This window comes from Akebia trifoliata, chromosome 6 (genome assembly GCF_017979445.1).
Source record: "Akebia trifoliata isolate Shusen 1 chromosome 6, ASM1797944v1, whole genome shotgun sequence".
NCBI lineage: Eukaryota > Viridiplantae > Streptophyta > Magnoliopsida > Ranunculales > Lardizabalaceae > Akebia > Akebia trifoliata.
This window is the reverse complement of record NC_141380.1, coordinates 28,072,512-28,216,690: the sequence shown is the minus strand read 5'-3', so window position 1 is coordinate 28,216,690 and position 144,179 is coordinate 28,072,512. Positions and strand designations below refer to the sequence as shown.

The 144,179-nt window shown below is 36.7% G+C and overlaps 3 protein-coding genes across 7 annotated transcripts in view; 2 read left to right on the top strand and 1 right to left on the bottom strand.

The window, feature by feature from the left end:
* Positions 1-1,193, top strand: part of LOC147400625 (protein ZINC INDUCED FACILITATOR-LIKE 1-like) — a 20,129-nt gene extending 18,936 nt beyond the window's left edge. For both annotated transcript variants that reach the window (XM_086446389.1, XM_086446388.1), the window contains 3 exons: positions 1-62; positions 195-238; positions 773-1,193. The exon at positions 1-62 is cut by the window's left edge and continues 27 nt beyond it. In XM_086446389.1, coding sequence (XP_086302515.1) covers positions 1-62; positions 195-238; positions 773-864 — 198 coding nt within the window. In that variant the 3' untranslated portion in view covers positions 865-1,193. The remainder of the gene's footprint in view (positions 63-194; positions 239-772) is intronic.
* A 24,871-nt stretch (positions 1,194-26,064) lies between these two features.
* On the top strand, positions 26,065-132,723 carry LOC147400623 (protein ZINC INDUCED FACILITATOR 1-like). 4 transcript variants are annotated; one of them, XM_086446385.1, is made up of 17 exons: positions 26,066-26,331; positions 34,299-34,339; positions 72,704-72,764; positions 72,911-73,013; positions 73,148-73,250; positions 73,372-73,425; positions 73,732-73,794; positions 80,612-80,661; positions 80,769-80,844; positions 93,804-94,019; positions 94,970-95,057; positions 99,869-99,954; positions 100,049-100,156; positions 130,779-130,823; positions 130,927-131,015; positions 131,176-131,219; positions 132,108-132,208. In XM_086446385.1, the coding sequence occupies exons 1-17, from the start codon at positions 26,187-26,189 to the stop codon at positions 132,191-132,193; spliced, it is 1,458 nt and encodes a 485-aa protein (XP_086302511.1). In that variant the 5' UTR covers positions 26,066-26,186; the 3' UTR covers positions 132,194-132,208. The 4 variants fall into 4 exon arrangements, with proteins under 4 accessions (XP_086302512.1, XP_086302511.1, XP_086302510.1 ...); XM_086446384.1 differs by lacking the exon at positions 132,108-132,208 and adding an exon at positions 132,263-132,718 and having other exon boundaries at positions 26,067-26,331; XM_086446387.1 differs by lacking the exons at positions 26,066-26,331; positions 132,108-132,208 and adding exons at positions 33,844-33,947; positions 132,263-132,718.
* On the bottom strand, positions 63,830-68,982 carry LOC147400624 (uncharacterized). The gene is made up of 2 exons (XM_086446382.1): positions 66,438-68,982; positions 63,830-66,401 (listed from the first exon to the last, which is right to left on the bottom strand). The coding sequence occupies exons 1-2, from the start codon at positions 66,778-66,780 to the stop codon at positions 66,175-66,177; spliced, it is 570 nt and encodes a 189-aa protein (XP_086302508.1). The 5' UTR covers positions 66,781-68,982; the 3' UTR covers positions 63,830-66,174.
* Positions 132,724-144,179: the final 11,456 nt, after the last annotated feature.

Sequence of the window (144,179 nt, the reverse complement as noted above, 5' to 3'; positions counted from 1 at the left end):
GGCATTTCTATGACTTTACAGTCTCTTTTTAAAGCATTTGGTCCAGCTGGAGGAGGTGCTATGTAAGTATAATATCTCCTTGCATTGTGTAATTGTTCTTTTGCATTTTCGTTGTGGCGTTTTAGTAATGTAAGTGATGAAATTCACAAATTAAATCTCATTACACTATGTCCAATTTATTTGTTGCTTTTCAGATTTTCTTGGGGACAAAAGCGTCAGAATGCTTCGTTTCTCCCAGGTATAATGCTCTCTACCTGATTTGATCTCCATAGGCAACACCTCAGTTTTTAATAATTTAGTGTATCCCAAATTCCTTGGGGGATTGGACTGTCCAAAGCCAAGTTTTTTGTTTTTGAGAACGAGTTCTTATGTACTATCACTATCTCCATACAAGTTCTTTTGTGAGTCTTCTTCTCACTCGTTTATTTCTACTTTTATCTTTCATAATCTTTCTAGACATCCATCTCAATATCATCATCTCTTCTACACTTAATTTATTAACATAATATTTCTTTATTATCAAACATTTAGTTCCATAAAGCATTTTTGACCTTACTATTGTCTTATAGAATTTGCCATTTAGTTTTGATGGGTATGCGTTTGTCACATAGTACTTCAGAAGGTTACCTCCACTTTAACCTTCCAATTATGATTTTATGGGAAACATTTTTCTCAATCTCTGTATTCTTAATTTGATATTGAATGTGATTAACTTGTCGATATTCTTAATTAGATACTAAACGCATTTTTCTTGTGACGAGTCGTGATGCAGGTAATCAGATGGTTTTCTTTGTACTAAATGTGATTGAGGTGATTGGTTTATTATTGACCTTCAAACCATTTCTCACTCTACCAAGTGAGTAGACTAAGAAGCTAATCTAACCTTGGGTTAAAAAAATTTAACCAGAGATAAGGTAAACCAGGGTTAGATGCTAAGTTGGAGCTTGTATAAGCACAATATCACCTCAAGGTCAGCTGTTGGATTAACCAATAATCGCATCATGTTCCTCATCCAATGGCTGAGACGTAATGTCTTTTCTTTCGCATTGTGATTAGTGTTTGTGAATAAAATGGAGTAATGCCATTCTAATTGTGGTAGTATTTATTTGTATTGTAATTGTTTTAAGGGAAGACCAATGAATGGATGATTAGATTATTTTGATCCCATTTTAGTTCTCAGAAATTTGATTTTTCATGTTCTTGTGTGAGGATTGATAGTCTAGTACAAATGCCATTTTGTTATAATGGTTCTCACATTTCAGGAGATTTGGATGGCTTTGATCTTGGACAGCCTTCCTTACTTTACCATTAGATGTTGTACATCTGTTTTTTATTCAGTTTCTTTGTAGGACTTTTCTAGTGTTCAACAGAGAAGTACTGGTTTCCTAGGATCTGTATTGGTTTCATAAAGATCTATTCCTCTTAGAGAAACCATATCTAAAAAAAATTGTTTTGGTCTCTGAAAAATATGTAGGGATTTTAGAAACACTCCCCTGTAAAATTGGTGATATTAAGTTTACCCTCTTTCAAAATGCAAGATTAGGCTTACCTCCTTGATCGTAAGTTAATGTTGCATTTTCTTGTTGATTTAATGGTGAAATTTTGATTTTTTTTCAAAATACTCTTTAAATATTTAAATTATTAAATAAAAATTTGGAAAAAAAAAAAAATCAAAATTTCACTGTTAAATCATCAAGAAAAAACAACGATAACTAACGGTCTCGGGGGGTAAGCCTAATCTTGTATTTTGCAAGAGAGTACACCTAATATTACCAATTTTACAGGGGGGGGTGTTTCTAATATACCCAAATGTTGGATTAAAACCACACGTGAGAATTCAATCTAAAACAGAACCACACAAGAAAAGAAGACAAGAATAGACAACACTGTAGGGTTTTATGAGGTTCTGATTCAAAACTGGAATCCTACGTCCCTGGGAGGCTTAACACCATCAATCCACTATTTAGAATAAGAACCTTGAAACACACTCAGAAAATTTCACTCCCCGAAACCCTTTTACAACCAAATCTCTCATATGAATTCTCCTTTTACAATGATACATATAAGACCCTTTTATAGATCAAGAGAATGAGAATACAACAGAAGAAAACAGCCTGTCCTTAACTGATCGAGAACAAGAAAAAGAACTTAACTAACTTAACTATCAATTCAGCTACCTCATAAAACTAACTTAACCATTAGTCACACGTGGCAGCTGCTAGTTTGTGAACCACCAAATTAACAATTCTCCACCTTAGTACTCAAATTCTAGTAGACGTTGGTAGTGTTAAGTGTGCTACTTTAATCACTCTCCTCCTTCCATCTGAATCAAGTCCAAGCAGTGATTGAACTTGTTCAGTGGAACGATTTTGGTTGCCATGTCTGCAGGGTTGTTGGTAGTTGAGATCTTCTCCAACCTAACTTGTCCTGAGCTCACCACATCTCTAATAAAATGGAACCTTACATCAACATGTTTTGTTCTTTCATGGAATACTGGGTTCTTACAAAGTTGAATAACACTTTGATTGTCTGAGTACAAAACAGTCTTTGCTTCTATGACTTCCAGTTCCTTTATCAAACCTTGAAGCCACAATCCTTCTTTTATAGCCTCTCTTGTTGCAATGTATTCACCTCAGTGGTTGATAGAGCCATTATAGACTAAAGTTGTGATTTCCAGCTTACTAGACCTCAACCTAAGGTGAAAACATAGCCGGTTGTAGACCTTCTTTTATCTGCATCTCCAACAAAATCAAAATCAACAAAACCAACTACCCCAAACTCCTTTTCATTTCCTCCAAACCTCAATCCTACACTCAATGACCCCTTCAAGTACCTCAATAACCATTTCACTCCTTCCCAATGTTGTCTACCTGGGTTGGACATATACTTGCTCAGATTGCTGATAGCATGAGTAATATTAGGTCTTGAACAGACCATGACATACATGATAGATCCGATGGCATTGGCATAAGGGACATTCTCCATATTCTTCTTCTCTTCACATTGAGCAGAAGAAAACTTGAAGTGTGTAGATAGTGGGATACTAACGGGTTTAGCATCCTGCATCGAGAATTTCTTTAGCACCTTTTCAAGGTAATTCTTTTGTGATAAGAATAACCTTTTTCTTTCTCTGTTCCTGGAAATCTCCATACTAAGGATTTTCTTGGCATACCCCAGATCTTTCATGTCAAATTCTGACTTTAGTAGAGTTTTCAATTTTGAAACTTCTTGTTTATCTCTATAGGCCAATAGCATATCATCTACATAGATGAGCAAGAAATCACATCTCCTGTCTTCAACTTCTTATAGTAAAAGCACCCATCATAGTTTCTCCTCTTGAAACCAATCTTAATAACCAAAGAGTCAAACCTTTTATACCATTGGCGAGGTGATTGTTTCAGACCATATAAAGAGACAAACCAAGTCTTTACCTCCTGGTTCTTCAAACCCCTCAGGTTGGGCCATGTAAATTCTTTCTTCCAAGTCACCATGCAAGAAGGCAGTTTTTACATCTAACTGGTCAAACTCCCAATCAATCTGAGCTACAATTGCCATTAACACCCTAATGGAAGTGTGCTTCACAATTGGAGAGAAGATTTCAGTGTAATCAATCCCCTCTCTTTGTGCAAAGCCTTTGGCTACTAGTCTAGCCTTAAATCTTTTTGGGATCCTTTGGTATCAAACCTTCCTTCCTTTTGAACACCCACTTGTATCCTATAATCTTCTGATTAGGTGGTTTCTTGACCAAGGTCCAGGTATGATTTTTCTGTAATGATTCAAACTATTCACTCATTGTAGTGAGCCAATTACTGGAGTCATTACTGTTTACAACTTCAACATATGAATTTGGTTCAAGTTCTTCATATTCCTCAGCAGTTGCTAAAGCATAAGCAATGAGATCTGCATAGCTAAACCTCACAGGAGGTTTAATGGTTCTTCTCTGTCTATCTCTTGTGAGACTATAATCTGTAATGGTGTCATCCTGTTGCTGCCCCTCAACAACCTGTTGTTTAGTGATCTGGTCTGCACTTTTATCTTCTAATTGTTCAATTTTGGCATCTGGTAGGTCAATTTTAGTTTCTGGTTGAGTTACAGTTTCAGTCAACCCAGGTTGCTCCACCTCAAACTCAAAATAGTCCTTATGATTAGGCAACTTATGTATGGAACCAGTTGGTGCATCTTGTGTTTCTGCAAGGTTAGTTACAATACAAGACATAATATCTTCATTAAAAACTACATCTCTATTGATAATGATTTTAGTTCTAGGTGAATCTTTGACTAATAATCTGTAACTTTTCACAACTTCAGGGTAGCCAAGAAAAACACATTTTATTGACCTCGATTCCAATTTTCCCTCATTTTGATGTGCAAAGGCTTGACAACCAAAAACCTTTAGATTGCTATAATCAGCTGGTTTTCCATTCCAAATTTCTTTTGGTGTCTTAAAATTCAAGACACTCGATGGTGTTTTATTGATCAAATAGCAAGCAATTTTTGCAGTTTCAGCCCAGAAAAACTTTAAAAGACCAGAGCTATATAACATGCATCTCACTCTATCTAAAATGGTCCTATTCATTCTCTCAGCTAGGCCATTTTGTTGAGGGGTACCTCTTACAGGCTTATGCCTCAAAATACTATGTTCATGACAGTAAGAACCAAATTCACCACTACAAAACTCAAGACCATTATTTGTCCTTAGTACTTTCAATTTCTTTTCAGTCCATATTTTAAACTTATCAAATGTTTCATCTTTTGATTTCAGCAAGTATATCCATACTTTTCGAGAAAAATCATCAACAAAAGAAAAAAGTACCTTGAGCCACCAAGAGAGGAAATCTTGGCAGGTCCCCATAGATTTGAATGGACATACTCTATTATCTTTTTCGTGTTGTGAATGGCTGTTTTGAAGGCAAGTCTATGTTGCTTTCCCAAGATGCAGTATTCACAAAACTCCACCTTGCTGATCTGGTTACCACATAACAGTCCCTGCTTGTTAAGCTCGATTAGCCCTTTATCACTCACGTGGCCCATTCTTTTGTGCCAAAGTTGAGTCTTATCTGTACTGGACCTTATTACAACACAGGTAATTTCAATACAAGTTTCTCCATGAAGAATATAAAGGCCATTTGTCCTGTGGCATTTTATGACAATAAGTGAGCCTTTTGAAACAAACAGCTTCCCTTCTCTTCCCTTGAATGTGTATCCATCTCCATTAAGAGTCCCAAGTGATAGTAGGTTTCTCTTGAGATCAGGCACATGTCTTACATCTTTCAAGATCCTGGTCATCCTATCAAACATTTTGATTGCAACAGTCGCAATACCAATCACATTGCAAGCAATGTTAATTCCCATAAGAACTCTACTTCCATCAACAACTTGATACTTTTGAAACCATTCTCTTCTTGGCCACATGTGGTAGCTACACCCTGAATCCAAGACCCACTTTTGAGAAATCTGATTTGATGAAGTAGTCAACACCTCAGCATTGACAAATTCTTCCTTAACAATTGATGCTTCTGCAGGGGGTTTGCTCAGTTCTATTGCCATTGCTTCTTCTTTCTGGACATAGTCTTCTTATGTGGCCCATCTTATTATAGTGATAACACTTTGTCCTTTAGTAGTCCTTCTTGCTAGTCAATTTGGACCTTGTGTTTGATCTTGGTCGACTATTGTTATTATCCCTCTTAGCTAGTTTTCCTCTTGCAGTAAGCCCTTCAGCATTGTTTGTGGGCTTTTCATTGCTTTTCAAATCAAGCAATTTTGAATTCAGAGCATTGAGTATGTTATCAATGGATATTGTCTCTCTTCCATATTTAAGAATTTCTTTGAAATTCTTAAATGTTTTAGGGAGAGAATTCAACAGTATAACTGTTTTGTCTTTGAAAGCGCCCTCGATCCGCGGGGTGCGCGGATCCGCTTTTGACCCTTGAGGTTTGGGAGTCGCCACCTAGTTATTACGGTCTAGGAACCGATCAATGACTCTAAACGGATAAAAACTAATCTAAAACAAAAAAAAACTGAATTCGGGGATCAAGTTACGGGGTTGGAAGGTGTAAGGCACCAACCCCGCCCGGCCACAGCCGGTCTCTACTAAATTCCCAAGTAAATTACATTGCTAAAACCTAGATAAGAAAATAAATAAAAATAAAAGGTTTACCTTTCCGATGGCAAGGACTTGGTTCCCTCAGATCTGACAAAAAGAACTCCTTGTACCGTACTCCCTTGCTTCGTTCTGCTTCCGGATTTGACTTCGGATCTCCGAGACAAGGTATCTCCTTGTTTTTGAATCTGAACTCTTCAAGTTCGTTGCGGATTTGAGGATGTTTTTAGAAGGCTTTTGGGTGTTTTCTAGACTAAAATTGAAGGAGGGATGTTAGCTAAGGAGTTGGGGCTCCAAAACTAGGGTTTATGGGGGGCTAGGGGAGCTTCTAGACCTACTTCTCTTAGGGTTTATAATTTGATACGAAAATAGGGTGTGAGCACCTCTATTTATAGATGTTTTTAGGGGTTGATTTGGATAGAGTTAGTGTTTAATTAGAGATCTTTTAATTAGAGTTGTGTTTTAATTTGACTTGTTTTAGGTAGAATTGTATTTTAATTAGAATTGTTTTAGGTAGAATTGTGTTTTAATTCAAATTGTTTTAGGTAGAATTATTTTTAAGTTAGAACTCTATTAGATAGAGTTATTATTTAATTAGAATTCTATTATGACTTTTGGTCTTATTTGATTGACTTTTAATGTTTTGACTTCAGTCTTAATTGATTGACTTGACTTCAGTCTTGCTTAATTGACTTTAATTTTGACTTCAGTCTCACTTGATTGACTTTAATACCTTGACTTTAGTCTTTCTTGATTTACTTTTAATTTTTGGAGAAGGCCCCTTTCATTATTTCTTTAATTCTTTGGACCCCCAAATTGAGGGGTTCTTAAAGAAATATCTCACGAACCCTCAACAATTTTGCCTGAGAGCCCGATTGATCGATTTTTTAGGTTCAAAATTTTAAATTAATTTCATTAATGTTTCACTTTAATTATTTAACATTTATTTATTAATTTCGAAAATTTTAATTATGAAAATTGTGAAATTACCGTTTTGCCCCCGGAGAGGACTTTTCACGTTTCAAGTCGGTTTTTAATGTTCCAAGATGTTTTAGAATCGATTTTTCGTAAGGAATTCAATGGAAATATTAGTTTTTTTTATTTATGAAGTTTTTTGTGTGAAATGGTTGTGAACTTTACGAGGGGCATTTTCGTAATTTTGTCAAATTCTGTTAAAATTGGTGAAATGATTTATTTGGTTCCGATTTGTTATTTTATGTGTTCGAGAGAGTTTTCCTAAGCGTAACGTAGGCTCTAGGGTTGTTTTGAGGTTAGGGATATTTTGGTAATTTGGTAATTTTTAGTGATTTTTATCGTGAAGTTTCTTTCTGGTCTGCAAGATGATGATTTCTATGTTTCTGGGGTCGTATTTTCCTAGCGTAGCGTAATTTCTAAGGTTTTGTCAGTTCGAGATACCTCATCCGGATTTCTGAAACATATCTGGTAACAAAATAAAGCATTGGAATACACATCCATCATTGGGAATCATTGCAATCGGGTTGACGAGTTGATTAATCAGGCGGATGCAAAAATGGGGTGTCTATAGTCTTCTTCATCGATTTTTATTACAAGATCTTCAAGATCCAGTATCAACTTATTAAACTCATCCAAAGAGTGTTCAACTGACTTGCTTTCATCCATTTTATACCCAAAGAACCTTTCCTTTAGATAAATCCAATTTGGGAGTGCCTTTGTCTTGTATAGTTCTTCTAGTTTCTTCTAAACTGCAGCAACTGTCTTTTCTTTGGAAATTTGACGAAGAACCTGATTAGACAAACACAGGATAATAGAACTATAGGCCTTGTTAGCCATTTCTGCCTTATCTTTAGTTGGCATGTCTTTTGGTAGACTTTCCTCTGGTAGTAAAGCTTTCTCCACGCCATGTTGAGTTAAGATGGCCTTCATCTTCATTTTTCATAATGAGAAATCATTCTTCCCTGTGAATTTCTCAATGTCAAACTTAGTTGTTGACATTTTCTTGATCGAATCCTTGACCAAGCTTTGATACTAGTTTGTTGGATTAAAACCACACGTGTGAATTCAATCTAAAACAGAACCACACAAGAAAAGAAGACAAGAACAGACAACACAACAAGGTTTTACGAGGTTCGGATCCAAACTGGAATCTTAAATTCTTAAGAGGCTTAACACCACCAATCCACTATCAAGAACCAAATAATACACCCTCAAGAAGTACAATTCTTTCCTCTCTTCTCTGTTACAGACTTTCTCAATGGCCAAGATTGGACTCTTAGAACAAGAACCTTGAAACACACTCATAAAATTTCACTCCCTGAAACATTTTTACACACAAATCTCTCATATGAATTCTCCTTTTACAATGATACATATAAGACCCTTTTATAGACCAAGTGAATGAGAATACAACATAAGAAAACAACCTGTCTTTAACTGATCAAGAATAAGAAAAAGAACTTAACTAACTTAACTGTCAATTCAGCTACCTCATAAAACTAACTTTACCATTAGTCACACGTGGTAGGTGCTAGTTTGTGAACCACCAAACTAACACCAAATATGTATTTCTCCTCTTATGATGAAAAAAAAAGGGCAAAGGTCCCCTAAAAGATCATCATCAACTTCGAAGTTCTATATTCGTCTTCCATTCAATTATGTCTAGAGCCATGCCTTATGTTAATGAAAGTGTCTTCATATCTACTTACACTATCTAAATCCACACTTCCTTTGGGTCTTCTTGATGTTCTTTTAGAAATCTTCAATTTCTATAATATTACTAAGCAGGATTTTACTTCTAATTGATCTTTGTTGAATATGCCCACACAATCTCGATTCCTATAGTTTATTTTCTTTTCTTATTTCTACACTCATCTATCTCAACATCCTCACATATGTTATGTTCAATCTATTAACATTCAACTTCTTTATTGTCCAACACCTAGCTTCATAAAGATATTTATTTTTAGGGCATTTTAGAAGCACCTCCCTATAAAATTGGAGATATTATATTTTTTCCCTTGCAAAATGCAAGATTAGGTTTACCCCCCTTGACCATAAGTCAACATTGTTTTTTCTCGATGTTTTAATGGCAGAATTTTGATATTTTCCAAATTTTGATTTGGTAACTTAAATATTTGAAGAGCTTTTTGAAAAAAAATAAAAACTTTACATCATCAAGAAAATGTAACCTTGACTTACGATCAAGGGGGTAGGTCTAATCTTGCATTTTGCAAGGGGGTACACCTAATATCACCAATTTTACAAGGGGATGTTTCTAAAATACCTTTATTTGTATTGCCATTTTATATAATTCTCATTTTAATTTGATTGGTATGCTCGATTCATAACATTCCCGAAGTAGATCTCCTCCACTTTAACCATCTAATGTTGCCCCATCATTTATTTCGTAACCTATGGGGGTCTATGAATGCTTGATATCGTACATTATCATTTAGCCATGCAATTCTTGGAAACAACAGATATTAAGAGAGTCCATGAACAACATCTTCAATCTCTTGATTTTTATGTATAATAGAATAGTCGCTTCAAGGTATTTCTACACCATGAATTTCTACTTTAACAATACTCTTCATGGATTTCAATGCTAAATTTGCATTATTTATATAAGTCTTATCCCCACTCTTCCCCCCCCCCCCCCTACAATTCCCCCCCCCTACAAGACAAAGAAAGTAATTTTAATCTTAAAAAAGTTAGGAAAGTCCATATATCTTAAAGAGTTATGATAATCTGACTCCCCCATGTGACATACCCAAAATACTCTCTTGAAGTGGCATGTGCTAGAATCATAGACTTTATACCTCGGGATACACAATTGAACATTCCCATAAATTTCTGCAATTGTGTATCCCGGTGAAAGAAAATCTATGGTTCCGGCACATGCCACATCAGAAAAGTATTTCTAAATATGCCATGTGGGGGTGTCAATTATCATTATTCTATCTTAAAACAATAGAAAATCGCTTCCAATTCAAGTTCTATTTCACCTTTTAACATAAATATTTAATACATCTTAACGCGTGCCCTTAGGCACATGTTAACAAAGGGTCTGGTTCAAGGGGCATATAAAAAAACAAACATTATGCCAAACATTTTTTAGTACATGAGTTAGAAGTTTTGTAATGGGCTAAGTTTTGTAAGGATGATCTCTATGATGAAGAGACCATCCTCACAAAAAATCAGCCCATTTTAAAATTTATAATCCCAACTTACAAGTTGAAGAATCGTGGACTGACAATTATTTATAAATCACTTTTGATGGGATTAAAAGTTTCAGAATAAGTTGATATTTTGAAGTGATGATCTCTCCACTATAGAGATTATCCTCGCAAATAAAAAAGTCACATTTTTAATCATTTTAAATGTGTTTTTTTTTCTTAAAAAAAAAACACCATTTTTAGTTACTATGGTGCTTTACATGAAAAATGACAATCCAAATCCGTATGAAAAAAATAGGAAATCACCTCCAGTACAAGTTCTATTTCACCATCTCCTGTTCCATATTCTTCGAGTTTTTCCAAGGCAACTAAATTTTGTGCTTACTCACTGGTTTTCATTAAGATTTATTTGTATACTATTTTAGATAAAATGTTTAAATGTTAAATGTGTATCTTTGTTTGGTCCAAATTCATTATTTGAGGAGGGAGAGGTAAAATATTGACTTTACTATTGTTCGGTATAGATTGAATATAAAATAATGAAACAAAAAATAAACCTTGGCCAGAAAGAATTGATCCACAAAGACAACATTGATCTAGCTATTCTTTCAACTCAAAATCGATTGAGATTCGAAAGTAATAAATTAAAACCGTTTTTAAGAAGAAATTTAAACTAAACTAAAAAGGAAAATAAATCTGCAATGTAACTTCTTGGATTAGTCAAATTCATCTGAGCTAATACCTCCCTTAGATTAATTTATCCTTGCTTGTCTCAATCCTCTTGACAAAACTAATGTCGAAGGATCGGATGATGGAGCGGTTAAATTCCAAAATGTAAATTTAAATATGGTGAATAAATTAATAATAAGAAATTAAAATGTTTGAATTTAATATTCTTTGTCAAGCATGGCTTACCTTAAGCTTATCTAAGAATTAGTCATTTAAATTAGGAAATCAAATCTCAACCCAATAATCCCTGCTAAAAACTTCCTACTCTAAACATTAAAGCATACGGTGAAGTGACAAATTAAAACTAAGAGGAAGATGTTGCTCTGGCTTCATCGACCTCTCGAAGGGAGGGTCTAACAGGTGATCATCTCAAGAATCAACAAATTAGGAGAAAATAAAATAAAGAAGAGAGATGAGAAAGATGGAGAAGTGATCTTCTTTTATTGATCTTGATCTGAAATTAACAGTATTTCCTTACAAAACTTGAAACCAAGAAATAAAAGAACAGAAAATATAAAAACTCTTATTCTCTATAACATATATATATATATATATATATTATTTATATAAAAAATTTAATCAAATAAAATAATATATATTATATATTATTTCGAATCGAATATTACCAGATTCAAATTGTTAATATCCAAATCTGTATCCGATAAGGATTCGAATTTATAAAACTATTCGATTTTTTTTACTATCCATTGACAACCCTAGTTGCGACCCTAGAGAAGTCCTACGACTGTTATTGGAGGGACAATTCTAGAGTCCAGCGTTATTGGACTTCCAGTGTCGATGAACGTCAGATTTTCCTAAGGATTTCCATAAAAACTTAACCCTAGAAAATTCTTACTATTGTTCTGAGTCTCCAAGACTTCAACGTCGATTTATGCAGAAAAAGCCTAGAACCTACAAGGCTACAACCATACGATAGGTACAGAGGAAAATTTTGGTGTCTGACGTCGGACATTGATTGTCTAGCGTCAGTTGATCCTAGAAAAGTCTCACTGCAATGTAGTATGCTTTGGCGCACATTTATAGCATGAAGATGGAGTCCGAGCTCCACAGACAGCCGAGTTTTTGTATTTTGTGTGTAAATGATCTGAATGGCGTAAGTAATGACAATGAATTGATGTTTGTCTACTCGATTTGAATTTAATTGACAAGATTTCATATCAAACATAGCTGTTTCGAATTGTTTTTTCATTGTTTCATTCAGAAATATTCGTGGTGGTTGTATTTCTTGTTCTTCTTTCTTCATTATTAGATTGGATCATTGGACTCACGTGGTTGTTATAATCCGAGTGACGTAAGTAATGACGTTTTAATGTTTTTTGATTAGATTTGATTTTAACTAACAAGATTTCGTACAAAACGTCGTTGTTTTGGATTGTTTCGGAGTCGAATTAGTAGTTGTTGTATTGGAAATTAATCTTTTCGTATTTCTTATTTTTCTTTCTTCATTATTAGATTGGATTGTTGGAATCTCGAATGCACATTGATTTTAAGTGTCAATGGAGGAGAATAGAGAAGCATTGTTGATGAAGGTGATTTACTATGAGAATTGTCCAGGTTGTAAAGGTTTATCAACTTAACGAGATGCGGCAAGGGATTCCTTTCAAAGAATTCATTTGTAAGCAATCTTACAACTGAAAATTGTTTATTTTTTTTTATTTCATTTTAAATTGAGAGTGCTTCAAAGTCTTTCATTTTGACGATCTTGGTTTAATTTGGATGGACTGAAGTACTTTTGTTAAAGAATTTAAAATATAGTTTGATTTTCATAAATTACATTATTTCATTTTCATAGACATTTATATTCTTTCAACAAGAATCTTATCTTGAAATTGAAATATTTCAAAATTTCCATTTTGTGGTTCACAAAAATTGGTGGTTCAATTAGTTCGATGGTTGAACTATTTTGAAACTGATGACATGCATCCCTCGATCTTAGTCTTCTAAATAGATTGAAGGGAAAAGACTCAAATGCTCTCATCTTCAACCTTTAGTCAAAATCCAAGATTTTTCTTCTCAAAATTAATCATCTTCAATCTTTTTGGATAAAATTTTTAAAACCCTTATTACCTATCTAAAGATTTTATTTACTTCAACCTTCAAATCTCAAAGCAAGATACAAGTTTTGAAGAAGTATAAACTAATGAAATTTTGGGTCGGACAATTTAGAGTTCTAGAATAGGAGGTAAGGTAGAAAATGATGGGATAAAAATAAGGTTGAATTGATAAAAGTTATCCTACAGGTTGAAGAACTTGAAGATGATTGATTTTTGGAAGAATAAAGAAACAAATATGATTTTTGAAAATATTGAAAATGATGGGATTTCAGATAGAAAAATGTAGGATTTTATGTAAATGATTAGTCATAGGTTGAAAATGATAAATCGAAGATAAAGTTAAATAGATATATCATGGAGGTTGGATAACTTGAAGATGACCGCTTTTTGAAGAAAAATATGGGTTTCTAGCTTGAGGTTGAAGATGAGGGTATTTGAATATTTTCTCTTTAATTTATATTTTAAAAGATCGAGGTCAACTAGTCAAGGGATGCATGTCATTAGTTTCAAAACAAAGGGTGGTATCTCTAATATTCAGCAAAGCATAGGACGCACGTCTAAAACTTAAAAAAGGACATTTAGATATTTTCCAACAAGGAGTGGATCTTCTGTGGTAGCAGTTGTCTGTAGTGACATATGGTTGAGAGAGCACCACATCCCACATGCTAAAAACCCATTCGTATTGTCCAATTGCAAAGCCTTTATCAAACTTAAAAAGTTTTTGTTGTTTTTTTTTTTTTTGAAAAAAGAATCTCATCTATACTCTGATTCTACAAGGCTGAGGCTTAGATTTTCTTTTCAACGCATAATTCTCTATTATTTAAATTAAGCTGATTATTTATTATAGTAATAGAAAATTTTCTAATTTTTATACTTGTCTCAAACCCAATAATAGAACCGGATTTGCTTTCATCAAAGAGTTCCATGTTTATCAAAATTTGGAAAATTAAATATATTTCTAGTATTATTGTGGTTCAAGGTTTAATTACTCGCCTCATGCCTTCCTTCTCCGTACCATAAACAGAAGAAGGCTCTTCTTCTCTTTTGGCTCGCTTGCTTCCTAATAGCTTACATTGATAAACATGAATTATTGTGAAACAAATAGAATGCATTTTAAAAAACTGTAAAAAAAGTGAAAACAGGTAAAAATGCATAAAATGGGAGAAACATAAATAGGACTTTATGATTTTTAGTTTTTAGAAATGAAATATAAAATCTTGTTAGATTTTTTTCTGATTCAAGAGAGGAAGATGATGAGAAATATAAAACTGACACATTACAAATAATACAAGTGATCATTTGTGTTATGTAGATTCGACACTAATAAAAATAAAATATTATTAGACAAAGAAAAGAAATGCCTATAATTTTCTAAATATGGAAAATTTTGCATCAAATCCAGTTTTCAATAGAAAAAACCTAGTCACGCTACCTAGTATGGTGTGACTAGGAGAGTGTTTGTGATTTTTTTTTTACTCCTTGAAAAAATGTTGAGCACTTTGTTGCATTTTGTGTGAATCATTTCTTTAGAGGTGTATGGATTTTAGTGTTTTCTCATCTAGATTCCTTGGCAATGCTTGGTTTGATATTTACTATTTTGAGTATAACCAAGACATCTTTTATTAAGTTGTATGGTGGATTGGATAAATTTTAAGGAAGTTTTTTTTAATCAACCAACTACTCCAAAAGACTAATCTATTAAAGAGGAGGAGAATTATGAATTTAAGGTCATGGGGCTTAATTGGGGTATTACACACTTGAGAGTGGAGGAAAATATATACTCAACACTCCCCCTCACCCATAAGGGTGGAAAGAATCAAACTCGTGACCTATTCGAACCTAGTACTCTGGTACCATGTTAACTATAGATGTAGAGACAAGAAGAAAATAGATTGGGAGAGAAAGAAAGAGTGCGGAGATTGTACAGTTTATGTTCTCCCTTCTTTGCTCCTTTTATAATATATTAACAAAGGTGAAAGGTCAATAATACCGTTATACATCATATAATAAATATATAGACTCTAACACTCCCACTCGAGCTGGAGAATAAATATCACATAATTCCAATTTGGAACAAATAAAATTAATACGAGTATGACTAAGAGCTTTTGTGAACTCGTCTACCAATTGGTCTTTTGACTTCACATATGGAGTTCATATATCACCACTCATAACTTTATCTCTCACAAAACGATAATTTGTTTCTATATGCTTAGTTCTCTCATGAAACACAAGATTAGAAGCAATATGAACTGTAGCCTGATTGTCATTATAGGATTTCATTGGAAGATTCGCATTGAAACCTAACTCACAAAGGAATTACCTCAACCAGACCAATTCACACGTTGTTAGAGGCATTGCTCTATATTAAGCTTCTACACTAGACCTTGCCACTACATTTTATTCTTGCATTTCCAAGAAACAAGATTACTCTCAAGAAACGTATAATAACCAAAAGTTGACCTCCTATTAGATGGTGAGTTTGCCCAATCAGCATCATTATAGCCTTCCAAATTCAAATGACCATTAGACTTGTACAGTAGTCCACGACCTGGGGATCCTTTTAAATACCTTAAAACACAAATGATAACTTCCCAATGTGGAGTACGATGTGCATCCATAAACTAACTAATCACACTAATTGCAAATGATATATCTGGATGAGTAATAGTTAAATAATTCAGTTTCCCAACTACCTCCTATATCTTCCTAGATCATCAAACAATTCTCCTTGGTTTACTAGAAGTTTTGTATTAAGATCCATGGGAGTATCAATTGGTTTTGAACCCAACAGACCAGTCTCATTAAGCAAATCCAGAATATATTTACGCTGAGAAAGGCTAATACTACTATTTGATCTAGCCACTTCAATTCCTAGGAAATATTGAAGTTTTATTAGATCTTTAGCATGAAATTGTTGTTGCAAAAACTTCTTGAGCTCAATAACACTACGAGGATCACTACCTGTTATTACAATACCATCAACATTAACAACTAGAATACTAATTCCTATAGTGAAGGTTTGAACAAAGATTGAATGATTAGAGTGACATTGTTTTGATCCAAATGATTTCACAACATCACTGAACCTCCAAAACCATACCCTAGGAGACTGTTTGAATCTATAAATTGCTTTCTTCAACTTACATACCATACCAGATGACTCCCCTTAAGCAACAAACCTATGTGGCTGCCCCATATAAACTTCTTCTTGTAATGGATCATATAAGAAAACATTTTTCACATCTAACTAAGATAATTGAAAGTGAGTTGTCATAGCAATAATAACACAAATAGATGTAATCTTTGCAATAGGGGTGAAGGTTTTAGAATAATTCAATCCATACATTTGTGCATATCCTTTGGCAGCAAGACGGGCTTTCAATCTTTCAATGGATCTATCCAACAAATACTTTACTAAATACACCTAACAACAACCAACTGCATATTTTCCCTCAAGAAGAGGAACTAATTCCCATGTACCATTAGTATGAAGAGCATCCATTTCTGATAGCATAACTTGTTTCCAACTATAATGAGCAAGAGTCTCCTGAACATTGTTAGGAGTAGACATGGAAGACAAAGACAAAACAAAGATACGAAAAGAAGGCGAAAGACGATGAAGAGATACAATACTAGAAATAGGATGTTGGGTACAAGTTCAGGTACCTTTCCTCTGGGACATAGAAAGATTAAGGGAAGAAACATTTGGATCAAAAGATGGCAAAGATGATGGATGAGGCTCTGTTTTTGGGGTATGGCGAGTGTCTGACGGTGTTGGCATCTTCTGACGAACATATGTTTTGAGCTCTAGCACCGCAGGAACTTGATCAAGACTAATCGAGATTGGAATAATTGAAAAAATATCCTCTTACCTTGCTTCTGAAGAAACATTCTTGAAGTAAGATACTGTTTTAAAAAATGCGACTTTCATACTAACAAAGTTCTTATTAGAAATATGATCATAATACCGATAACCTTTTGGAATGCGAGAGTAGCCCAAAAATATACACTTGATAGCACGTGTTGATCAAAATTAAGTTGCAATCATTGAACACAACACACAAAACCAAAAGTACGTGCGGGCAAGGTAAACAATGAAAAAAAAAAAAAAAAAAAGAATAGAATGAGGAGAACGACCATCAAGAATTGACACAGTTATTCTATTTATAAGATGACAAGTGGTAAGAAGAGTATCACTGCAATATGGTTTAGGAACATTTATCTGAAATAAAATAGATTGAGCAACTTCTAATAAATGACGCTTCTTTCTTTCAGCAACCCCATTCCGTTGAGGGGTATAGGAACAAGATGTCTGATGAATAATCCCTTGAGATGCACAATAAGAGGATAATAACTCTTTATAATATTCTTTAGCATTATCAAAACAAAATATTTTCATAGATACACCAAATTGATTTCTAATCTTAGCATAAAATAAATGAAATATGAAAAATAATTCAGAACGATTCTTCAAGAAATAGAGACATGTCATTCTTGAAAAGTTGTCTACAAAGATAACAAAATAACGAAATCCCACTCTAGATGTAACTCTAATAAGACCTTTGACATTAGAATGTACTAAATTAAAAGGACTAGACACATGAGGAATTATTCTAAATGGATAAGAGACACGGTTATGAGTTGTAGTAGTGGGAATTTCTTCATAAGATGTCTGGTTAGCTCAAGTTGTGGGCTTAACATGTAGATCCCAACAAAAGTTAATTATGAGACCATCCAAGCCGCAATTAGTACATTTACGTGGTCCCCCACGTCCACGTCCAAGACCATGACCTCCCCCTGAATCATGCCCTCTACCATGACCTCCACGTCCACCACCACGTCCTAAACCTCCAACAACTAAAGCTGATCAATCTATGTCCGTAGATAGTCCATTACTAGAATCGCTTGCTACAGCCCTCGATAACCTAGCAAACACTCGACTTCCTAAAATCTGAGATTTCATAGGTTCAAATTTTGTTTAGTCCAGAAAGAAAGCGAATAACATCAAAATCTTCTCTTTGTCTGCGTTGCATATCTAAATCAATAGTAAGAGACTGATAAACATTGAGTTCATTATGAACATTTTGGAGAGTTGAAAAATAATCAGTTAGACTCTTATCACCTTGTTACAAAGTAAAATACTCTTGTGCTAATTGATAAATCCGTGAAATATTATTCTCTCCAAAATACATCTTGGATACTTGAGTCCAAATCTCCTTGGTTGTTTTGAGGAACATGAGATTAACACTTATTTTAGACTCCATACTATTCTATAACCAAATCATAATCTGGGCATTCTCCTAATCCCATTTCGAATACTTAGGAGAATTGGGTTTAGATTGATCATTCTTCAAATACTTCAATTTCCCTTTGGCAATGAGGAAAACCTCAGTTGATTTAGACCAAGGAATATAATTATTAACATTCAACTTGATAGATGTTATCTGAACACTATAACGATGGTTGTTTGTGAGGTTCCTCGTGCGTAACTTTTGACGGGAGTTACACAGAGAGAGAGAGAGATTGATTTGTAGAGAGGGGTTGAAGAAGAGATAAGTGAGAGAGATCGATTGGATTTTTTGTTTGGGTAGGGTGGTCTCTATAATTTTTAAAATATAAAGAGAGCACGTGTTTTGGATTTTGGGATGCTTTGAGCCGTTGGATTGTCCAAGATCGTGTGGCTCTTCTTTGTAGGGTGAAATGTAGGATAAATAAGCTGATGCCGATATATATATATATATATATATATATATATATATATATATATATATATATCGGGGAGGTTCAAAGGACAACAATTGTTGTCACAATGGTGGCAACAGTTTTTTGTAAATCACTTTTAATGGTGTTAGAAATTTCAGTATGAGCTGATTTTGGTGAGGATTATCTCTATGGTGGGGAAACCATCATCACAAAAAATCAACCCATTTCAAAACTCCTAACCCCAGCTTATAAGTTGAAAAATTGTGGACTGTCTTTTTTTTTAAACCATTTTTTATGGGATTAGAAGTTACCATAATGAGCTGACTTTTGGTGATGATAGTATATATGGTGAGAAGATCATCCTCACCAAAAATCAGCACATTCCGAAATTTCTAGCCCATGTAAGACAAAAACCATTGCCACAATTGTTGTCCCTATATATGAGTTAGGTTCGCCAGCCAACGTTAGGGAGCCAACACGGAACCAACGATTTGTCCTATATAGCTTAAAAGTTTTGGATTGAGCTGATTTTTTGTGAGGATAATCTCTATGATGGACATCATCCTGACAAAAAACCAGCGCAATCCGAACTTTCTTACTCCATCAAAAGTGATTAGAATTGTGGGTCATCAATTTTTTCTGATAATTTATAAGCCACTTTTGATGGATTTAGAAGTTTCATATTTGGTTGATTTTTTGTGAGGATAATCTCCTCACTGTGTAGAACATCGTAACAAAAAATCAGCACAATCTGAAACTTTTAAGTCATATAGAACAAAATTGGCTCTCTTATGTTGACTCTTGAACACAACTCTATATATATATAGATTGATAATCGACTATCCTATAGACAATGGACCGGGCCTATATCTGGGCTTTGCCTAGTCCATAAACCATGGTCTTGTCCAAGGACTAGTCCCAGGGCATGTGCAATGGTTGCACATCACACGCACCAAGTAAGTGAGGGTGCACTCTCGCGGTATTGGGTATTGAACTCACAACCTACAGGCATTAATCGCTTATCGATCTGAAATTGCCATTGCGCCAACCCCTTGGGTTAAATGTGTCGATAATTTTATTCGATGTTTCAGCATTATAAGTGTGTTGTAAAACCAAACAATAAATAAAATTGGTGCAACCACCTAAGCCAACTACAAAGGTGTGGCAGTATAATTTCTCAAATATAATTCCTATGCTTAATGTTTGTTAGCAAAATTGATACCTTCGACTATGCATTTTCTTAAGGGGAAATTATCCAATAGATCCGCCGGGGGGGGGGGGGGGGATGGTTGGGTGGTATCGTAAAGTCCATTTAGTACACATTTTTTTTTCTTCTAAATGGTCCTTCAACCCTATCCATGGTTTTGAAACTCATCCGAGATTGAGACGTATTGCCCGAGTTAACTCGGTATCAGAGCTAAACGAGACCAACTCACAGAGTATTTTGAGACGACTGCGTATTGTGAGATAAGCGAGTCATCTGGATGATATTTTCCAATATCTCGGACGATACAAACGAGACATTGTAGAAAATGATTAACTCGCAAGTTAAACGGAATGTATCAGATGAGATTTTCAAAATCTCGTATGAGTTAACTAAGACAAACGAGTTAAAGCCTCAACCCTCTATTCTTTCAAACACCCCCCCCCCCCAAATCAATTTTTGTTTTTTTTAATTTTATAATTTTTTGGCTTCATTTTTAATAGGAATCATTTCTGAATTTTTCAGAATTTTTAAATTGATAAAAACCATTGTCTCAATGTCGGACGAGACAACTCGAATGAGACGAGACGTATCGTCTAAGTCAACATGATATCAGAGCTGAACGAGACAAGACGAGATACTTAGTTTAAAAACCATGACTCCATCACCCTTATAATAATTTTTGGAATACCCAAACTACCCTTTCTCACCTTCTTCCCATAGTTTTTCAAAGAACCGTGATAATTTGCCTTACCCATGTGGCATACTCAATCGACAATGCTGATATGACATGTTAAAAAATAGTAGATTTGCTTTCTCGGGTTACTAAACTACGCTCCCTCATAAAAAGTGTAGTTCCATATCCCGATAGAGCAAATCTGCGATTCCGAACAAGTCACGTCAGGGGTGTCGATTGATTATGCCTCGAGGGTAAATCAGATTAACATGACTCTTTTCCAAATACTATTGCAATCATTTCCGACAAATTTTGATGGTGAATGATGAATGGAGAATGTTAAGCTCCTAATTTTGACAAACAAAATTACGATTCTAAATGTTTTGAAGATTTTGTTGTAATGTTTTATATGAATATCCATTTCGTGACTATAATATATGCATTTTGGGTGTTTCAAGAAGATATATTTAGTGTGGAGGTCGAAAAACAAAACAAAAATCTGAATCACATTTTTATTGTCGAGATCAACAATTTTATTATCGAGTTCAACATTCTTTATTTTTGAGATCAACAAATTTATTGTTGAGATAAATAATTTTAGTGTCAAGTTCAACATTTTTTTTATTATTATTGTGGAGATCACCATTTTTATTGTTGAATTCAATGTTTCTATTTTTAAGATAAACAATTTTTTATCTCTTCAATAAAAATATTGATCACCAAATGGACCCACTCGGTATTTTTGATTTTTTAAGGGGTGCGTTTTTTAAGAGTAAGAGCCAAAGAGTGATAGTTTTTTACCATGGTTTTCAACCTTAAGATTATGTTTTCTTCAAATCTCAGGAACAAGAAGAGACATTAAGGATAGATCAAGACTGATTTTTAGGAAAAATATTGAGTGTTTTTGACAAAAATGTAAAATATAGATTGAGTGGTTTAACTATCCCAAAATTCTGGGACAAAAATCTTTATTTTTTTTATTACAAAATCCCCTTTTATTTTCCCCAAAAACCAGTCTTCTTCAAACTTGGGGCAAAGTATTTTACCCTGCCTTCATGAACCTTCCAACCTCAAGAACAAGATAGGAATTTTGGAGAAATAAAATGTAGTTTTCCAAAACTAGTCATCTTCCAATTCTTTGATAATTTTTTTTTTTAAGTTTTAACCCCATCTTCGGCCTTAAAATTCAATCTTCTTCAGCCTCAAATATGTTGATCTTAAAACTAAAAAATGTTAAATGTTAATTTGGACAATAAAATATGTTGAACTCAATACTAAAATTGCTAATCTCGACAATAAAAGTGTTGAACTCGACAGTAGACTGTATTAAACTTGACACTACAAAAAAAGTGATTCAGATTTTTTTTTTTTTCCTGACATCAATGTTGGATAGATTTTCTTGAAATACCTAAAATACAAATATTATAATTGCAAAACAAACACTCAAAATGTTACAACGAAATCTTCAAAGATATTAGAATTCCACCTTCATTCATCATTTTTTACAAATGATTAAAATAGATTGAAAATATATCAAAATGTTCAAAATTAGAGGTGTATTATTTTTCATTTCACTTATCGTAAAAAATCACTAGAAATGATTGTAATTACTATTGAAAAATCCAATACGTGAAGAAGACAAGAAAATGGTAGTTTTAGTACTCCAAAAAATAATATAAGGGAAAATAGGGCTGAAGGACCATTTAGATATAAAAATTTACTAGATAGACAGTCAAGATATAACCCATAAGTCAAGGACTATTTAGAAAAAAAAAAAAAAAATCTCTTGCAAGGTCTATTAAGTAATTTTTTCTTTTTCTTTTTTCGGTGGTCATGTATATATATTTTTAATTTTAGTTTTTTTTGAAGATTAAAAAGGGGTTAGGCAAACCCCCAACCAAAAAATGAAGGATTACATACGGTCATAGGCATGCCCTTTGGCATCCTTACATACAATGTTTATAAGCTCATTAGGAAGGTCCAGAGGACCCATATCTATTTTACTAAAGGAGGAGAGGTAGGATGCAAAGAAGTCCGCCGCTTGATTGCACTCTCTGTAGCAGAGGTTGAACTTTATCCTGTGGAATTGGTCTGCTCTAGCTTTGATAGTCTTGCCCAGTTTTTCTTCTATCCATGGCGTTTTGCTCTCTCCCTTGATGCAATCAATGGTCAATGTAGAATCAGATCTCACCTTCAACATCTGAATGCTTATCTCCGAAGCTAATATCATCCCTTTCAGTATAGGTCAGCACAAAGTTGCCATTTCTATTCTATCCTTCTTTGGGCACATAAAGTCGCAGTTTGTGGCACATGATTCATTATAATTCTTGATGTAACAGCAAATTATAACATTCGTGGTCGCATCAAATTCATAATTCTTTTTTACACTATATTCAATGCACATCATTTACATTAGGATTTACAATTTTGCTCTAAATAAAATCTCACAAAACTAATGTCTCACTATAAAGATTATGTCATCTGTACATTTTGAAAGAAAAAAAAAATCTAAGATTATGGTAGGTTACCTTACTTTTTATTTATTTATTTATTTTTTATTATTATTATTATTATTATTATTATTATTATTATTATTATTTTGGGGGGGGGGGGTGGGCTTGAAATGAATAATGTTGAAGTGACCTCATATCACACTTTGCTCACTTGGAATTTGTGTAGGAACCATAGATGTTGATTCGAGTGAAAGCAGCTGTGGTTCCTACACATCAGGAAAGTGTGATATCAGGTACAATCTTGACGTCACTCCAGCACTACTCTTTGCACTGAACTCCCAAATTTAAAATTAAAATTTAAGTGTGAAAATTAATATATTTTTTTTTAAATTGTTTTTTGTTTTTTCATTTTTAATTTTTTTGTCTGGGGTAGAGGGAGGGCTTCATCCAAGGTTTTGAAAATGAATAATGTTGAAGTGACCTTAAGATTGTACCTCATATCACACTTTCTTGACATGGAATTTGTGAAGGAACCATAGATGTTGATTCGAGTGAAAGTAGCCGTGGTTCCTACACACTTTCCCGTCAAGAAAGTGTGATATGAAGTACAATCTTGACGTCACTCTAGCACTACTCTATGAAAATGAACTGCTAAAGAACTTGCATTGAACTCCCAAATTTAAAATTAAAATTCAAGTGTGCAAAATAATATTTGTTTTAAAATTATTTTTTGTTTTAAATTATTATTATTATTATTATTTTTTTTTTTTGGTGTCCTTTACAACCTTGTGACATCGAATCATGTTTTTATGCCACAAAGTGAGTTCAGTAAATGTTAAAAATCTTACTAAGTTAGTAACGATTTCACCTTACTAAGAGTCCTTGGGCTCAACTCGTGACTTCCAAAACCATGATCTAATGGTTCAAGTCGTTCTATGAACTTTGTAAAAAAGAAATTTTCCGAAAAGAAGTTAATATTTATAGACGAATTTTAATTTCAAATTTGTGAGTTATGTGACAATTCAGTAGGCGTCCATTTTCATAACCTTGGATCAAGTCTAAAAGAATTTTTATTTTTTGAATTTGAGTTTTTCCATGAAATTTAAAGCACAGTAGTGTCAGATTGCCTATTTGGTAATCCATTTGAGCAAAAGACCCATGGTAACGTTTAAAATCTTATTAAGTTAGTATGGAAAGTGTTAAGTGAAAACAAAGACACTTTCCTTAGAGCAATTCCAACAGTGCACTTTACAATAAAGAGTATTTTTTGTCAAAATCTAACAAACGATTGTTTTAACTAGTCCAAATTTTGTTGGTGCTCCAACAGAATCAACAAATCTCTCATTTATTGAAAATTGACTCAAATCTTAATAAGAGTTGTGACCTCACATTTTGGTATCCAAAACATGATTCGATGCCATAGGCTTTTAGAGAACAAAATTCTAAGAAATTTTAAAAAAAAATTTCACCGTGATTTATAATTTTAAGTTTTGGGAGTTTGGTAGCCGTCCATTAATTTCAACATCTTTGATCAAACTCAAAAAATGATATTTTCTTTTAATATATATTTTTTTTGGTGAATATGAGTTTTTTCATGAAATCTAGAAGGATGTGACTTTATACGAATCTATTTAATTCCTTTGATTTTTGCTCTAGCTGGATGATGAAAAATTATCATGTCCGGTTCTTTTGGGGGATGGATCCATAATAATTCACCCACCCCAATAACAAAGAAATCTGACTTGAATGATCCTATACTAAAAGCCAAATTAGCGAAAGTGATGAGTTGTAATTATTATGGAGAACTAGCATATGATCTTTTATATATTTTTCTAGTAGTAATTCTAAGTTCTATTACATGTAACGTAGGTTTAACGGTTCTAAAACCGTCAATGATTGATGAACTAGCGGAGCCATTTGCAACTCCTTTGGAAGTATTACCTGAATGATACTTTTTTCCCCATATATCAAATACTCCAGACAATACCCAACAAATAATTGGGGGTTCTTTTAATACTTTTAGTGCTAGCACAATTATTAACAATATATGGGCCCAACATCTCTTAGTAAGATTTTAAATCTCACTAAGCTAGTAACGAAAGTATTTTATTATATTTTTAATAATAGCGAACCAAACACTCCCCCTACATATAACAAAACATTGTATTGATTTTGGCTCTTACTAACTTAAGATTAATTTTAGATCTCACCAAGAGTCGTTGCTAGTTGGGCTTCGGCATTCACCACATTGGTAATAGAACAACATTCTAGATTTCATGGAAAAACTCATGTTCAAAAGAAAAAGAAAAAAAAAAATGAGCTTGAAAATTCAACTGTGAAAAGTAATTTTTTTTACAAAATTCTTAGTATTTCGTCCCCTACAAACCTATGGCATCTGATCATGTTTTTGAGATGCTAACATGTGAGCTTAGGATCTGAGTAAGATTTGAAATCTTCCTAAGTTAGTCAGGCTAGACTGACTTTTTGAAACAATGGTGCGACCCTAGGGAAGTCCTACGCTGTTTATTGGAGGGACAATTCTAGCGTCCAACGTAAGTGGACTTCCATTGTCGATGAACACGTCAGATTTTCCTAGGGATTCCCATTAAAACTTAACCCTGGAAAATTCTTACTCTTGTTCGGAGTCTCCAAGACTTCAACGTCAATTTACGTAGAAAAATCCTAGAACCTAGAAAGCTACAACATACGATAGGTACAGAGGAAAATTTTAGCATCCGACGTCGGACATTGACTGTCCAGCGTCAGTTGATCCTAGAAAAGCCTCACTGCAATGCTTTGGGGCACATTAATAGCATGAAGATGGAGTCCGGGCTCCACAGACAGCGGAGTTTTTGTATTTTGTGGATAATTGCAATGTTCTTCCTTTTTCATCCGAGTGACGTAAGTAATGATGTTTTGATGTTTTTTGACTACATTGACAAGATTTCGTACAAAACGTCTTTTATATATATATATATTGTTTCAGAGTCGAATTAGTAGTTGTTGTATTGGAAATTAATCTTCTTGTTCTTTCTTCGTTGTTAGATCGGATTGTTGGAATCTTGAATGCAAATTGATTTTAAGTGTCAATGGAGGAGAATAGAGAAGCATTGTTGAAGAAGGTGATTTACTATGAGAATTGTCCAGGTTGTAAGGTTGATAAACTTAAGGAAACGCGGCAAGGGATTCCTTTCAAAGAATTCTCTCTTATAGCGATTGTGGTACTAGCTACTTGTAAGCAATCTTACAAATGAAAATTGTTTGTTTTATTTTATTTTATTTTAAATTGAGAGTGCTTCAAAGTCTTTTATTTTGAGGATCTTGGTTTAATTTGGATGGACTGACATACTTTTGTTAAAGAATTTAAAATATAGTTTGATTTTTCATAAGTTACATTATTTCATTTTCATAGACATTTATATTCTTTCCCCAAGAATCTTATCTTGAAATTGAAACATTTCAAAATTTCCATTTTGTGGTTCACAAAAATTGGTGGTTCAATTAGTTCGATGGTTGAACTATTAGTCCTATAAAACTGATGATTCTTTCAAAGATTTTGGTTATAGTTGAACTGTGACTTTATTAAAATAATGGATATTAGTAATTGCTCCTAGTAACTTTTTATTAATGTTGAATGTGTTGTCTGGCATTAGAATCGTGCGGGGCGTAAAAGTGAGAATCAAAGAGTTCCATGTTTAATTACTCGCCTTATGCCTTGCTTCTCCTTACCATAAACAGAGGAAGGCTATTCTTCTCTTTTGGCTCACTTGCTTCCAAATAGCTTTCATTGATAAACATGAATTATTGTGAAACAAATAGAATGCATTTTAAAAAAACTATAGAAAAAGTGAAAAAAAAGGAAAAAATGCATAAAATGGGAGAAACATAAATAGGCCTATATGATTTTTAGTTTTTAAAAATGAAATATAAAATCTGGCTAGATTTTTTCCGACTCAAGAGAAGAAGATAATGAGACATATAACATGACACATCACAAATAATACAAGTGATCATTTGTGTTATGTAGATTCGACACTGATAAAAATAAAATATTATTAGACAAAGAAAAGAAATGCCTATAATTTTCTTAATATGGAAAATTTTGCATCAAATCCAGTTTCCAATAAAAAAAACATAGTCAAAGTACCTAGTATGGTGTGGCTAGGAGAGTGTTTGTGATTTTTTTACTTCTTGGAAAAATGTTGAGCAGTTTGTTGCATTTTTGTGAATCATTTCTTTAAAGGTGTATGGATTTTAGTGTTTTCTCATGTAGATTCCTTCGAAATGCTTGGTTCGATAATTACTATTTTGAGTATAACCTAGACATTTTTTTGTTAAGTTATATGGTGTATTGGGCATATTTTGTTAATCAGACAACTACTCCAAAAGATCAAGCTGTTAGAGAGGAGAGGAGAACTATTAATATAAGAGGGTCATGGGACTTTATTGGGGTATGATACACCCAGTAAAGGAAAATATACACTCAACATTCCCCCTCACCCATAAGGGGAGAGAATCAAACCCAAGACCTATTTGAATCTAGTACTTTGGTACCATGCATGTTAACTGTAGATGTAGAGGCAAGAAGAAAATAGATTGGGAGAGAGAGAGAGTGTAGAGATCTTATTATTCATGTTCTCCCTTCTCTTCTCTTTTTATAATATATTAATAAAGGTGAAAGGTCAATAATACCCTTATACATCATATAATAAATATATAGACTATATCAATCCCACTCAAGTTGGAGAATAAACATCAAATAATTTCAGCTTCGAACAAATACAATTAACACGAGTACAACTACGAGCTTTTGTGAACTCGTATGCCAATTGGTCATCTGACTTCACATATGGAGTTGATATATCACCACTCATAATTTTATCTCTCACAAAATGACAATCTGTTTCATATGCTTAGTTCTCTCATGAAACATAGTAGTAGAAGCAATATGAATTGTAGCCTGATTGTTACTATAGGATTTCATTGGAAGATTCACATTGAAACCCAACTCACAAAGGAATTGCCTCAACCTAACCAATTCACACGTTGTTAGAGCCATTGATCTATATTCAACTTCTGCACTAGACCTTGCCACTACATTTTGTTCTTGCTCTTCCAAGAAACAAGATTACTCCTAAGAAATATACAATAACCAGAAGTTGACCTCCCTATTAGATAGTGAGCCTGCTCAATCAACATCAATATAGCCTTCCAAATTCAAATGACCATTAGACTTGTATAGTAGTCCACGATCTGGGGATCCTTTTAAATACCTTAAAACATGAACGTTAACTTCCCAATGTGGAGCACGATGTGCATCCATAAACTAACTAATCACACTAATTGCAAATGATATATCTTGACAACTAATAGTTTATAATTTAGTTTGTCCACCAACCTCCTCTATCTTCCTAGATCATCAAACAATTCTTCTTGGTCTATTAGAAGTGTTTTATTAGGATCCATAGGAGTATCAATTGGTTTTGAACCCAACATACTAGTCTCATTAAGCAAATCCAGAACATATTTACGTTGAGGAAGGCTAATATCACTGCTTGATCTAGCCACTTCAATGCCTAGAAAATATTAAAGTTTTCTAGATCTTTAGTATGAAATTGTTGTTGCAAAAACTTCTTGAGCTCAGCAACACTACAAGGATCACTACTTGTTATTACAATACTATCAACATAAACAACGAGAATAATAATTCCTACAGTGGAGGTTCGAACAAAGACTGAATGATAAGAGTGACATTATTTCAGTCAAAATGAATTTACAACATCGCTGAACCTCCCAAACAATGCCCTAAGAGACTGTTTCAATCTATAAATTGCTTTTCTTCAACTTACATACCATACCAGATGATTCCCCCTAAGCAACAAACCCAGGAGATTTCCCTATATATACTTTTTCTCTTAATGGATCATATAAGAAAACATTTTTCACATCTGACTGAGACAATGAACATTGAAAGTGAGTTCTTATAGCAATAATAATATGAATAGATGTAATCTTTGCAACAAGGGTGAAGGTTTCAAAATAATTCAATCCATACGTTTGTGTATATCTTTTGGCAACAATACAAGCTTTCAATCTTTTGATGGATCCAACTGGCAAATACTTTACTACATACACCCAACAACAACCAACTGCATGTTTTCCCACAGGAAGAGGAACTAATTCCCATATACGATTAGTGTGAAGAGCACTCATTTTTGATAGCATAGCTTGTTTCCAACTATAATGAGCAAGAGCCCCCTGAACATTGTTAGGAGTAGACATAGAAGACAAAGATAAAACAAAAGTACAAAAAGAAGGTGAAAGACGGTGAAGAGATCCAAAACCAGAAATAGGATGTTGGGTGCAAGTTTGAGTACCATTCCTTTGGGCAATAGGAAGATAAAGGGAAGAGGCATTTGGATCAACAATTGGCAAAGACGATGGAGGAGGTTTTGATTTTGGGGTATGGTGAGTGTCTGACGTTGTTGGTATCTTCCAACGAATATATGTTTTGAGCTCTGGCACCGTAGGAACTTGATTAAGACCAACCGGGATTGGAATAATTGAAAGAATATCCTCTAACCTTGCCTCCGAAGAAACACTCTTGAAGTAAGATACTGTTTAAAAAAATGCGACTTTGCACTAACAAAATTCTTATTAGAAATAGGATCATAACACCGATAACCTTTTTGAGTGCAAGAGTAGCTCAAAAAGATACACTTGATAGCACGTGAATCTAGTTTATCAAAATCATGTTGCAATTATTGAGCAAAACACACACAACCAAAAGTACGTGGAGGTAAGGTAAACAATGAAAATTTTGAAAAAACGAATAGAATGAGGAGAACGACCATCTAGAACTAACATAGTTATTATATTAATAAGATGTCAAGCCGTAAGAACAGTATCACTTCAATATGGTGTAGGAACATTTATTTGAAATAAAATAGATCGAGCAACTTCTAATAAATGACGGTTCTTTCTTTCGGCAACCCCATTCTGTTGAGGGGTATAAGAACAAGATGTCTGATGAATAATTCCTTGAGATGCACAGTAAGAGGATAATAACTCTTTATCATATTCTTTAACATTATCAGAACGAAATATTTTCACAAATACACCAAATTGATTTCTAATCTCAACATAAAATAAATGAAATATGGAAAATATTTCAAAACGATTCTTCATTAAATAAAGGCATGTCATTCTTGAAAAGTCGTCTACAAAGATAACAAAATAACAAAAATCCACTCTATATGTAACTCTAATAAGACCTAGACATCATAATGTACAAAATTAAAAGAACAAGACACCTGAGGAATTATTCTAGATGGATAAGAGACACGGTGATGAGTAGTAGTAGTGGGAATTTCTTCATAATATGCCTGGTTAGCCCAAGTTGTGGGCTTAACATGCAGATCCCAACAAAAGTCAACTATGAGACTATCCAAACCGCAATTAGTACACGTACGTGATCCCCCACATCCACATCCACGACCATGACCTCTCCTTGAATTACGCCCACTACCACGGCCTCCATGTCCTGAACCTCTAGCAATAACTAAAGTTGATCGATTAGTGTCCGGAGATAGTCCATTACTAGAATCGCTTACTGCAGCCCTCGGTAACCTAGCGAACACTTCAGTCATGGATGGAAGCTCTTGACTTCCTAAAATCTGAGATTTCACTGGTTCAAATTCTGGTTTAATCTAGAAAGAAAGCGAACAACATCAAATCTTCTTTTTGTCTACATTGTATCTCTAAATCAATTGTGAGAGGTTGATAAACATTGAGTTCATTCCGAACATTTTGGAGAGTTGAAAAATAATCAGTTAGACTCTTATCACCTTGTTGCAAAGTAAAATACTCATGTGCTAAATGATAAATTTGATAAAATATTATTCTCTCCAGAATACATCTCAGATACTTGAGTCCAAATCTCCTTGACCGTGTTAAGGAACATGAAATTAACACTTATTTTAGACTCCATACCATTTTATAACCAAATCATAATTTGGGCATTCTCCTGATCCCATTTTGAATACTTAGGAGAGTTGGGTTTAGGTTGATCACCTTCAAATACTTCAAGTTCCCTTTGGCAATGAGGAAAACCTCAACTGATTTAGACCAAGGAATATAATTATTACCATTCAACTTGATAGATGTCATCTGTACACGAAAGAAATCAGATGGCATCATCACATTAGATTTATTCTCCATGCTTCACCTACACACCAACATATTACCATTCCAGATTTGAGAAAATACAAACTCAAGCACACCTAACGTTCACCAACAAGCACATATGCATCTTATGAATTCACAAACACTCGAAACCATCATTGAAGACCATAGATAACTCCCATGATAACAAAACAACACAAGAGGGTCATTCGATAATAATCAGAGCACAAAAAACCTCTCAATATTTGTTCGAACTACACAAAACAGTACCTACGACCCTCTAAACTTGCTACCATAGCCATCATTCACTCCATATAGGGGCTCCGATACCTTAAATAATGAGCGGCGTCCCTTTGAACGAAACTCTAGGGCTGAAACCCTTATCTAGGGTGTTCGGTCTCTTCTAGGGCACAAAAACAAAAAAAAAAAAAAACAAAAAAAGAATAAAAGGAAGAAGATCTTGGAGAAGTAGAAGAAATTGTAGAAAAATCCAAGATCAATAGTGCTCTGATATCATATAGATGTAGAGAAAAGAAGAAAATAAATAAGGAGAGAAAGAGAGAGTGTAGAGATCATACTATTCATGTTCTCCCTTCTTTACTCCTTTTATAATATATTAATAAAGGTGAAAAGACAACAATGCCCTTATACATCATATAATAAATATATAGACTCTAACATTAACCAACCAACTACTCCAACAAATCGATCAGCTAGACAAGGGGAGAATTATGAATATAAGAAGGTCAGGGGGCTTAACTAGGGTATGACACACCCGAGAGTGGAAGAAAATATACACTCAATACTCACCCTCACCCATAAGGGTGGAAAGAATCTAACCTGTGACCTATTCGAACCTAGCGCTTTGATACCATGTTAACGAACCAACTACTCCAAAAGATCGATCTGTTCGGAGAGGGGGGATAACTATGAGTATAAGTGGGTCACAGGGCTTAACTAGGGTATGACATACTTAAGAATGGAGGAAAATAAACATTCAACACTCTCCCTCGCCCATAAGAGTTGAAAGAATCGAACCTGTGACCTATTTGAACCTAGCGCTCTATACCATTTTAACCAACCAACTACTTCAAAAGACCGGTCTGTTAGAGAGGAGGAGAACTAGGAATATAAGAGGATCATAGGGCTTAACTGGGCTATGACACACCCCAAAAGTGGAGGAAAATATGCACTCAACAATTTTAAGGGTGTCTACTTTGTTTGAAGATCCTTATACAAGTGAGATAGGGTAGTGTTTAAGCCTATTCTCTCTCTTTCTCTCACATATTTTCTCTTCTCTTCTTTTCTTCCAATATTTTCTATCTAGCAAACCATAAAAAAATAACTTGGTATTAGAATGAGAATGAATCCTCAAAAAAAATGATGAATAGTTGCTGATGAAGATTTTCCTAGGTATCTTTGATGGGAAAGTGAAAAAAATCCATATTTCAAAACACTTGATGACCTACTATTTGTTGGGAGTTTTCCAAGGCTAAAATCAATGAGATTTGCACTTTTTTGAATATCCCAAGCTTTTCCAAGTGGTTTCTTGCAATTTCACTTTAATTTGAGAATTTTATGGGGATTTTTTCTCCTCTAAAGCTATCCCCCTTGTCACATTTTATCTCAATTAGATGGTCCATTTGCTTCCACATCTTTACCCATTCAAATATAAATGTATATAGTAATTTAGTCTCCCATTCTTCATTAAGTCCACCCTAGATCATTGATTTATGTGCATTTGATCATATGACTAATTCGCATTCTATCATTTTCCCTTTTATATAGCCCATTGTTCATAAAAAATAAAAGTGAAAATTGTTGATGAATTGCTATCTTCCATATCAAGAAAAGGTGATATCTTTCTCAATCATCACTTATCTCTTTCCTCTGTTCTTAATGTTCCAAAATTCTCTACAAATTTATTATTAGCTAGTAGTCTTACCAAATGGTTAAATTGTTGTGCAATTTTTTTCCCAACTCACTATGTTTTTCAAAACTTGGTGATGAGGAAAATGTTTGGGAGTGGTTGTGAAGTGGATGCTCTCTATCTTCTTGATGTCTAGAGTTCACCTCCTATTGCCTTACAATCAAGTAGTAGTTTTGCTAGGAATAATAATGAGACCTAGGTTAAATTGCTCTATAATCGGTTAGGTTATTTATTATTTTATCCTTTGAAGCTATTATTTCCAGAGCTGTTTAAGTAAATTCCAAGTTCTTTACTCAAGTTTGAGGTCTATGAGTTACTTAAACATTATTGAACAAGCTTTCCTCAAAGTATGAGTAAAATTTCTTTTTTGTTCCATATTGTTCATTCCAAGGACACTTCAGGGAAAAATTAAAATCTATTCTTAGCAAGCTGGGTGCGATAAATATCTTTGTTCAACTTGAGGGGAGTTTGAGTGATTTGAACCCTTTTTTGTTCGGTTATATGGTGACCTATTGTTATTTATTTATTTATTTAAAAAAAATAGTTATAATGGTGTCTCTGTAATTGTTTGAAGTTTATCATATAAGTGAAATACATAAGTTATTTAGACCTAATATCTTTCCCTTATATTTTCGTGTTCTCTTCTCTCCCTCCCTTTCTTCTTCTTTTTTATTCTTCCTAGGGTTTCTATTTAACAAACCCTAATGAATCAACTTTCTTGAATGGATGTCTAAAGGTTTAGGTTAATTTGATATGATGTTCTTTTTTTATAAGTAATTTGATATGATGTTCTTATTGGAAAATTCCTCTTAAAGATTAGAATTGTTTAGTTTATACTAGAATTATACTCTTGCATCATAGATAGGCTGCAAAATAATGAAGCTGTAACACCTTGAGCATAGATTTAATGGATCTCTTAATCATATCTAACTTGGATGATGCCGTGCTTATTAATTGGTTGTCAATATCTCTTTCTTATTTTGTTTGATACGATCCATAAGGGGATTGTAGTATGTTCGCTGACCTCAGTTTTTTTCATCATTTAATTGCACCCTAACAGCCCTCACTATGTGATGTATTGTTTCAGGTTTGCCAATAACATCTCTCTTTCCATTTTTGTACTTCATGGTAAGTATTAAACATTGTAGCTTCATTTTCATTTTCTTCCAAATGTTTTTAATTCTGCACTTTTGTTTCTATTAACATCCCAAACACTCGGCCTTTTCAAATCTAATAATGATGGTGATCCAGTGTCAATTGAGAAAACAATAGACACAATAGGAATTCAGCTAACAACTAATGCATATAGTCTCAAGCTAAAAATGGGAAAGATAGAAGTGTTTTCATTCTTCAAAATTAGAATCATTAAATTTCAAAAATCACTACTTGATCCTAGACAGTCCAAGCTCTTATAAAGAGGCCAGCTACTACTTAGTTCCTAATAGGAAAAACATACACACACACAACCAAAAAAAAGAAAAGAAAAGAAACTCCTAATATTTCCAACTAGGACACCAACTAAAGAAACCTACTAAAATTTGGACTTCACCACGAGCCAACATCCAACTAAGATATTTACTAAAATTTGGACATTGCAAGTAGGCGTTCTAATAAAATAAGAACTTAGCAACTAACAAAATACTTTTGTCCCGAGGTTGAGACTTCTTTATTGTTTCTAAAATTGAAAGTTTCTAAAGACTAAAGTTTATTATAAAAAAAAAAAAAAAAAACTAAGGACTCATATAATACAAAAGCACGTATGGTTTGGTCAGCACTTGGGTCTTTATCTGTTGGCCGCAACAGACCCTGGGATTCATTGTAGGCTCTTAGTGGGCTTCTCCTTGGCCCGATTCAGCCTATCTAAGTATTTAGTTGCAATCTAATCCACATGGTTCTCCCAGGGTTGGAAAGAATTCACTCTTGTCTTCCGAAAAATCATTATGATAAGGAGCAAGATGTTCTACCTTAAGTACTTCATGTGTATGAAGGTGACTTGGGAATCTAAATTTTTATGCACTGTCATTGATCTTCTCATGAAATTCACATTGATCGCTTTTTCTTGGAATAGCTTGCTACACTCCCCTAGTTGGACGCAATCTTTTGTAAAAACAACCCACACAAAATCGCCAATTTCTTTTTTGTGTTTTGCTAAGTAAATGCAGTTTTGTATTAAGAGTGGTTGAGGTGACGAACAAATAGTACAAGAGGAAAGACAAGCAACCAAAACAGCGAAACCAGTCCTTACTATTATCTCCCCATAAAATCATCAAAGAAAACTCCTTTTAACTCCTCAAAGGCTTTACACTGAAAAATAGACACTATGGTGTTAACAAAAGAAGCCAACTTTCCTTCAAAGATTCGTTGATTTCTTTCTTTCCAAAGACCACAATACACGACAAAGGGAAGGAGAGACTATAAAATCCTTTTCACCATCGTGAAGGAAGAACCCAAGCACAACCAATATTCAAAATATTATTTGACCATACTAGGAAAGTGTAGATGCAGATTTTAGCTCTACCTCGAGATCTCCCTTCGAGTCTCTTAGTTTGGTGGGGCCTGCAAAAGAGCTACTCCGACGATCAAGTTAGAATTAGTGCAGAGCTATTAAAGAGTTCTCAGAGAAAATTTTTTCTAACCTTTGACATGGATTGCAACCTAATATTTACAAGAATCCTAATTGATGGATTTTCAAAGATCTCCTCAATTATTCTGCTCAGGAAGTAGTTAACCTACTCTCTGACCTGACAATTGTAGGGGTTGCTTCAACTGCCCTGACAGGTCTGTGGTAATTACAACCGGTCTGTTAGGCCATGAGTTGTCACATCTATCCCATCTGTGACAGTGTTGTCACACCTGCCACATTAGCATAAGCATTCCGTCTTTTTGATTGAGTCGGTAGTTAATTTGTCTTGGGTGCCACATGTCAATGGCTACGAGAATCACAATCCACAATACCCCCTCTTGAGGTCTTGGACATTTATCTGAGACCTTGAGAAACGTAAATATGACATGTGGCAACCTTACATTGGTGTGCCAGTTTGTCCTGGTTCATTACATGTGTTGATTTGAAATGTCCGATCGTTCACTTTTTGAGGTTGGCAGAGGTTATGATTGCCTTCGCGAACTGTGCTCTCAACCATTGATATGAGCTACACATTTATGTGCCGCCTACACGTGACACTTTGCGAATGGTTGATCACGCACAGGAGTTCGAACGGTCTCATCGCCTCTGGTGGCATTAATGCTCTGACGCCCTCATTATTACTTCATTATTCAAGGGAGCCCTGGTCGTTGATTTGGTTTGTATCTCGAGGCATCCCAACCTTATATATACCCCAATCCCTTTCTTTTTCCATTTTTACTTTTCCGTCTTGCTGCCATCTTTCTACCTTTCTATCTCTTCACTTGCACGCTACTAGCTCAGCTCCCGTGAGAAGGATGTGAGTGTTTTACGCTTCTTAGAGCTTCCCAACTAGCTTCCCAAATTCTCATCAAGCTCTCCTAAGCCTCCAAGCTTCTAAGGTGAGAAGTCAAGGTCCCCTCCCCTCTCCTCTAAATCTTCTTATTTTTTCCTTTTTCTCTAGCCTTTTCTATGGCCAGGGGGAAGTCTTATTCCCTCGCTTGCCCTCCGCTGGACACAATTAGGGGTACCTTCAATATCCCTAACGACGTGGGTATGTCTTACGCGGATAAACCCTCAGCGCCCTGAGATTTCCCTTCGGGCATCACAGGGACAATTCAAAATAGGCCTCCGAGTACCTTTAAGTAGGTTGACTCGGGAGGTCCTGAACTTTTATCCGAAGGCTCCCAACCAAATGAGTGGGAACTTGTTTCGCCTCATTTATGCGCTCAAGCAAATGAATGGGCGCTTAGAGGAAGGTCTCTAGTTCGGGCTTCCTAACATCAGGACTCAATTTGCCCTGAAGAAGTGCCCAAATGGGCATGGCTTCTTCTGTCTATCAAAAAGGAGAGGGAAACCGTCCTTGATTGAGATCCCCAACTCGAACAAGAAATGGTTCATGTTCCCAATCCAACTAACTGATCGGTGGGAGAGCGCTCTTGGGGATGAGCTTCCCCCTTGAACTTCCCTTCATTCAATTACCATGGTAGGTTCCACTACTTCTGTTTCTTGACTTTACACACTTGGTTTTTCTATCTTATTTTTTGTAACGATTTTGACTCTTCCATTCTATCTTTGTAGATTTGAGCAATGACAAATACCCAGGCGATTTGATTGTGATCACACACCTTCTATCGAATCCCGAGCCTTACCATCATGTAACTTCATCTTTCTTGCCATCCAACTGACCCTTCCACTCAAGCGCTGACCCCCAACCCTCGGTTCCAGAGGACATGGCGCTTTATTCCAACCGACAAGCCCCTACTTTAGAATCTAATTCTGAAGAGGATGTAATAGAGGTGCCACCTACCCTCCCTAGGGACGAAGAAGAAAAAGAAGACCATGAGCCTCTTCTCAAGAGGCTTCGGAGGGAGTCTGAACCCCCAACCTTTGAGGGTGGCCCTTGTTTCTACCGATTCTCTTCCTGCTCCTGCAGGCTCGAGCCTGCCACTCATCAAGCCCTCTCAGACTTCTTTGATTGGGTTAGAGCTGAGAGAGAACTTCCCCCCCCTTCTACATAGGTGGTGAATCCCAAAGTGGGGGACAGGCTGATCACTGACCGTGATTCTGCACTGGCCAACCATGCGGTGGCACGCACCATGTTTGAATCGTCAGCCATTCCAAGGGACTTGGCGATTACAAATAAGGGTTTTGCCGAGGATTCGGCAAAGTTCTACAACGAAGCATTCTGCGATCTGATTGCTGAAAGTCCTTTTCTTTTCTTCTAACTTTTCAATCAACATATCTATTACTTTCTGAGCTCTAACACATGTTCCTTTCTTCAAGTGCAACATGATGTGGCTAAGCTTGGTCAATCCTTGGATGTGACACTAACCGACCTTCACATTACGGAGGTCGGATAAATAAGCTCTAAAGTGAGAGGGATGTTGCTGCGGTAAATTCCCTAAAGCTACAGACAAGCTTGGATAGCGCACTATTCGAGCTGGAGAAAAATAAAGAACATCTGGCATTGTTGGAGGGGAAAGTGGCTTTGCTCAAAGAACTTCTTGGGACGAAAGAGCTGGAGAAGGAAAAAGCGCTTGAAGAGCAACTTGCTTCCCTCCAGGCCCAATTTGGATGCCTCGAAAATTGCTTGGGAGAAGGCTTACAACAAGTTGAAGGCCAAACTGAAAAAAGTCAAGGTTTCCGAAAAGAATGCTACTGCGACCCCTCGAGCCATCAATCACTCCATCCAAGGATCAGGTCACCGAGGACACTCCCGCTATCGTCGATGCTTAACTTTGTTTTTTTTTTTTCTGAATGTAATCACAGTTATTTCTTTTTTTTTTTGTATGTAGTCAACTTTATGTAATTAGACTTTCTATCAATACAAGTCGTGCTTTTGTTACTTCGCAATTGTTATTTCTAAGGCACATGCCTTGAGAAATTTTCTTCTAACACTTTCTTATAAGGTTCCGACCTTAATACCTTAAAATTTTGGTTGAACTGTCCTAACCGTATCGACGTACTTACTCGTTCGATCGAACTGATTTAATGACTTTAACACCACCCCTCCCCCAACAGTGTTAAATACTCTGACTTAAATACTTTATCTCTTGTAATGATGTTTAAAAACCTCGGCATAGGGCATCCTTGCACTTAGTAAATGGGGCTTTTGTGTTCTCGAGCATGTGACTTAAAAGTTTTTTTTTGTAAGAATTTGTTAATACTGGCTTATAAACCTTTCTTGCCTTTCGTAATAGGGAAACCTGCAAAGGGACCTAGGCTTTTTGCTGAACCAACTCCTTAGTTTGGCTCGGCTTTGGTGAAGGGCCAAGATTTTTTGCTATACCAACCCCTTGGTTGGGCTCAACACCAGTTAAGGACTAAGGCTTTCTACAATACGAGCCCCTTGGTTGGGGTAGGCACCAGTTATAAGCCAAGGTTTTCCACTATACCAACCCTTTGGTTAAGCTCGGTACCAGTTAAGGGCCAAGGTTTTAGGCGAACGCTGAGATGCAATAAGACTAAAAAAAATTGGCATTTTATTGATAATATTTCTTGAGGTTGAAAGCGTTCTATGGTGCTGTGATTACATTTTCCATTTTTATTTTTAAGTAGTACACTCCTGCCTTTCCTACTTTATCGACGAGGTACGGCCCTTCCCAGTTTGCATTGAGCTTTGTATTGTTAACTTCTTTAGTGTTGGGGAACACCTTCCTCAAAACCATGTCCCCAACCTTGAACTCTCTTCTCTGCACCTTTCTGTCATATAATCTATTTAGTTGTTGGTGATACCATGCTAGTCTCTCTAGCACCTAATCGAAGCTTTGTAGGTATAAAAGTGAACAAATATTTAAAATAAACTTGTTGAGTAAGATTCGTTCCACAGGGACAATCGTGATTTAATGTTTCCTTCGATTTAAAATTAAAATAGAATTTAAAAATATATTTGAAAATTTGCAACTAAGTGTAGAATAGAACTGAAATAAAAATCAAAATTAAAGCAATATAAAAGAGTAGAGAGTTCAATTTAACATTCGCAAGCCCACTTGATAGTCTAAACAATCCTAACTCGATCTCAATCCATGCAACAAATCATTGTTCGTGGATCAGAATACAAATCGGTTAATGTTCTTGAAAATAAATCTAATGGTAGAGGTGATTAGTTAGTTAAGATGGTATTCTCAGATTCATATCTCAAGTGTCATTGAGCATGATCAAGCTTGATCTTATCTAAGTATGGATCATCAAAATGAGTACAATTGACATAAATCGGATAATCCAAACTTAATTACTTCTCACAAGCATAATTAAAACAGTTAGAAGGAATTGTTTAAACAAATTAAGATAAACTCACTCCGACATCATCGACTTCTCTATGAAGAGCCTAGCCAATCATCGTGGGAACAAAATTACAACAAAAGTAAAATGTAAAGAATATGATAGAGAAGAGAATGAGATAAGTCTTTGTTACAATTTGATTCCTTTTTGATGATCCTTCAATGGAGTTACAAAGAAATTTAAAGAACAAAGATGAAAGAAAAATACTCTTTAGATCTCACTTCTACAAGAATTATTTCTCTCAAAGGAAAATTAAAAAATTACAAAGAAATTGGAAGAAGAAGATGGAAAAAATAAGAGGGACCCTTTCTTTAGAGATTGAGACTCTATTTACAGAGAAAAAAATGTGTAGAAGAGTCTAAAAGTAGCCTTCATTTTTCTTTGCATAAGATGATAAAAGGGGAGAACATGAATTAAGGATTATGGCATTCCAAATAATTAAGGCATTCCAAAGTGGGCCCAAATGCTTTTACCTTGAGATTTGGGCTCCAAATTGCTAATTGTAGCTCGAATCTTGCGGCATGATTCCTCGAGAAGGCTGAGGCATGGTAGGGTGATGCCGTGGTGCGGTGACGTGGTAGATTTTGCTACTCAGGTTTGGCTGGTTACTCCTTTTTTATTCGCATGTTGTAACAAAAATTATTACATAAATTGTTGGCTTTCAAATATGCTCTTTTTACCTGTAAATAGTAAGAAATCCCTATTAGCTTCATAAATTCGGTAGTTTAATATAATTCACTATTATTTAAAAGGAATTAACACTTAAACATTGATAATCTTTGTAGAATTATGGTCCCAAAATTGGTTTATTGGGACCTTATCATCACTCTTTCCCAAATTTCGTCTAACCAACCAAGGTTCCGTGCTATTATTTCTTCGTTAAGATATGTTTCCGCGACTTGTGACCTCGTGGTGGGAACTTGTACCTCGGTAGGTATGACTGCCTCTGTCCCATAAGCTAATGTAAATGGTGCGAACCCCATTGTCATCTTGGGTGTTGTTCGATATGCACATAGTATGTTGTGCAGTTCTTCTACCCATTTCCCTTTATGCTCGACTAACTTCTTCTTCAGGTTGTTGAGAATAGTTTTGTTGGAGGCTTCTACCTGCCCATTACCCTATGGATACCTCAGAGATGACTAGAGTAACCGGATCTCATACTTTCTGTAGTATGACTGGACTCAGCTTCCTTTGAACTGTGTCCTGTTGTCCGAGATCAGTGCCTAAGGGATTCCGAAGCACGTTATAATATGTTACCAAGTGAACTTAATAACTTTTTCCTCTTCGACCCGAGTGAGGGGAATAGCTTCTACCCACTTGGTGAAATAATCTGTGGCCACTAAGATAAACAGTTTACCCCCTTTCCCCCAAGGCAGGGGTCTGACGATATCCATTCCCCAAATCGAAAAAGGCCAAGGTGCCTTCATCGGGTGTAACAAGTTTGACGGTTGAAGACTTAAGTGTGCAAACTTCTGACATTTATTGCACATTCTGACATGCCTCTTGCAATCTTCCTACATCATCGGCCAAATGTAACCTTGAGTTACCACTTTGTTTGCAAGTGACCGCCCTCTCAAATGATTTTCACAAATTTCCTCATGTATGTCCACCATTATGAGCTCGAATTCCTCTGTGTTCAAGTACTTCAATAGGGGTCCTCCGAACGACATCCTATACAACTCTCCTTCGATGAGTGTATATCTACCGACCTAGTAAAGTAGCTTTCTGACTTCTTTTTTGTCTTGTGGGAGTACTTTAGCTCGGAGGTATTCCACATACTTTTGCATCCACCCCAATGCCCGAGCTATTTGCATGTATTCTTCTTCCTTACAATCAATACACGCTCTCTGCTGGCATTCCACAGGTACAGCTTGACTCTCTGAATTTCCGAGCATGGAAGCAATTAATGCCAATGAGTCCGCAAGCATGTTCTAATTTCTAGGGATTCTACATATTCTTACCTCTGTGAATCCGTCGACCTCCCATTGTACTGTTAATAGATACTTCGCCATTCTTTCATCCTTTGCTTAATACTCTCTATTGCATTGATTTGCTACCAACTGCGAGTCTGTAAATATCGTGAGTCAGTTTCCTTTCAGGTCTCTTGCCATCTTGAGTCCATTGATAACTACTTCATACTCTGCCTCATTATTTGAGGCTCCATATCTGAGCTTTATCACCTTCTCTAGATTGTAATTGCTCAGTGTTACTAATACTATGCCAACATGAAATCAAGTGTAATTTGATGATCTGTCCACAAACATTCTCCATCCTGTTTGTTTGCTTCAGATGTTAACTTCTTCAATCATTTCATCTTCCTCTTCCTCTTCTTCCCAGTCGGCATCCTCGACTGGGAGATTTACCAAAAAATTGGCCAACACCTGGCCCTTCAAAGTTGTTTATGCCTTGAACTAGAGGTTATTCTCCCCGAGGGTTACTGTCCATCTTGCCATCTGCCTAGACTTCTCTGGCTTGTGCATCATGTCTTTTAGTAGGTAATCTATTACTAGCCGGACTCGATGTGATAGAAAATAAAGTCAGAGCTTGTGTGACGAATAAACCAAAGATAAGCCAATTTTTTCTATCTTTGCATATCTAACCTCTGACAGGCCCATCGTCTTGCTAAGATAATAGATGGGATACTCCCGTCCTAGATCCACCTTGAAGAGTACCGAGCTTATGGATGAAGCGGTGGTAGCTAGATAAATTCCTAACTCTTTTCCTTCCTCTGGAGTATTGAGGATAGGTGACTGCCCCAAGTATTTCTTCAAGTCAAGGAAGGTCGCCTCTCACTCCTCATTCCATGCAAACCCCTTTCCCTTCTTTAGCAGGTTGAACAATGGTCGGCACTTGTCTGAGACTCTAAAGATAAATCTGTTCAAAGTCGTAATTCTTCCTGCCAAAGTTTGTACTTGCTTCTAGTCTCTCGGGCTCGGCATATCAATTAAGGCTCGAATTTGGTTGGGGTTGGCATCAATGCCTCTTTTGATAATGATATGACCTAGAAACTTTTTCGAGTACACCCCAAACAAGCATTTCTTCGAACTTAATTTCATTTGAAAGTCCCTTAATCGATCGAACGTCTCCCCTAGGTCCCTTAGGTGATCCTATGCTTTCGTGCTTTTAACCAGCAAGTCGTCGATGTATACCTCAACTATCCTCCCGATCAAATCTTTGAAAATTTTAGTCACAAGCCTCTAATAGGTTGCTCTAGCATTTTTCAGGCCAAATGGCATGACTTTAAAACAAAACAAACATTGCTCGATTATGAATAATGTTTTCTTTTGGTCTTCCACTACTAAGTGGATCTGATTATAACCCTAATATCTGTCAAGAAAAGACATCCTCTCATGCCTTGTTGTAGGATCAACCGGTCTATCAATCCTTGGTAATGGGAAACTATCCTTCAGGCAAGTTTTATTGAGGTTTGTGAAATCGATGAACACCCTAACCCTTCCGTTCTTCTTTGGTACCGCCACTATATTAGCTATCCACTCAGGATACTTGACTTCCCTAATGAATCTCATCCTTAAGAGTTTGTTGATCTCCTCATTCACCCCCTACCTCAATCATGGTGACAACCTTCTTAGCTTCTGCCAAATTAGTCAAAATGTTTCGCCAACATTTAACCAATGACAAGCAACCAAGGAATCAATCCTTGTCATGTTGTCGAAAGACCATGTAAACACATCCATATGGGTCTTTAACAACTACACCAGCATATCCTGTTCCTGCGGAAGCAATGTTGTCTCGATCTTGGCAAGCTACTCCCTAGTAGCTCTGAGGTCCACCAAGTCCACCTCTTCCACTGTAGTTGCATGTTCCCTTTGTGGTTCGTTCTGTAACTACTATAAATGCTCCTTTTCGACGGGCGACTCCTTTCTCTTCCTCTATGGCTCGGTTCCAGGACACTTTACTGACTTTAAAGCCAGGTGAAAACACCGTTGCACCATCTCCTAATCTCCTTTGACTTTTATCACCCCTTCTTTGCTCGAGAATCAGATTACTTGATGGTAAGTCAACGGAACAACTTTCATCTCATATATATACTTTCTCCTAAGGATTGCATTATAAGCTGAGTCCGCGTCAATCACTATGAACTTCACCATCACCACCTTTGATCCTGTTGTTACTAGGAGGGTAATCTCTCCCACCGAGCTACTTAACGCCCCATTGAATCCATACACGGTAGAGTGAGTCGGCACTTGGCTCTCCAATATCTCCATTTTCTTTACAGCCCCCAAGAAGAAGATGTTTACTACACTTCTCGCATCTACAAGGATCCTCCTTAGGTCCACATTTTGGGCTGGGAACGCTATGATGAGCACGTCCTAATGAGGCATGGCCGTACCTTGCAAATCGTCTTTAGTGAATACTATCATCCTCCTCCCTACTACTGGGTTTGTCAATTTATCCAAGCGTACTCTCGAGGTAACATGGTTTACACCAACCTCATGCTGGATTTTCATTACTCTCGCCCTGGCTCGCTGTCGAGACTATCTATTTGACTCGGTACTCCCACGATTGTGTGCACCACTCCGCATCTCTCGGGTTCGTGCTGTCTTTCTTCCCTGACTTGCTAAGGTGGTGGTCTTCTATTCTTTTCCCTTGGGGCCTCTCTCATTCCTCCGCTTGTGGAGGACACATACCTCTTGAGCTTCCAATTTTCAACCATATCTTGGATGATATGTTGTAATCTGCAACAATCCTCAGTTGGGTAGTCCTCCTCCCATTGGTATTCGCAGTACAGCTTCCCCGATTTTCCTCAATAATCTTGAGGTGGTTGAACAAAACTAGGGTCAGTTCTTATGTCTTAATATCACAGACAATTTTTCATTGAGGGGTGTATATACTCGCCCCCTCTTCTACTTTGATTGTTCCTTCGGGTCTCATCGCCTTTTCTTGTTACCCCATTCTCTTAACTCGGTAACTACTTTCTGGATCACTTGACCACCCTTGCTGCTAGCAACCGTTTGCATTCCCCGACCTCTACTTTTTACCGACTCTTCTATTAAGATGTACTTCTCCACCTTCGAGTACAGGTCCTCGAGCTAAATGGGGTCAAATTTTATCAATGACTCATGCAACCATGTTCTAGGGATAACTACTACTACATAAGCTGTACACGCGATCGCCTCGTTCATACCTTCGACAGCTATCACCTTTGTTCGGAATCGAGTAACGAAAGACCACATGCTTTCACCGACCTCCTAACATAAGTTGAAAAAGGTGTTAATCCCGACTCTTTTCTTTCGTAGGTAAACGAATTACTTGACGAATGTCTCCTATAATTCAGAAAAATTCCCTATTGACCCAGCTGACAACCTTTGGAACCATAATGTAGCTCTATGCCTGAGAGTAGATGGGAAGAGTTTGCAAGGTAAAGAGTCATTACTCTGGTACAGTACCATCTGACTCTTGTAGTGAAGGACGTGATCCATGGGATCCCTCGTCCTATCGTACATGTAAAACTTTGGTGGGTGGAATGCTCTCGAGGGTTCGAAATTCATTATTGCTAGTAAAAATGACGTCCCCTTGAGTTCTCGAATTGTATTTCGAGCCTTCTGCCTGGGATCCTTTCCTCGAGTGAGCTCCTTATCCCTTCTTTTTAGCATATCCTCAACTTCCTTCCTTGTCATTAAGTCCCAAGCTCCAAAACTTCCCTACTACATTTTTACCATTATAGAGTCCATAGTTCGATCTACTTTGGTAATTCTCACTGTTCGGATGGTGTAGCCCTGACTTTTTTCCCCTTCTAAGCCTCTTTCGATATCAATTCCTTCACCTAGCCTCTGCCTCTTTTTCACTCCTAATGGCTGTAATTTTGTCATTCTATTTTTGTAACCCCCTACACATCTCTTCTTTCATCTCTATTAGTAAGTTGTACATCGCAAGCATGAGATCCCGCGATGTTGGAGGTAGGTTTGCTAGTAAGGGGTTTGATTATTCTCCACGTACTTCTCCTCAAGCTCTCATCATGTTGATCATTTTTCTCCTTGTAAGAATTTCACAGATGGCACCAAATTGTAGATGTAAATTTTTACTCTACCTCGAGATCTCCATTCGACTCTCTTAGTTTGGTGGGACCTGCAAAAGGTTCACTTCGACAATCAAGTTAGAATTAGTATAGAGCTATTAAAGAGTACTCAGCGAAAAAAACTTATAACCTTTGATGTGTGTAAACATGGGAAGTTCATCGTAAACCTTAAAGCTACATTGTTTGGAGTTGCCACCATTCTTTTTTGGAAATGGGTGTGAATGGGCACCTAAAAATATTTTGAAATTGATTTTTATCATTGTAGTGACTCTTATTTATTGAAAAGGACAAGATCTACCTAAAGTCTAGGTAAGGAGGTCCAATTAGAGGATGAGGAAGGTGTTAGGCACCTCATCCTCTCCACCAAAGGTGGTTACCTTGCTTGGCCATTCTTTTTGTCAAAATTCAAAAAAATAAATAATAATGCATGAGAATGCATATTAAGGGTTGTGCATTAAGTGAAATGTTCCCTTAGAAAAAGAACTTTGATTTCAATGTTACCTTTGAAACATCCTATGGAAAATGATGACCTATGTAGCCATATTACTTTTATGGATATGGATGTTGATTTCAAACTATTAAAGATACTCCATGATAACTCCCTTGAGGCAGCAACCTTGATGCATGCATGCATTGCTAGAAACTTAGTATTTCACCCCATCAAGAGGGTGACATATTTCTTCATCATTATCATACATATGTGAGTGTGTGCATTGTATACAACATGATGCATGAGATTAAAGTAAAAAATACTTCAACCCCCATCCTTTCGATCAAACCTTAGTCCAATCTACCAAGGATGGGGGGAGGGTGTGCATTACATCCTAAGACTTCTAGAAAGAAAGAAAGTAGAGGGGTAGAAGAAGAAAATGTAACTTCAAAATAAATAAACTACAACTTAACCCCACCTTGTTTTTCGATAGTCTTGAATGAACTTGATTCTTGAGATGGCTTTAAGAGTTGAAAGTTTTGGTTAAGGGTAGATGATTTGAGATGGTAGGATTTTTGGTTGAAGGTTGAGATATGGATGAGAGTTCTTGAGTTAAAAGGTTGGGTTGAGAAAGAGTTGGAGAAGTGGGTAGAAAATTTTGTAGAGTTTGGAATAGAGAAATGGGGGCATGAGAGCATCAATGGTTCATAGAAAATAAGGATATTTATAGAGTTTTTGGAGAACTTTTAGGGATGAAGTGGTCCAACCCTAAAAATAAAGAGAATGGATATGAGGTTTAGGTTACTTCTTTTGAATTTTTCATTTGTGTGAGAATAAAGACGACATTTGTGAGGAAACCCAGAAAAGATTCTTTGATTTTTGATTTTTTGATAAATAGAGGTAAGAGAACAAAAGTACTTTTTGCGAGGGTGAAGAGGGGAGTGATATATGTAAAGGTGGAGTTGTAGGTGAAAAATAGATCTTAGTTTATTTGTAAATAACTCATAAAATAAGGTGAATGTATATTTTTGAAATGAACCAATGGGAGAACAAAAGTATTTTTAAGAGGGTGAGTAGGGGAGTGACATGTGTAAAGGTGAAATGGTAGGTGAAAAATAGACCTTGATTCATTTATAAATAACTCATAAAGCAAGAAGTGGATGTAAGTTTTTGAAATGGACTACTGGGAGAGTTTCATTTATGTACTTAAAGATTCCCACCTTTTAAGGGTATGATTGGAAGTTCTCTCAACTTTATAGATTATTACCAAATACCCAAAAAAAAATTTAGTTTAACTATATCTTTTGAAAAAGGTATTCTTGGATTTTCACAAGAGAAGTTGACTCTCCAATTAGATAAAAGATTGGGTATTGGAGGCTTATAAAATATCAACATGTGTCATCCTTTGAGGGGATGTGGGAGAATGGGCTTAGTATTGGGCTTAAGGAATGGACTTGATTTATGGATAATGGGTTTGGAGATGGACTTGGTTATAGATAATGGATAATGGGTTTGGAGATGAACTTGGCTATGGATAATAGTAGTATGGACTGTAGACACCCGAATTTGAGCGGGCCCTCGACGCAAAGTACCCCGAAAACCAAAAAAATTGGAATGGGCCCCAAGGCCCAAACCTACAAGAACCCAATCTATTTTTAACTAATAAATGTCCGAGGCCACTCACGTGGCCCATGGACCCGCAGACCTCGCTACTCTCCTACATCCTTAAAATCAATCCCATACTATTCTACCTAAACCCAATCCATCCCAAAACCCAAACCACCTTATTCTATATTTCCAAGTCCAACCCACATCAACTCAACCCAATACTACTAAAGCCCAAAGCCCAATCCACTACCCAAATCCAATCCAACCCATCATCATCACATCAAACCAATCACCAAGAGATGACACATGTCATCATCTCCTTCCACCTCCCTCATCTAATCAACTCAACCCATAACCCTACCCTAACCTAACCTATTCCCCATCCTCTCATCATCAACCACCAATACCACAATCCATACCCTACACACCCTAACCTATTACCCATCCTCTCATCATCAACCACCAACATCACAACCCATACCCTACATACTCTAACACTATCAACCACCCACATCACAACCCATATCTCCCACACCTCAACCATCACTTTCCCTTAAAACACTCCCATAAAATCACCTCAACCCATACCTCAACCCATACCTCCCATACTCTTCTCTCTAATCATCCAACCACCATCACCAATCAACTAATCTCTTCATCCCAACATTTGCCACATGTCATCATCCCTTCAATCCTCTCAAAATCAAACCAATCACTACTCATCTCTCCAAATCAAACACCATACCTCTTCAACCATATCAACACTCCTTCTCCAAACAACTCCCTTACACCACCATTCCTCCCATCAACCATCACTCATCTCACCCCACCAAACACTCTACCCAAATGGATTTGGGTAAGATCCAAACCATTTGAGTTAAAACACAACCCATTTCCCTCATTACAAAACTACCCTTATTTCTCCCTCAAATTTCATACCCCTCTCCTCTCAAACCCATGCCATTATCCATTATTCTCTTCATTCACCCCATTATACCCTCAAAATACCTCTCCAACCTCTATAAAAACCTCTCCATTCTCCCCTCACCACAACTAATGAAATTTTGATAAAAAATCCTCCAAAAATTACAACTCTCTACTCTACTCTACTCTCACACTTCACTCTCAACTCAATCTTCTACAACCTCAAGCAAGTCCAAATCAACTCAAAAGAAGAACATCAAGAAAAGCTTTGAAGATCATCTCAAGGACAAGGTGGGTTCAACAAAAGGAACACCCCTTCCACATCCCCTCTTCCACTCTCCCTTTTCCCACACATTTGCACACACCACCATGGGTTAAATCACCAAAGGGCCCCTTCTACATAAGGGTGCCCTTAATGATTGAATCCAACATTGAAAGCCCCTCATATTTGAGGGCACACATTGATTTTCTTTCATTTTCATTTTCATTTTCTTTTTATTTCCAAAAAAAAACCGAATCCGAGGTTACCACATTACGTGGATGGAGTAGGGTGCCTAACACCTTCCCTACTCCATAAATGGACCCCCTTACCTTGAATCGAGGTTGGATCACGTGCATTATCCGACGAGAGTCATCAAACATACAAATGTATGATTTTTCAAAAAATGTGACATCGGGTGACCATTCACACCCTTTTACCAATTTGAATGGTGGCGACTCCAAAACACCCCAAAGTGGAGGGATGTTTTCAAAAATATTGAAAATCCCGTGTCCACAGCTTGGCGACTCCACTGGGGACTACGTATTAGTGGGTCCAACCCTCTTCCTTGATTCGGTTATTTAAAAAAAAAATGATGTTTGTTTTCCTTTTGTTTGTTTTCTTTTGATTTATCTACTAACGTTTGCCTTGTTTCTTTCTTTCCTTTTTATTTTTTTACAAGTTTCATATGGGAATGTTTGTAATATTTATTTACATGTACATTTTGCTTTATTTTTATTTTTGGACAAGGGATGTAAGGATGGATACATTTAAAAAAATGCACGCACATGCACATGCGATTCATACTCCTATGCACAAGCCACCCCCCCTCCTCTTTAAATTTCTAACCCCGGATGCCAGTACTTTCAAGCCCCCGAGATCGTTATTTTGGGTGGCTGGGAGGAGAACATCCACCCCATTCACCAACTTAAGATGTGTGCACTTCGGTGTCCATCAAGGTTTGAAGAATGGGTAACTGGAAAACTACCTACAAACCGCATGCATCAAAGCGTAACTAATAGACAAAGGACACTAAGGTTTTCAAAGTTTAATTTCGTATCCATCCACGTGTATGTGTTGTAATATTGTTTCTTTTCTCGTAGCCCATGATGGCAAGTTGTATAGATATTAGGAAGTTTCCCATTTTACATGTTGTTTTATGTCCCCCTAGGTAAAAGGGGGAAGCCGTTTTATTTATAATTGCATCATCAAAAAAAAAAGTGACATTTTTTGTGGCCCAAGCCAAAAAACAGAGGCTATGTGCCTCAAAACCCAGAAATTTTGGGCCAAAATGGGATGAGGATAAAAAACAGAGCAAGGTTGGAAGGCCAGAAAATGTTCTGGTCCGTGCTTGAAGCACGGACTCAAGAAATCTTGTCAAGTCCGTGCTTGGAAAACGGACTAGGCAAATTTTCTTAGGTCCGTGCATGAAGCACGGACTAGTAAAAAAAAAAAAAAAAAAAAATGATGTTCTGGTCCGTACTTGAAGTACGGACCAGCCAAGAGGTGTTAGGTTCGTGCATGAAAAACGGACCCAAAAAAAAAAAAAAAATTTTGTTCTGGTCCGTACTTGAAGCACGGACCAGCCAAAAAGTGGTAGGTCCGTACTTGAAAAACGGACCCTAAAAAAAAAAAAAAAATTTTTTTTGTTCATTTTATTTCTTACGTCAGTCCTGACAACTTTTCTTCTCAAAGTTTTTTTTATTTTGAGTTTTAAAGCTTGAAAATGATCAAATGAATTGCTTTATTGTAAAACTCAGGGCCTACCACTCATAACCGATCCCGCTCCAAACGGATTTTGCCCAACGTGGGTCAATATCAATCTCGGTCATAATCAAACTTGTCCTTAATGGAGTATTCACTTCAAAATGGGTCAACGACCAAGATCCATTCAATTTGGGTCCACGACCCAGAACCAGATCCGTTTCCAATTGGGTCCCCGACCCAAATCCATTTCAAATTGGGTCCACAACTCATATCTAACCAAACTGGGTCCACAACCCAGATCCAACCAACCTGGGTCCATGACCCAGATCCACTCCAACCTGGGTCCACGACCCAGATCCACTTCACCTGGGTCTACGACCCAAATCCATTTCGTTTAGGTCCACGACCCAGATCCCTTTCAACTGGGTATACGACCCAGATCCACTCAACTGGGTCCACGACCCAGATCCATTCCGAACTGGGTCCACGACCTAGATCCATGTTCAACTGGGTTCCCAACCCAGATCCATTCCAAACTGGGTCCACGACCCAGATCCGTTTTCAACTGGGTCCCAACCCAGATCCATTTCCAACTGGGTCCCCGACCCAGATCCATGTCCAACTGGGTCCCCGACCCATATCCAACCAAACTGGGTCCCCGACCCAGATCCATGTCAACTGGGTCCACGACCCAGATCCAACCAAACTGGGTCCACGACCCAGATCCATGTCAACTGGGTACGACCCAGATCCAATCAAACTGGGTTCACGACCCAGATCCATTTCAACTAGTTCCGACCCAGATCCTTTCTCTACTAGATCTATGACCCATATCGAATTAACAAAGATAACAACCGATCAATCAATTCAAATACATGCAACTTTCTAAAAAAATATATATATATAAAATAAAAAAAAAAAGATTTCGAAAAGTACCAATTGCAGTCCTTGATCAAAGTCGGTGCCTAGAAAGATCTTACCCTGTTGATACGAGGGGGATAGACTACGTCTATTCAGGGAACAATGTGATTTAAGAGTGCCATTGTGCGCCGCCTCTTCCTTGGAGATCGGCCTGGCCGACGGTGATTTCATAGAACTGAATTGGAGGCTACCACAAACATGGGTTTTTCAAAGTCGATTTATTTAAGAAACTACCATTTTAAAATACTTTACCGACTCCGTGTCGTTGCCAGCTCCGTGCTGATGAAATTTTTTTTTCAAAACGATTTACCGACTCCGTGTCGATGCCAGCTCCGTGCTGATGAAATTTCCTTTCAAAATATTTTACCGACTCCGTGTCGATGCCAGCTCCGTGCTGATGAAATCTTTTTTTCAAAATAATTTACCGACTCCGTGTCGATGCCAGCTCCGTGCTGATGTAACTTATTTTTCAGAATACTTTATCGACTCCTTGTCGATGCCAGCTCTGTGCGGATGAAATTCCTTTTCAAAACGATTTATCGACTCCGTGTCGATGCCAGCTCTGCGCTGATGAAATTTCTTTTCAAAATGTTTTACCGACTCCGTGTCGATGCCAGCTCCGTGCTGATGAAATCTCTTTTTCAAAATGCTTTACAGGCTCCGAGTCGATGCCAGCTCCGTGCTGATGTAACTTATTTTTCAGAATACTTTACCGACTCTGTGTCGATGCCAGCTCCGTGCTGATGAAATTGCTTTTTCAAAACGATTTACCGACTCCGTGTCGATGCCAGCTCCGTGCTGATGTAATTTCTTTTCAAACCGTTTTACCGACTCCGTGTCGATGCCAGTTCCGCGCTGATGTAATTTCTTTTCAAACTGTTTTACCGACCCCGTGTCGATGCCAGCTTCATGCTGATGTAATTATTTTCTCTCAAAAACAACCCAGCTCCGCGCTGACGAACTATGTTTTCTTTTTTGAATACCATCCCATGATAATTACCGGACCTAATAAACATCATGCATTTCCCTTTTTGTAAGTAAGATAGTAACACTTGGTCTTCTGTACCCACAGGTGGCCAAACGAAAAAAGTACAAACATCCTGAGAAGCCTCCATACTTTCTCCGATCATCTTCATCAGCTATGAGTAACTCAGATGAACCACAACCTGCGACAAATGAACTGGCCGAAGCCAATGCAATGATAGCAAAGCTGTTAGAAATAACGAAAAGGCAGGAACAAATCTTGGCGGCTGTCTTGAGCAGCACTAATTTTCTGCAAGCACAGACTACTCAGCATCAAGCATCCGGGTCAAACCCCGAACCCCCTGAGCAAATACGATCAGAACAACAAACCACCCCACCTCCTACTGTGCCAATATATCAGGGTCCTCCGCTTTATATACCACAGAACCCACCACCTCCCGTGATGATCCCAGATGACGAGTGTGACTTTAGGGCTCCTAAAGCTAAGAATGCTACCGATGACAAAATGGCCCGACAGATTGAATCTCTCCAGGAAGAAATGCGGCGAATGAAAGGCACAAATACTCTGGGAGGAACAAGATTCAGGGACCTATGCTTCTACCCCAATGCACAGCTGTCGGCCAAGTTTAAATGCCCGGAATTCGAAAAATACAATGGTGTTGGGTGTCCTCTGTCACACCTCAAATTGAATTGTGGATCAATTGCCAATATGGCGAGGATGACAGACTGCTGGTACAACTTTTCCAAAGAAGCTTAACAAGACCGGCTCTCAAGTGGTTCTCAAGATTGGACCATACACTCATCAAGAGTTGGCAGGACTTGGCTGAAATGTTCTGGCACAATTACCGGTTCAATACAGATATGGGTCTGAATCGAAACGATATGGCTAAGATGACAAGAAAACACAAGGAGACAGTGAAAGAGTATGCCCAGAGATGGCGAGAGTCCGCCTCACAAGTTCGGCCTGCGATGACTGAACAAGAGATGAACACTACGTTTATCTCGACACTGGGGCATGTCTTTTACACTCATTTGGTTGGACACACTACAGGCACCTTCTCAAACTTAGTTCAAGTAGCAGACCGGGTCGAGGACGGGATCCGAACTGGTCTAATATTTGACTTTACAGCCTTGAGTGCAACAGCGGGGACCTCGGCACAAAAGAAATCAGTGCCTTTTGTCAAAAAGAAAGAGGATACCCAGGTCAATAATGTACAACCCAACCAACTTCTCATCATTCAGGCACTAGCTCAAAGGCCACAGGCACCTTGGGCGCCAGTACCTCGAGCTGCTTGGGCTCCAGCACCGCAGAATCCCTTCCGAACAGTTCCTCCACAAGCCATGCCAGCACAGCCAGCACAACAGTATGGGCATAATCAGCAAGCAAGACCGAACCGAGTAAATAGAGTATTTACCAGGTTACCCATGACACTATCTGAGTTACTGCCAATCTTTCTTAGGGGTGAATATCTCGCAAAACGTCCGCCAAATCCTGAGGCTGCCAAGGGGCCAGGGTACAACCCCAATTTGTTCTGTGAATTTCATATGAGTGCACCTGGACATTCCACAGACCAATGCTGGCAGCTCAAACATCAGGTGCAGAATCTAATTGATAAGAAGGCTCTTATCCTGGATGGACCTCCCAACCCACCCCAACAACAGAACATCAATCAAAACCCCCTACCTACTCATAATGGGGAGGGGAGTAGGCACAGGGTAAATGTCATCTGCGAAGAATTTGACTTCAATCCTTCAGATCTAGTAGCACCTATTGGGATAAAAATCAGGGTACACTTCAGAAAGGAATCAAGGGCACCCACGGTTAACACAGTCAACCACTACACAACCAATTCGTCTCAAGATCCACAAGTACCTCTCAGATTGGCCGATCTTACTATCCATCCCACTCATCAAAATGCTACTACCCGACCACCTTTAGACATACCTCACGGATCACCTCATCATCAAAATATGGCCCGGCCTCCCCTTGTTATACCCTACATACCACCATATCCACAAGGATCAACTCGACCCCCCCTCCATATATCATACACTTCATCTCCACGTCTACCACTCGTCATTCCATACACTACAACGACTCCACCAACTTCCACCAGCATTACATCCAAATCACCACCACCTCCTCTCATTCTCAATATGAAACCCGATCCACCCCCCATAACCATACACTCACCTAAACCATTCCCATATAGCTCCGATCAAGTAATTCCTTGGAGCTATGAGACTACCATCACCACGACCGCCGGGGTCGAAATAATGAAGAAAGCAATGGTGGCTGATATCAACCGTATAACCAGGGCGGGAAAGTGCCAGAAATTGTCAGAAAATGGGGTGAAAATCAGGGAAGAAAGCAAAGAGACTGCAGAAGAGGTGACCGACGAAGACAAAAGAAAGCAAAGGGGAAAGGCAAGTTGTATAAGGATGAGAAGACGGAAGAAAATGTGAAAGTGACAGACAAAGAAGTCACAAACTTTATTAAGCTCATCCTCAAGAGAGAGCATAACATAGTAGACAGATTGAACAAGCAGCCATCCCAAGTCAGCATCCTAGGACTAATACAAAAATCGGAAGAGCACCAAGAGGCATTGTTGAAAGTTCTAGGGGGATCACATGTACCTTCGACCACGACATCGGCGCAGTTAGAGCAAACGGTCAGCCAGATCATGGCCTCCAATCCTATTATCTTCACAGAAAATGAGTTTACACCTGAAGGAACGGGGCACGTCGAGCCACTAAACATTATGGTCATATGCAAGGGCATGATGGTCGCCAGGGTGCTGATTGACAACGGCTCAGCGCTTAATGTTTGTCCACTTGAGACCTTCCGAAAGCTGAATGCCGATTGGTCGCATGTGAAACCCAATAATAAGGTCGTCCGAGGCTTCGATAGTTCAAGAAGGGACTCGCTGGGCGAAGTAGACCTACCAATCACAATAGGCCCATGTACGTTCGAAGTAACGTTCGAGGTCATGGAGATACCAACTACATTCAACTTACTATTGGGTAGACAATGGATCCATACTGCCGGGGCTGTGCCTTCCTCGTTGCACCAAAGAGTCAAATTTATCATGGGGCAAAGGATGATATCAGTATTGGCAGAGAACCTTATTCTAGCTGGGAGAGCCCAGACATGCCTTTCATTGATATCGAAATGACAAAGGACAAGGCACTCTACCATTCGTACCAATTTGCGACTGTCAACCACATCGAGAAGGGAAAGGAGAAGGTAAAGGCAAAGCTATCGAGAACGAACATTATGGTTGGTCGGGTCATGAAAAGGGGAGGTTACCGGCCCAAGCAAGGGTTAGGACCAGAGGGAAGAGGAAGAGCTACACCAGTCGAAGCAAGCAAATATACTCCTTATTTTGGTCTAGGGTTCAGGCCCACAAAGAAGGATATAGCATAAATGAAATAAAAGAAGAAAGAACTTCGACTAGCAAGAAAGCAAAATCGGGAATCAAATGTTTGGAACCCGGGCCGAGTCCCTCACATTAGTGTTAGTTTCTCAAAGTCCCATATCAGACCCGACAACTTATCAGAACCACCACGGGCAAAAAGGCTAAAAAGGTAAATATCGCACCAATGCACAAAGACCCAATCGTCGAGTCCCAATCATCCTTCGTAGAAGGCATTGACGTTTTGTTCAATGGGGATTCCGAGGAAAGTCCATCGGAGACCGCTCCAACATCCATCAAAGTGGAAATCATTACCAGCCAAGGGAACGAATCACCTTTTCCCACCGGCATTGACTGGGCATCAGTTGTCATCCCACCGAGTTTAGGAGGGACTGTGCCCCAACCTGACAACAACAAAGATCAATCGGAGATCATGGTTATCTCCGAACCACCAACCAAATCACCCAACAAATCACTCTCACATCTCATCCGCCCCCTCAGAGAAGGGGAGACTCTGAACAATTGGGAGGAATTCACTCTAACCCTTGAGGCTACCATAGCCTCTAAAAAAAATGCCGTTAGGCAACATCAGTTTGCCCGAGGATCATAGCGAGCCCTCGTCCTCGGGTAAAGACGGTTTTGAGGGCTCCCTATCTTTACTAATGCATGATTGTTCTTATTTCAGATGTCCGGAAAATAGCACTCAAAAATCAAAAAAATCAAAAATTCTTCAAAAACTGAAAAAATCAAAAAGTCTTCAAAAAAGAAAAAAATCAAAAAGCTTTCAAAATCTCAAAAAATTGATATATTCCAAAAATCCAAAAAAGAGTTTTCTCAGAATTTAAGGGGTTTGTCTCAATCGGATGGACCTTTGGACAGAACAGAATATGAAAAGGACGAGTATGACTTTGATCTCGAACTCGACTTCGATCTCATGAGAATTGAGGAAGAGTCTGAGGACGAAGTAGAATACCCTCCCAAAGAAATCAAGGACCTGTTAGAACGACATGAAAAAGGTGTTCAGCCAAACATTGAGGATACAGACTCGGTTAATCTCGGCACTGAAAATGACCCACGTGTTGTGAAAATCGGAGCCTTGTTAACCCCTCAGCAAAAAGAAGAAATGATTGAGCTATTGCGTAATTATCAAGACATCTTCGCCTGGTCCTACAAAGATATGCCTGGGTTAGACACAGATCTCGTTGTTCACAAACTGTCGATCGCTCCTGGGAGCAAGCCGATCAAGCAAAAATTGAGAAGACTCAAGCCAGAATGGACACTAAAAGTCAAAGACGAAGTGATGAAACAGTTCCAAGCAGGATTTCTCGCGGTCTCCACGTATCCTGAATGGCTAGCCAATGTCGTTCCGGTACCAAAGAAGGATGGGAAAGTACGAATGTGTGTCGACTATCGGGATTTGAACAAAGCCAATCTTAAGGACGATTTTCCACTACCTCATATCGATACTCTAGTCGATAGAACAACGGGGCATGGGATGTTCTCATTCATGGATGGTTTCTCCGGGTACAATCAGATAAAAATGGCAGAAGAAGACCAAGAGAAAACGGCATTCATTACACCCTGGGACACTTTTTATTACAAAGTCATGTCATTCGGACTTAAAAATGCAGGGACAACCTATCAACGTGCAATGACGGCTTTATTCCACGATATGATCCACAAAGAAATGGAGGTCTACGTAGATGATATGATCGCTAAATCAGGCATAGAAGAAGATCATCTGATAAATCTCAAGAAACTGTTCGACAGGCTAAGAAAGTACAGCTTAAGGCTCAATCCAGCAAAGTGTGTCTTTGGGGCAACATTAGGCAAACTATTGGGCTTCATCGTTAGTAGAAGAGGCATTGAGATAAATCTAACAAAGACCAAGTACATTCTTGAAATGAAAGCACCGGTATCAGAAAAGGATGTCCGAGCATTTCTGGGTAGAATACAATATATCAGCAGATTCATCGCACAACTCACGCCTATCTGTGAACCAGTATTTAAGCTACTCAGAAAAGATATGCCGAAAGCATGGAACGAAGACTGTCAAGAAGCCTTCGACAAGATAAAGAAATATCTGCTCAATCCACCAGTTTTGGTTCCTCTTACGCCAGGACGACCCTTACTGATGTACATCTCGGTGCACGATGAGTCAGGCAGAAAAGAGCAAGCCATTTACTATCTCAGCAAAAAGTTCACTGATTATGAGGCAAAGTATTCGGCACTCGAGAAGACTTGCTACGCACTGGTATGGGCATCTCAAAGACTACGCCACTATCTCCTCAGCTACTCGACTATGCTCATCGCTCGAATGGACCCTCTCAAGTATCTCTTCGAAAAGCCAGCACTAACGGGTCGTACTGCGAAATGGCAATTACTATTATCTGAGTTTGACATCACCTATGTCACTCAAAAGGCCATCAAGGGGCAAGCCATCGCCGACCACTTAGCCGAACATCCATTGCCTGATTATGAACCATTGAAGACAAACTTTCCTGACGAAGCCATATTGCTCACTGAGATTGAAGACGATGATGAAGAACCGGGCTGGAAAATGTACTTTGACGGGACAGCAAATCAGAAGGGAAACGGGATAGGGGCAGTCTTGATCAAACCAGATGGGTCCCACGTGCCAATTGCAATCAGACTAAAGTTCCAATGTTCTAACAACGAGGCTGAATACTAAGCGTGCATAGCAGGGTTGAAAGCGGCACTGGATCTCGAGGTAGATGAGATCGATGTTTTCGGAGATTCAAGCTTAGTGGTCTATCAGACGATTGGAGAATGGAAGACTCGAGAGCCGAGATTGATCCCTTACCATGAGTATCTAGAGGAACTAAGCTCATGCTTCGATAGAATCTCATTCACTTATATGCCTAAAGCTAAGAACCAATTTGCTGATGCACTAGCAACGCTCGCTTCCATGATCAGTATCTCAGAAGATTTAATCATTGACCCTATTGAGATTGGACTTCAAGATGAGCCAGCTTACTGCCTACCCGTCGAAGTTGAAGAACCTGAAGAAAAGCCTTGGTATTCAGACATCAAAGTTTATCTCGAAGACCGAACTCTCCCATCAGACGCAACGTCTAATGATCGAAGGACCATCCAGAAGCTAGCAGGCCAATTCTTCCTAAGCAATGGCATTCTGTACAAGAAATCACACGATGAAGTCTTACTCCGATGTGTGGCAAAAATAGAAGCAAAACGATTGATCGAAACCATGCATGGTGGAGTCTGCGGACCTCACATGAATGGTCACATGCTTGCTAAGAAGATCATGAGAATGGGATATTACTGGACAACAATGGAAAGTGATTGCTATCAACATGTCCGTAAATGCCATCTCTGCCAGATTTATGCCAATAAGATCAACGCGCCACCTTCAGAGTTGCACAATATGACTACTCCTTGGCCCTTCTCACTTTGGGGCATGGACGTTATTGGACAGATTTCGCCAAAAGCTTCAAATGGGCACCGCTTCATCCTAGTCGCTATCGATTACTTTACGAAATGGGTAGAAGCAGCTTCTTATGCAAATGTCACCAAGAGCACTGTTCTGAAGTTTGTTAAGAACAATATCATCTGCAGATACGGACTCCCTAGTGTTTGGTAACCGACACACGCCAGAATTTCAAGAATAGAGACATGATCAAGATGTGCGAAGACTTCCAAATCACTCATCACAACTCTGTACCATATAGACCCAAAATGAACGGAGCAGTTGACGCTGCCAACAAAAACATCAAAAGAATCATCGAGAAAATGGCAGTCACTTACAAGGATTGGCACGACATGTTGCCTTTCGCCCTTCACGCTTATCGGACTTCATTTCGAACCTCAACTGGGGCAACTCCGTACTCATTGGTGTATGGAATGGAAGCAGTCTTACCCGTCTCTGATAGATTTGATCAACCAAATCTGATAGAGGAAAAACGTCTCGCAGCTATTTGTGATGGCCAAATCTATCAGAGACGAATCGCACGGGCCTACAACAAGAAAGTCAAACCTCGAAATTTCTCACCAGGAGACCTTGTCTTGAAAAAGATCTTACCAATACAAGAAGATGCTAGGGGAAAATTCAGACCAAATTATGAGGGACCATTCATTGTGCAGAAGGTAATGACGGGAGGAGCTTTGATCCTTACAGAAATGGACGGACAAGTCTTCCTTCAGCCGATCAATCCTGACACCGTTAAAAAATACTACGCTTGAGATCTGACCCTGAGATGACGAAAGACCATCTTTGCTATCCCAAACAAACTATCTAACCCTAGTCAACCCTTTGAGCCATCACATTCATTTCTTAACCCAAGACTGGGGCAAGTCAGCGTTATATTAAAAAAAAAAAAAAAAAAAAAACCGAAAAGAAAAGAGACAAAAGAAAAGAAAGTCAAAAAGTCAAAGTACTCCTGACCCGCATGAGGATAAACTGTGAACGGCTAAAAATACAAAAAAATCAAAAAAAAAACTCGGACACTTAATCTTGAGCTCGACCCAAATCTCCAGCCTAAACAAGTTCGAGAGACGCTGGGAGGAGACATAGATCACCTTTTTGAAACAAAAATAGACGAACCCCATGTCTAGCCCACGTTAGATAAACTCATACCTTAACCTCTTTTGTACATTTCCACTACACTCAGCCTTAGCCAACACTTCGTCCCATCAAAAGTCCTTTCGGATCAGGGAATGTTCTAAAGCATCATAACGACGGTGACAGCACCAATGATCTTGCGACTTGGTCCGGACCCCAAAGTTTTGCTAGTCGTTGGAAGATTCGAGAGGGGAGTCCAGGTCGGATATTCGAAAAAAAAAGAGTACTCGAAGTGTAGAGTAATTGATCTTGCGGCTCAACTTGAGTTGCCGAGCCACGAATAGTCGTCAGTAAATTCGAGAGGGGAATCTAGATCTGTTACTTAAGAAAGAGTGCCACTACAAGAGTAGAGTCGCCGATCTTGCAGCTCAACTTGAGTCACCAAGCCACAAAGACACAGAGGCTCCAAACAAGATTTGCAATGTAAAAATCGAAAAAAATACAAGCATAGTCTGAAAGGGCATAGTGAAAACCCGAAAGGGCGCTATGAGTAAAAGGATCAGACTATGGCAAGATCAAAACCACCGGCACGATGAAAACCCAAAAAGGCATCGATGCGCAAAAATGTGGAAACCGGGTCTGGTGAAAACCGTAACTGGCACCAGGGGCAATAAGGGAATCATAAAAAAAAAAAAAAAAAACAACTCCTGGCCCGCATGAGTATAAACTGTGAACGGCAAAAATTTCCCAGAATCCTAAGTCTCATTTCACCCAGTACTGGGGCACTGGGGATGATTCTAAAAAGAGCCTGAGAACTGCTGACATCTATATCCTCAATAGTTGGCAAAAACACCAATATCATCGAGATAACAAAGGTTTTTCGAAAATCTTCATATTTTGGATCTACAATATCTATTCGACAAAGACAAATTACCAAAAATTCAAATGTTTTCAAAACTACTATTTTGGCCGATGACGAAAAATCTAGGACTTATTCAAACATCATGTTTTCAAAGCAATAGATACACCTGAGGCCAAGTAAGTAAAAAACCTATTTTCTTTCCATTTCAAAAAGTTTCACATTACATTTTGTAAACATACAAAAAAAAATGGTGCCAATCACACATCTCGTCGAGAAATGAAGAAGGAATCGAGTCTCTCTTCTAAGGTGCGAATGCGGGCAGCTTGTCCCATCATTACCACCTCAGCGTCGGAAGCATCACGACTCACCAGGTAAGATGCAAAGGCATCAAAACAGGGACCTTGAGCAAGTCTTTCCCGGAGATCCTCAATCTCTGCCCTCAGGATAGAAGACTCTTCATTTTTCAAAGACTCGAGTCGAGCTATCTGGTTCTTCAGATCATTTTCAGAACGTAGCCAAATCTTCTCAATCCGCTTATGAGACACCTTCATCTCCGCTAGTCGATCACGGTGGTCAGGGGAATGAGAGCCAGAAAACCTCCTTTGAACTGAAGGCGTGGCACAAGTTCTCTCAGCAATTTGTTGTTGCATCCAGAGTTGGTAGTTGTGAAAAGAATAACTTGGAAATACAGGATGATCAAGAGTCACCACGCTCTTCCAAGCTTTCTCTAACCGATTACGCAATTGCCATGAGGGGGGAGAAGGAGAAAAAGACCCGACCAATTCTCCGAAATCTCCATGAGTCACTATGCCCTGTTCTTCACCAAATTGTCGCAACACACGAAGAGGGATGTAGTGAGTAGCCCCAGTCAACCCAATCAGTATGGCAAAACAACTCTGGGAAAAGGAAAGAACAGGTGAAGTCGAAGGCTGGAAGGTGCCTAACCAACATATCACTTCATCTGGCATGCCTTGCAAGCCCTCAAACCAACCCAATTTGCCACCAGAATGGACATGAGGTTTCCGTTTGTTCATCAAAGCCACTAAATCAGCATGGACGTTGAAAGGATGACTAATGGGAGTAGTTAAAGCCAAATGATCGAAGAACCAAAGCTGCACAAAAAGGGAAGTCAACTCTAATCACAATGCCTCAAAATTTAAAGGCTTCAACTCTAATCATGATGTTTCCAAATTTGAAGAGGACATTACCTGCAACAATGGAGCACACCCATGATATACTCGCTCTCTCCCGCTCGAACAAGCCGTGAGAGACAAATATGTTTCTCCTAGAAGCATAGGAGCCAACCTAAAACCTTGTCGCACTTGGTCGAGCACGCTTATCAAAGCTAGATTCACATACTCATCATTTCGAGGGAACAAAAGTTGGTTCACTACCACCAAGGTCAAAATGTCAAAACGAGATGGGGAACTCGTATCCCCAAGCCATCGAAGCAAAAATTCCTTAGAAACCTTGAGTAGATTTGAGTTCCCATCAATCCGTCCTAGTTGTTGCTTGGTGACCCCAAAGAATCTCGATGCTTCTTTCCTATAACTTTCTCGTAAGGGTGGTACAACTACCCTAGGCGATTGGCTAAGGCCAAGTATCCGTTCAAACTCCTCAATCGTAGGAGTCATTTCTTTGTCTCCAAAGCGAAATAAATTGAGCTCTGGGACCCAAAATCCCATAAGAGCCTCTATCAAGTCCCACATGATAGTGACCTTCGACAAAGAGAGAGTGAACCCAAGCTTGTTGGAATCCCACCTAGCTCTCTCTTCATGAGTCATAGAACTAAGCCATTGATGTAAAAATGGGTCTATAACGGCGTACCTTTTGAGATTGGGAAGGTTGAAGTTACCTTCAAGAGCGGGAGATGAGCTTTCAACCATAAGATCGAAGTTGGTGGAACCTTCCAAAGCATGAGTGGGCTCCATTTGCTGCCCTAGTGGGGGTGAAATCTGTAAAATCGTGAAAGAGAATGACCAAAGGAAGGTCTGTGAGTTAAAAGGTAAAATAAAAGGTTCTAGTCCGTACATGGAGTACGGACTGAGTAAATTCACTTGAGTCCGTGCTTCAAGCACGGACCGTTCAAAATTCAAACAGTCCGTACATGAAGCACGGACCGTTCAAAATTAGTGCAGTCCGTGCTTCATGCACGGACCAGTACATTCAAAATGTTGAATTAACGGAAAGTGAGGCCCACAAACCCTAATTATTTGATGTTACTACTTCCCAGCCTCAGTGGCTCAACGACGGTCATAATCACCATTTTGCAAGAGGATCCAAAATGAAATAAACAATGTCATAGATATAATCAAAATGAGTTATACAATGTGCACAAAATACAAAAAGATATATACATGTATATTCATAAATACATCCTAAGATCTATCATCATCTGATCCAGGAGCATCTCGAGCAGCAGAATCAACACCAGAAAGATCTATGTCCCTCAGACCGAAGAAGACAGAGCCGGTACCCGAAGAGGCAGGCAGATCATGCATCCCTAAGCCCATATCAGAAGAATCTACAGTAAAAGTTGGGGGTCGGGTAGAAGGTCCGGCGCCATCCGAAGCCTAAAAAGATAAACAGATGCACTCAAATGACAGGCAAATATGCAAGTAGGCTAATGAAAGAAGATAACTGGAATCAAATGTACCTGAGTGGGAGGAGGTGGATGAGCAGATGTGCTGGCCCCATCATGGCGTCGATGATAGTCCTGAAACATCACATGAAAACAAAGCAATCAGCCTATAGTGATAGAAATACGAGATTGAAAGAGATAAGGGAAAAGAAGAACGTACCATCTCAGCCTGCGCACGAGACTCCCTTATGGCCAGCTTCATCTCTAGCTCATGAATACGCTCGGCCTGAGCTGCCACCTCTGCCTGAGCCGCTCTCCACCGAGCCTCCATCTCAGCACAACGGGCCGCCTGGGCCTCGATCACACTGTACCCCTCCCCGGAGGCGACGCAGATCGTCAATCTGAGAAAAAAGTAGCAAATTAGACTTGAACAGACATGGAGAATCAGAAGATAAGAAGAAGAGAAAAGTCAAGACTCACAGTATCATTATGCTCCCGGATGAAGACTCCACCGATCTCAGTAATCCCAGCACGCATGGGCATAGCAGGCATCAGGCAACCAATGGAGGCGGTCTTGAACCAACCAATGTAATCACCCTCCACTAGAAGCCCTCGTGCTGGTACCCCACCGACCTGGGCCAAGTACTCCTCAGCCGATAGATCCATAGAAGAAGGCGTCACCGGAGCTGCTGGGATACTGAGAGATCGATCATGCTGAAAGAATAGCCGCTCTCCAAAGTAGTACACATAGAAGAGACGACCGATGAAACAAGGATAAAGCTCTCGTCGCATGTCTCTATCGAAGGCTGCCCACACCTCTCGGCGCTCCTGGACCGACTGAGGGAGGTCCGGAAAGGTGACTGAAAATATCTGCACAACAAAGAAAAGGGAAACAATGAGATTCTAAGATATTGGAAAGAAGCTCTAGTGCTACAAACCAAAAGAAGTTACTCACCTCATGAAGCCTACACCTGTCAAAGTGGGCCCGGGCACTACGGGCGTTGCTCTTGATAGTGTGCCCGTCTCGAGTTGCCCAAAAAGCACCGAGAGGATAGCCCTCATCTGGATGGCGCATCTCAGGCAGATAGTACGGGAAGTGAACATGTACAAAAAGCTGGAAGAAAAAGGGAACGACAAAATTAGACCAATCAATCAAAAGAAAGGAAATGCCCAAAAATTCGAAGACTTGAGAAAGAAAGTACCTCGATAAAGGGCCAGAAGAATCTGGCAGAGATACCGCCACCTCGTGAGGAAGTGATACCCTCCACGATACGATCTAGGCTACCAAGGATGGTGCCATAAATCAGACTCCCCCAGTCATAGGTAGCTACTCGGCGAATGTCTCGAAGAAAAGGGAGAAACCAAGTCATCACCGTGGAGTCGTCCTCCAAGAAGAAGCAGCTCCCCAACAAAAGTAAGAAACTGAGGCGGAAGACTGCAGCAAAGTCAGCATCTCCTCGCCTCACTGTCCGACCCCGCTGGCCTAGGGTCGACCATAAAAACCGCATGCCCAATCTATGCAGCTTGCACACCTCGGCAACCGGAATATAAGGAGCCCCAATCAACTCGGCAACCTCGTCTAATGGCAGCATATGAGGAAAGATGGCCTCTCCCTCCATAGATATCCCAGTGATAGTGACAAAATCGGACGGTCGAATGCCAATCTCAGTCTCTGGCATATGAAACGTATGCATGGCTGGGAACCACCTCTCCATCATCGCAACAAAAATAGGTCGGTCTGGCCTAAAGTAGGGAATCCTCAAGAAAGCTCCGAAGCCTGCCCGAGTAAACTAGCCCCTCAGATCCTCAGTAAACTGGGTGAACTCTAACATAAAAGTCCTCCAACTGCCCCTGTAGCTGCTGGATGGGTAAGGAGTCGGCACGTCCATCCGCACGTACATCGAGACGTGCTTGCTCAATCCAATGAGAAGAGGAGTATCCACCACACCCTCTCTGGCCTCTACAGGAATCGAAGCACGAGCTGCCTCTACCCCTCGACCTCGGCTACCACTATCACCTCGACCACCACTACCACCCTCATTACTACCATCACCTCGACCACCACTACCACCCTCACTACTACCATCACCTCGACCACCACTACTACTACCATCACCTCGACCACCACTGCTACCACCACCATCACCTCGACCACCACCACCTCTGCCTGCCGCCTCTGCAGTCCTACTCCTCTCGGGCACTCGTCGGACAGTAGACCGACGTCTAGAGACGCCGACCTCTGCCTCGCTCTCTGAAGAAGAGCTGCTAGATGAAGACTGTGTCGCCTCCTCCACAGGTGGTACCCTCACTGTCTCCTGCTCATATCGAGTCCTCGTAGCTGGTCTATCTCCGGACTCACCAATCAAAGTTGCCCTACTCCCACGAGTACGCGCCATCTACATGAGAAAATCGACTACCCAATAAAAGCCCAAATCAAAAGTCCTAACCGTAATCAAACCCAATAACCAACCGAAGCCTATCCACAAACCAAAGCATTAACCCGAACCAAAACCTATCAGCAACCAAGGAATTAGCCCAACCAAGTGAGTTCATTTAAGACCCCTTACAGTCAAAATCCCACCTATATTGCTCCAATAACCATGCCTCACCACCCCGAACCTCGAAAGCCAACCTACGCCTAGCCCCCCCTAAAAGCACTCAAATCACTCTATTCGAGTGCTTAACCATTGTCTCAATCATTTCCCAAAGCCCACCACCAACTAATCACACCTACATCTAAGGAACCTACTCCAAAGTCCAAGGCAAATCCAACGGGTTCTAAGAGACCAAAAGCATGCGAAACAAAATAATAAATCGTAATAATCGTGCCTTGAACATTTCACAAGTAATGAAGACATCAAAAAATAGCATGAAAAATGAAACAAAATCACAATGCACACATAACAGGATTTCATGATCGCATGTGAGCAAACAAGGTGAAAGAAATATCGGAGATAAGCATACAACCAGGTTTTCATTTCGAAGAAGACAAACATGGCAAAGGCATAAACAAGAATCCTAGTCTAACAAGCATACGTACAACAAGGTTTGTGTGTCCGTCGTGGATTGTTCGAAGCAAGTGGTCGTGCGATAGAGGTTTGCAAAATAAAAAGAAATTAATCCAAAGAAAAGGAGATAAACTAACCTCTACCGAAGGAGTAATACAAAGAAATACCAAAAATGCTCCAAATCCAAGTCTCCACACGCCTGACATGACTCTTCGACTACCCAAGCACGCAAGAGAGAAAGGAGAGAGGAGGAGACGAAGAACCAGAGGAGAAAACGAAGAGGAATGGCCAAGTGAAACGTCTAGGCGCGACGTTCGATTTTTAAAAATGTTCTGGTCCGTGCATGAAGCACGGACTGAATTAATTTTACGCAGTCCGTGCTTCATGCACGGACCGAAAATATTAAAAATAGAGTCCGTGCTTGAAGCACGGACCGAATGAGATTTAAACAGTCCGTGCTTCAAGAACGGACCACCAAAAAACAAAAAAAAAAATCAAAAACATCAAAAAAATTAAAAAATTAAAAATCAAAAAATCAAAAAATCAAAAAAAAAATCAAAATAGTATTCTTGCAAAATCCAAAATCAACTGCTTAAAGACTCGTTTGAAAATACCCAAGTCAAAATTTTTCTCAAATCATCACAAATCCAAGACCTCACACGAGCTCCGCGCCACGTGGTCGAGGAAATCAACCGGCGCCCTGTAAGACCCCGTGCTTGGGTAGCCACTTCTAGCCATCTCTCAACCATCAAATCAAATCGGTGTTTTCAAAAAACTTGTCTGAGCAAAATCCTCGGACCCGCACAAATCAGGGTTTCGTCTATTCTTTGCAGTTCTTTACACGCAACTCCTGCAAAGAGGGGCAGCTGTAGACACCCGAATTTGAGCGGGCTCTCGACGCAAAGTACCCCGAAAACCAAAAAAATTGGAATGGGCCCCAAGGCCCAAACCTACAAGAACCCAATCTATTTTTAACTAATAAATGTCCGAGGCTACTCACGTGGCCCATGAACCCGCACACCTCGCCACTCTCCTACATCCTTAAAATCAACCCCATACTATTCTACCTAAACCCAATCCATCCCAAAACCCAAACCACCTTATTCTATATTTCCAAGTCCAACCCACATCAACTCAACCCAATACTACTAAAGCCCAAAGCCCAATCCACTACCCAAATCTAATCCAACCCATCATCATCACATCAAACCAATCACCAAGAGATGACACATGTCATCATCTCCTTCCACCTCCCTCATCTAATCAACTCAACCCATAACCTTACCCTAACCTAACCTATTCCCCATCCTCTCATCATCAACCACCAATACCACAACCCATACCCTACACACCCTAACCTATTACCCATCCTCTCATCATCAACACCAACATCACAACCCATACCCTACATACTCTAATACTATCAACCACCCACATCACAACCCATATCTCCCACACCTCAACTATCACTTTCCCTTAAAACACTCCCATAAAATCACCTCAACCCATACCTCCCATACTCTTCTCTCTAATCATCCAACCACCATCACCAATCAACTAATCTCTTCATCCCAACATTTGCCACATGTCATCATCCTTCAATCCTTAAAATCAAACCAATCACTACTCATCTCTCTAAATCAAACACCATACCTCTTCAACCATCTCAACACTCCTTCTCCAAACAACTCCCTTACACCACCATTCCTCCCATCAACCATCACTCATCTCACCCCACCAAACACTCTACCCAAATGGATTTGGGTAAGATCCAAACCATTTGGGTTAAAACACAACCCATTTCCCTCATTACAAAACTACCCTTATTTCTCCCTCAAATTTCATACCCCTCTCCTCTCAAACCCATGCCATTATCCATTATTCTCTTCATTCACCCCATTATACCCTCAAAATACCTCTCAAACCTCTATAAAAACCTCTCCATTCTCCCCTCACCACAACTAATGAAATTTTGATAAAAAATCATCCAAAAACTACAACTTTCTACTCTACTCTACTCTCACACTTCACTCTCAACTCAATCTTCTACAACCTCAAGCAAGTCCAAATCAACTCAAAAGAAGAACATCAAGAAAAGCTTTGAAGATCAACTCAAGGACAAGGTGGGTTCAACAAAAGGAACACCCCCTCCACATCCCCTCTTCCACTCTCCCTTTTCTCACACATTTTCACACACCACCATGGGTTAAATCACCAAAGGGCCCCTTCTACATAAGGGTGCCCTTAATTATTGAATCCAACATTGAAAGCCCCTCATATTTGAGGGCACACATCGATTTTCTTTCTTTTTCATTTTCATTTTCTTTTTATTTCCAAAAAAAACCGAATCCGAGGTTACCACATTACGTGGATGGAGTAGGGTGCCTAACACCTTCCTACTCCATAATGGACCCCCTTATCTTGAATCAAGGTTGGACCACGTGCATTATCCGACGAGAGTCATCAAACATACAAATGTATGATTTTTCAAAAAATGTGACATCGGGTGACCATTCACCCCTTTTACCAATTTGAATGATGGCGACTCCAAAAAACACCCCAAAGTGGAGGGATGTTTTCAAAAATATTGAAAATCCGTGTCCACATGGACATTGGATTAAAGTCTTAGGGTGACTTAGCTTTATTAGGATATGGAGCTTGTTTATGAATTTGGGTTAGGGTATGGGTGATGGATCGGTTAATGGATAATGATTTCGAATTCGGATCGGGTTAGCTTGGATTAGGGACAAGGTTGACCATGAAAATTATATAACATGATATATGTATGCATGAAAACAATGCCAAGTGGCAATGGGGGACCATTGAAAGGCTTAAGTTCTTAATTGAATCAATTCAAAAAAATTTAGATTTTCCTAATGGGTTCGTGTAAATTGGGGTGTCTACAATATGGATTGCAACCTGATATTTATATGAATCCTGATTGATGAGTTTTCTAAGATCTCCTCAATTATTCTGCTCAGGGAGCGGTTGACCTACTCTTTGACCTTACAATTGCAGGGGTTGCTTCAACTACCCTGACAGGTGTGTGGTAATTACAATCGATCTATCAGGCCATGAGTTGTCACATTCGTCCCTTCAATGATAGTATCATCACGCCTGCCACATCAGCATAAGCATTCTATCATTTTGATTGAGTCGATAGTTACTTTGTCTCGAGTGCCACGTGTCAACGGCTCCGAGAATCACAGTCAGCAAAAAGCAAGCAACAATGCCAGATAAATCCAAAAATAACATCCAAATTTTAGGAGTGACCAGGCAATGCAAGAGTAAATGGTTGACAGATTCACCGTCTTTCCTGCACATACTACAAAAATTCGGAATGCACAAGCCCCTATGTTGCTTGTCTGCGTCAACCTTGTATTTAGCTATGGTATGTGTTAGTTGCTTGATAACTTTGGAATGGATATGCTATATTTTCTCAATTACTACTTTAGCTTTTCAGTAAACTCGATTTAGGTTTAGTATTTGAGCTAGATTAAGAACAGTTTGAGGATAAAATCCAACCATCACTTTGAAGGAACTATAACTTGTAGACCTACTGGTAAATCTATTGAATGCAAATTCGGCTTCGAGTGTCCTTTTTGCGAAGTTGCTAATAATAGCTATCCTGCTATGTAGTAGGAAATTTCAATACTTTGAGGTATATGGTTTCCTAGTTAATAATAACTGGTTGAAAGACAATTACTTCTATTTTGATATGAAAAGTTAGTATGTGTTTGGATACGACTCCTAAACTACTTTTAGCTCTTGCGGGGAGTTAGAAGTAGCTTCCACGTATTTGGATGAGAAGTTGAGCTCTAAGATCTACTCTTGTGGGTAGCAAAAATGCACTTTTTGTAGGAATAAGAAAAATGAGCTTTTGAGACTACTCTTGCGAGGAGCAAAAGTATTGTCAAAATAATGGTACCCAATTACAAAATTACCCCTTTAAAAATATCATTTTACCTGAATGTCCCTAACCTTATTTCATTGAACTCAATCGTCTTCTTCCCCTATTTTTTATTTAAAATAATAGAAATTTTGATTTCTTAGGAGTTGGATAAGAAGTCGAGAAGAGTTGTATGATTGTTTCTTTGGGAGGGAAGAGAATCATGTTCAATTATGGGATGCATATGGGATATCTCGATTAGAGACGATACCTTGATTTCTCTCACATCTCCAAATCTAGCGATTTCGATAATGCTTTCACTTGCCTTTTAATCTCTTATTTGTAAGAAAAATCTTTTAATATTTTTTTTTATATTTTAATTATGTTTAATTTCCTTTTATTTTTTGAATTCTAACTTATGAGCACTTACCCTTTAGGTTTATGCTCTCATCTCTCTTTCTCTCTAAGATTTTCAGTTCTTGAAAATTTATGGTGCAAACGAAGGGCATTATAGTCTTTTCCCCATATCTCCCAAACATCAATCTTGCCCGAGAGGACTTCGCAAAAGTACTTTTTCAAATTTGGTTCCCAAACTCATGTGTACCTTAGAGTACTTCTCCAACTCCTTGAAAAAGTACTTCAACTCCAAATCTTTGTTGGAGTATTTCTAGCTCCGCAGTACACACAGGCCCTTAGTTTCTAATTGAAAATTTTCTCATAATCTGAAGCGTAATAATGTTTTGTACAAGTTGCACTCAAGGAGCCCATCTTCGAAAGTGGGTTTTAAACTGTATTCTAGATTGTTGATTTTGTTTTGTAATTACTTTGTACTTTTCTCAATTGTTTATGTAAGACATCTACAACTCTAAGTAATTTTCTAATTCTATTAGGTTTTATTTCTATTTCTAGTTCTAGTAGGATTTATATTCTATAGTAATGTTAGGAGTATAATTCCTTGTTAGTTTCTAATTTTTTTAATTTGTTTTTATTATTTAGACTATATTTAAAAGTATATATAAGTCTCTAATTTGAGTTTTAATAGGAATAAAAAAATAGTATTATGTTATAGATAGGTTAGGAATGTTAATTTTTAGTATTTTAGTAGGATTATAAGTTGTTAGGATGGAGTTATCTATCTAAGGAGCTCCAAATCCGAAAATTAAAACAATAAATAAATATATAACAATTTAATTATGTTTTTCTCTCTTAGTTACTTTTTGGTTTTATGCTTTATTTTTTTTCAAGTTATTGTTTGTTTATCAATTGAATCTATTGATTCAAATTGATTTTTAGCGTTTCATTGAACACAACCTATTGAATTTATTAATTCACACACTTCCACTACGTCAATATTTATGTAATATATTAATGATTTTTTCATATAAAGTCTTTATATATATATATATTTTTCTTTTTTTGTAGATAAGGGACTTCCATATTGCGAAAAGGGTGGAAGATATTGGATTTTATGCAGGTTTTGTGGGTGAGCATATTTCAAGCTTTACTTGTGCCACTTTAACAAGCTTTGATGATGATGATATGCCACTTTATAAATGATGTTGTTTTGCCACTTTATCTCAATTAATTATCTTAAAATGCAATGCTTATATTACTTTCTATTTCTTCAAGGAGCTTCATATATGTTTGGAAGAGCTTTGACTTCTGCTCTATGGGGAACCATAGCGGATCGATATGGTCGAAAACCTGTTGTAATTATTGGTTGTTTCACAGTGTTAGTATTGCTGGACATTTTCTTATTTATCAATATTATCCCCAATTGTTCAATGATGAAGTTTGGCTAGTTCCTTGCGCAAAAATCTTTCATAATTACTATCCATCATTAGCTTTGTTAATTTTCCATCTCAGGGTTTTGTTCCCCAGTCTATTTGGTCTCAGTACAAACTTTTGGATGGCAATTATTACGAGGTTTCTTCAGGGAAGCTTGAATGGTCTACTAGCGTCAATGATGGTATTTTGTTTGTGTTTGTGTGCGGGGTTATGAATAATAATTACATAGTTTTGGCTTCTGCTTTGTTCCACTTAGTTTCTTGTATTCATGTTCCAAATTTTTTTATTTGACCATTTTCAAGGTATACGCTTCCGAAGTTAGCCGACAAGAATATCGAGCTTTGGGACTGTCAATTGTAAGAAAGCTTTCTTTGTGTTTGTTTCTCATGGATATAGTAGTTTACATATATATATATATCGGGGGACAATAATTAGTTACAACTTTTTTGTTACACCCCACTTGTATATTGTCAGTTTTTCAATGTTTTCTACAACACATCAGATGACGTTGGATCTTGTAAAATGGATGGCTTCTGAGTGATATAGAAAAATTTGCCCCCCAATCCTAGCAATATATGTGTATGTGTCTGTAGTGTGTATAATAAATTGATTTTGCTGCTTCTTTTGGGATGAAGAATATTCAATCAAGAATTTCATTTCAGGTTACTACATTTTGGGGTGTAGGGTTGATTATTGGGCCAGCTCTTGGAGGTTTCCTTGCACAGGTAGTGGTAGTCATTCTAAAGTTTATTAGACATTGAGAGGAAGACATAAAATAGCTTCATCTAGTAATATCTAAAGAAGGGCAAACTTGTCAAGAAATAATACCAGAAATGACATAATTTACATCTCAATTCTGAACAATTCGTTTATGAGAAAATCCTATTATTTCTTCTTCAAGGAGCCAAATATCCCATAAGGGAATGAGGAAAACATATCTTTGATTCCCAAGAAGATAATTATTGTTTTTTCTCAATCAATAACACGAATAAATTAATTGAAAAATATTGGAAATTTAGGCCATCAACATTTACTCAATTTCAAATGGCATTTTGTTCGACATAAGGCATTTTGTTTGTTTACTCAATTTCTTCATTTTGGCGATAATTTTGTGATACGTCTATGAGCATCTGTATGTCATTAATTTACATTAGTAGGTCTACAGTCAATTGCGTCAAACCGGGTATGGATTGAATCATCGATCTACACGTCTCAGACCTATACTTCATTCTTCTTTTGAATCTCATTTAACTAAGAGTCTTGATAATATGACGCTCCCCTCTGACACACAACCCCTACACGCCCATCACAGAACCGTTGTTCATTTGCCTTGGGATACACAAGCAAAAGATTTATGATTCTACGTATCCCGATGCAAATGATCTACAGTTCTGTGATGGGGGCATAGGGGGTTATGTGTCAGAGGTGGGGTGTTAGGAAATCATTACTCTTTAACTAATCATTTACCTCCTTTGGAAATCATTTTTTCTGCTCAAAATGGGTAGCAAGTCCTCAATCCAAGATTTGGTCCTTATGAGATTCTAATTTGATTACCATTTAGGAGGTTTATGGTTGTTTATTATGTATGAATGAGCAAAGGAAATTTTCTTTGATCAATTGATATGGGAGGATTTCAAAAAAGCTTTCTTGTTCACTTGTCCAAAAAATAAAAAATAAGAAATAAAAATCCAATCTTTTCTTGATTTAATTTAATCTAACTACTGTATTTTTTCCATGCTTTACTTAAAATTGATTATGCTTTAATATGTGTTCTCAGTCTCCTCAATGCTTAGTTGACATCTTGTAAGCATTTCCATACTTAATCTATTATGTTCCTATTGTGTTCTAGTGTTTTTATCTGATTTCATGCTCACATTGCAATTCTTTTTTATATTATACTTTCTCGAGTATAATTCCACAATGGTACCATATTCCTTTTGTGTGTGTGCTAAAAGCTATCTCAATGAGTTCATGCTAACCAACCAACTACTTCAAAAAAACCGATCTGTTGGAGAGGGGGAGAACTATCAATATAAGAGGGTCATGGGGCTTAACTAGGGTATGACAATGGAGGAAAATATACACTCAACACTCCCCCACTTAAGGGTGGAAAGAATCAAACCTGTAAACTATATGAACCTAGCGCTCTGATACCATGTAAACCAACCAACTATTCTAAAAGACCGATCTGTTGGAGAGGAAGAAAACTATGAATATAAAAGAATCATGGGGCTAAACTGGGGTATGACACATTCTAGAGCGGAGGAAAATATACACTCAACATTCCCCCTCACCCATAAAGGTGGAAAGAATCGAACCTATGACCTATACGAACCTAGCATTCTAATACTATGTGAACCATCCAACTACTCCAAAAGACTGAACTATTGGAGAGGGGGAGAACTATGATTATAAGAGGGCCAAGGGGCTTAACTAGGGCATGACATACCCGACAATGGAGGAAAATATACACTCAACAGTTCATTGGTAGATCTCTTTCTTTTTTGGATGTCATTCTTCATGATCTATGGTTCAAGTTCGTTCCATTCCACATTGGGATCAATTTTGATTGTATCTATGCCGTTTCTCTTGTTGGGTCAAATCTCTTGTGGATTACCATGTTACGAGTAAATGGGGTAGTTTACTTGCCACAGTTGCAGATTATCAAGGTTTTCCTCATTTTTCGGCAATGATGGGTTACAAAAACAACAAAAGTGGAGGACACAAAGAGTAATGTACTTGGTTGATTATTGCACTTCATGAAGCCACATGTGAGTAAGGATATTTGGAAGTTTGATCAATCAAAAGAATTATCAAAAATTGTTAGCCAAACTTATTTTTGTTAGGACAATGTTGTTAGATATGCCAAGGTTTAAAATCTTTTTTCGAGGCAATGTTTTAGTCAGGAGAAAAATCGAGATAGTCTCGACAAAAATGAGGAAAGTAGGATTTGGATATTTGGAAGACATTTTAGCAACCATTAAAGAAGCTGGACTGCCTCGGTTAGCATCTCCATTTAAAGCCAAAAAAAGGCCAAAGCATTCCGAAACTTTCCAAGACAATCTGAATGTTGTGGGGTCAATGTTTCATTATGGCCTTGGTCAAAATCGGAATCAAAATTTTGAACCATGGAATGTAATAACTTCTTTTCTAGATAGCTTCATTTCTCAAGGAAGCAAACTTAAATGAGTACTTATGCAGCATTACAACTCTTATTAGTTCTTTTTTTTCTTGTGATTTTGAGGATCGATGTCATAATTGAGAGACAAGTATGACACATACAATGAGATGTCTAACCCATAAAAAATTATTATTTAGCGACTTGGAGGCCACTAAAAGAGTTGTTCTAGGTTGGTTCTTCTACTCCATGAAGCCATACCTAAGTAATGGTATTTGGAATTGCAGGACAACAAAAGAATTATGTGAAGCTTTCACTGATTTATATTTATCAAAACAATGTTGTTGGATACACTAGCTTCTTTAATAGATGGTTTCCCTTTCTCTGGGTGAGTAAACTTTGAGTATTTTTGCTTCATTACGAACCTTATTAGTGTGTACCTTGTAATTCTGGAGCAATGTTGAGATTGGAGAAACACCTATTTTTTAAGTTCCTTAGATCAATGGGGGATGAATATGAGATCATTAGGCTCATATTCTCAATCAGCTCTTCGTGCCTATATTGACAAAGAAATATTTTCTTCTCTAGCAAGAGGCAACAAGCTATGACGATGGCTTAATCACATATATTCCTATTGAGTAAGCAGACACACCTTCGTTATTTGTGTGACGCCCCTAAAATCTAATAGTAATAATACCCATGATTTTGTACTAGTTTTCAAGGCATGAGACACACATCCTAATATATAAAGTATGATATTATATAAGTAATCTAACAACTGATTTGATTATAACATGAAATAAAACAACAAAATATAAACTTCAACTAAGCAACTAATCAACAATGCAAGCTCAAATAAACTAGAACCACAATTTACATAAATTGACATTAAAACTAATCACGTATATATACCAAGAAGTAGTTACACATTGTGACAAAATGTACAACTTGACTATACATAAATCTCAAAATTGTACAGAGACTCTTGACTCATACTCTTAGACATCAAGATAGTCATACACGACGACCTACTCATTAGAAACATTTACATACTCCTCAACATTCTCTGCCATCACAGGTTCGCCCAAAATGATTAATCACACTAAATAGTTGAATCATGCAAGTTTATTATAAAATTTTCATGTACAACAAAATCAGAAATCACCATGACTAAAATGATACTGATACATAATACAACAATGATAGTGTAGTCGATAAGAGCGTTAGTCAGTAATGACTGATTATTTCTTTTCATAACCAAAATTTTATTGAAAGAGGATAAGAAGTCCTCAAGGGAAAAATAGAACTACTGAAGCAAAGAAGCAAACAAAACAAAAAACAACGAAACAACAACAAAAAACGAAGAAAACCCCACACCACCCAAGGCAAGTCACACTATACAAACAAGCTCCCATCTAAACAAGAAATCCTTAAATCAGTACTCCCTGAACTCATGGAACTTCTTACACCAGTAAAAAAATAGCCCCACAATATTAAAAAGATCTCTTGAAAAGAATTTTCCTTCCCTTCGAAAATTTGCCAATTTCTTTCTTTCCACAAACCCCAATAGATAGTCAAAAGAATGAAGTTTCAAAGAATCCTCTCCCTTCCAACAAAATCTGTGGGTTTCCAATAGTCTAGTAAGGACCTGATCGAACTAGGGGTACACCAAGAAAGATTGAACATGAAAAGAAAATGTCTCAATGCTTAACCGGTGTGGAACCACATCATTAATTCCTGATTTTGTGGCCAGTGTAACAAACCATTCTTGGGTGGCTGTTTTTACATCTTAGATTGGCCTAGTGACCAAGGCCTTAAGAGACCGGCCATTTAGGATGGTCAATCGTTCGACAATTGCATATATCTAATGCACACTAAATAGTGTAGATGCAATTGCTTCTCGCGTCAAAATACCACTCTAGTAAATGTATGAACTTCAGTCATCCCTAGTCTTCCACAATAACTATTTTTTTACATTACAAGGTTTTCTATTAAAAATAGAGAGGAATCTCACAGATTCCTAGAGTGGTGCTTGTCTCCAAGGTATCCCATATTACTAAGGAGATTAGGCATCTCAACTGTTATCCTAGAATAAGCTACCTACCACTTTGCAGATTTCTAATTCCTAGCTGAGTTCTTTTACCCCAATCTTTGATCACGTTGGTTCCTTTATAAAAATTTGGTGAAGTGTTGAAGATGATAATATAGTTCTTGACTCTTGATTTTTATTCTACTCAACTCTAGAGTTTGAAATCTGAAATAAATTAAAGGTTATGACTAGTTTTAGAGAATTTAAAAGGATTGAAAAGAATGATTTCCTACCTGAATTAGATTTTTTTTTTTATATGTCAAATTAGCCTTGACTCAGATGAAGCTGCTCGATTAAAACTTTAACTTGGTCAATTGAGTTCATTAGGTTAAATTTTATCTTGTGATGACTCATTTTCATTCGTTCAATCTCTGATTTTGGCTATTTATAGTCAATACTTTATAAGTTTTTTATTCCTACACTTACGTGTGATTAGTTCTTTCAAAAACCTTTTCTTAAATATTCTTGTTTTCAACGACTACTTATGCATATCTCAAGGTTTCCTAGATTTTTGTCCTCAAATTTGTAATTGATCATGCTTACAGTTTAAACTATGTTTTTTCACCTATCCTGATTCATTGGTGGTGTCAGATTCTCCATATAAATTTCTATCAAAATTTAACTATCTGAGAATACAACATAACTGAGAAAATCCTCGAGATTTGTGATCAACCTATCAGGTCATCATAACTTGATAGAGGTTGAGTGTTTGGACTGGAGATGATTTGGAAATTCCACTAGTTGTGGGGGTAAGGGTACTCAATAACAACATAGCAATCAACAAATATTGAGATGGTGATAACACTGTAATAAGTCTAATTGCACAAGTGAGACTCGGTGGTATTTACATGGCCAATCCTCTTAAGAGGAGCTGATGTACAATCCACTTATTTAAGTAGTGGCTATACTACCTACCCAATCTCCTTGGACCATGTTTTTCACCACCAGTCTGTCCAATAATTTCTTGAAGTACAAAGAAACGTATCTATAATTTAAACAAAAAATAACCTATTTATAACTGGAAAGTCAAAATGAGCTCCAAAAAAATTCTAGGAAACAACACAAACTCCAGTACAAAGAAAACATTTTCTAACACCAATAGTGGACTTTTCAGATGAAAGTAAAGAGCCTTTTACAACTTATACATTATAATATTTTGGAAAGGTTAAGTACGTAAGTGTATACACTAATAAGAGCTACTAATTCTTCAATAATGTGGAAAATTTTGTGCATATCACATTGTTCAAGGTCACAACTTCATGCAATGTAATTTTTTGAATCCCAAATTGTAGTGTGGAAAATTTTCTTCAATTACATGCATTTTTTTTTAATGATGTAGCAATTTTGGGTATTCTTTAGAATAAACAAAAAACAAAACTGAATATGTGGAGTCTAAATTTAGTAATGTTACCAAGAAGGAGGAATGCCAGTAAAAATTGATGGTCTAGGAATACCCTAGAACTACCACTTAGTTTGTCTCGAGCATTTATATAGAAGGATGGAGAGACTGAGGAAATGGAATCAGAGCTGGATGGTTAAAATGGAGTTTTGCTATTGGAGTGCTACGTGACACACATACTAGTCCAACTAAAGAAAAAATTTATATGAAGATAGTATGATCAAACATGCTTTATGGAGCTAAATATCGATGGTCAAGAAGCATCATGCTAATATATTGAGCGTATTAGAAACGAGGATGCTGAGATGGATTAATGGAAAGATTGGAAAATATAAAATTACAAAATGAACGCATTTGGGAAAATGTAGCCATGTAGGAGTAGCTCCAATAAGCGATGAATTAATGGAACATTGATATAGATGGTTTGGACATGTTCAAAGAAGGCCGATTACATCCCCAATTGGAGGAAATATTAAAGTGAGCAAGAGGGAGTTACGAAAGAATGTACTTGGAGATAGTGAAATCATATATAAGTTAATTTCAACAACAAAATTATTGGATTTGGATAGTGTGGGATAGAGGGACGAGGCTTGGTCGTTGTTGTTATTCACTTGTGTACATGTTTTCTTTTTTTTCATTTGATAAGCAAGTGGGTTTGTGGTTACTTATTATGGGTGAAGGTGAGTTTTGAACCCAGGTCATCATATGGAGTGAGACCCCCAAAATTTACCAATTTAAGAAGTTGGCACCTTCATTCACATGTGTGCAGGTTAATTGCTTTTAAGTAGATTCTTTTTATTTGTGTCATGTTATATTCATTTTCATGAAAATGTTGTTATTTTTTCTTTCTCAGATGTTTACCATGTATCGTATTTCATTTTTTGTGTGAATTCAACCTTTTAATTTTTATTGGATTTGAAATAAACTCTATTTCAGCCAGCAGAGAAATTTCCAAATATATTTTCAAGAGAATCTATATTTGGGAGGTAAGACATAGTATCTATTTTATTCTTAATTTTTTTTTGTGATGTCAACATTTTCAGTCATTGTTGCAGTTATGCTGATCTTCTGAAACATAAATTTCGTGTTGTAGGTTTCCGTACTTCTTACCTTGCCTCTGTACAACAATCGTTGGAGTGGCTGCGTTAATTGCTTCTTTTTGTCTTCCTGTATGTTTCTTAATCCATCTGATCCTTTCCTAATAACTATAGAATAATGCTGAAGTGACCTTAAGATTATACCTCATATCGCACATTCTGACGTGAAAGTGTGCGGGAACCATAGATGTTATTCATCAAGATACGAGTAAAAAAGCATCTATGGTTCCTATACACTTTCATGTTAGGATGTGCGATATGAGGTACAATCTTGAGGTCACTATAGCACGAATCATAACTATATTATAACTTTCTTCATTTGTTCATTTCTGTTTAATTTCCTTTACTTGGTTTTTAGTATAAATTTTAGAAAAGAACTAAAGTTATTTTCCTTGTCAACTTTCTCAACTTTTTATGTCTAGTCTTTAATTATTACAAGTCACAGCTTGCATATGAATTCAAGTTAGTTCTTTGGAAACTGCAGTATGAACTAGGAAAAACGTTAGTTTCCATTGTAGTGCATTTTTGTGTCGTCAAACACTAAATTAAACTTTGTGGAAATTTGTTTTACTACTCTCGTAACTAATTTCTGAAGGATGCAAGTTGGAAACATAGTGCAAAAATCTGTTTTTTTTTTTTTTTTAATCTGCGAAGCAAGTTAGTTCTTTGAAAACTCAGATTAAAATCACGATTTTAGTAAAAAATCGCCAAGTTTTTTAAAAAATCTGAGTTTTCAAAAAATCACTATTAATTGTGATTTAATCGAATATTTAAAAAAAAAATCACAGATTATTTTTATTTTTAGCATTTTTAAGTGTATATTTTCCTCCACTCTTAGGTGAGTCATACCCCAATTAAGCCCCATGACCCTCTTATATTCATAGTTCTCCCCCTCTCCAACAAATTGATCTTTTAGGCAACAATTTTATCATTTATTATATGACATAAATATTTTTTATATTTAATTTAATTTTTAATTTTTTAATGTATTTGACGTTTTCCTGACTGATAATGACTTTTTCCTAAACTTTCTCTCGCCGAATTTTTCCTGAACCCCGGCTTTGTCACTATGGTTGGAAGTTGGTGTGAGTTGGCTCTACTTCTTAACTCATTGTCTTTCCTATCTTTGGACCATAACTTAAAACTCATATACTACTATGCTATGTTTCTACAGCTGCATCCCCTGATTTAATGTTCCTAACATAACGATGCAAAGTGAGATCAAAATTTTAATCGATAATAATGGACTAATTTTCTACAGTTCGATTTTGAATACGGAACCATTTCTGTCAAGTTCAATGACAAAATGTCAAACATCTTTTACTTTTACATTCATCTCAAGAGAAACAATAACCTTAGGTTTATTCTCGACAAGTTCTAGTACAGCAAAGTTTAGTACATAAAAAACTAGTATCATTTTGATTCATATAGTTTGCTTGGATTAGCACACAACATTCGAATAAGACAAAGCTTTACAAAAGGTCTGACAACTCCTTATGCAAACCCACGTGCTTTAAAACGAAGCTACACACTAAAACATTCTCCTCTTAAAAGAAGATAGAACAAAAACTTATGTTAAGCACCAAAGAACATTCTATGTCAAAAGATCCACCTTTTCAATAAATGATTTTACACATGATAGCTTGCAAACATCACATGCCACTTAAATATAACTATATTACATGTCCTCTTTTTTGCCCAAAAAAGAAAAAAAAAAAAAAACAAAGAAGAGAGAATATTTTGGACCTTTAAGATGTATTCTCTTTGTTTTTTCTTAAATTTCTCTCTACAACTTACTGACTTGATCGTCGGAGATTATTTGGCAGACACCTCATCGAGTCCTAACTTGAAAATCAATTGAAGAAGGAGTAGTCTTATACAAGGAGGGATCTAATTATAAAAAATCTATCTGAGGGGTGTTTAAAAACTCCTCGGATCAAAGACACATCTATACAAGGGTAATTTTGTAACACATCAGATTAAAGAAACACATATCTGAGAATCGTTTTAGATAACTTCAGATCAAAATGAAGATTACTTTGTGACAACTGTAATCTATTTAAACCAAAAAGAATAAACACTTCAGAAGAAGAAAGAGAATGAGAGTTTTTCTTGTGAGAGTAACCCTAGCCTGGCCACCATTCTGCACACACACACACACACACACACACACACACACACACACACATATATGACTTCAAGTTGATCATTGTATTGAATGTAAAAGGTGAATATAATACCAGAACTGAGTTTTACTTCAATAAAATGTCAATCTACCTCAATATGTTTCACACAATCATGTTGGATAGGATTGTGAGCAATGTTGATGGTTGCCTTGTTATCACAATACAATCTCATGGGACTAATGAACGAAAATTGAAATTCCGTTACGAGAGTTTTCTACTATAACAATTTACATTTCCCATGTGACATTACGCTAAATTCGACTTCAACGTTGGATCTAGAAACTACTTTTTTGCTTCTTACTCCTCCAAATAACAAGATTCCCACAACAAATGTACAATAATACCCTAGGATAGAATTTCTATCAATGATGAAGTCAGCCCAATCAGCATCCATATAAGCTTCAACTTGGAGATGATCGTGTCGCTTTAACAAGATACCACTACTGGGAGATGACTTGAGATACCTTAGAATTTGTAGTCAGCCTTGTGATTTGACATCTGAGGCGCATGTATAAACTGACTGCTACACCCACAACACAGGCAATGTAGATATAAATCGAAGAAAGGTAGATTCATTTCCCAACTGATCTTTGAAACTTACCAGTCTCCAAAAGAGGATCACCATCTGTCTCATTTAGCTTGAGATTTGGTTCAAAGGGTGCGTTTGGCATTGACCCAAACATTCCAGTCTTTTGAAGTAAATACGAAGTCCTTTGTGAGATGCAGATGTCTTGTTTAGATCTTGCAACTTACATACCTAGAAAGTATTTCAAACGACCGAAATCCTTCATTTCAAACTCTTGACTCAACTACTTTTTCAAGAGTTCAATATTAGCCAAATCATAACCCGTGATGATGGTACCATCTACATACACAATGAGTGTTATAACATTCAACACTTCTCTTTACAAACATATCATGATCAAGATAAATCTCTTCCTATTCAACATCAAACTTAGTAGTGGGATCCATAGGAATATCAATTGATTTAAAACTCAAAATACCAGTCTCAGATAACAAATCTAGAACATACTTTATTTGAGATAAACTAATACCTTCTTTGGAGAGAGCTACTTCAATACCTAAGAAGTAGCAAAGAAGACCCAAGTCTTTAGTATGAAACTATTTGGGTAAGTGAGATACCACTAAGATCACTTCCAATGATGATGATATCATCTATATAAACTATCAATACAATAATTCCCTCAGAAGAGTGCCTCACAAATACTAAATGATCAGAAGTAGACCTAGCAAATCTATAAGCGAGAACAACTAAGCTAAATTTATCAAAGCAAGCTCTAGAAGATTGCTTCAACCCATAAATTATCTTTCATAGGCAACACACAAGTCCAGTCTTACCAGAGGCAACATATCCAGGTGGCTACTCCATATATAACTCATCCAACAAGTCTCCATATAGAAAGACATTTTTAATATCCAACTAATATAGGAGCCAAGCATAACACATTGCAACAGAAATAAGAACTCTAATAGAGTTTAGGCAACCCATTCGAGAAAAAGTTCCATTATAATCAATCACACAAGTTTGTAAGCCTTCAACCTCTCAATAGATCCATTAGAAAGATATTTGACTGTATACACCCATTTACACCCCATAGCCTACTTCCTAGGTGAAAGAGAAGATAGGTCCCAAGTATGATTATGATAAAGGGTTGCAATCTCCTCATCCATAGATAGTTTTCACCTAAAGAAAGATAATGCTTGTGTATAGGAAGTATGAATAAAAATAACAGACAAAAAAAGTGCAAACTGGGGAAATGAAAGTGACAACCACTGCAAAGACACAAAATCAGTAATTGGGTGCTTAATGCAAGATCTATTACCTTTCCTTAAAGCAATAAGAAGATTACTAGATGTAGAAGTAGATGCTGGTGGATGTAGAGAAACCTTAAGTGAAGCCGATGAAGGATCTGAGGCCGGCAAAAAAGATAAAGGTGTTCGAAAACGAATGTGTTGATATACTTGAAGAGGCACAATGGAGGGGTCACTTACAAAAAGAATTGAAAGCATAGGAGAGGATAAAAATATAGAAGACATCTCCCCCTGACGAGAAGACACGAGGTAATTCAGTGCGATCTTTTTGTTCAAAAAAATAAGGTGTAGACTCAAAAAATGTCACATCAGCACTTACAAAGTAACGTTGAGTGAAAAGACACTAATAACTATACCCTTTTTGTGTATGAGAGTAACCCAGTACGATCTTTCAATAAGAAGAATCATGTTATGCAAGACTAATCATCTACAAACACCACAAAGTAATGAAAACCAGATAAACTTATTATTCGTTTTAGATCACTTACAAGATAACCCAGTACGATCGTTTTAGATTACTTGTAATGTGTACAATATGAGAATTAAGATAATGAAAATTAGAAAAGATACGAGATATACCAGACATGTGGCACTAGCTCTTGAATCGATGACCCAAGATAAGGAAGACTTGATAGTCATAAATGTGGGATTACCTAAAGTAGTTGTGGGTGGAATAGGTTTTATAGTCAAGGTAGTCAACTTCTAAAGAATCTTTCCCAGCTATTGGGTAAGATTGGAAAATACAATTCTAGATATAGTCTGAGAAGTAGAATCAGGGAAAATTTGAGGAGGTTCATCTTAAGCCTGATTATCCCAAGCAGGTTTACCCCATTTATCCCAACAAAATTGCTCAGTGTGGCCATTGTAGCTACAATAAGTATACTTCAAATCACCACCATGGCTACCTCCACGACCACCACGACCTCATCTACTAATACCATTAGAAATCCCAAATTAGCCATCCAAGGAGGAATAAACTGAAAACTCGCACAAAGATTATAAAAAAACTCACAAAAATATAAAGTATCCTTTGGGATTGTCTATGATATACAGTTAGGGTTGAGAGGCCAATAAAACAACGATCAAAATAAAATCATAAAATCCAAAAACACCCGAAAAAAATTGAGATTTGGGAAAATTTTCAAACTATTGATTGAGAAGTCAAAAAAGTTGATTTTTTTTTTTTTTGTAGAAAACATTGTTCATGAGCACTATTTTAAACAGAAAACACTGTTCACAAGCACTATTCACATTTTTTTTTAAATTAAATTTTGATGCTTCAAAATTGTCTACCAATTCCCCAAACATTCATAAATACCTTAAACAAACACAAATGTAGCCTTAGATAAATATCTAGGTACAAACAAGCAAATCTCAAACACCTAATCCCTTTTTGGAACCAAGGCCCTAGGGTCTGGAAGTATCAGATTGAAGAAGGAAAAGAAATGGATTAAGAAAAAGGAAGAAAAGAAGAGAAACCAAGAAGATCTAATGGCAAAAATGCTTTAACACCATGTTAGAATATTTGGGTTAGGGAGAGAATGAGAAAAATAGAGAAAAAAATGAGTCAGTCACTCCCAATAAGGTTTGGCCTATTTTATATTAAAAATGTGTGGGCTTAATTATTGGGCCCATGTAACCTTACATTAATGAGAAATAAGACATGGTTCATATGGGCTTAAGTATTAGGTCCACACGACATTAAATAAGAACTCTAACATTAGTGAAGTGGGTAAAAACATGAAAAGAGGGAAATTGATCCATGTGACATAAAATTAAAAAGATGGTGTTGAGTACATGGTCGAACACCTTTCTAATGAAAATGGGAAGGCTATAATCATCAACATGAGGATTAACAACAGGAAAAGGAGAAGGATTATCTGCATTTTGCTTATTTGTGGAATCAAGGATTGGTTTTGAGGAGAATGTATGGTAGGTTATGCTTGTATTTGTTCTTCCTCCACCACAACATTTTTGGTTTTACGTATTTATGTTGTGTGAAAGAATTTCTCATCATTCTTCACAATGAGAGGCTTCAACTTCTTGTGGAGCTAAGTATCCTTAGATTTATCAAACACAAAAGAAATATGGACATGGAAAAGGAAGATAACACTACTCCCACTTATACTTCTTCTAAGGAAGACTTTTCCTTGCAAAGAAGGCAGTAGACTCATAAAAAGTAACATCCATTTAAACAAGACACTTGCAAGAAGATGGTCAAAAGCATTTATAATCCTTTTGTGTTGAGAGTAACCAAGAAAAGCACATTTAAGGGCCTTAAGATCATGTTTGGAGGAAGTTCTATTAATATGGCATAATTAATATATCCAAACACTTTGGGAGGAATAGAAAGCAATGACCCTTGAGGATAAATGAGTTGACATGGGGATTGGAATTTAAGTACACGAGAGGGCATACTGTTGATGAGATAAACAACAAGTAACATCTCTTTCCAAAATACTTCGGGAACATACATACCAACCTTTAGTCAATGACAATATTTTTCGCCACAACCCCATTTACCTGAGGTGTTCCCAACAAAATAAGTCTAATGAATGATACCACAGTTGGAGAAAAAGGAAGCTAGAATACCATAGAAGTTCCTACCTCCATATCAGAACGTGAACCTTGACTTTAGTATGTAATTGATTACATACCATGTGATAGAGATGCTAAAGTTAAAATTTTATCTTGTAATGTCAACGTTGTAGATTCCTCATTGGACAAAGAATGGATTAGTGCATGCCTAGGGGGTATGGGTGCAACACTCCTGGTTTATGAATTCATATGCATTTCTTTAGTTAGATTTACTTTAATTTTGGTCTCTTTGTGGGCTTCCATACCTATTTTGAGCCTACTTGTAGGATTTAGAATTTGTAGGTTTATTAGTTTCATGATCATCTTTGGAATGTATATCTTTTAAGGAAGGGCCAATCATGCATATCTAATGAGGTAAGTCAATTGGTTATATTTTGGAAGGTGTAGGTGTTGGGAATGGCTTGTAAGGTAATGAATAGTCAAATTTAGAAGTTGCTTAAGCCAAAATCTATTTTTCAAGGAAGCTTCTATTTTCAGATTTAGCAAATGAAGGAAATATTGTGATAACCCCCAGCGACACTCATCTAGATAGGTCGGGTCACTTTCAGATTCTTGATTTTAGTTATCAAGAATTTTCATGAAACACATGTCGAAACCCATCGATCAAGACGAAAGAAGAAAAAATTTGTAATTTAATTTTTTCATGTTACTTTATTGGTTATACAACTATTAATCCTAAAAGGAATGATTACACAATCATAACTATGTCTTTTAATAATTTCTCGAGATACATAGTAGGATTAAATAAGGATTAAAGATTGACTAGGGAATTAATCAAGCAAACAAACATCACCAATGGTTACTCCTCAAAAAAAAAAAAAAACTAAGGATGGATTATAAGATCACCTAGATCAAAGTTGAAACGAATCTCAAGGAATTACCTCGAAATACATGCAAAAAAATCATATATGATTAGATATGACATATAGAAAGATATAGATAAATCAAGCAAGATAGACAATTATATCTCATAAATCGGACCTCAAGGCATTGTCTTGAGATTCGCATAACTACTTGTAAGATAATCCTTGATCGGATCGATGAGGTCAAATTACACCATTGCATAGATATTTGAGGCATTTACAACCATTGATAGTAATGAGCATCGTCGCCGTGTAGTTTCTTCTTAGACTCAAGCCTTTGGGATTATCTCTTCCCTAGCTATAGATTAGATGGCTCTCGCAATCAATTCAAGTTTCTCTAACTCTCGTACTCAAAGACATGGAAGTCGAGCCCATGAAGGTCATGGTCGTGGTAAAGGGAATGGCTTTACTTGCAGCCATTATGGGAAGGTTGGATATGAGAAGGCCTACTACTTTCACCTCTATCCCTACCTTTTGAGATCTTCTATGAGACAGCCTTCTCCTCATACTGCTACTGTTGAGTCTGCATCAATTTCTCAAGCTTCCGTTAGCACTATCGATTTGCAATACCTCCAGATTCAAATTGTCGTCATTGTACGGGATCAGATCCAGGCTCACACTCCTTCATCTTTGACTATTGCGTCAGTTATTACACCCCTAGGTACATCCTATGCACTTTATGCTACTCAGTCTGGCTCTATTGAGATGGGTAATTGCTCTGGCGCCTCTGACCACATGACTGGTGAGCCCAAGCATTTTACATCCTCTATCTTTCCTACTACTCATACGAAGGTTCACCTTGCTGATCGGTCTTTTATACCTATCCATAGCAAGGGTACCATCTCATTATCCCTTGATTTTTCTCTTCACTATATGATTCACATTTCTCACCTATCTCTTAACTTTTTATCTATGAGTAGTATTACCCAAATTTTAAATTATTCCGTAGCTTTTTTTCTTATTCACTGTATTTTTTAAGACCTAGTTTCGAGGAGAATTTTTGACAAGAGGTATAAGAAGGATGGGTTGTACTTGTTTAGATCTCAATTGATTGTGGTTTCGACTTTTGTTCTCCCATCTTTTAAGAATCACACTTTTTCATCTCAGTCTTTAAATTTATGGCATGCTCGCTTAAGACAAATCAATTTTCAATACTTATGTTCTTTATTTTTTACTTTAAAAACATCTTGTAGTGGGCAAAAATTTTAGTACTCTGTGTGTGAACTCTCTAAACACATTCATACCTCTTATATTCCTCGTATGCATCGGTTGAGCACAATATTTGATTTAGTTTAGTCTGTTGTGTGGGGGCCTTCCCATGTTACTGTGTTTAATGGTCATAAATATTATGTTACATTTATTAATGACTATTCTCATTGCACTTGGGTTTATTTGATTCATTCTAGTTTTGAGGTGCTCTCTATTTTTGTTAATTTTCTTTAAATGATTCAAACTCAATACAATATCACTGTTAAATCTCTTAGGCCAGATAATAGGAGGAATCTATTTTTGATGGAATTCGTTCTTATCTTCATGAGAATGGTATGCTTCATCAATTGACATGTCCCTACACTCGTGAGCAGAATGGGGTGGTAGAACGAAAGAATCATCATCTCATGAATATAGTTCGATGTCTTTTTCGAGATATGCATGTTCCTAAAATATATTAGAATATGGCAATCTTCATTGTGATTTTTCTTCTTAACCATGTTCTGAGTCGCACCTTAGGGGGGTAGGTGCCTCTTCATGTTCTTCAACCTGACAGCACTCTCTTCCCCATTACTCCTAGAATCTTTAGGTGCAGGTGTTTTATTCAGGACATGACTCCCATTCGCACTAAATTAGATGATAAAGCCATTCGGTACGTCTTCTTGGATTATTCATCTATGTCCAAGGGGTATCGGTGTTATGATCCAGTTTCTCATCATGTCATACATTCTGTTGATGTTACATTCTTTGAAAATGTTTCATAATTTAGCACCACTTCTACTTTGCAGGACCCTGCTTCTTCACAGGACCCATCACCTATAGTATTACTTTCTCCAATATTTCCTTCACCTCCATCGTCGCTTAAGATCTATACTTGCTATCTTCATCCCTTTCCACCCTTGCCAATCTCTTTTTTGGACTTAGTATATTATCTCATTTCCTTACACCTATATCTATTCTTATTCCTTTTGTTTATGACTCTTACTTGCCTATTAATCTTCGCAAAGGTAAGTAAGGGTGTGTTACTAATCATCTCATTGCTCAGTTTATTTCCTATTAGGGTCTTTTTTCTTTTTATTAAGCCTACCTTGCTCTCATTGATTATATTTGAATTTTCCGGTCTGTATCAAAGACTTTGCGAGACCTTGAGTGGACTAAAGCTATGACTACCAAGATGGATGCTTTATAAAAAAATAATACTTGGAAACTTATTACCCTTCCATCTAAGGAGTGAACCGTTGGTTGTAAATGGGTTTTTACTGTGAAATACCTCATGTATGGTACTATTGATCGATATAAGATATGACTAGTTACTAAGGGATTTACGCAAACTCCAGGAAAAAATTTTGATGTCACTTTTGCTTTTGTCACCAAAATTTTCATTATTCATCTTCTTATCTCTTTAGCTACTTGTTACTCATGGTCCATTTATTAATTTGATATGAATAACGCTTTTCTGGATGGTGATTTGATTGAGATTATATATATGGACCCCTTCCTAGATTTTATCTTCAGGAAAGGTATTGTGGGAAGGTATGTCGCCTTCTCAAATTTCTGTATGGCCTGAAATAGTCTTCCTGAGCTTGGATTCAGTGTTTTTTAGAAGTTATTTTGTTTATAGGATTCACCAGATGCCACTCAGATCATACTTGCTTTGTTCATTGAGGATTGGATGGTCATTGTGCCATTGTTCTATCATATGTAGATGATATTATCTTGATAGGAGATGATACATAGTAAATTGACAGGGTAAAGATGATATTGGGTCGTGCCTTTGAAGTTAAGGAGTTGGGTCCTCTAAAGTACTTCTTGGGGATAAAAGTAATTCGTTCTTGTCATGATATTTCGTTATCTCAGCATAAATACACATTGAACCTTCTTAAGGATACTGGTATGCTTAGTTATTGTCCCGCCTCTTCTCCTATGGATCAAAATCATCAACTTCATGTCGAATTTGGTGACCTATCATCTGTTCATTCTTCTTATCAGAAGCTTGTCGATCATCTAATCTATTTGACTAATACTATACCAGATTTGACCTTTGCAGTTAGTGTAGTCAGTCAGTTGATGTATATTCCACATACGTCTCATCTTGATGTTGCTCACCATATTTTTTGTTACTTGAAGTTACGTCCTAGCCTTGGGTTTTTTTACTCATCCACTACTCAACTACATTTGTCGTGTTTCCCTGATGCGGGCTCTCTTATAAACAGGAAATTTACCCCTGCTTTTTGTACTTTCCATTGAGGTAACCTTATCTCTTGAAAAAATAAAAAAGAAAGTGTGGTTCTCGTTCTTCTAATGAAGTTGAGTACCGTGCTATGACTCTTAGCACATGTGAGCTTCTCTAGCTTAGATCTTTACTGATGAAGATGGGATTTCCTCCTTCTGGTTCTTTCTCGTTGTTCTACGACAACAAGTCTGCTATTTTGGTTGCTTCTGACTTAGTTCTTCATGAATGAACTAAGCATCTAAAGGTTGATGTTCACTTTCTCAGGGAAAAAGTTCGATCTGGTGCTCTTTAGACAATTTTTGTATCTTTTCAGATCAGCTTGCTGACATGTTTACAAAGTCTGTTGATCCTTCTATCTCTAACCCTCATCTTGTCAAGCTGGGTTTAGTTGATATACTTATTCCAGCTTGAAGGGGAGTATTGAGTATAGTAGTTTATAGTCTAATTATAATATTTTTATGTAAGGGCATTTATGTATATTCACTTTTTTTATTATATGTATATGCCAAGCTCTTAATTAGAAACTTAACAATTCTACAATTCTTCTTAGATGACTATTGTGATGTGTATTTGTCACATGGATATTTGGTGGTGTAGTTTAGGAGTGATATAATGGACGATTAATTTTGGATATGGATAATACATTGTTTATGATTATAGATGGGTTATTCAATGAGTACATCAAGATGAAACACGACATTGGAATTGACGGGCAATTTTTGGGTATCCATGGAATGAGTTGTAATATTTTATTTTCGTGTTTTGATTTTATTTTTAACAAACCTGAATTAAAACAATTATTATATCGATGATTTAACATCTAATCGATTTCTTCAGGATTTCTTGCAAAGAGGAATTACCTAAGATGTCGATGGATTTGACTTTTTCCCTGGTAGTATGGGACGTTTTGGAGACAGTCACTACTAATGAAGTCTGGGAAGTATTAGTTATATCTTTTTTCAAGTTGAGGTCAATAGTTAGAGGGATTGGAGATTGCACATATGCCTGATTGGCATTAAACGCGAGGTTCACACCTGGTATATATATGGATCCATCCTAGATTGTAGTCGTCGAATGGTTGACTACCATTAGGTTTAGTTGGGTCGTTGACCCTATTGTCAAACGGCAACCTAGGCCGGAAAAGATGGCATATTGCGAACGACTCTACGTTCTCCATGGGAGCCAACAGTTACCACGCCAGACCGAAATATCAGGATAGGTGAAGACACTCAACCCATGTTAAAAGGCCAACGATGTTAGGATCCCTCATTGGTAAATTAATGAGATCCTAGTTCTGTTATATGCTAGTATCTAGTAGAACTTTGTACGACTGGCAAACACTATGTGAAAAAAGCTCAAATTTGACTGTCTCGGGCCATCAAATTTCATAGAATTCGACGGACAAAGGGGTCCAATTGGCGTCGAATTTTTCATTGTCAAAATTTTGTTTTTGACAGATTGAAACTGTCAAATTAATGAACGATGGGAGAAATTCGACAATTCTAAGCCATCAAATCTAGGAACATCAAGAATTTTGACATGCCTAGACCGTCAAAATTCAGTTTCTAAAATCTGTGGGCCTTGGCCCGTCAATTTTTTCTGTCAAAATTTTTAGTTTTCACGTAGTGAAACCGATTTTGATTTGAAGATCAGTCTAAAGCTTAGACCCACTGGAGATACCCCTCACCTCATGCATGTGCCATAGAGTTTGATAATAGTAATTTGAAGGGTAAGGTTCTCTCCTAGAGCAACAAATGGGCCACTACTAGTTAAGGGAAATTTAACTTTAGAATTGGGTGTTATCAGACATAGCTTTACAATTGGACTCGTTACGCAACAATATACCACTATTTCACAAGTGAACACCCCTTTAAACGCAGCAACCACTTCTCTACTACTACAATACTCATCAAACATCACTTAGCATACAATCCAACACCAACAAACATTGGCTAACCATCAAACAACATAAAACATCAATACAGTTATTGTTCACTCCCTACTGTTCACAAACATTTCTCATGATTCCTTCTATTTTTACTTTAATATTTTCTTTGCCAAACACCTATTTATTGAGTCTTAATGTCTGTCTATATCTGGTTATTGTAGGAAACACTGCACAAACATAATGGAAACAACAAAGAAGTATATGACTCACATAAGGCTTTGGAGGCTTCATCAAATGGGAGTGGTGTGGAAGAAGAGATACAAGGAACTGTCGCAAAGGGATCAGATTCTAGGGAAAGCCTATTAAAGAATTGGCCCTTAATGTCAGCTATCATTGTATATTGTGTATTCTCACTTCAAGACATGGCCTACTCAGAGGTATTATTGCTTCGTGATTTTGTCTACTGTTGTTTGGAATATGGTTCCATGATTTGATTTACATTATGATATGTTGATCCTCCCACTGATATGTGTTAGTTGATCTAAGATATGTGTAGCTTATTTACACACAAACATGTACCTGACGCTGCGTATATAAAATGTCTGGTTTCTAAGTACCAATCAATGTGCAGAAGTATTTCAATGTAGCCCAAATGCCCATGTGAATATGCAGAAACTTATTTTGTTCTGAGACTTTAACTATTATTTGGCCTGGGCTCCAAATGATCTTTTGAGGTAAATTAAATTTGATAGCTGCTATCGGCACCCCAACTTTTACTTATTATTTTTTCTAGAATTATATTTTTTTGGTTTAGGATTTTATATGAACCCAATCACTGTGAACAACAACTGAAATTCTTTGAACGAGTGTTACAGTGTTTTCTAATGTTGAGCCAACCCTTTGTAGTGTTTGAATAGTGTGTTTCAATCTCTAATTGGGGTGTGATAAATAATTTCAGAAATTGAGGTGTAATAAGTAAAATTTGGGGTGCCAATAGTAGCTATCTTAAATTTCTACACATCTAGAAGCATAAGGCAAGTTCTAACTCGATTTCATCCTTCTCCCATCTCTTCTCTTCTATTCTCTAATCTCTACCTTCTTTTCTGCTTGCTGGTTACAACTTAAGATCACTAGAAGTTTTAGATGATTTATTTCCTTAAAAAAAAACTATAATTGATATTAAAAAATGGGAAAATGGTTGTGTTTCTGTTGAATGGAAATGCACTATTTAATAAATTAATCTAGACCCAATGGTTGCATTATTAGAAAAGTAATCTGTTTTGTTTTTTTAATACATTCACTACACTTCTAGAGTATCATGGATTTGATTATTTGCATCTCTAGTTTTATGACTGATTATATTTGATGACTGAATTTTCCCCTGCAGATATTCCCATTATGGGCTGTAAGTCCTAGAAAGTATGGGGGATTGAACTATACAACTCAGGGTGTCGGTGAAATACTTGTAATCTCAGGTATATTGATACATAACCATCTATTTACAAAATGAAAAAACATCTTCATTGCGCTTTGCTATCTCCTAATATAGGAAAGCATTTGTTCTAGATGTAATGCACATATCATTTCACCATCTAGCATCTAATTCAAATTTGTATGTATGCCATGATGCTTAAGGACCCATTTAGATGACCACCACTGATTTGTGCAAACAAGATGGGCTGAAAAATGTTAAATATGAAAAAATGTATAACTTGTTGGAAACTTTGCTTGTCATCTTAACAGACAATCCCATAAGATGTAAAGTAGACTGTCTCATGAAAGTCAATGTCACCATGCTTGGCTTGACCTTGCATTTAGTAATTTTATGGAGAAGTTTCACATGTATAGTGATATTACCAGAAAATATAATGAAAACCTTAAGGTCATCTTATAAAAAAAATAAACACCTAAAGGTCATTCTGGGTCAAGGCTGTCCTAATACAAGTTGTGGCCTAAGGAAAAAAACTTTAAATAAGGCCTTTTTTATATTTAAAATATTAATATGAGTAATATTAATTAACTCTATATAATCAAAATTGTTTAAAGTATATTCTTTTCATTTTTTGAGTGCAAGTGTACAAATAAGTTTTTGTATTCAAGTTTTGCTAATATATCATTTGACTAATCCACTTTATCCTTCTTGTGACATAGTAAGTCTTAGGTAAGATAATATGCCTAACCCTCCCTAACTAGTCCTTGCCTTTAATCCTTAGCCAAAAGTTATTGATTTTTCTTCTCAAAACCAATCATCTTAAAATTTTAGATAAAATTTGTATTCCTCATCTCCAACCTTAAGATTCTATCTACTTCAACATTTAAACATCAAGTCAAGATAGGATTTTTACAAAAATATATAATGGTGAAATTTTGGATAGAAAAATCTAGGGTTTTGTACAATGGGATAAGGCAAGGTAGAAACAATGGAATGAAAACAAGGTTGAATAGATTGAAGATGACTAGGTTTGGGAAGAAAATAATTTAGGTTTTTGGAGAAGTAGATGATGTAATTTTGGATGGAAAAATCTAGGGTTTTTGTAACAGTTAGTGCTAACTTGAAAACGATTAATTGAAAATAAAGTTGAGTAAATTTTTATAAAAAAAAAAAAAAAAAAAAACATACCATAAAAATTGAAAAACTTGAAGATGACTAGTTTTGGGAAGAAAAATCAAGAATTTTGGCTAAAAGTTGAAAATGATGGTATTTATGTCTTTTTCTTTTTTTCATTAGTCTATTAAGAAAAGTGAGGTCAAGGGAGAAATGTCCTTAATTTCGAAACACAGGGATATCTCTAGTACTCACCAACACTTGGGGAGGGCATGTCTAAAGAACCTTTTCTCTTTTTGTTAGAATTTTGTTATATTCTAACAACCCTTAGGGCTATTACTATTATCTACGACAGCCCCTTGTGGGCCTTTTTATGCAATGAGGGTGGGCCCACATACTATTTTTATTATTAGTTTTTAATATATATAAGGAAGGGCCGAACCTATAATCAATATAGTGTTCGGCTCTCTTTCTCCCTAATCTTCTCTTTCTCCTCTATTTGCTCTAGACTATTTTGGTTCTCTACTTGATGTCGAAGCAAAAAAAAAAAAATTTCTCTCCTTTTGATTTTTTTTTTTTTTTTTGGGGGGGGGGGGACGAGGTGGGTGTTTACACCCTTATTTTTGCAGTTTTATAGTGAAATGAACTTCGGTTCGTTGTGGTGGTGCAAGATAAACCCTAGATATGCATCTAGGGTGTGGTTGTGTGCTTGTGCCTGGTTGTGAATGAGTTTTGGGGCTGCGTGGTATTTTTTTTGCGAACCTTTTAAAAGGTCTAATTGCGGTGAGTGGTGTCTAAGTCTTGGCCAAAATTGGGTTTTTGATTTACCCAAAATTGGTGAAGTTTTTTTTTTCGCCTCCTACCCTTGCTACCCCTCTCTTAGGTGTCTTTTACATCGGTTGTTACCTCCCTCGTTGTGTATTTTCTTCTCTTCATTGTTGGTCTAATGGATGAATGTAGCTCTTCAACTGATGATTTAGCCAAGCAGATTACTTCAGTATAATTGAACGAAAATAATTGTCATTTTTGGTTTCATGCTATAAAGGTGTTCTTACGAGCCAAGAAGAAAGTGAAGTACCTTGTTGAAGATTCTCCTTATGAGGATTCAAAGAACTATGAAGATTGGTGGAGTAAAAATTCAGTGGTTATGACTTGGCTTTGGTTAAGCATGGAACCTCTGTGGCTTCCAATATCCTTGATACGTTAAAGAATATTTGGAGCTCTCTTGCAAAGACGCACTCTCAATAGAGTAATGTGACTAGTATGTTTGAGTTGTTTGAACACATGTTCACTACCAAATAGGGTAATAAACTCCTGAACAAAAATTAGAGCAATCTGAAAAGTATGTGGGAAGAATTATTGCTCTATCTACCCCTGAGCACTGATTTGGAAGTTTAGTGACGTCAACATGAAGAGTTTCAGGTTGCATTGTTATTGTCCAGTCTTAACTCAAAGTAAAGTGTCTTCAATTATCAAATTCTAGTCGGTAAACGACTTCCTACTATAGTGAATGTCTATTCTTGGCTTCAAAGGGCCTTACTTACGCACCCAATTCCTTCTTCACTTAAGGAGTCATTTTCCTTAATCACTAGTGATGGTACTCATGGGACTCCTCGTAATGGACGAGGCAGTACTCACTGTGGTGGTCATTGTGGTAATCGTGGTGAAACCCGTGAGGTTCATGGTGGTGATACTATCTATGGCCGTGATATTGACACATCCAATTGGAAATGCAATTATTGTGGTAAGACGGGGCATACCGAGGATTATTGTTAGGACAAATGGGGACGTCCTGACTATGCCCATAATGCATTTGCTAATACATTTTCCACATCTATTACTCAACCATCTACTTCTAAACCATTGATTTTTTATTCTAAGTCTCAGGACAATCTTACTACTAAACTTAATTAGATCCTTCAGAAGTTGTCAGGTCTACATTCTCTTTCATCTACTCCCACATCAATTATGGTCAATACATGTAATTTTGATTGTGTAGTTGCTCGATCCCCATCATCTTCTTGGATTATTGACTCTGGTCCTAGTGCTCACATTTCTGGTATCTCCTCCATTTTTTCTAATTTTCATTCATCTAGATCTCATATTATTTTAGCTAATAGTTCATTGGTGATCTTCTTCCTACCAATTTCAAGACACTCATTTCTGGCTTATTTGTTCCTGACTTTCCTTTTACTCTTATATTTGTACGTCAACTAACAAAATCACTAAATTATTTTGTAACATTTTCCCATGCTTCTTGGTCTTTTCAAGACCTCAGGACGATGAAGGTAGTTGGTCAGGGGCTTAAACGAAATGGGCTGTATTTTTTGGATTGTGATAAGCCAGTTCTTGCTTTGAGTACTTCCATCTCTTCTCTACAATAGCATTATCGCTTGCCTCGAGGATGTGTGTGAGGACAATGCCTACTGTGGCCCAATTGTGGAGAATTGCAAGAATGAGATGTGTGATGACTATGTATTGAATGATGTATTCTTTTTTAAAGAAACTCAACTATGTATTTTGGATTGCTCACTTCGACAAGATATTATTGTGGAGCCTCATAATGGAGGACTTGGTGGTTACTTTGGGCAAGATAAAACAATTTTCTTAGTAGTGAGAAATTACTTTTGGCCAAAATTGCAATAAGATGTAACATGGTATGTTGAGAAATGTCAAAATTTTCAAAGCTTCAAAGGATCAAGCACAAAACACAAGACTTTACAAGCCATTACCAATTCCTAAGCCTCCGTGGGTCGACGTTGGCATGGGTTTTCTAGAACTCAATGAGTTTTGATTCCTTTACCGAACTTCGGCAAAGCAAGCAAATATGTGGAAGAAATGGTGAAGAATATGCAAGAAATCGAAGAACAAGATATGCAAGCATTTATGAAGGATTTTCATGCACAAATCAAATTCCAAATTGAGTGTTTGAACAACAAATATAAGGAAGCTATTGATCTTTACAAGAGAAGAGTTGTGTACAATGTTGTAGGCCACTTGGTTTGGGTGGGTTTGATCAAAGATAAGTCGCTGGGTGACTTACACACTAAACTTAGAGCTCGCAAAATGGGACCTTGCAAGATATTGGATTACATCAATGATATTGCTTATAAGGTGGTGCTTCTTCCGCATTTGAACACATTAATGTGTTTAACGTACAATATTTGCTGCCTTATTATGTTGTCTAACTCATGGTTGAGTTCTTTTAAGGATGGGAGAATGACGCAGTCCAAGTTAATTGTTGGAGTTAGTTAGTTATTTGGTTGTTTGTTATTTTGGTTAATAACAACTTAAAATAGTTAGTTGTTGGAGTTAGTATTGTTGGTTTCTCTTTAATTTTCTTTTGTTACTTTAAGTGTTCATGTAAAAGCAATGTAGTCATTTCACTTGGGTTGTTATGTTTCTGCTTTACCTATAAATAGGCCATCGAATGTAGTTGTAAAATAGTTTTTAGTTGAATGAAATAGATTCAAGAGAGATAGTTTTCTCTTCCAACTTAACTTCCCAACTTCTTTGAAGTTTTCAAACAAATTAGTCTAATTTTCCAGATCTGGTTGTATCACTTTTTACCTACATACACAAGGAAATATATAATGTTATTGAACGTGTATATTCAGGACATTTATTAACTATTTAAATTATATAAACATGAATTTCATTGAGGATATCTTTTAACTTTGGTTATTGTCTACTTGTTTAACTATTAGGTTGTGGCCTTTTTTTTTTTTTTTTGCTAAGCAGGTTGTGGCCTTTTAGTCGTTCAACTTTTTCTATTTCCGATGTTTGAGAAGATTCTTGGGCCTATCATGATATCACGCATTGCAATGGTATGGTTTCAGCTACCATCCTTTATACTTTAAAGTTAGTCTATTTGAATTTTATATATGATGATTACACTTTCATTTATGGTTTTATTTGAAGGTTTTGTCCATACCAGTGTTGTCAAGTTACCCCTTTATAGCTATGCTATCAGGGTTCAGCCTTTCACTACTGATAAATTGTGCATCTCTTTTGAAGAATATTCTCACTGTAAGTACAAACTCAGTTTGAAGAATTTCCTTTTTCTAGTTTCAAGCGGAATTTTTTTTTTTAAAGACTTAGTTTTGATGTACTAAAAGAAAGGGATACACTTAACTTCTGTTGATTGTACTTGTTATTACCAATGAAATGTTCCAAAACTCAGCCCAATCCGAAATTTCTAACCCCATGTTTATGAGTTGAAGAATTGTGGACCGTCTATTTTTTGTAAACCACTTTTGATGGGGTTAGAAATTTCATAATGAGCTGATTTTTGGTGATGATGATCTCCTTTTCATAAAGATCATCTTCACCAAGAAACAGTTGTTCAAGTTGTAGATGATGATAAAATAAGAATAAAATAAAATCTTGGCAAGCAAAGGTCGAACCATAGAGACAACGTTAATCCAAAGTATTTTTACTTCCAATCCAATTCAAATTTATGTAACCAATTAAAAATAGTTTTTGAAATAGATTTATCTAAAATAAACTACTAAAATAAAAACTTAAGAATACGAGAGAGAGGTGTAGATCAATTGGATCTACCTTCACAAGCTTTAGCAATGATTTATGATTCTCTTTTTATCTTGATCCACTAAACAAAACTAATGTTTATGGGTTGAAAAATCAGCAGTTAAATATAAATGAGATAAAAAATATGCAATAATTTAGGTCGAGATTATTAGGTAAACATTAATTATTCTCTGTAGAACATGGTTCTTCTTAAAACTTACCAAAGAAAGAGACCATCAAAACTTTGAAAATATTTAATATTCAAATTAATAATAAATACCCATGCTATCACAATAAAACTATTAAGTCATTACGAGAATAGTAAAATACTGACAAATCTTGCTCAGACTTTCTCAATCGATCTAACGGAGATTTAGCCAATAGTCATCGCAAGAACAATAAAGCATAAATAACTAAATAAAACATGAAAAGGATAAGTAAAGGTAAGAGAAAGAAATTATATTTATTGTTTATTGACTTAAATCGACAGAGCTTTCTTACAACTTTCATAAAATTAAGAAAAAAGAAAATAAAAACTTAAAACTAAAATAATATAAAACTAGAAGTTGATTTCTAAGGAAATGAGAGATCCTTACAAGGGAGATTGGAGATCCCCTGCCCTTTAGTCTGGTCTCCTATTTATAAAAAAACAATATTAAGGTTTCTTGGGTAATTTGGATTTCGGAAACATTTCGTGATTACAAAAATACCAAAGCCCTACTTCAATATGAATGTCTTTCAACCGCCAAGCTTTAGTATGAATTTTGAGGCTTGACTTTCTTCGTTGATCGCGTCATCGCCGTTGACAATGGCATCGTGGTAAGGTTTTGGTCAATTGACTTGAATTTTGGTCAACGTTTTGTTTTGGATCCTGAATCATAGTGGTAACTTCGGATTTTCCCGATCCGTCTTGAAACTTTACGAATAATTATTATTACACGTAAATAACAATAATTAATTTTGAAATACATAATTTAATTGAAATCAATGATAAATATGGACTAACCATACATTATGTCTAATGAGGGGATTTAGTGTTCAATTTATTGATAAAATCTATATAATTAGGGATCTAGAAACGACTTTCTAGACCCTGATCACACCCCCAAACCTAGATTTAGCTAGTCCCAAACAAAAATAAAATAAAAATTAAGTTACAAAGCACTTTTGTACGTTGCACGACTGCATTTAGCGAATACAACAAACCCTTAAATCCCTAGATTACCCCTAATGGACGAGTTTGACTCGGTGACGGTTTATAGTGAATATACCCACAAAATTCAAATACTTTACAGAAATATAAAAATCAAACTCAATGAATGTAAGGCAAACATAACGATATTTCAAAAATCAATCAAAAGTCCATACGTTTGAGCAAAATTCTAGTTTTCATTCCTAAATTTAAAAATTTTCAAAAGTAACTTGAGTACTTGTGCGATTTTTCTGATTTTTCTTTTAAAAGCAACATCTTTTTAGGAACAAGATTTTACCTCCTAATTGCTAAGAATGGTCGGTTCTACCTCAATTCTAACTTGAAATTAAGCATCATGTGTGGGATTGTTAAGGGTGTGGTTGTTCACTTTAATACTTCTAAGGGACTTTATCTATAATATTCCAACTTACTCATGTTTTTACCATTGATGACTTTCACCCTACTGAAACTATTTGATCTCATTAGACTCTTTTCTTTTTGCAATTTTTCAATTTTAGCATCATTGCTTTGATTTTTTTCATTTTCAATATTTCTGTTTTATTTTTCTCAACATTTTCACACTTCACCATTTTTTGATTTTATTTTTCAACTTTTGCACATATCACCATTTTTTTGGTGTTCTTTTTATAAAAAGGAGATAGCCTTTTTCAAGGTACCCAGTCTACTCAAAAGATAAAGTATTTCGCTAGATTCGATTTTTCCTAGTACTTTCGACAGAGAAGAGGGTCGACACTTGTTTTATAAAATCTTATTTTTATTCAATCAGAAATGTCGTGAATTTTCAAAATATTCTTTTGATTTTCTTGATGAAGAATAATCAAAAAAAACTTATGATCAAAAATTAGGACATGAGCCTGAGATTTAAAATTCATATGTAAACAATACATAAAAAGAGTTTGAAGAAAATATTTTGGAAGTGTTAAATATTTTTTATTTTTTTTAATTTTTTTTTAAACATGAAACTAAACTAGTAATGAAATAGACATAAAACTAAACTAGTAATAAAATAAACATAAAACTAAACTACCAATAAAATGCAATACAATTGTGAGCTAACCTAATAATCCCAAACCTAAATGACATATTGTCCTCAATTTACTACCAGTAAGGAAAAAGAAAAAGGTTAGATCACACCTGAAACAGATTTGGCATTAATGTGCAAACTTTACAACTAACTGAAAAGAGTAAAAGTTATAACAATGATAATTTTTGAAGCAGTTTTTGTATAAAAGAAATCATATCTAATAATTGAAAAACAACTTAACTAAGAAATTAAAAACATTCTAATTTAAGAAAAAAAATCCTAATCTAAGAAAGATATCTTGATTTGAATCTGAACTCTTGGCGACTCGTACACTTACACATCCCTTCTTCTCCTCAATATAAGCCATCATCTATCTCTACTACTCAATCAACAATGGATTACTAGTTTGCAATCCTAGTAGCGCTGATTAATTGGTTTGGTTGAAAATTATCTTGAAAAAAAGAATGAGAAAGAAATTAGGGTTTGAAGGTTTTTAAGTGGAATTTTTCAGGAAAATAAATTTTTTTCCTTAGAAAATCTTTTGAAGTTTTCAATCCTTATACCCCTTTTTAGTGAGTTCAAATAATAAAAAAAAAAGAGACTAAGTTCCTATGTGGAAATCTAAAATTAAAAAAGAAATTATAACTACACTATTCAAAAATAAATAAAAACACATGGGTTGCCTCCTAAGTAGCATTAAGTTTAATGTCTTCAACTGGACCTATCAAAAGGTCTGATTTCTAGGAATTTTCCTAATATCTAATTTGACAGATACATCGATCAATTTTCCACCCCATATGATAGGTATGATTGACTTACTACCCCAAATGATAGGCAGACAGATTTTAATCATCATTAGGATACGAAAATATTTTTTTTAAATGATCAACAACCCTCGTTTGTCATCAGTTCTGAATGTCATCACCTTTTTGAAACAGTTTTCATCCATCATATTCCCAAAGAAAATAAAAGTTGTAAGATAGGAAGGGTATTTACAATCTTACGAAATGATAAGTTGGATGGGATATGAAATTGGATCGGTAGTGATTAGAATTTTAAGAGTAACTTGAGTGCTTGTGTAATTTTTTTTTCTTTTAAAAGCAACATCTTTTTAGGAACAAGATTTCACCTTCTAACTGCTATGAATGGTCGGTTCTACCTTCATTCTAACTAGTCTAGACGAAGTTGTAAGGAGAATCTGTCGGTTTAAAGTCAAAAAGCAATAAAGATATTTATTTCTCTTATGTCTACCTTTTCTTTCCATATTTTTTTTATTTTTTTTTAAACATGAAACTAAACTAGTAATGAAATAGACATAAAACTAAACTAGTAATAAAATAAACATAAAACTAAACTACCAATAAAATGCAATACAATAGTGAGCTAACCTAATAATCCCAAACCTAAATGACATATTGTCCTCAATATACTACCAGTAAGAAAAAAGAAAAAGGTTAGATCACACCTGAAACAGATTTGGCATTAATGTGCAAACTTTTGTTACAACTAACTGAAAAGGGTAAAAGTTATAACAATGATAATTTTTGAAGCAGTTTTTGTATAAAAGAAATCATATCTAATAATTGAAAAACAACCTAACTAAGAAATTAAAAACATTCTAATTTAAGAAAAAAAATCCTAATCTAAGAAAGATATCTTGATTTGAATCTGAACTCTTGGCGACTCGTACACTTACACATCCCTTCTTCTCCTCAATATAAGCCATCATCTATCTCTACTACTCAATCAACAATGGCTTACTAGTTTGCAATCCTAGTAGCGCTGATTAATTGGTTTGGTTGAAAGTTATCTTGAAAAAAAGAATGAGAAAGAAATTAGGGTTTGAAGGTTTTTAAGTGGAATTTTTCAGGAAAATAAATTTTTTTCCTTAGAAAATCTTTTGAAGTTTTCAATCCTTATACCCCTTTTTAGTGAGTTCAAATAATAAAAAAAAAAAGAGACTAAGTTCCTATATGGAAATCTAAAATTAAAAAAGAAATTATAACTACACTATTAAAAAATAAATAAAAACACATGGGTTGCCTCCTAACTAGCATTAAGTTTAATGTCTTCAACTGGACCTATCAAAAGGTCTGATTTCTAGGAATTTTCCTAACATCTAATTTGACAGATACATCGATCAATTTTCCACCCCATATGATAGGTATGATTGACTTACTACCCCAAATGATAGGCAGACAGATTTTGATCATCATTAGGATACGAAAATATTTTTTTTAAATGATCAACAACCCTCGTTTGTCATCAGTTCTGAATGTCATCACCTTTTTGAAACAGTTTTCATCCATCATATTCCCAAAGAAAATAAAAGTTGTAAGATAGGAAGGGTATTTACAATCTTACGAAATGATAAGTTGGATGGGATATGAAATTGGATCGGTAGTGATTAGAATTTTAAGAGTAACTTGAGTGCTTGTGTAATTTTTTTTTCTTTTAAAAGCAACATCTTTTTAGGAACAAGATTTCACCTTCTAACTGCTATGAATGGTCGGTTCTACCTTCATTCTAACTAGTCTAGACGAAGTTGTAAGGAGAATCTGTCGGTTTAAAGTCAAAAAGCAATAAAGATATTTATTTCTCTTATGTCTACCTTTTCTTTCCATATTTTTTTTATTTTATTTGCACTTTATTGTTCTTGCAATGACTATCAGCTAATCCTTCTTACAACTTTTGTAAAATTAAGAAATAAAAAATAAAAACCTAAAACTAATATAATAGAAAAAGAGAAATTAATTTTCAGGGAGATGAGAAATGGGAGATCTCTCTAGAAGAGATTGGAGATCCCAGAGATTAGATTCCCTTTAATCTGATCTTCTATTTATAGAGAGACTAGATTAGGATTTATTGGGTAATTAGGATTTTGAAAACATTCTGTGATTTTAAAAATATCAAAGTCCTACTTCAATACGAATGTCTTTCAACCACCAAGCTTCAATACAAATTTCAAAGCTTGATTTTCTTAGTTGACCTCACCACCATCGTTAATCATAGCATCTCGATAAAGTTTTGGTCAATTGACTTGAATTTTGGTCCACAGTCCTATTCTAGATCCTAGATCACAGTGGTAACTTCAAATTTTTTCGATTTGCCTTAAACTTCGCGAATAATTCATTTTACACATAAATAACAGTAATTAATTTTGAAATACATAATTAAATTGAAAATAAGAATTATTATGGACTAACCATGCATTATGTCTAATGAGGGGAATTAGTATTCAATTCATTGATAAAGTCTATGTAATTAGAACTCTAGAAACGACTTTCTAGACCCTGATCACACCCCCAAACCTAGATTTTGCTAGTTCCAAGAAAAAATAAAATAAAAATTAAGTTACAAATCACTTTCGTTGGCTATACAATTGCATTTAGTGGATGCAGCAAGCCCTTAAACCACTAAGTTACCCCCAGTGGATGAGTTTGACTCGTGATAATTTGCAGTGAATATAACTATAAAATTCTAACACTTCACAGAAATATAAAAATCAAATTCAATGGATATAAACCAAACATAACGATATTTTTCAAATTAGTCAAAAGTCCATACGTTTGAGCAAAGTTCTAGTTTTCACTCCTCAATTTAGAAAATTTCAAGAGTACCTTGAGTACTTGTGTAATTTTTCTAATTTTTCTTTTAAAAACATCTTTTTAGGAATAAGATTTCACCTCCTAATTGTTAAAAATGGTCGGTTCTTCCTCAGTTCTAACTCTAAACTAAACATCATGTTTGGGATTGTGAGATATGTGGATGTTCACTTTAATACGTCTAAGGGGTTTTATCTGTGATATTCTAATTTACTCATGTTTTTACCATTGATGACTTTCACCTTACTGAAACTATTTTATTTGGCATTATTGGACTATTTTCTTTTTGCACTTTTTCAGCTCAAGAATTTTTACTTTAATTTGGTCTTTTTCAATCTTTTTGCTTTATTTTCAACTCTTTCATACTTTATCATTTTCTAATTTTAACTTTTGCACATATCACCATTTTTTTTTTGTGTTCTTTTTACAAAAAGTAGGTAGTCCTTTTCAAGGTACCTAGTCTAATCTTATGATTGTTGTCCGAGTCATATTATCTCCAGTTCTATTTTTCTTCTAACCAGTCAACTAAAGGACAAAGAAATTATAGGTCACTAGATTTGATTTCCCCTAACACTGTAGACAAAGAAAAGGGTCAACACTTGTTTCATAAAATCTTATTTTTACTTAATCAGAAGTATCGTGAATTTTCAAAATATTCTTTTGATTTACTTAATGAGGAATACCAAAAAGAACTTATGATCAAAAATTAGGACATGTGCCTGAAATTTAAAATTCGTATGTAAACAGTACATAGAAAGAGTTTGAAGAAAATATTTTGCAAGTGTTAAATTTTTTTAATTTTTTAATTTTTTTCTGAAAACATGGAACTAAATTAGTAATGAAATAAACATGAAACTAAACTGTCAATAAATGCAATGCAATTGTGAGTTAATATAATACCCCCAAACCTAAATGACATATTGTCCTCTGAAAGCGCCCTCGATCCGCGGGGTGCACGGATCCGCTTTTGACCCTTGAGGTTTGGGAGTCGCCACCTAGTTATTACGGTCTAGGAACCGATCAATGACTCTAAACGGATAAATACTAATCTAAAACCAAAAAAAACTAAATTCGGGGATCATGTTACGGGATTGGAAGGTGTTAGGCACCAACCCCGCCCGGCCAAAGTCGGTCTCTACTAAATTTCCAAGTAAATTACATTGCTAAAACCTAGATAAAAATAAAAATTTACCTTTCCGATAGCAAGGACTTTGTTCCCTCAGATCTGACAAAAAGAGCTCCTTATACCATGCTCCCTTGCTTCGTTCTGTCTCCGGATTTGACTTCGGATCTCCTAGACCGAGGTATCTCCTTGTTTTTTGATCTGAACTCTTCAAGTTTGTTGGGGATTTGGGGGTGTTTTTGGAAGGCTTTTAGGCGTTTCTTATGCTAAAATCGAAGGGGGGATGTTAAGTAAGGAGTTGGGGCTCCAAAACTAGGGTTTATGGGGGGCTAGGGGAGCTTCTAGACCTACTTCTCTTAGGGTTTATGATTTGATACGAAAATAGGGTGTGAGCACCTCTATTTATAGATGTTTTTAGGGGTTGATTTGGATAGAGTTAGGTGGTGTTTGTTTGCGCTATTTTTCAGTGCTTATTGCTGAAAAAAATTAAATTCAGCACTTTTGTCAAAATAGCGCGTTTGTTTACTCGTGCTTATTGCTGAAAATAAGTGAAAAAAATTCAGCACTATTTTGATGCTGAAAAAAAGTGCTGAAGCGGTAAGCACTTCGCTTTTTCAACACGGACAAGTATGCCCTTTGTTTTTTTGAGCATGGACAACTATGCCCTTATTCTTAAAAGGATATTACCTCTTATATCCCATGGATAAGTATATAGACACCCCACAAATTAATAAACCCACACCATAGCTAAATTATTTTGTCTTAAATGGGATAAAAATTTTGGAATGAGTTGATTTTTGGTGAGGATGATCTTTACAATGAGGAGATCATTCTCACAAAAAATCAGCACATCTTGAAACTTTTAACCCTATCAAAACAAGTTCAAGAATCGTAAATTGTCCATTTTTTTTTTTTGAAAACTATTTTTAACGAGTTAGAAGTTTCAAAATAAATTGATTTTTGGTGAGGATGATCTCTAGACCATATAAATTATCCTCACTAAAAATTTGGTCATTCCAAAATTTTTAATCCATATAAAACAAAACAAAAAATGGCTATAGTGTGGGTTGCCCTTATTAATTCATAGGGTGCTTTTATAATTACACATCCTTCATTTCCATCGAAAATTATTCATAAAAAATTAAGTTCTTTTTAAAGTTGATTTCAAATTTTGGTGACTTGTATGACATTATTATTTTTAATTTGAAATTTGTGGGCTTTTATAAATAGAAATTATTATTTATAAATTGAAGATTTGAGTATTATTTATTATTTAAAAATAAATTGTATTTTAATTTTATAAGAAATAATATATTTTATTGTGTTTGATAATAATAAGCATTTAAAACATGCAAACAATGTATAATATGATTGTAAGGGTAACAAAGACAATTTATCAGTTTCAGCAATGTGTAACAAACATGATTCAGCATCTAAACAAACAACTTTTTTAGCACTTAAATTCAGCGCTTATAAGTTTCAGCGCTTAATGCTATTCAGCACTTATTTTTTTCAGTTTAACAAACAGCACCTTAGTGTTTAATTAGAGATCTTTTAATTAGAGTTGTGTTTTAGTTAGACATATTTTAGGTAGAATTGTGTTTTAATTAGAGTTGTTTTAGGTAGAATTGTTTTTAAGTTAGAACTCTATTAGATAGAGTTATTAATCAATTATAATTCTATTATGACTTTTGGTCTTATTTGATTGACTTTTAATGTTTTGACTTTAGTCTTAATTGATTGACTTTTAATATTTTGACTTCAGTCTTGCTTAATTGACTTTAATTTTGACTTCAGTCTCACTTGATTGACTTTAATACCTTGACTTCAGTCTTGCTTGATTTACTTTTAATTTTGGAGAACCCCCTTCCATTATTTCTTTAATTCTTTGGACCCCCAAATGGAGGGGTCCTTAAAGAAATATCCCACGAACCCTCAACAATTTTACCCGAAAGTCCGATTGATCGATTTTTTAGGTTCCAATTTTTAAATTAATTTCATCAATGTTTCACTTTAATTATTTAATATTTTATTTATTAATTTTGAATTTTTAATTATAAAAATTGTGAAATTATCGTTTTGCCCCTAGAGAGGACTTTTCACGTTTTAAGTCGGTTTTTAATGTTCTAGGATGTTTTAGAATCGATTTTTCGTAAGGAATTCAATGGAAATATTATTTTGTGTCATTTATGAAGTTTTTTGTGTGAAATGATTGTGAACTTTATGAGGGGCATTTTCGTAATTTTGTCGAATTCTTTTAAAATTGGTGAAATGATTTATTTAGTTTCGATTTGTTATTTTATGTATTCGAGAGAGTTTTCCTAAGCGTAATGTAGGCTCTAGGGTTGTTTTGAGGTTAGGGATATTTTGGTAATTTGGTAATTTTTAATGATTTTTATCGTGAAGTTTCTTTCTGGTCTGCAAGATGATGATTTCTATGTTTCTGGGGTCGTATTTTCCTAGCATAACATAGTTTCTAAGGTTTTGTCAGTTCGAGATACCTCATCCGGATTTCTGAAACATATCTGGTAACAAAATAAAGCATTGGAATACACATCCATCATTGGGAATCATTGCAATCGGGTTGACGAGTTGATCAATCAGGCGGATGCGAAAATGGGGTGTCTACAGATGCCCCTCTTTGGCAGAGGGTTGAAGCAAACTAGATAGCAAATCTATTTTGGTAGATAGTGCGATATCTGAATGCCAAAGCTAGTGACATTTCATTTTGCAGCCTGATTTAGCAATTCATCAGGGTGTTCGGATCCTTGAGGGTAAGGCTCTCCCCGAATCAAAAAGTTGTCAGGTCCTTGAGCGCAAACTCTCACTGACGGCGTCAGATCCTTGAATTTTAAAGAATTCTCCCTGACTAAAAAATGCAAATGTGCAAGTGTGTGCACTATGTGAAACTGAGTAAAACCTGAGCATAAATTGAGCATAGTCTGAGTATAAACTGAGCATAATTTGAATATAAACTGAGCAAAATTTGAATATAATCTGAGCATAAACTAAGCATAGTTCCGAGAAAACCCTCGGCGGTATCTGAGCATAATTCCGAGAAAACCCTCGGTGGCATCTGGGCATAGTTCCGAGAAAATCCTCGGCGGTATCTGAGCATAATTCCGAGAAAACCCTCGGCGGCATCTGAGCATAGTTCCGAGAAAACCCTCGGCGGTACCTGAGCATAGTTCCGAGAAAACCCTCGGCAGTAACTGAGCATAGTTCCGAGAAAACCCTCGGCGGTATCTGAGCATAACTGAGCATAATTCTAAGAAAACCCTCGACGGTATCTGAGCATAGTTCCGAGAAAAACCCTCGGCGGTAACTGAGCATAGTTCCGAGAAAGCCCTCGGCGGTAACTGAGCATAGTTCCAAGAAAACCCTCGGCGGTATCTGAGCATAGTTCCGAGAAAACCTTCGACGGTATCTGAGCATAGTTCCGAGAAAATCCTCGGCAGTAACTGAGCATAGTTCCGAGAAAACCCTCGGCAGTATCTGAGCATAGTTCCTAGAAAACCCTCGGCGGTATCTGAGCATAGTTCCGAGAAAACCCTCGGCGGTAACTGAGCATAATTCCTAGAAAACCCTCGGCGGTATCTGAGCATAGTTCCGAGAAGAATGTCATATCTCCTATGTGAGATTCAAAATGCTTTTGTTTGAATCTCAAGGATGTATCAAAAAGTTTTATGAGTTTAAAACATGAGTTTTTATTTCTTTTGAACCTCAAAAGTTTTTCAAAAAAACTATTATCAAGAGGGTAACCTTAGGTTTGGGGTTCCTATTAATTTTTTAGGATTAACATTGCTCGAAGACAAAATGCCCCTAGTTTGACAATGTACGTGGCATTAAAGATAATTGAACACATCATGCAAAAATTAAAAAAAATGCCCCTAATATAAGGGGGAAAAGTTACATTAAAGAAGAAAGAAAATGCCCCCTGTATGAAGGTTTGAAATAATTGATTACCACAAGCGCAATAAAGACTCAACTTTTAGTTTTGATTAATTTTATTGAAGGTTTTGAGTCAGGCTCAAGAGTACAAAATTATTTCCTTTCGAGATTCATCATAGAATTCACCCTTATCTCCCTTGGTTCACTTGGGGGAGTAAACATTTTCAGATCGATTGTAGACAAGATAATTGTGGCTTCTGAGTCTATGCTTGGTTTAAGCTAAGTATTGAACTTGGTTATTCGGTCTTCTGAGGTTTCAGCTCGAACCGCTCTTAGCTTGGGATTTTCTTATATTTTTCTTTGTTGCTCTAACTTTTGCCTAGATCGCCTTTTCAGGTTTTCAATCTAGCGAGCTTGCTCTAACTTTTGCCTAGATCGCCTTTTCAGGTTTTCGATCTAGCGAGCTCTTTTTTTCTTGACTCTGATTGTTGCCAAAGTTGTCCTTTCAGATTTTCAACCTTGCGAGATTGCCTTAATTTATTCCTAAGTCGCCCTTTTTCGGGTTTTCAACTTAGCAGGCTTCATCATTTTTTATCTTCTCCTTCTCTTCTAAACTTCTAGAGTTACTGTCTGATCATACTTTGCCACCTTCCTTGACTTTTCACACGGTACTTAGGAGGACTTTTATAGGTAGGCTTAGGACTGGGTATAAAAGAAAGGGATTTTAAGGCTCAAAAACCCAAATGCCCCTTGTGTGGCATTTCCTTTTAAATTATTTTCCTTTTTTCTTGAATTTTCTTCCCCATTTTGAATTTATTTTTCTTTTGAGTTTTTTTTTTTTCTTATTATGTGGGGAAATAGATTTTTTTTATTGATGTGGTCGGGCCTGAAGTAACTTCTCAGGTTGCCTACATACCCCAGAATTTTGGGATCAGACCAAAACGTAGTTCGAAACTTCCCTCCCCTAAGTTAGGTGATCGGGCTAAGAAATATAAGGCACAATACAAAAAAGGTTGCAAAAGGCTGAGAAAGGAGATAACGAACTGGGTAGCAAGGAAATTGATTCGACCAAAGATGGCCTCCTTAAATGTAGTACCGTTTGACTTGGTCAAGGTTGGTTGGTTCTGGTAATTCGATTCCATCATGATGTTGAAGTTTGACAGCTTTTCCTGGTAATATTTCTTTGATGATGAACGGATCTCCCCAATTTGGTTTGAACTTCCCCCTGGGATCAAAAATAGGTGCCATGTTCTCTTTGAGTACTAAATCCCCGACTTGTAAGTGACGGGCCTTGATTTTCTTGTCAAACGCACGGGAAACTCTTCTTTAATAAGCTTGCACGTGATACAACGCTCTCAGTCATTTTTCCTCGATTAAATTCAATTCTTTATACCGTTGGCGAACCCAATCTACTTCTGACAACTGACTTTCTAACAAAATCCTGAGAGATGGAATCTCCATTTCAACCGGCAACACTGCTTCCATGCCATACACTAAGGAGTAGGGAGTAGCTCCGGTGGAGGATCGAATTGAGGTTCGATATGCCCATAATGCAAATGGCAGTTTTTCTGACCAATCTCGATATGATTGACACATTTTCTGAGGATAGTCTTAAATTCGTATTAGCTGCTTTACTGCTCCATTAGTCTGAGGTCGGTAAGGAGATGATTATGGTGTGAGATTTTGAACTTTGAACACAATTTGATAACCTCAGCTTTGAAGTGCGACCCGTTATCAGAGATCAACTCTGAAGGTACCCCATATCGACTGATGATGTTCGTTTGAATAAACTTTGCAACTCGAGATGCAGTTGAGGACAGCATAAGAGGCAGCTTCAACCCATTTGGTAAAATAATCGATGGCAACCAGGATGTATTTGTGCCCGTTTGATGCCTTAGGCGATATTTTACCAATAATGTCAATTCCCCAAACTGAGAATGGCCATGGTGAAGTCAGACCCACTAATTGATATGGCGGCACATGTATCAAGTTCGCATGTATTTGGCACTTATGACAGGTTTTGACCATGTGATGACAATCTGTTTCCATCGTGGGCCAATAGTATCCTTGTCTCATAATCTTCTTAGCTAACATTTACCCACTCATATGAGGGCCACATTCTCCTGAATGTAGTTCAATCATTATCTGTTCAGCTTGATCTTCATCAACACACGACAAGTGAATCCCATCATAAGATCTTTTGTATAAGCTTCCTGCGCACAGGATAAATTGAGATGCTAATCTTAGTAGGGTCTGTCGTTCTTTCCTCGATGCTTCTTCCGGGAATTCTTGTTTTTCCAACACTTTCCTTATGTCTGTGTACCATGGCTTTCCATCGGGTAGTCGAGTAGCAATGTTGATTTGATGGCAGTACGCGGGTTTATTTTGACTTCAACAGTGATCGGTCTCAATTCCATGCCAGGGGGCAAATGGATCATTGAAGATAAAGTTGCTAAGGAGTCAGCAAATCTGTTATCCTCCCTTGACACAGTGCTGGAATAGGATAGCTTTAAACTTACTGACTAAGTTTAGCAAATACTCATGATAGGGTTTCAACTTTTCATCCCTAGTCTTCCATTCTTCCAATGACTGATGTATGACCAAAGCTAAATCCCCGAAAACTTCAATTTCTGTAATACCTAAGTTCAAAGTAGCTTTGAGCCCTGCGATGCACGCCTCATATTCAGTCGTATTATTAGTGTTCGAAAAGGTTAATTAATAGCGATAGGAAAATGGCACCCTCCTTCTATAACTGCCACGAACTGCCCTATTCCCATTTTGATTGGCCGCTCTATCAAAGTATAACTGCCATGTTTGGTTCTGCAGTTCTTCTTTAACGTGTAAGATGTTCTCATCTGAGAATTGATCGACAGGCCTTATTCCTTCTACTACAGGGTGATCTGCCAAGTATTCTGCTACAGCTCTCCCCTTGATGGATTTCTGCGTAACATGCGTGATGTCAAACTCTGATAGCAACAATAACCATCGTGCGGTTCTCCCTGTCAATGCCGGTTTCTCAAAAAGATACTTGAGAGGATCCATCCGAGATAATAGGATAATTGAATGAGACAGCATATAATGCCGGAGTCTTTGAGTAGCCCATACCAATGCTAAGCAGGTTTTCTCAAGGATGAATATTTCGTTTATACTCTAACATCTTCTTACTGATGTAGTAGATGGCTCTTTCTTTGCGCGTATCTTTGTCATACTGTACAAGCATGCACACCCATAGCTTCTTCTGTGACTGATAGATAAAGAAGAAGTGGTTCGTCCGATGTAGGTGGGACCAAAATAGGTGGGTTTGAAAGATACTCCTTGACTTGATCGAAAGCCTTTTGACATTGCTCATTCCAAACTGTTGGTTCATTCTTCTTGAGAAGCTTGAAAATAGGTTCGCATTACGTTGGTGAGTTGAGCGATGAACCTGCTAACATACTGGATTTTCCCAGAAAACCTCGAATTTGCTTTTCAGTCTCGGGAGGCGGCATCTCTTGGATAGCTTTAATCTTTACAGGGTCTACTTCGATTCCTCTCTGACTGACTACAAATCCCAACAGCTTTCCAGAAGTTACTCCGAATACACATTTCTGTGGGTTGAGGCGGAGTTGGTACTTTTGAATCCTTATGAGAAATTTTTCTAACGCTGTGTAACATGCCCTAGTCGTTCTTTGGATTTGACTATCATATCATCTCTACATAGACTTCGACCTCTTTGTGTATCATGTCATGTAGTAAAGTCGTGGCTGCTCTTTGATAGGTAGCTCCAGCGTTCTTCAAACCAAAAGGCATGACCTTGTAGCAGAAGGTCCCTCACTGTGTGATGAACGACGTCTTTTGCATATCTCAAGGATCCATCTTTATCTGATTGTACCCTGAAAATCCATCCATGAAGGACAACAACGCTGTCCTGTCTGTGTTGTCTACTAGAACATCTATGTGTGTGGTAAAGGGAAACTATCTTTTGGGCTTGCTTTGTTTAAGTCTCTAAAATCCACACACATTCTAACTTTTCCATCCTTTTTTGGCACCGGGACGACATTGGCAATCCACTCAGGGTATTCTACCACTTCCAAAAATCCAGCGTTAATCTGCTTCGTAACTTGTTCTTTGATTTTCAAAGTCCATTCCGGCTTCATACGTCGAAGTTTCTGTTTGATTGGTCGAGCATCAGGATACAACGGAATCCGATGTTGGACAATATCTGTGCTTACTCCCGGCATATCCTCGTAAGACCACGCGAACACGTCTTTGAACTTTCTGAGTAAATCTACTATCCCTTTGCGTTCATCGGGAGATAAAATGACCCCTATACGAATTTCTTGAGGACTTTCTTTTGTTCCGAGGTTGATAACCTCTACTTCCTCTATTAGAGGTTGAGCTTGACGTTCCTCTTCTTGTTTAAGTAATTTGATTATTTCAGGGGGAGGTTCTTCGTCAGAAAACTCTCCCTCCGAAGCCAGATTATTAGTTGAATTATTATTGCGCTCGGGGTAATCAAAAATTTCTTTAATTTCATTGAAAAGAGATGGGGTAACAGGACTCATTGCAGACTAGATAGACTCACTCGACTCAACAGGAAAAATAGACTCCCTAGAAGCAACAGACTCAGCAGAAACAACTAACTTACTTGACTCAACTGGCATGTCAGACTGAACATGACTAATGGGACCGACAGACCCAGCCTTGACATGCACACAGGACTGATTACATGATAATTTGATAGAACCCCAACAGCGGGTTTGATTACAGACTGAGGATTTGGAATCCCTTTCTCAACCGACAACACTAAAATACTATGGTCTTCAATGAATAGCTTATCGATGTTGAGGGAGTCTAGATCGAACTGCCAGTCTTCAACTTTCTTCTCCTTAACTTCTATGCTTGCTCCCTCTTCAGGCCATTCCATACCAAAGAAGATTTCAAACCCCAGCAGTCGAGTAACAGTGATGTGATCGATAAAAGGCTCTGGGAACCCACAGTAGCGGAAGTCTTCTCCTTCTTTCACAAAATAACCATTGAGAGTCTTTCGATAGGGCTTCATTTTGATGAGATCTACGGTACGCCTTTGCCTTTTAGCGATGGTCTTATCCCGTTTTGTCTTCCAGTATTGGGCCCAATCTTCCTTAGTAGGCTTATACCTAGTCTGAATGTGTCGATGCCTCTTAATCATTGGTGCCTCTTTAATACTTCCTCTTTTGCTGCCTTGCGACCTAAGCCATACCAGGGAAGAATCTCATTTTCTTGAATATATTGGCCATGCAACAATTATAGGTATTTTCCATTGGAAAATACTCTTCCATGGCTTGATCCCATTGGACTGAGCATATTTTTTCAAATTTGAACCCACTGAGCTCTACTCCCTGTTGTTCTGGTTGAATTTCGAGCAACAGCTCATCCTTAGCTTCAGTACTATTTATTATCCCTACAATTTTAGCATCTCCATGAAGAGTAATTACCAGCCCATCCTTGATAAATTTGACCTTCTGGTATAGTGTAGAAGGGATGGCTTTGGTCTGGTGTAACCATGGTCTCCCTAACAGTAAATTGAAAGAAGACTGGATATCAATAACTTGAAATTCCACAGGAAATTCAGCTATGCCTGTGGACAGCCGAAGGTGCAAAATTCCTAGTACATCTCTCTTGGTGTTATCATAAGCTCTAACACCTTGATTAGTAGGTTTGAGATCTTCAGCCTTAAATCCGAGACAAGTAGCCGTTTTCAGCGGGCAAACGTTCAGTGCACTCCCGTTATCAATCAAAACTAAAGGTACCCTCATTCCGTTACAGTTAACTGTAATGTGCAGCGGCTTAGTATGGCTTGCCCCTTCTTTTGGGAGATCTGAGTCCAAGAAGGATAGAATATTTTCCACGTAAGTTGCCCCCACTATACTGGCTAGCTGATCTGGGAAAGTATCAAGGGAGACTTGGGCTGTGTTTAGTGCTTTGAGAACTGCCTCCCTATGAGCAGTGGAAGCCATGAGTAAACCCCATACTGAGATATTAGCCCCTGATTTTTTCAACTGTTTGATCACGGAGTTATCCTCTTCGATGCTTTCCTTAGTGGGATCATCTCCTTCTTTTCTTGTCAGGGCTGCAGGATTATCAACACAGAGTTCTTGTAGCTTAAAAACTCTTCCCCCTCGAGTCATATGTCTAACTTCATCACAGGAAATGGGGAAAGGCTTATCTTCCTCAGTCAACAAGTATGGATCTTCGGCTGTCAAAGGTTCAGGGTTTCTTAGATTCATTTGGGCCAACAGGTAACTAGTGAACGCGGGACTATCGTAACGAGGCGGGGATAAACAATAGGTATCATCCGAGGTTAAATCGAATGGTCATGTTGTGGTAAAAACCTCATAAGTGAAGGCTATCCCGGCAAGGGGGTAACTGGGCGGTTTAACTTGGATGGATGGATGAGAGAAACAGGGTCGAATGATAATGGGGTGTGAGAAACCATATTCAGGGTTGGTGGAGGTTGATAAGCAGGTAGTGGATTTGTGGTGACATTTGGTGGGCTAGGGATGGTGACCTTTTTGTTGTCGATAAGGTTTTGAATGGCATGGCGCAAGGTGATACAACGATCCGTGTGATGGCCAGGATTTTGATGGAATTCACAGAACACGTTAGCATTGTGTCCAGCTGGCAAGGGATTAGGTAAAGGTCGGGGTTGGATAGGAGTAAGAAGCCATTTTTTCATCAATTTGTGAAGTATTACAGTGAGACTCATCCCTAGATTGGTGAACTGACGTGGAGCCCGAGGTTGACTTGGGTGAGCTTGGTTATTAGTCCGGGCTGGGGGTTGAGCTGGGGTAACTGAGGTATTGGCGATGTAAGTATGGTTGATGTTGGGTTTGGGTACATATGGTTTCTTAGGCCTGTTATCTGAGGGGTTAGAAAGGATCCCAGAGGCAAATGCATCCTCAAGTTGGCTCCCGGCTTGCAACAAGGATTCAAAGGTAGGGAGGTATTGGGCCACTAGGTGTTGAGCATATCCTTGGGAGAGATTCTTTAGGATAATTGCTACTTGTTCCTTCTCCGAAGGTCTATCCCACATTTGAGAAGCCTTGGCCCTCCAGCGACCAATGAAATCAGTGAATGTCTCCCCATTTTCTGTTTAGTTGCTTCCAGATCCCTTCTTGAAGTCTCAATCTCGGTACTGTACTTTACTGATGCCAGAAGGCCTTTGACATGTTTTCCCATGAACCCACAGTAACTGGATCTTGAGACATTAACCAACGTAGTGCAGATCCCGATAGAGTCCTTTGGAACAATAATGTCATCTGTTCGTCGCTGAGTCCCATAGTGCGCATGTTGGTAACATACACCTTAAGATGTGTTTTTGCACACCCTGTCCCACTGAACTTGTCCATTTCAGGCATCACAAACTTTTCTGGCAAATGGATCCTAGGGATGCGATTCAAAGCTTCAATGCCTGCTGTGATTTCATCAATACCCTTTATACTCTTCATAGTGGACTCCAATTGAGACATTCTATTAGATAACGCCGGATTCTCATCAACATACTCTTCGTCTCCGTCGAGCTCAAAAACTTCATGTGGACGTTTCTCTTCAACTTTTTTCCCTTTTGGATCATCTAAAGGAATTCCTGTCGATTCCGAGGTCTGTTCCAACATTTCCACTTTACCTTTTATATTGCTGATATCATTGGCAAAGGCTGCCAAGATCTTACGGATCTCTGTGAGCTCAGATTCTGAAGCCATCTCTGCTTATTGACTTGGTACTGTGGTTCTTTCTAACCGACTGGACTTACGACTCCAACTAGGAGGTGGACGCTTGAGTTTGGGCGCAATCCTATATGACCCCATCAAAGGTAGATTTAGTCAATTTCGGTATTAACCCCTTGATAACATTTTAAGAATCATTTTATTGAGGTTTGTGCACCAATCCATTAATTAATCCATTCACACAATGAGTATTTGAAAAGAAAATAAATATCCATTCGAAAAGAAAGATAGTTTTATTGAAAACGATAAACAATATGTTCTTATTTAAACATCTTTCAACAAATTTTTTTTGAACTATTTTTACATGAACGCTTGGCTTTGTCTTGATGGTCATCAGGATTGCTGTCAGGCTTGACCCTCTTGGCTCTAACAACTTGCTCTCTGAATTCTGCTGGTCCGTCTGGATACCCTAAGGTGCGCTTGTTCCAAGCTTTCTCAATGAGGTGTACTAACTTTTCAGTTAAAGGCTCGGGGGAAAAGAAGGCTTTATGCTGAGGTAAGGATAACTCTGTAGGTACATCGTACTGTTCTGGGATCAGATTAGGATGGTAAAAAGATGTTTCTTCTAAATCAATCAGACGGACATAGTAGGATCCTTTGGTTCCTAGAACAGGGGGATCAGTCATCCACCAAGGGCACCTAAAATCGATATGACAGGCGAGGCGAGAGTCTAACCATTTACTCCAAGCTTTGACTGAATTGTGACGCACTAACAGGTTTCTCTTGGAAAAATATTCTGGGCCATATTCGAGGTTTGAGGGAACCTCTACGATTTTGAGACGATCACAAAGCCACATATAGAGTAGGTAGGGGCTTCCCTTGAAGCTTTCTCGCTCACCATTTTTTATGGCATCTAATCCTGAGAAGGTTTCAGCTAGGATGAGAGGTACTGGGTTGGCTTTCCTTGAGAGCTGAGACGCTATATCTATGAAGGACTCAGGGATAGTTTGGCCATCACTATTGGAGGTCAGTATGTATTGAGCTAGGATTCCTAAGCACAACCGATAGTCTCTAGTGGCTCACCAAGCTTCGGGTTTTACATTGATAGGGTGACTACGGGAGCGATACGGGCCCAGTAAAGGTACTAAGTTCAATCTCCCATCATTGACTAAGACCTTGGCTTCTTCCTTGGAAATATTTAGCCCTGTGGCGAGTTCGCCAGAATATCCGGTCTTCAATGAGGGCCTGACTAGGGGTCCTGAAGTGGATATCCTCATGATGCCGCAATAATCCTCGTGAGTAGGGCATAAATGCATGTACCCCATATGGAATATGTGAAGATAGGGGTTCCATCGCTTAGCCATAGCATGTAAGAGGTTCCAGTCGATCTCAAACTCATGGAAGTAAAGAGCACTCCTCAACATGAATCTCCCAAAATTGATCTTCTCTATAGGGTGCATTCCTATGATGGTTGTTTTGACTAACTGATCGATTGGGTTATCGCCGGCGGCTAACATCCTGGTTTGACACAAAAGGGTATTTTAGTATTCTTCCAATGGTCCATGTAAGAGATCAATTTATTTTCTTTTGGAAAATTTTAGTCTTATGGAAAATATTTTCTGGAAAATATATTTTCTGGAAAATGTTTCTTCTAAAGAACACTTCTTTTGGAAAATAATTTTTTTTTGAAAAATATTTTCTTTTTTCTTCTTTGAAAATTTGATTTCCATTTTGATTTAACTGGCCCGGTCCATCATGATTGTTGAATCGAGATGGACTGGGTCATTATTGTAAGAGAATGGATTCTTTACTGGGTCGGTGCACCCATTTTAATTTTCAAAAATAAAATTTCTTTGATCCTTGAGGACAATCATGCACTTTGATCTCATCATTCACATCACTCACATACATTCATCCAACAACAGGCATTCATTCAATAAACAACCCGGGAACACCCACGATAAGTTCGAGTCGTGACCTATGGGGAAGGTTTCTAAACTCTAGGCTTACTACATGCAATGCATTTTTATCTAGCCACCCTTGCCCAAGCACACCTATATACTTTTCGATACGTGGTGACTTGGTTTGATATACCGTATAGGTGATAATCTAAAACCTCAATTCACTTCTTTGAAGCCAAAAACAGCCAGTTTGATCTCCAGTTAAGAGGTGGCGCACAATGCTGAACAAGGGCCCACTTAAATACCTCTCGTCTAGAATAGACGTAGTCTATCCCCCTCGTACAGTAGGGTACAGTGGGGCAAGATCTTGCTTAGGCACCGGTTTTGACTAAGAAGTGCAATTGATATACTTAGATTACCTTTTATACCTACGGGTACGAGTCAAGAGTTGTAACTTTCATAAATGGTTTGGCATCCCACGAGGGGACCGATCACGTACTAGTACTACATTGGCAATCGGGACATGTGACTGTGTGGCTCACAATAGGACAAAGGCTCAGGTCGCCCCAGCCTGGGTGCATCAATATGTCTCTCAGAATCACCTGATCAGACGGTATTGATGCCCCAGTTCGATATACCCTACGGTACGTGACTGGAGTTGTGGGTTTCGTGAATGACGTCGCATCTCCGAAGAGACCAGGCCACGCACTAGTGCCACGTTGGCTAAATGGGACGTGTAAGTGAGTAAAGCGGTAAACGTGCATGTGGTGTGTGCAAAACAAGGTGGGGTGTGCCCGGGGCCTTTTCCAAACAAATGGGCCCATGGGTCCAATTAAACCAATCATACACTTAATCGAAACCAAAATCATTCAAATCATATGAATATTCAATTAAAATCAACACCACTCAACTCATATGAATATTTAATCGAGATCAATCACTATTCCAATTGCATAAGCACATTAAGTATATCAAGCACACATATCCATGTTAGAATCAAATATTTAATCCGGCATTACTTCATTATGTATGTTGATCGCGGGTCACTTTGAGTGATTCTAAATTAATCAAAATTTCCGAAGAATATGAAATTGAGGGTTAAATTGCCGAGATGATGAATAATGAAATTCAATTTTTATTTTTTATTCTATTTAAAACTTAACGTTTTATTATTTTTTTTAGAGGAAATGCTGATGTGTCCGAAGGGTATTTATTACTATTCTCACAAATCTAATGTGAGATGCGCATATAATCATAGATCTGATTTTCTCGTGATATGCGTAAGAGTAAATCGAAGTTGTGTAGGCACGTCCACGTTAGAATTGCGAAAATCACCAAACACTACTAGAAGCCTTCTCCATGTAAATCCGAACTAAAAAACTTAAGAGAGTATTAAGAAGGTAAAACCATTCTTCTCACTTCCCTTGTACTGTTCAGGAACATGAATTAATAATTTTGATGCGATCACTCCAAAGTCCAACCCCACGGAACCAATGAAATCCGAATTATAAGAGCTTCCGATTGTTCCGAAAGTGCAGAAATTCCTCAACAAATTTAGATTGGAAAGAGACACAAACAAACTCCAAATCAGGACGTTGAATTTCGCAATGAATTTAACTTTCAACCCCGATCGAAACAAACAGGAAAAAAAACGAAAGCTGGATACATCATTTTGATTATTAAAGTATCTTAAGATACTAATCCAAACCGCTTCATTCGATTCTCAAACCTGCAGGTAAAGTCACTTTAGCTTAATCTGAAAAAAAAACCTTAACAGTAAACTCTAAAATTCCTTTCGACAGATGACCAGAGAGACCATCGCTTGAAGGAATCTCAAAACCGAATCGATTTGATCTAATTATCTGCAATGGTAAGAAAAGCAAGAATCAGGATGGGAGGTTTGATTCGATTGGATTCTGATTTGAAGCCGTCGGTCTCAATGAAAACGAAGAGATCTGAGCAAAACAGTGGAGGAGCCATCAAGTTGAAGCTCCATACCACTCCATTGGAGGAAGCCGATCGAGTTGGTTAGGTTCAACGATTCTAAATCTCACGTCTCTAAATCCGATGAGATCAGAAATCTTCTTCAAACCTCAATAGCCTTAAAACCGATTAGAGTGGATGGTTCAATCGGATAGAGAGAACAGACCGGTCGATTTCTATTGAGGATGCGAAGAACACGATTGAAAACATCTTAAGCAAATGGCGTGAGGTTGAAAGCACACTCAAACGTCCAAGCTTTGGGTCGTTTGAGCTTCGCAAAACCGAAAATATGGGTTTGAAACCCTTGAGCAGTTGATCTTGAGTCTCTGTTGGGACTGATAGAAACGAATGGGGAAGAAGGCTTCTTTTGATTAAAACGCTGGATAATAAAAAAAATGGGTTTTCGCTTATGGCACCCCATTGAAATTCGTTAGACTTAAAAGCTCACATTGCTTTATACTTGGGGCACACCAAAGGGGGCTGCTGTTGGCAGAAACTTCAAATTTTTTTTTTTTTTTTTTTTTTAAGATAAAATCCATGTGCTGTCAATGGGCAGCACATCTTGCCAAACAAAAAACAAAATTTTCCCTCTTTCTTTTGTTTTTTTTTTTAAAAAAAAACACATTATGGAATAACATCATTTACGTTCCTCTAACATTGTTTGTTATCCAAAAATGGATCGACATAGCTTAAAGAAAGGAAGAAAAAAGGAGAAAGAAAAAAAGAAACCTTTTTGATTTCATTATTCCATCATCATTAATCTGCCCTCAATAATATCATTCTTTAAAATTTAATGTTATTTAAAGTCACCCTAAGCAACACTCGATCGAACTATAAAGAAAACATGCCACATTAAAGTACCTGAAATTAAATAGAAATTAATGATTGGGTAGATAAAAAAGGTAACCAGACGATAGTAATAAATTATCTAAAAATTAAATATAAAAAAGAGCAAGAAACAAATAAAGTCTAGGTCAATGGCAATATTCCCATACTTGGGGTTTTTCAAGTTTGATCCTCAATGTCCCCAGTGGAGTCGCCACTGAAAGCGCCCTCGATTCGCAGGGTGCGCGGATCCGCTTTTGACCCTTGAGGTTTGGGAGTCGCCACCTAGTTATTACGGTCTAGGAACCGATCAATGACTCTAAACGGATAAAAACTAATCTAAAACCAAAAAAACTGAATTCGGGGATCATGTTACGGGATTGGAAGGTGTTAGGCACCAACCCCGCCCGGCCAAAGCCGGTCTCTACTAAATTCCCAAGTAAATTACATTGCTATAACCTAGATAAAAATAAATAAAAATAAAAATTTACCTTTCCGATAGCAAGGACTTTGTTCCCTCAGATCTGACAAAAAGAGCTCCTTGTACCGTGCTCCCTTGCTTCATTCTGTCTCCGGATTTGACTTCGGATCTCCTAGACCGAGGTATCTCCTTACTTTTGGATCTGAACTCTTCAAGTTTGTTGCGGATTTGGGGGTGTTTTTTGAAGACTTTTAGGCGTTTCTTATGCTAAAATCGAAGGGGGGATGTTAGGTAAGGAGTTGGGGCTCCAAAACTAGGGTTTATGGGGGGCTAGGGGAGCTTCTAGACCTACTTCTCTTAGGGTTTATGATTTGATACGAAAATAGGGTGTGAGCACCTCTATTTATAGATGTTTTTAGGGGTTGATTTGGATAGAGTTAGTGTTTAATTAGAGATCTTTTATTAGAGTTGTGTTTTAGTTAGACTTATTTTAGGTAGAATTGTGTTTTAATTAGAGTTGTTTTAGGTAGAATTGTTTTTAAGTTAGAACTCTATTAGATAGAGTTATTAATCAATTATAATTCTATTATAACTTTTGGTCTTATTTGATTGACTTTTAATGTTTTGACTTTAGTCTTAATTGATTGACTTTTAATATTTTGACTTCAGTCTTGCTTAATTGACTTTAATTTTGACTTCAGTCTCACTTGATTGACTTTAATACCTTGACTTCAGTCTTGCTTGATTTACTTTTAATTTTGGAGAACCCCCTTCCATTATTTCTTTAATTCTTTGGACCCCCAAATGGAGGGGTCCTTAAAGAAATATCCCACGAACCCTCAACAATTTTACCCGAAAGTCCGATTGATCGATTTTTTAGGTTCAAATTTTTAAATTAATTTCATCAATGTTTAACTTTAATTATTTAATGTTTTATTTATTAATTTTGAATTTTTAATTATAAAAATTGTGAAATTACCGTTTTGCCCCCAGAGAGAACTTTTCACGTTTTAAGTCGGTTTTTAATGTTCTAGGATGTTTTAGAATCGATTTTTCGTAAGGAATTCAATGGAAATATTATTTTGTGTCATTTATAAAGTTTTTTGTGTGAAATGATTGTGAACTTTATGAGGGGCATTTTCGTAATTTTGTCGAATTCTTTTAAAATTGGTGAAATGATTTATTTGGTTTCGATTTGTTATTTTATGTGTTCGAGAGAGTTTTCCTAAGCGTAATGTAGGCTCTAGGGTTGTTTTGAGGTTAGGGATATTTTGGTAATTTGGTAATTTTTAGTGATTTTTATCGTGAAGTTTCTTTCTGGTCTGCAAGATGATGATTTCTATGTTTCTGGGGTCGTATTTTCCTAGCGTAGCGTAGTTTCTAAGGTTTTGTCAGTTCGAGATACCTCATCCGAATTTCTGAAACATATCTGGTAACAAAATAAAGTATTGGAATACACATCCATCATTGGGAATCATTGCAATCGGGTTGACGAGTTGATCAATCAGGCGGATGCGAAAATGGGGTGTCTACATCCTCAAAATGCAAGCAGTAAGGAAAGAGAAAAATGTTAGATCACACCTGAAATGGATTGGGCATTTATGTGCAAACTTTTGTTACAACTAATCTGAAAAAAGTAAAAGTTATGACAATGATAATTTTCGAAGCAAATTTTTTTTTTTTTTTTGCATAAAAGAAATACTACCTAAAATAAAAATAAAAACAACCTACTTCTTTCACACAGTTCCTACTTTAATAAAAAGAAATACTACAGACTCGCACACAATACAAGATGAAATTCACACAGTACTTTATGGGTTCCTATTAGACTAAACAGCTCCTAACTATTTCAAAGGGATAGCTTTAGCCTCTAATCTAGTTCTCTGAAATCAAAATCAGTCAGTTTAATCCCCAAATGAGCGGTGGTACATGATGCTGAGTAAAAGTACTCTTAAATCACCTCTTCGTCTAGAATAGACGTAGTCTATCCCCCTAGTACAGTAGGGTACAACGGGACAAGATTAGGTACTGACTTCGATCAAGAAGTATAAGAAGTACAACTCAGACTAACTTTACCTATTGAATTTGATGGGACTTATAGTCGAGTCTAATCAAATTTTAATTAAATTAAACTTGTGTGAATTAATTTCCTATAAGGGTAAGAGATCGGTGATGAAATCAGACTTTTATCTTATTCGTGTCATCCTTGTAAGGGTGTCTTTTTTACTAATGTGCAGTCGGAAGTGTACAATTAAATCACTCAAATTCAATACAGAAACCCACTTGCAAGAGAAGCGTGGGGGTTTTGAATTTTACCTCTCATTTTAAACAAGCATTGAGCAAGCTGAGTCGACTCGAGCCACCGACATCAAACTCGGTGTATGAACCCGAGGAGCCGAGACAGTTACGTTCCACTATCGTCCTCCCTTAATTCTATTTCAATCCGAGCCTTCTCAGAATAGTTAAAATTAAATTTTGAAAATAACTTAAAAACTTCTAAAAGAAAATTCTACTAAGTTCTACTTTAAACAAAATTAAATTTCTGTTCTTCGTTAAAGAATCGGATCCAGGTGGTGGAATAAAATTTTCCATCCACGTTGCTCCTCGTCGAATCCTTCGACTGAAAATAGAGGACAAACCAAAGTTAGAATTCCAAAAAAATTATATGTTCATTGAAATCCAAAAGTCTAAAGAAAGATTCAGCAAAATTTTGAAATGCGAGTCTCAAGGTTGGACTATGGCATCACAATTAACCTAGGCGCCACAAAAAAATTTTGATGAAATTGCCTCAAATTTTAGGGTTTTGTTCGTGTTGACTCCATGAATCCAGTGGTATTTTTTTCAAATTTTTCTAAAATAAAAATTTTGATCGATAAAAAATTTAATCAAATTTTTGGGTAAAAAAATGTTAGATTATACCATTGTCCCCAGCAACGACATCAATTTGTTCAAGCTGTAGATGATAATAAAATAAAGAACAAAAGAAAATCTTGGCAAGCAAAGGTCAAATCATAAAGACAACGTTAATCCAAAGTATTTTTACTTCTAATCCAATTCAAATTTATGTAATCAATTTAAAATAGTTTTTGAAAAAGATTTATCTAAAATAAACTACTAAAATAAAAACTTAAGAAAACGAGAAAGAAGTGTAGATCAATTGGATCCACCTTCACAAGTTTTATCAGTGATTTCTGATTCTCTATTTATCTTGATCCACTAAAAAAACTAATGTTTGTGGATCGAAAAATCAACCAGTTAAAATATAAACGAGATAAAAAATATGCAATAATTTAGGCTGAGATTATTAGGTAAACATTAACTATTCTCTGTAAAACATGGTTCTTATTGAACTTATCAAAGAAAAAGACTATCGAAACTTCAAAAATATTTAATATTCAACTTAATAATAAATACATACGCTATCACAATAAAACTATTAAGTCATTACGAGAACAGTAAAATACTAACAAATCTTGTTCAGGCTTCCTCAACCGATCTAACGAAGATTTAGTCAATAGTCATCACAAGAACAATAAAATAAAGAAAGCATGAAAATGACATGTAAAGATGAGAGAAAAAAAATTATCTTTATTACTTCTTGACTTGAAACCGATAGAACCTCCTTACAACTTTCATAAAACTAAAAAAGAAAGAAAATAAAAATCTAAAATTAAAATAATAGAAAAAGAGAAGTTGATCTCCAAGGAGATGAGAGAACCCTCCGGGGGAGATTGGAGATCCCTTACCCTTTAGTCTGGTCTCCTATTTATAGAGATGCCAGATTAGGATTTCTTAGGTAATTAAGATTTCGAAAATATTTCGTGATTACAAAAATATCAAAGCCTTACTTCAATACGAATGTCTTTCAGCCACCAAGCTTCAGTACGAATTTCGAAGCTTGACTTTCTTCGTTGATCGCGCTGTCGCCGTTAACCATGGCACCGCGAAAATTTTTTGGTCAATTAACTTGAATTTTAGTCCACAGTCTTATTTTGGATGTTAGATCATAGTGGTAACTTTGGATTTTCTCGATTCATCTTGAAACTTCGTGTATAATTCATATTATACGTAAATAACAGTAATTAGTTTCGAAATATATAATTTAATTGAAATCAATGATAAATATGGACTAACCATGCATTATGTCTAATGAAGGGATTTAATGTTCAATTTATTGATAAAGTCTATGTAATTAGGGATCTAGAAACGACTTTCTAGACCTTGATCAGTAGCTCATTCCAAAACTTCTAACCCATGTAGGACAAAACATTAGCACCCGAACAACTCCCCCCCCCCCCCTCCCACAACACACACATATATAGGGGGCATATCATGGGACATATGTAAAAACAATGATTTTTCAAAATATGAGTTAAAAGTTTCGGATTGAGCTGATTTTTTGTGAGGAAGATCTCTATGAAGAGAAGATCATCCTCACAAAAAATTGGCTGAATCTGAGACTTCTAAATCCATCAAAAGTGATTTACAAATTATTGGTAAAAAATCGACAGTCCACATTCTAAATCACTTTTGACGAGGTTAGAAACTTCAGATTGGGATGATTTTGTTTTAGGATGATTTTCTCATCATAGAGGTCATCCTCACAAAAAAAATTAGTTTAATCTGAAACTTCTAACCAATATTTTGAAAATTGATTGTAATTACATTATTTTTACATATGTTTTTACTTATGTCCCATGATCCGTCCCTATATATAGAGAGAGAGTATATGATTGGTTGAGGCTGGTATCCTATGATGGTTCACGTTGCCTGTGGGTTGATTTGGCTTTTGATGCTTATGGGGGAAATTGTTCATGTTTCGAGTCCAATGGTGTTCTATGGCAACGAAGCTGAAATTGCACCTACACTTACAGTTAATGAATGGATTAAGATGTCACTTATCATTTCATTTATCATAAGGTATGTGTTTACTAATATAAAAGAAGAAAAAAATGTGTGTTTGGGGAGGGGCATAAGATTTATTATAACAAACTAGACCAGAGACACGGAACCTATAAATTATACACATCTGGAGGTCAAATCTTGTGCTTAGTCTAACAAAAATACTGAGGTTAGTTTGACGTATATCCCGAAGCCATGTGGGAGAGTCAAAACAAGGAGTTTCAACGCCCTTCATTTAAATGGGACTTCTAAATCATCCTCTCAATCAAGAGAATTATGGAGTCTCTTCAAGGGAAAGGTTACTAATTAAAGGGCTGTAGAAGAATTTTCTCACTTGGAAAGGGAGGAAAGGCAAAAAAATGCCAGAGGACCACCATATATTGTATGGATGGAACATTTCAAAACTTGAGAAAAACAATGAGCTCTTTGAAGCCCAGGAACGCAGTCGTCAGATTTGCGATGAACCCCATTAACAAATTTTATGTCATTCTCTCTATTTTAGTCACTTCTTTGCTTCTCTTGGTGATTGTTGGTGTGTGTGATTGATTGCCTACTTCCAAGAATGACTATTTATTGGGGTAACCTTGTGAATGGATGGCATTCTGAATTTCACTCCCACAAAACCAATAAGGAGATCACAAAACTAAATGAAAAAATTTGACAATCCAACAATAAGATCAAATATGTTTTATGGAGTTGAATGTTGGACAATCAAGAAACATCATGTTCACAAAATGAGCATAAAATAGATGAGGATATTGAGATGGATGATTAGGACAATTAAAAATCAGAAATGAGTACATTCCAAGTAACCTAGAAATAGCCCCAATATGAGGAAAATAAGGGAAAGTCTATTGAGATGTTTTGGGCACATAAACAAAGATAATTTCCAAAACCTATTGCTGAAGTCTTTGGTTGTAACCAATAGAAGATGATTTAGAGAATAGAAGCAGAAGAAGGAGATAATAAGATAGTAGAAAAGGAGAAGAACTTAGTTGGTCCAGCCTCCTATCACATTATATTTATATTGAATGGGTAAAAACCCTAATTACAATCTATGGGTGCCTAAAGGACCAGAGACAACTTAAATAAAGCACAAAAAAAAGATCACTAAGAAAATATCGGGCGATTTATCGGAACTCATATGCGATCAATTGGTATTAAAGAGTCAATCGATCAAATATTAATTTCAACATCTATGAAGAGTTCTTTGATGCAAGTTGAAGGCCAAAATTGCGTGGAGGGAGGTTGTAAGAAAAGATATGACAATACATGCCTTTATGGAAGATTCATCTTTAGATAGAGTTGACAAATAAAATATGATTCATGCCAACGACCACAATATTTGTGATTAGGGAAAAGATGATGGTGTTGATGACAAGCACGTGCACAAACTTGCACACACTTTTGTATGTTAGCTTGATTTAGCATATCATCATTCTTCATAGAACCCATTCATTGAAATGATCTATATTTCACATGTTCTGGTTTACGTTATGGCCTTTTATTGAAGTGATGTTCCTCTTATAAGTGTTCTTAATTTATCAGACATTCGCAGTCACCGCGACATTAATTCTACAAAATAAAGCTGTGGTAATTTTTTCCTTCACTTTTTTTTCATTTTTTAAAGTGAAATTTATACCTCATTATTCTATCAAAACTTGTAGTCACTTACTTTTACCTAAAACTATAATAGGCCCAACACCAACGAGGAGCGGCATATGGTATTGCAGTGACTTTAATGTCTTTTGCTAAAGCATTTGGTCCAGCTGGAGGAGGTGCTCTGTAAGTATTCCTTGCATTGTGTGGGGCTTCATTAAATAGTACAATTGTGCTATGTGTTCGTACGAGAGCTAGATTACCATATATCATTTTATACATCATTGATGTCAATGAAGTAATTGTCAATTGTTTTAATTTATTTATGGCACTTTCATATTTGCAGCTTATCATGGGCACAAAAGCGTATGAATGCTTCATTTCTCCCAGGTATAAGGCTCTACTACCTGATTTGAACTCATTGGCAACACCTCAGTTTTTCGATGGGTTGAGATAGTACACAGTTTTGTACCAACAAACTGATTTCGAACCATATCAGCCTGGCATTTGTGGGCTTTCGAGATCTTCTAAAGTTCTCTCCAGGGTTTGAAATTGGCATAGTTTTGGCTCTGTTCCACGAAATTAGGGATCGGTAGGGTGAAAACCGGGAGAGAAGTTGGGGAAGTTTAGATGATCTCGAACCCCCACAACATATATTTACTTGAGTTGACTCAGTTTCTTTTCATCATCATCAACAAAGTCTTGAATTTCTTGTGTGAAGTTAAAAATGGTTGTTTTGAGGTTACAAAAGAGGTGTCTCTCTTTATAAGTTAGCTATTGAAGATCATTTTACTCTCTTATTTCTCTCAAAATTTTATATGGAATCAAAGTTGCATGATAGTGCTTAAGCTTATCTTTTTGTCATTTTTCAAAATACAATAAAGCTTTATCCTAACGATCTGGGTCAGTTAGATAAATAATGTTCCTTCTTTCTCCTTTATCCAAAGCCAAGTATTTTGTTATTGAGAATGAGTTCATATTTCTGCTTTCACCGTCTTCACCCAAGTTCATTTTGATCTTCTTCTCACATATTTAAAACTTTAATTTGAATATTTCTTCTAACTAAGACTGTAATAGGCCTTCGTTGAAAATGTCCAAACCATCTGAGCCGACTTTCTCTTAGTTTATCGCTTATTGGATCTATTCCTAAAATTTCTTGAATGCGTTCATTTCTAGTTTATCTTTCATAATCTTTCCACTTAGAAGCATAGCTGATCTTACCATCATCATATAAAATTTTTCTTTTAGTTTGATTGATATGCATTTGTTGTCACATAGTATTTCAGAAGTGCAACCTCCACTTTAACCATCTAGTTTTGATTCTAGGGGTAACATTATCCTCAATCTCCCCATTCTTAATCTGATATTCAGTGATGTTATATTATTGATATTCTTAATTAGATACTAAATGCAATTTTCTTGCGGTGATGCAGGTGTTCATGTAGTTTTCTTCATATTAAATGTGATTGGGGTGATTGGACTGTTAATGACCTTCAAACCATTTCTTGCTCTACCACCTGAGTAGATTGAAAAGCTAATCTAAAACCTCAGGTTTAAAATATTAACTTGAGATGATCAATTTGGGTAAACCAGGGTTAGATGCTAAGTTGGACCCAATATGGTACTACGATGCCCAGTTGTAAATTAGTATAATACCACCACAACTTCAGCCGTTGGATTAATCTATAATCATATCATGCTCTTTATCCAACGGCTGAGACGTAAGGTCCTCTCTTATTGAGCTAGTATTGTGTGTATTTGTTTGTATTGTATTTCCAGTTCTTGACCGGAATGTGCATAACTATATTGTTTAGCAATTGATTTTCAAACAGTGGCACTCTCGTCTCCAATTAAAAACCGAATTTTGCGGGTTTGGATCCCTTTAGTGGATTTGAATAAAAATGAGTTGGGTCTCCCTTCACCTTGGCCGGATATGGATTCATCTTTAGATCCATTTAAATCCGAATAATATATTACTTTGAAAATTATATTTTTAAATTTCTCAGCATATCCTTTTACTACTATTTTTCTATAATATGGATTCTTAGAAAATGAAAGGGTCATAATGACAAGACAAGGGAAGAAAATGCCAAGCATAAAAAGAGGCTAAATGACTCGTTAAAATCCGACCCGACCTGAATCAAACAATTCAAATTGGGTTGGGTCGGATTTGATTTTAGAAATGATACGGATATGGTTTGAGTATGTAGGATCTGAGTCAGATTTGGATTCAGACCTGGCTAAAAAATATCCGAACTAAGTATGGACTGCTCTAGTTTCTAGATTTGACCTGGCACTGGCCCATTGTATGCCATAAATTTAGATGGAAGTTGCTCATTCTATCTATAATAAATTTTAAATTGATTTCATGCCCCCTCTACATTTTATCTTTTGAGATACCTCACTCATTCATATTTTTCCAATTGATAACATGCCCCTCTTGGCATTCATCTTCCCTTATAGACTATAGAAGATGACTTCAATGCCATTCTCACCATCATCGTCATCGTCATCATCATCATCATAGATTTCATTATCGTTATACTCATCATGATGATCTTCATTAGCATCATCATCGTATCGTCTACATTTTTATCTTTTGAGATACGTCCTTATTTATATTTTCAAATTAATAACATGCCCTCTTGATCATGGTCTTCATAGTCACAAAATTCTCCGTAAAATTGTCCAAATTAGGAGTAAATCAATTATATTGATGATTTAATCAATTACCTCTCAATTAATCTTGGAATATTGTAACATTTTCACCTTTCACTTTCAAAATTTTATTTTTTCCAACATTCAAACATAAAAAAAAAAGATAGGTTTTGTAGAGATGCTAAAAACCATGGGGTTTGAGTAAGAAATCCAAAAACATATTTTGTATAGAGTCGTGATTATGGCACCTCCATATGCCCTCTGCTGTGGCATGCGATAGAGCCATAGATTTTTTTTCCCTTAGAATACACAACTATACATCCCCATAAATACATGCAGTTGTGTACCCCGAGAAAAATAATTTATGATTTTAGCACATGCCATGTCAGGGGGTGTATACGGTAGTCGTTTGTCAGACGGGGGCATCACAAAATCATTATTCTATTGTATAAACTCTTAAATTTTACTGAACAATTACCTAATCTGAACTTTGTCACTAGAGTCCAACTAGCCTTACTAATATAGTGAGGAAAAGAAGACCTTACTAAGCCCCATCCACCATTAAAAAAAAAAAGTGCATCGAGATTCATAGAACAAGTTAACAAATCTTTTTTAAAGGTGAATGAAGCTTAGCAAGGCATTTTTTTAGAAAAATGAGACTCGCATGAAGATTGAAAACATTTCTTATTTCCATGGTATACATCATTCACACATGACCAATTTGAGGAGATTGGGTCGACTCTTAGAATTCTTTATAAGAATTTAAGGGATTCAGATATCAGAGTGGGTGACCCATGTGACACTCTCATTGGTGCATTCTTGAAAAACAAACCCTTTCGATTAAAAACTAAAACTATGGTACTTGTGTACAACTTTGTCCTTTTTAAGGGTGACAAAAGCAATGCAATGTTTAAATTTTTAGAGCAATATTTAGGGTTCAACTATGCATTCTTCTAAAAGAAAGATAGTTGCTATTGGCACCCCCAAATTTTACTTATGACAATCCAATTAAAAATAAAGAATCCCCCCCCCCTCCCCGAAGGACAACTTTTCTTCTATGGGGGTGCTATAGAAATAGAAGGACTCTTTCCCGGTAAAGTCGATCCTTTTGTTCTTATTGGGCCTATTTCTCAGTTTTTGGGCCACTAGGCCGAAGCTAGGTTAACATGGACACTCATAACATGTCATGGAGTTGGTTGTGAAAGCCCATTAATAACCAGAAAAAAAAAAAATATATTTAAATTGCTTGTCAAGGAACACATTTTTTACTAGCTCTTATTCTCCCATTCTATAAGTGCACTTCCACAATTTTAAATGGAGTACGTTTAGCACTCATAGTTCATAAATGACAACCTATAAACTTGACAAAGATAGATCCCTGTCACAATGCATAGATTATGAAATTATATACTTTAAGAAAAATCATATACCTTTTTTATGATCTGTATCTTGAAGTTAGTTAGAAATTAAAATTAAATGTGTAGATGATTTTATTATGCATAATATGCAATATTTTTCGGTTAACAATTTATTAGAATAACATAAGGGTAATATTGTCAAAATAACTATTATGTATTAAAATTCTGTTTGTAATCAGAAGCTTTTAAATATGGTAAACAAACAATTTTTCCAGAACAAGATTTCAGAATTCAAAAAACAGAAACTAGATTCCAGACTTCAAATTCCAAAAGTGTTACCAAACATACCCTCACTTTTTAGGACTTTTGATTTGAATATTTCATCTAACCAAAGCAGTAATCGGCCTTCAACAAACCATCTCAACCGACCTTCTCTTTGTTTATTGTTTATTGTTTATTGGACACTATCATTGGAACAAAGTTCTTTAATTTTTTCAAAAAAAAAAAAAATCTCCAAATAAGAGACCAGCCAATTAAATTGGCGAATCAACAAATTAAGTAACAATTTGTCAACTAATCCCCCACCCCCTCTCACTCATGGTTTTTAAACTCGGTATCACGTCTCATCTCATTCAGCTCTGATACCGAGTTGACTTAGACGATACGTCTCGTTCAAGTTGTCTCATTCGACAATGAGACAATGGTTTTTAACCATTTAAAAATTTTGAAAATTTCTGAAAAAAAAAATCAGAAATGATTCCTATTAAAAAATGAACCCAAAAACATATAAAATTAAAAAAAAAAATCGAGTTGGGGGTGAAAGAATAGAGGGTTGAGGCTTTAACTCGTTTGTCTCGATTAACTCGAATGAGATTTTGAAAATCTCATCTGATACATCCCGTTTAACTCGTGAATTAATCATTTTCTGCGTTGTCTCGTTTGTATCGCCCGAGATATTGGAAAATATCGTCCGAGACGACTCGCTTATCTCATGATACATGATCGTCTCAAAATACTTTGTGAGTTGGTCTCATTCATGCTCCCATACTGAGTTAACTTGGGCGATACATCTCGGTCTTGACGAATTTAAAAACCATGCTCTCACTATCTCCACTACCACCACCCTTCAACCTCAAGATTTCATCTTCTTCAACCTAATTTAGATCTCAAGAACAAGATGAATTTTGGGGAAGAAACCCAAACGTAATTTGTATAATTCCCGAATTCTTTCCAAAACTTACCCGGGGTTATACGTATTGAACCGAACTGACCTCCTACAGAATAATTGTCGAATCTGAACTACATTACTATATTAATGGAGCTACTCCTATGTTTTTACTAATGCTTTCATATCTAATTTTATCTTTAGTAGTCTTTCTAGTACTGATCAATATCGTCTTATAATTTATTTATTTTGATTTTGATTGATTTGCAATTGTCTGTCACATGTACTTCAAAAGTGCACCTCCACTTTAAACATCTAATTTTGATTCTATGTGAAACATTTTCCTCAAATCTCTCCACTCTTAATTAGATACTAAATCTTTCTTATGGTGATGATGCAGCTGATCAGATGGTTTTCTTCATATTAAATATGATCGAGGTGATTGGATTGTTAATGACCTTCAAACCATTTCTACGTCAACCACACGAGTAGACTAAGAAGCTAATCTAACAGTCAGGATCACTTTTGATGGATGATTAGATTAATAAGATCTCATTTTTAGTGGGAGATTTTCTGTTGTTAACCTTGCTGAGGAATGATAGTGTATTACACGATACGATTTTGTTATAATGCTACTAGCATTTCAGATGATTTGATTGGATATACAGCATTTCCTACTTGCCATTGTTTGTTGTACATCTGTTTTTCATTCAGTTTCCTTGCAGGACTTTTCTAGGGTCCAGGGATGTTGGACACTCAGTGTCCAATGAAGGTTGGGATAGACAGATATAAATGTTTCCTAGGGATCTGTATTTGTTTTATAGGACACAGATTTACGTGGTTTGCCAAATTGTCTACGTTTACGGGGAGAAGAGGAGAAAAGTTCACTATCAACCATAAAAATTACACTCTTTGTCTTCTACAACTCTCTTAGTCACAGGAAACTTCACAGAGCAAAAACATAAAGAAACACTACAAAATGCATATATATACTCAAAAATTTCGCCTCGTGAGCGTTTCCCCCAACCCAAGGCCACTCCGCTTCGAAAAAGGTCTCTTTTGATACTGTTTTGCCTCTTAAAATCCATGTCCAATAAGAATACTCACAACAAAAGGCGTTATCCCTCAATGGACTTTCTTTTAGTTAATTAATCAATTAAATTTTTTTTTTTTTTGAAGGTAATCACGTCTTACCAACTTGTTAAGTTGGCATCTTCAATCACATTAGAGTTATTCCTAAATTTCATCAATTGCATTCATTTCTAATTTCATATTTCCCAATCTTTGCCCTCATCTATCTCAATATTTCAATCTTTGTTATCAACTTTATAAAATATAGTTACTTTTTCCCAATCCTATAGAATTTTTCTTTTAGTTTGATTGGTACGTGTCTTTCTTTTTTATTGGTACATGTCGATCACGTAGCATTTCCGAAGAGCATCTCCATTTAAACTATTCAATTAATGTTGCCTCACACATAGATATATCATGAATAGAGCACCACCTTCTCACCTTGGACTGGTGAAATTTGCAAAATTTTCTTACTTTTCGTAAAGGATTAAATATGGTAACAGGGGTTTATGAAAGATTGATGTGGTACACCATTATTTAGTTATTGTAATTCTAACAAACAAGTATAAATTTGGAGATTCTTGAGCCAGTACCCATCTCAATATCTCCATTTTTATCTTTAATAGATTTGAGGTAACAAATATGATTGTTTTGGGTATTTTTAAAAATCTTTTGTGTCATGTATCTACTCCAAAAGGGGGGAGGTCTTGAGTTCAAGCCCCCTCGTTGGCTACCCATAGAGATTTATCCTGACTTACCTGGTATGTAAGATTTGTGGGGATTGCATGTACCTAGGAGATTTGGGCAAGATATAGTACTCTCAGAGACCAGGTACCTTACCCCTGCTAGTTGGGCCTATGGGTCTGGAACCCCGTCATCAAAAAAAAAAAAAGAATTTATCATTTATATTGAAGATAAATTCCAACAGTTGGATTTCGTGTTTACTAAATGGTTAGGATTTTGTTTTTTCTCTATGAGCTTTTTTTTTGTGACCCTGCAATTCCCAATCTTACTTTGGATTTGATGACTCATGGGAAAAACACGTAATCTCACCTGTTAAAAACAAAATTCATTTATTGGATTTTATCAAAGCAAATGTATTATCTTGATATCTGTAAATCCCAGTTGTTGGATTTAATTGTTGGAATTATTTATTTTTCCATGAAGGATTGCACGGACCGAAAGACAACCTATCTTTATGGACCACAAGCAAAGCCAGCTCAAGCATTAGGCCATTTAGGCGGCTGCCTAAGGCCCCCCAATTTTTATTTTTATTTTTTAATAACAGGGGAAAATTTTTTGAATCTAGCTATCTTGTAAATGTTAGAACATTTGAGATAGATTTCTTTGTTAAATTCATTAAATCTTACACTTGGAAATAGATATTTCCAATTTAAAATTAACCAAAAAAAAAAGAAAAAGAGAGAAGATATCCTAAATCCATGACCGAGTATTAGGCCACCCAAAAAAAAATAATAACAAAAATTTTAATCATTTAAAATATGATACACATTGCAATATTAAGGAGATATTTTCAAAAATAATGTTGACTTTGTCAATACCTTGCATGTCCGAAATAATTGTTTCAAAATAAAAAATAAAAAATAAAAAAATCCCCCAAATCTCCTAGTTTCTTAGGATTTCTTAATAAATAATGATTTTTTTGACTCCCCCTCTGACATACTCCCTTGATGATGTGAAGTTGTGTATCCCGAGGAAATCTATGATTCTAGCACATGCCACGTTAGGAGTGTATGAGGGAGTATGTCGGAAGGGGGGGGGGGAGTCAAAAAATCACGATTCTTTCTTAATTAGTTTCTAAAAAATAATTAGCATCATAAATATCTTCTCTCTTGCATGTTTCTAATTTTTTTCAATTAATAGAAATTTATCTTCTTAATAGACCAAGGGTATTGTTAAAGGCACTCCAATTATTACCAAGGGCACCCCACACCATAGCCAAATTTTTTGTCTTATATGGATTAAAAATTTTGGAATGAACTGAGTTTTGGTGAGGATGATCTTTATGGTGAGGAGATCATCCCCACAAAAAGTAAGCTCATTCCAAAACTTCTAACCCATCAAAACTGGTTTACAAAAAAAAAAGATGATTTATAATTCTTCAACTTGTTTTAATCAGGTTAGAAATTTCGAAATTCCAAAACTTTTAACTCATATAAGACAACAATTTAGCTATGGTGGGGGATGCCCTTGGTAATAATTGGGGTGCCTTTAACATTACCCATACACTAATGGAAAAAAAAAAAAGATACATTCATCCCTCAAAGGTCTTTTATTCCCCCTTAATAAGGTCTTTTATTCCCCCTTAATGAAATCCACAAAAATAATTTTTATCTTTTTTTTGTCATTTTAAATGAAAAAAAATGAATTATAGCAACAAAATTATGGAGATTATTAGGCAACCATCGCTTATAGTGACAAGTCCAACATCAAGATTATTGATCAATTATCGTTAGAACTTAACCCCTACTGATAGAAAATCTTGGCTCCGCCCCTTGCATGTAGCCCAAATCAAGATCTTACTTTGGCCTCTACATGGTCTTGCATTATATGTAAATAAGTATTTATTATGTAAAAAGACTAATATACCATCGTCATTTTCATTAAAAGATAAAATGGGTAGGGGTATTATTGAAGAAAAAAATGTATTGGAGAATGCATACTTCCCCATGAGGATATATTTGTGTTAACTTTTTAAAGTTAATCTAAATCATTAAATTTTTACGTCCTTATATATATATATATATATTTGTACACATAAATGGCGTAGAGATGCACTACAATGCCATTTCTTGAAGATAGTCGATGTCCCATAATAAATGACGTAGAAATACACTACAATGCCATTTGTTGAAGATAGTTGATGTCCCATAAATATTAGGACGTAAAAAATTAATGGTTTATATATATATATATATATATATAGTTTAGCTATTACTTGTACATATTGACACTCCTTTCTCAAGTTAAGACATTGCGTTCGATTGGCTCAAGAAATAAAATAGGATGTTAATTGTGAAAACATAAAATCCAACGATTTAGAATTATCCTCAAAATAAGAATAATTGAGATGTGTATTATTAAGACACGCATAAAATTCCAACAGTTGAAATTTGTACTTTTATAGACGAGATTATGTATTATTTCTTGAGTCAATGGAATCTTATGGGAAATGAAATAATAATTTTCGTTGTCATCTATACATTTTTGAGAAAAATGAGTCTCATAGCTCAAGCCATTCCATCTTTTGACAGGATAACAGTTACCCGTCTCATTTGGTGACAACTCTTAAAATAGAATTCAAGAGATCCATAGAGGGTAACCATGAAAATTTTTTGCTCACAAAAAAGACAATCTAGGATTTCACAAAATTCCTAATTGACCAATCTTACAAACCCATGTGTATTAAGGGCATCCTCAATTTACAAAATTACCCTCGTTAGGCTTCATGCAATTGGTCATCCAAGACTCTTTTTTTACTTTCCTATGAGCGAAAAAGCTCTTGCTAATCATGTTATAATAATTTTGTGCTAAAATGATGAACCAATGGCATGAGGAGTATTGAAATAGAAATAACATGAATTGGTCAAAATATGTAGAATTTCTTACTTTTCAATAAGGAGCATATTCAATAACAAGGGGGTCGTGACTGATTGATATTACACTTTATCATTTTTTATTTTGTTATGATAGGGATATCCAAATTTGCATCCAACTAGTGAGATCAAAAGAGCTAGAGGCTTGGCCAAGGCGCGTGGATCCCATCCTTCGGGCACGTGCAACGCTTGCTAGGGCTACAACTTGGGCAAGCTAACCCGAACTCAACCCAATTGATGGGCGAGCTTGGGTTGGGTTTAACGGAAAATGAGTTGATGTTGGGTTAGGAAATATCAACCCAAATTGAATTCAGGTTGAGCTCGGGTTAAGACTCTAGGCAACCAGACTCAACCTGAACCTAGTGCTATATATTTAGTCATTGATAGATTTGATTTAATATGGGCTGTCTAAATATTATTTAAATTATGGATTTGAACGTTGTGTGCAAATTTATGTACTAGTAATTTTATTTTTTATATTATATTTCTTTTTTAAGATATGAAATAAAATTTATGTGTTGATCAAAATGAAATTAAGCATTCTAAATGAGTTCAACCCGATTTTAGAAGCTTGATCTTGAGTTGAGCTTGGGTTAACGAGCTCTAACCCAATGGTCGAGTTGATTGAGGGTTCTACAACTTGGGTAGAGCCGCCTAGGTTGCAACCCTAACTCCCGCACATCACACGCACCGGGCAAGTGAGGGTGCACCCTCACGAATGCACTACACCACAATGGGCAAAGAGGGACCCTGATTTTACAAAGAAAAATATATATATTCCAACAATCACTGCATAAAAAACGACTCAAATTTTATAAGAGTTTAATGTATATTATCACGACAGTCGCTTCGTTGATGTTGTTTTGGACAGATCATCAATGTTTTGTGCCCCCATCAGTCAATATGCCTTTTTTCCTCAAATTCGACTTATCCTCGCATGCAAAAGACTCTCAATTACTCTCTTGTCAAACCCTAAATAGGGAACTTCTTCTGTACTCTTCGGTCCATCATTAATCTTCTCAAAACTTGAAAGATTTGGTTGATTGGATTGAGAATAAAAACCGGACAGATCAAGAGCTCCTCAAACCCTAAAAGATTTGGTCGACAGGATTGAGTAGAAATCAGACAGATCGAAAGCTCCTCAAACCCTAAAAAATTTGGTCGACTGGATTGAGAATAAAAACTGGACATATCAAAAGCTTCTCCTTTCTCTCTACTCGTTGGAATCCAAGTCTGCAATTTTCGTTGTCTAAAGTTTGGAACGAAAGCACCTTTATGCAATTGAACCCTAAACTAGGCCCAAAAAGGACTTTGTCCATTAAAACTCTCTCTCTCTCTCTCTCTCTCTCTCTCTCTCTCTCTCTCTCTCTCCATCTCTATTTTTTTTCTTATTTTAAGGGTGTAGACACCTCAATTTGAACGGGCCCTCACTCGAAGGGGCCCAAAAACAATTCAATAAGTTCGACTAACGGGCCTCAATGGCCCGAATCATCGGAAAATGATATTTTCGCCGAAACCCAAGCCACTAACAACTTTCAATGGGTTAGTAGGTCCACCAAAAGGGTTCGGCACACTCCCATCTACCCCGCTCCATGCAAAATACCGATTTTCCAACAAAAGGGACCAACGGGCCCCTAAGGCCCAAAACATCAAAAGTGGTGACTACGGTTAAATCAATGCTCTTAAGACCACCCCATGGTCTCGAGAATTCGCAAAAGGGTTAGTGACCCATCCCACAGCTGTTCAACATCGTCGCTTCGCGCTCGCATACAAAAACCGATAACGGGCCCAAAAGCCCGATTCGCCAACACGTGGCATTTTGATTAAATCAATGATTTCAAAAAAATCAAAAAAAATCAAAAAAATCAAAAGAAAAATAATATGAGACTTGGGATGCCTACCCCTTCATCCAACCTTCACCGTTCCATCCCCAAATCCGATATCCAATCCAAAACAACCCACAACCCTTCTAAACCCAAGCCCAATACATTAAAAAGCCCATAAATCACTATCCATACCCCATTCACTATCCAACCCACAACCCAACCCATCAACCCTTACCCACATCAACCAATCAACCCCTCAACATCAAAAGATGACACTTGTCATCACCACCCTTCACCTCTCTCATCCAATCACCCACTCCCATCACCATGCTCTAAACAACCCATCTCACCTCTCTCCAAAATCACCTCAACCCATACCCTACCCTAACCTAACCTATCCCCATCCTCTAACATCATCAACCACCCACACCTCCACCCATACCCTAATCCATCACCATCATCAACCCCCACATCACCACCCATACCTCTACCCATCATCTTCCTTAAAACACTCCAATAAAATCAACTCAACCCATACTTCATTCATCATCAATCAACTAACCCATTTCTCTCTCCCTAATCAAACAACCCCCATCAACTAATCAACCAATCTCACTCCTCACCCTCTCATCATGATTGCCACATGGCATCATCTCCTTTCTCTTCCCAAAAACTAACTTAACAACCTCTTACACAACCCATTCTCCTAAATCTACACACCTCACCTCATCAACCAACCTAACACTCATTCTCTAAACCACTCTCTTACACCCTCACTCCACCACCAACCATCACTCATGTCAACCCATCAAACACTCTACCCAAATGGGTTTGGGTAGGATCCAACCCATTTGGGTCTAAACCTCACCCATTTTCATTCATTACACATTTACCCTCCATTTCACCTTAAATTTCACACCCCTCACTCCTAAATCCTATACCATTACCCCTTCTCTCACATTTTAACCCCATTATACCCCCAAACCCCCTCCAAACACCTATAAATACCTCCCCTCTCACCCCAAAAATGGTTACACCAAGTCTCCTTAAAAAAATCTACTCACCCCTCTTCTACTCTACTACTCTCTCCTACCACCTTCTAAAAAGAAACTTCACTCACATACTTCACTAAGAACTCAAGAGAATTCAAGAAAAGAAGAAGAAGAAGAAGAAGAGAAGATCAAGTGTACAAGGTGGGTTTGAAGCACACCCCTCTCTCTTTCTCTAACCTTCTACTCTTCCCTCTTCTAACACCCCCTTCTTCTATTTTATTTTATTTTACCCCTCTTGATGATTGGGCCCCAAGGCTAAGGTTCATAAGGGTCATTTCCATTAATGAAATGACCCTATGATCAAGCCGAAAATGAATCCCTACTTAGGGAACAAATGCACCCACGTGGCACATTTTTTACCTTCTTTAAAAAAATCAAAATGACCGAGTTATTTGAGGTTACCGTCATTTGACGGGGAAAAAGGGGTGCCTAACACCTTCCCCTTTTTCCAATCGAGCCACTTACCCGAATCTCAAGAATCGACTACCCTTATCCATCGTGAGTCACTAAAGATACCGAAATGTCATTTTTGGAAAATGCCTCACGGGTGACCATTCACACCCACTTCCAACTTGAATGGTGGCGACTCCAATATTTAGTAGT

Bases quoted from the DNA above. Each gene is read 5' to 3' on its own strand.
- LOC147400623 (XM_086446384.1), top strand. From the start codon at position 26,187: ATGGAGGAGAATAGAGAAGCATTGTTGAAGAAGGTGATTTACTATGAG. The intron at 34,340-72,703 runs GTAAGTATTAAA...CTTTTTTTGTAG, and splicing joins TTCCATTTTTGTACTTCATG to ATAAGGGACTTCCATATTGC. The intron at 131,220-132,262 runs GTATAAGGCTCT...GCGGTGATGCAG, and splicing joins GAATGCTTCATTTCTCCCAG to GTGTTCATGTAGTTTTCTTC.
- LOC147400624 (XM_086446382.1), bottom strand. From the start codon at position 66,780: ATGGCGCGTACTCGTGGGAGTAGGGCAACTTTGATTGGTGAGTCCGGA. The intron at 66,402-66,437 runs GTGATGGTAGTA...GTGGTGGTCGAG, and splicing joins GGGTGGTAGTGGTGGTCGAG to GTGATAGTGGTAGCCGAGGT.